Source organism: Rhipicephalus microplus, chromosome 1 (genome assembly GCF_043290135.1).
Source record: "Rhipicephalus microplus isolate Deutch F79 chromosome 1, USDA_Rmic, whole genome shotgun sequence".
Classification (NCBI taxonomy): domain Eukaryota; kingdom Metazoa; phylum Arthropoda; class Arachnida; order Ixodida; family Ixodidae; genus Rhipicephalus; species Rhipicephalus microplus.
In genome coordinates this window covers 69,619,633-69,763,811 of record NC_134700.1, presented here as the reverse complement: position 1 = coordinate 69,763,811, position 144,179 = coordinate 69,619,633, and the positions used below count along the sequence as shown (strand labels likewise).

Sequence of the window (144,179 nt, the reverse complement as noted above, 5' to 3'; positions counted from 1 at the left end):
CAAACAGCAGCGGCAACGCAATGTCACGGCATGTCGTAGCACGTGAAACCACAAGGGCTACTGTGTGAAGTAGGGCTTCAGCCGAAGGACATGCACGGTTTCGGGTCGAAGCTGTCGACGAGAAGACGCTGCGCCGTCCGGAAATACCTCGTAGGTAAGATCTGTGATTCGTCTAAGAACCTTGTACGGTCCAAAATAACGGCTTAGGAGTTTTTCGGATAAGCCTGGTCGCCGGACAGGGATCCACACCCACACTCGGTCCCACGGGTGGTAGGTGACATTTCGATGGCGGAGGTTGTAACGTCGCGCGTCTGCATCTTGTTGGTGCCTGGTGTTTATGCGAGCTAGCTGACGAGCTTCTTCGGCGTATTGAGTGTATTGCTCAGCATCTTGAGCAAGTTTATTGCTTTCGTCGCACGGAAGCATAGCATCGAGCATGGTTCGCACGTTGCGTCCGTAAACAAGTCGGAAAGGCGGAAATCGCGTTGTTTCTTGCGTTGCCGTATTATAAGCAAACGTGATGTATGGAAGAATCTCGTCCCAGGTTTTATGTTGTACGTCCACGTACATTGACAGCATGTCCGCTATGGTCTTGTTAAGCCTCTCTGTCAGTCCATTGGATTGCGGATGATAAGCCGTTGTTTTTCGATGACTTGTGCAGCTCAGTTTAAAAATGTCCTCCATCATTCGTGCTGTAAACGACGTCCCTCTGTCCGTTATCACGCATGACGGGGCACCATGCCGTAGGACGATTTGGTGCACGAAGAACTGCGCGACTTCAGAGGCCGTGCCACGGGGTAACGCTTTTGTTTCAGCATAACGTGTGAGATAATCTGTCGCAACTATAATCTACTTGTTCCCAGAGGACGACAAAGGGAAGGGCCCGAGAAGGTCCATTCCCACGAGGTCAAACGGTGTCCGTGGTGGTGCGATCGGCTGGAGCAGGCCCGCGGGTCTCACAGGCGGAGTCTTGCGGCGCTGGCACTCACGGCAGCCTTTCACATATCGATGTACACTAGTTGATAGTCGCGGCCAGTAATACTGTTGGCGTACTCGGGCGAGAGTTCGCGAATAGCCCAAATGTCCTGACGTGGGCTCGTCGTGGCACGCCAGAAGGATTTCATCACGCATCTCGGTAGGAACAACGAGTAGGAAAGCCTTGTCGCTACCACGGGCGTTTTTCTTGTAAAGAATGCCTCTTCTTAGACAAAAAGAGGACAGTTCGCGAGCAATGTGTTGAGGGACCTTAGAGTTGCGGCCTTCCAGGGAATCAATGACTGGGCGTAATTCATCGTCTGCCCGCTGCTTTGACATAAATTCGGAGTCACTAACTGCTCCGAGAAAGGCATCTTCATCTTCGGAGCCCCTGACAGCGTTCCCCACAGGTGCTCGAGAAAGCGCGTCGGCGTCTTCGTGTTTGCGCCCTGACCTGTACACAATCGTAATGTCAAACTGCTGCAAACGCAAACTCCACCGTGCGAGACGGCCGGATGGATCTCTGAGATTTGCCAGCCAGCAGAGCGAGTGGTGGTCAGTCACCACTTTGAAGGGACGACCGTAGAGGTAAGGCCGAAATTTGGTCGTCGCCCACACGACTGCGAGGCATTCTTTTTCTGACGTAGAATAGTTGGTCTCAGCTCGAGAAAGAGTACGACTGGCGTAAGCTATCACATGCTCAACGCCGCCGTGTCGTTGTACAAGGACAGCGCCAAGTCCGACGTTGCTGGCATCTGTATGAATTTCTGTAGCAGCGTCCTCATCAAAATGGGCAAGAACAAGGGCTGTTTGCATTCTCTGTCGTAACTCTGTGAACGCTGTATCTTGTTCTACGCCCCAAGTAAAGGGTACGTCATCTCGGGTGAGTCGCGTAAGAGGTTCAGCTATCTTAGAGAAGTTGGCGATAAATCGGCGATAATACGCGCACAAGCCGAGGAAACGGCGTACTGCTCTTTTATCTGATGGGACAGGGAAGGCGGCGACAGCAGCAGTTTTGTCTGGATCAGGTCGCACTCCATCTGCACTAATGACATGTCCCAGAAATTTCAGCTCTTCATAGCCGAAATGGCATTTTTGGGGTTTCAGCGTAAGTTCAGCTGTGCGAATGGCTTTCAGAACCTTTCTCAGACGCTTCAGATGTTCTACAAAGCTCTCGGAAAAGATGACCACATCATCGAGGTAGACAAGGCAGCTTTGCCACTTCAAGCCAGCGAGAACTGTGTCCATCATCCTCTGAAAAGTGGCTGGTGCAGAACAGAGGCCGAAGGGAAGAACTCGGAATTCGTAAAGTCCGTCTGGAGTCACAAACGCGGTTTTTTCTCGGTCTTGTTCATCCACTTCAATTTGCCAATAGCCACTCTTTAGATCGATGGACGAAAAATACTTCGCACGTCGTAACCTGTCGAGGGAGTCGTCTACTCGTGGAAGCGGGTAGACGTCCTTTTTTGTGACGCTATTAAGCTTCCTGTAGTCAATACAGAATCGAGGCGTTCCGTCTTTTTTCTTTACTAGAACGACTGGCGAGGACCAAGCGCTGCTGGATGGTTGAATAATCCCGTCATCGAGCATCTCTTTTACTTGTGTCTGAATAGCCTCGCGTTCTTTGGCAGAAACGCGATAAGGCTGCTGCCGGATGGGGCGGACGTCATCGTCGGTAATAATTCGATGCTTCGTGAGGTGAGTTTGACGGACTTTAGAAGAAGAGGCGAAGCAAGATCTAAACTCCCTTAAAAGGTCGTGAAGTGCAGCCTTTCTCTCGTCTGACAGCGTCGAATTGATGTCGATGTGGTCTAGAAATTCCTTATCCTCATGCGTTTCCTCGGACGCGAAGCACTCCGTGACGTCGGCAACAGGTTCTCCATAGGCTAGGGTGGTTCCACGGAAAAGATGCCGGTGCTCGTAATTGAAGTTCGTAGCTAGTATCGTTGACTGTCCGTCACGGACGCGCACTACACTTCGGGCGGTGCATACACCTTGGAGCAGCAGAAGTGATAAGTTGCTTTCAGCCACCACGTCGCCGTCTTGGAAGTCTTCACAAGTGACTTCGATGGGAACAGTTGCTCGAGGTGGCAGCGTCACACTGTCGTCAGCAACACGCAGCGCAAGTCTACGGCAGTTATCGGCGTCTCGATCTGTTGCGCCTTGAGTCGAGAAGGTCACGATGCGCTCACGGAGATTTATGATGGCACCGTATTCCCGAAGGAAGTCCATGCCGATAATCAGCTGACGCGAACAGTCGGGGAGAACGAGGCAGCTGAGCACAAACGTTGACGCACGAATTTTCACTCTTGCGGTACAGCGACCCAGCGGTGTTACAACGTGTCCTCCAGCTGTTCGAATTCGCGTTCCATTCCACGGCGTGATCACTTTTCTGAGATCTTTCGCTAGCCTCCCGCTGATGATCGAATAGTCTGCACCAGTGTCTACCAATGCACTGACCTGAAGACCGTCAACCAGCACAGGTATGTCGAGCGACACGCGGTCACTAAGTTCAGATGCGGATGTCGGCGTTTCTTCGGCACTGCGATTATTCTCTGACGAAATGCCTTCGGCGTTGCGTGCAAGCATCGATGGGAGGTCTTCCGCACTTTGAGTCCCAGCGACCTTGCCCCCGAAGGCCGCTGCCTTCAGTTTTCCCGACGAGGGCTCGGGGAGCGTTCCCGTGCCGTCACCCCGAAACGTGGCCCAGTGGCTGCGGGTCTCCTCGGAGATGGTGACCGCGATTGCCGTCGTGTAAAGGGTGCACGCTGTTGCGCGAGATATTCTTCGATATCCCTTGGCCTTTGACCAATTCGGGGACGAGGGGAATTGACGGAAAATCCGCGCAGTCCAAGTTGCCGGTATGGGCATTCGCGGTAAATGTGACCAGCCTCACCGCAATGATAGCAGAGGGGTCGTCTGTCTGGCGTACGCCAGAGATCAGACTTGCGCGTCGGTGTACGGCGACTATCGATGTCCAAATCAGCGTGTGCTGACTGAATCGCGACTGACGGCATCATTGTCTGAATCGGGACGTATGGCATTGTCTGGATCGGGACGTGCGGTACTGTCTGGATCGGGACGTGCGGCACTGGCTGGATCGGGACTCCTTGACCCGAAAGAGGAGTGGCAGATCGCAAGGCTTCCGCGTACGTACGACGGCGACTGTCAGTAGACACAGGAGCCGTTTCCAGATCAACCGACGTGGGCGGAAAACGATGGGCGTGCAGCACCTGCTGGACCTCGTCGCGGATGACACTGATGATAGACCCAACATCGATTTGCCTTGTCCCGTACATCTTTTCCATTTCTTCCCGGACGACAGATCGAATGATCTCGCGAATCCATTCGGGGCTCTTGCTTCCAGGGGTGGCGAAAATCTCGGGAGTTGAGGCAGCATTCACTTGACGGTCAAACTGGGCAGACCGTTGGTGCAGTACTCGCTCCATTGTTGCCGCTTCAGTAAGGAACTCAGCAACACTTTTGGGGGGACTACGCACCAAACCAGCAAAAAGTTGTTCCTTCACACTACGCATGAGGTGGCGCAACTTTTTTTCTTCTGCCATAGCAGGATCCGCTCGCTTGAAAAGCCGTGTCATGTCCTCGACGTACATCGAGACGGTCTCGTTGGGCATCTGGATGCGTGATTGAAGTGCACGCTCCGCCCGTTCGCGGCGGTCGGGACTCCTGTAGGTCTCCAGGAGGCGACGCTGGAACTCGCGCCAAGATGTCAGAACATCATCCCTGTTCAAAAACCACGTCTTGGCACCGTCTTTTAGGCACGTGTACACGTTCCGGAGCTTCGCGGCATCATCCCAGTAATTGATCGCTGCGACACGTTCGAACTCACTCAGCCAGTCGTCAACATCTTCATGCTGCGCTCCGTGAAAGGGGCTAGGCATGAGCGGGTTCTGGACGGTGCAGTAGATCGGCGTGGAAGGTGTCGGAGCTTGCATGGGATCTTGTGTCGAGGTCATAGTCGCTGCGTCAGTGGTTGGTGTCTCAGGCGGTAGGCCTCGTTGGCGGCGGCTTACTCTATGAACAGGAGTGTCCACGGGTGCAGGGCTTGTGTTCCGGCTGCTGGACGGGGTCTTGGGCATCGGGTGGATTGCGAGACGTTGTACCCAGCACCTCCACCAGTCTTGTCACGTTACTCTCGACAAACTTGATAAAAAAATGGGCTCGTTTAGTCGACTACTCAAGCAGCGGCTCAGAGAGATCGTCTTTTTCTTCTTTCACTCTTCGATCTCACCCAAGCAAACCATGTGGCAATATAGAGTACTCTTTAAGTTCTTGCGATTGGCTTAGAAGCCAACTTTACCATTCAGGGAAGATGACATACGTGTATGGCGAATGATGAGAGTACGCTTCGTATTGACATCAAATCCATTCATGCTAATAGCGACCATTCATCCTCACTTCAAAGCTTCTGTAGACAACGAGCAGCAGAGAGTGGATCATTTACTGGTCAATTAGTTCTATGTAGATTATTTGCTTTTTGGGGCAGATAACTTACAAGTAGCTTGAGAGCTATACACCACCGCAAAGAAAATAATGAATGACGTTAGAATGCCACTCAGACAATGGACAAGTTGTCGAGAGCTGCAGCACGTATTCGACTCAAACGAGCCAGCCATACCTAACAACATTGCACAAAGTCATCCAATACCAAAGTCCTCGCAATGACATGAAACATAGAGACCAACAGCCTTACTTACAGCTTCCAAATCATTTAAGCATTCGTGTAGAAGGCTCAAGATACAAAGCGCTTATGGGTGATACTAGCTCCGCGAACAGTGAACACAGGTATACACCAATGTGCGTTATCTTGTCGCTATAGAATAAAGGCAAGCTCGCCGCCCCAGGCTCCACTTCCAACCTGTAGGATGAAATAGAATATTCTAAGCCACTCGACACTACAAGAGTGGATTTCGCGGGACCATTCTTTGCTAAATCAGACGGGCAATGTAACCAAACAGCGTAAATGGTGATTTTTATTGTGCAACAACGTGGGTGATACACTTAGAGTTGGTGACCGACATGACGACGAAAAGGTTTCCTGCTGGCATTTCGAAGATATACTGCTAGGAGAAGATCACCCAGCGTCGTGTATTTAGGCAACGCTCGATCATTCAAGTGCCTATGGAGTTAAAAGAGATAGTCGACAGAACCGACGACATCGCATTCCTTTCATTTCTCACAACACAGCGAAATAAATGAAAATTGATCGTGGACATTGCTCCATTGTGATGCGGTTGGTGGGAAAGACTGATTAGATTGTTGAAGATGTCTCTGCGGAAGTTCCTCGAAAGAAATCGCCTTTCTGTTCAAGAACTCGATACATTACTTGCTGAGGTCAAGGCTGTGGTAAATTCCCAAGCACTTACTAACGCCTTCCTCTAAGCCATTGAACCATTGGCGATTGGGCACGTATATTTCTTTATATGCCAGCAATTACCACTTTGCCGGATACTGACTACAAATACAATTCAGGAAAACACAGCAGTTCTGAGGAACATTCACGCAGTTTACATCACCACCAAATTTTTTTGGATCCTTTTTGGAGACGTTAGAACCACGAGTTATGAACTTGAACTTTATTTCGCATCTATACATTGTACAGATAACAGGGACACAGACAAAAAGCCACATTACGGCTTGACGAGGTCTGTGCCCCCTTTTTTTTCGCAACAAACAGTTGGCGGGCAAGATCAAAAATGCAATGCAAGAACAGATTCATGTACACACACGCACAGTAAGAAATAGAGATAACTTAAAACACTTGCATCCGAAAACAATGAACAAATTTATATACAAAGTTTGAAACGCGTCGCTATACACCTTCAACACAAAAATACACAAAAATACATAGTAAACATACGAGCATAAGAAGTATTCACTAATGAATATACAAAAGTTCAAAAACGCTTCGCCTTGTACTTTTAACATAAAATGCATGTTCATTTAAAACACAATAGCGAATAAGATGTATGATCGGCACATCCAGATCCTTCGGGAGGGGAAATATGGCAGTTAATGAAGAGAGTTTAGCAAAGATGGTAAGGCATGACGTAGCATTTGTTTTCCATAATTTGTTCTACAATGTGGAACATGCCAGGTTTCTTTGTGACGTGTACTGAACATGCTTGAATTTAATGTGAGCCTTGACAATTGCTCTAGAAAACCCATGCTATCCTTTCTTTCTATTAAAAACCGTTTTTGCAAAATTGTATTGTACACTGCCTTTAATGGTATGATATTTAACTGGTCAAAAATAGGGTCCGTGTGTGCATCGAATGGAGCATTTAAAATCATTCGAACGGCTTTCTTTTGCAAAAGGAATAAAATGTTGATGTTTGAGCTGGTTGTGTTGCCCCATACGAGATGACAATAATTGATATGTGATAGAAAAAGAGAATTATAAAGTAAGAGCTTCACTTTCAATGGCAGCAAGAGGCGTAATCTTACTAGTATACCTGTGACTCGAGCAAGCTCATTGGCAATAGTGTTGACATGTTCATTCCATAACATGTTTTCCTGAAAAATGACGCCTAAACTTTTGACTGAAGGTACTACTTCTATCCCGGAAGTTCCTATCTGGAGACATCCATGGACTACTTGTTTTTATTCTTTGGTTGAAAAAGCACGCCTTTTGTTTTGGCAGCATTATTAGTTAGCGAGTTTGATAAACTCCATTTGTTTATTTGTTCTAGAGTATCATTGGCAGTGCTGATGAGTTCGGCAACGTTTCTAGAAGTGATAATTAAACTAGTGTCGTCCGCATAGATAACAAATCGCGCCGTAGTCTTAATATTCGTTAAATCATTTATATAAATGTTGAACAATAGTGGTCCAAGTATGCTCCCTTGCGAACCCCAGCACGTATCGGTAAATTTTTTTAATAGTGATTGCCTATAACAACAGTTTGATACCTATACTGCAGATAACTTCTAATTACTTTCAGAAATGTTCCTCTAAAGCCGTAAATATCAAGTTTTGTTAGTAAAGTGTTGTGATTGATGGTATCGAAGGCCTTTGAAAAATCAATGATTATGCCAAGGGTAACCAATTTTTCTTCAAAGCCTTGCAGAATTATTTCTTTTTGGGTCAATAATGCTAATTCAGTTGAGCGACCTTTTCTAAATCCAAATTGAAAATCTGTAAGAAGATTGTGCTTGTTAGAGAATGAGGTTATTCTTACATTTATCAGCTTTTCGAGACATTTAGAAAAAGTAGGCAGAATTGATATTGGTCTATAGTTCGAGAACTTGTTTTTGTCGCCAGATTTGAAAAGTGCTGTTACCTTCGCGATTTGCATGCGTCTTGGAAATGTGCCGTTCGCCAGCGAAAGATTGTACACATGCTCCAAGACAGGACCGATTAGATCTAGTACATGCTTTGCTGGGAGAATCTGCAGGTTATTGATATCGCAGCTTTTACTATTTCGAATACTGCGAAACATGCTTTGTATCTCTTGAGTGTCTGTCGGGTTTAGGAATGCACTGTGAACGATTTTGGGTTTTAAATATTTTATGCATTGGGGATCATAGGAGCTATTTACAAGTGGCACAAAATAGTTGTTAAAAGCGTCAGCTAAGGCCGTGCCTGAAATGAGCTCACTGTCTACTGTTAATTCCTCTAGATTATCTGCCTGTTGGTTTCCATGCAGTAAACTATTTAGCTTTCTCCATGTGACATCGATTCGCATTATCGTTTCGGCAGGGAACAATTTCTCGAAGTACTGTGTCTTTGCTGCCCTTAGGAACCCATTAACTTTATTCCGGAGTTTTTTAAACGCGGCTAAAACTACTGCGTCTCTTGTCCTTAAGAGCTATTTAAAAAGAGCATCTTTTTGCTTTATCAATTTCAACGCACTGTCAATAATCCATGGCTTTCTTGCTTTTCTGGCTTTTTTTGTTTTACGCTTGAATGATTTTGCGTAAGCGTTCTTAAATGCGGATAAAAACAACTCGTACGCATTGTCGCAGTCGCTTTCGTCGTGCACGTCTTGCCAGCTTATGCGCGAGATTTCGTCGCGGAATTTATCAAGAGTGAATGGGTTAATATCTTGAAATGTGTAGTGCTGATCTGCGGAAGGATGCAAGGGCAACATAGATGAATTCACAATGAGAAATATGGGCAAGTGGTCGCTGACCTGAGCCGTGATGACACCCGATTCAACGTTTTGTGCATCAATATTTGTGACGAAAATGTCGAGTAAACTTTCGCAGTTACCTTGGATACGAGTAGGTGTGGAAATTGTATGAGTGCATGCATTTGATTCAAGCACCCGTACTGTGCGTCTGCGAAGCGAGCTGTCATGAAACATGTTAATATTAATATCACCACCCAGAACTAGTCTGTAATCGTTACCATTAACCCAGGACAGTATATTGTCAATGTATTCGAGAAAGTTTACCACGTTTCCTACAGGTGGGCGATATACTACGGAAAAAATGCTACGACCATGCTGAACAGTCAAGATTTCAAAGTCAGTAGTAGTGCGAGTAAAATCTTTCAACACTTCACAATGCAGGGTACTCTTAGTTAGCAGTAGAACGCCGCCTCCTTTTTTATCGCGTCGATTCAGATAATGCGTAACAAAACCAGACACCTGCAGTACTTCGTCGTTGCGATACCATGTTTCACTCAACATTGCAATGTCAAATAGAAAACCAAAAGAGGACAGCAGCGCGCTCAGATGATCGTCCTTATTGCCCGCCGATTGCGTGTTCAAGTGCAAGAAGGACGTACATTTGTTTTTCTTTGAAGAAAGTATTCTGCTAACGTCGCTAGGTGTGTGTAGTGTATCGGCCATGATGAAGGGCCGTAGTGCGGAAAACGTCTAGTTCACGAGTGAGATCACTCCGTTTCTTCAAGGTCTTGAACGACAGATATGCGAAGTACAAGTGAGTTGTCACTTTTATGCGCGAAAACTTTGCCCTCCCGTGTCCACACGTACTTCCACTGCCTTTCTTTCTTTCGTGCTACAGCCTGTCCGAGAAGCTTCTTTAGCGTTGGGCACAAGTGTTCATTTATGAAAATGGAAGTGTCATCAGAGTGACCCAGATCAGTGGCAGATATGCGCTTTTTCCGTGCTTTTTCGATGAAACCATCTCGCTTCGTACGCGAACGAAACTGAACAACAACATTCGGACACCCACCATCCTGTCGTGATACACGGTGGCAAACATCAACATCGCCGTCACAGACGTATTCACCTACAAGGCTACCAAGCTTCCCTAAAACTGCAGAAAGGTTTTCATTTTTTACAAACGGTACACCTTTAATTTCAACGTTTTTGTTTCTTGAATACTGCTCTTGGGTAGTCACCCTCTCTTCCAAGCCAGCAACCTGGTGTCCAAGTTCCCGACATTTGGTTAATAAAGCAGTGTTTTCCTTTTTGAGAGAAGCGCTTTCTTTTTCAATTGCCGAACTGCGTGTCGCCATCGCATCAAATTGAGTGCTGAAAAAGTCGATGGACTGTTTCATATCTTTGAATTCTTTTCCGAGTTCTTTTTCGATAGCGCTTCGCATGTCACGCATTTCCTGTCGAATATCTTTAAAGAACTTCGTGAGTTCAGAGGGCATCTGAGTACCGGGCATCTACACTCCTAGTTTGGCAGCAGCAGCGGAAAAAAGTTCCAGATGGGGTATCAAAAGTCCTGCACAAACCTGCGTGTAGGATGGTCAGGGTAAGTGATGATGCCGGTGCCACCGCCGCCGCTGCCAAAAATGCCGGTCAAGCAGAAGATGTGGCTCCTTTAAAGCCAGAAGATGTGCGAATCCGAGGTCACGGGGACTGACGTCATTCAGAAAGCCAGGCCGAGGGTAAGCGCTGTTTGGACAGTATGATGTGGCAACGCAGGAAGCATCCCGCGCAGACGCAGCCGTGAAGTCCCCAGGCAGCAGTCAAGTCTCCGCACGTAGAAACAATGAAAAGCCTGCGTGTAGGATGGTCAGGGTAAGTGATGATGCCGGTGCCATCGCCGCCGCTGCCAAAAATGCCGGTCAAGCAGAAGATGTGGCTCCTTTAAAGCCAGAAGATGTGCGAATCCGAGGTCATGGGGACTGACGTCATTCAGAAAGCCAGGCCGAGGGTAAGCGCTGTTTGGACGGTATGATGTGGCAACGCAGGAAGCATCCCGCGCAGACGCAGCCGTGAAGTCCCCAGGCAGCAGTCAAGTCTCCGCACGTGGAAACAATGAAAAGCCTGCGTGTAGGATGGTCAGAGTAAGTGATGATGCCGGTGCCACCGCCGCCGCTATCCATGGTATATCATCGCTATACCATGGGCGCATCGTTCTTCTGGATTTTCTTCCTCAACCTGGCAGTTGGAGGCAACGTGGTTGTAGACACACCCAACAAACTTAAGTTTATGTGGCCTCTCAAGAATCTCAGAAGTGTACACTGGCAATGACGGTATCGTTCGCGCTTGCCTGTTACGTCTTTGTAACGCAAAAGTTTTGAAAAGACTTCCGCAGAAGATCAGCTTAGATATCGGTGCAACCATTAAAGAAGCCCCGGAAGATGTTGGGACCTTGGATAGAAGACAAAGGCGAAGCGAAAGAACTGACCCACTTTGCACGTGTTCTTCTTCTTCGGATCTCTGTCGCCATTAAAGCAACCGCATTTGTGCCCAATACGCTCTTAGACTTTATTGCCGAGTGCTATGGGATTGGCATTGTCGTGCCATATTAAGAATAATCAAATTTATGACTGAGATTATGCAGTCTATACTTCCGAACAGATCGAAAAAATTTAGTATTCTACCGACATACAATGCTGGAAAAATCTAAGGGATCGAATATTTTTCCATGGTTTCAGCTTTGCGCAATTAGTTCAAGTTGACCAAACAATTTTACATGCAATGGAGCTGCTGCTCAGCGTCCATGAAAAGCTTGACAGTCACAAAGGCAAAATAAAAGTAACAAGTTGAGCACAGACCTTCGCCAAACCAACATGCTTATGCCAGAGTTCTCACGTCAATCAGTTTGGCGGACACCCGCGGTGGAGATCCGGTTGGCCCACCACGTTTGCTCTTGCCGAGGAGCAGTAATTACGCTCGAACGCCAGTGGGCGGCATGACTCATCTGTCCACTTTATCGCCCATAGTATGCATACAAGCACGAATATGTAAATGTTATAACATCACATGGCTACTACTATGTCTCGCATTTCATTTCACCTTGTTCGCGACCTACCTCTCACAGCCACTTTGCCTGCAAGGTACGATAACCCCTGGTGACAACCGGTACTTATATTCCTCCACGACATCTAGTGTTGCGCGAGAGCGCTGCGTGTGCACGCTTGCCACTTTCGAGAGTAAAAATTTCTATGCTGCAGGTGGAAGGAAGTAACCGACGTGAAAGAAGACGAATGCCTATCAAGACGCATGTGGAAGGCGCGATGTTGAACTGGGAAAATTATAGCACGACAACCACGCCTACGTCACTGCATTGTTGAAATGTTGACAAAGTTGAGGCGCTGACGTGTTCTTACGCAGTGTTTTCTTGATAACTGTCGCAACTGCCTCAAATATGCTTTCGACGCCATGATCGCTTTTGTAACCGCTTTTATAGGCGCTGTTATCACGTGCTTTGCACTCTTCCGGCCATGATCGCAGCGGTGCGAGCCCGGCACTTGCTCATTTAGGGGCGAAGCTCCATAATTAAAGCGGCACCCGTTTGTCCCTCGTAGTAGTCCTAGTCGTAGTAGTGTGTAACTAGTCTTACGTTTTGACCTGCAAGGTGGTGCCGGTGGGAGAATTCTCCTGTGCGTAGTTGAACAATAAAAAATTTGCAGTGTGTGCATTAACTAAAAGCTGAATTCTCCTGTCTCTCATTCCGCATTAGCAGCCATTGGCATGTACATTGAGCACTATCTGACAAGCAAGGAATGCTACGTTACAGTCGCTGGGCGTAACCTCCTTGGTTTTAGAAAGGTTTAGCGAGCGTTGGGCCGTAGTGCCATGAATACAGTGAACTAGTGTAAACCATCAACTCGAGGTGGTTAAAGGTTCGAAGTAGACGCGAATCGCAAGCCGCAAGAAACTGGGCTTGTGCCACTTCTCGTTTAGTCCTTGGAATGTCCGCTGGATGGCGGTGCTTCTATATGGGGAATAGGGAGCCTACATGAACGGCCGTTTTTAGGGTGGAGACATCTTAATAAGTGCATTGAAGAAACTCAGCCAAAACAAGCAGGCAACGGGGCACGCTGTTGCCAGCTTCCACCAAATTCAGCATAGTTTTCTGTGCGCCACCAATTTGGAGCCAGCCGCCGCTCCCCGCCGCTCCCAACCACCGCTCTCGTGTAAACGACCCAGTTCTCAAAGTGAGCGCACGAAGAAATTCGCAGCCCACACACAAACACTTGCGACATAACACTGAGGTTACGCTGACACGAACGCAAGCGTGGCAACAGCTCAGACTAGCGAGCGCGTCTCCGTACGAACGCGCGGACGCGTCCCGTTTGTGGGCTTCCTACTCGCAATGCGTGGACGCAGCAACGACAACTTCGGTTATCTACTCATTCGCGAACACCGCGAAACACATATACGTGTGCCGCAGGAAAAAAAATTGTCCGCAGCTTCCCTCGGGGGAACACTGAGGAGGATGCGGAGCATATAATTGGTTAACGGGGTGTAAAAGTGCGACTTACTTGGGTCGATGGCTAAATTGGTTAACGTGGTTGTGAAATGGGGTGTTAAATTGCGACTTACTTGGGTCGATGGCTAAATTGGTTAACGTGGTTGTAGGAGGGGGTGTTAAATGAGTGAACACGTACACACGTATGCGAAAGGGCTGCGCTGGTCGAAGGGACGTCGATCATTGTGTTTGTGGATTCGTTGGAATTCATTTCACCGCGACCTTGGACGTCGACGCGCCGTACAAACCAACCGACGAGCGGCAACTGAGCGAGCGAGCGCCGACCTTGAGTATATATGCAGCGCGACGGCGCATGCACTGTCAGCTGTTGAATGTTCTCGAAGCGAGACGCCACATGCGCGTCCACTGGAGAATCAGGAGAATTGTAGATGTCGAACGCGGTGTGTAGAGGAGGAAGGGTGCACAGATGGTGGAGGAGTGAAGCGCGCGCGGTGTGTAGAGGAGGAAGGGATGCACAGATGGTGGAAGAGTGGGCGACGGCGTGACGGCGCATGCGCGCGCGTCAGCTGTCAAATGTTCGAGAAGCGGTGCGGACGGCGCTGACGGCGCGGCCGGCGCACTACAAGGCGCGAGTATAAGATGCTTCCGCATCTAAAACGGTGAACGAAATACGCAGTACTCACAGAGCAAATACGAGACGCACTGGTGGGCTCCCACCCGTCTCGCTTCACTTGAGCCGGCCATAGTTGTCGTCTGCCAGGGCTCGCTGGGAAGCAGAACATGCGCACAGCCTTTATCTTGTGGTTAGTGCAGAGCGGTACGCAGCATCCAGGCATTCTAAGGCTTCACCGGCAGCGTTTAACACGCTACCGCAACGTTCGACGCCGTATTATTAAGAACTAAACGCAACCGGGCGTAGACGCAGTGCGGGCACCAAGATGGGGCGACAGCGCGGCGTTGCTGTCTGACAACATTAGAAAGTTTTAGTACTGCGGGATGGTGCTACGTACGCATCACGCAGGCACCTTGCGTTACGTGGCATCGTTTGCCACTAATCGGCTTTTAGTACACCGTAGTACCCGCGTAAGTAACGAGCGTGAAGCGTGTTGCGTCATCTGGTAGATCAAAATAGAAGCACGTGTTGTTGACAGCCAATGTGAGCCAATCCAGGTGTTATAGCCAGATAATGGCCATATTTTAAGCCACAGAGCCGGTCGGTGCTTGCCTTCGACGCCGCCATTTTGCAAAACGAAGTCTCGCGCTGTCGTGAACTTGTTCGAGAGCGGCGCGATCAGCTCATACGTACGCACGCACGCGTCTCATGCGTGCGTACGTAGCGGCTGCGTACGTAATGCGATACGTGCGCGTTGCGGTCTGCGCATGCGCACTACGCAGAACGTGGCGTCCTTACGTACGCAACACCGCCACGTACGCAGCGTACGCAGTACTAAAACTCTCTATTGTGTTTTGGCGGGCGGTGGTACGTTGGCGGCATGTAGTGGGTCAAAAGCTGACATCACCCTAAAAACGGCCGTTCATGTAGGCTCCCTATTGGGGAAATTATGATGAAAAGATGCGAAACGGTGTTGCTTGAAGTGTTGAATAAGTGGACGAATGGACACACAGACAGATGCATAGACGGACGGACTGATGGCTGCTCGGACGAATGGACGCATGGAAGGACGCAGGAGAGGATGCATGGACGAACGAAAGAACGTACGCACAGATGGACGTGCAGACGCACGAACAGACGCACGCACGGACAGGCGGATGGACGCACGGACGTTCACACAGACGGACGCATGAATGAATGGAAGCAAGAATGAATGGATGAATGGTTGCATCACCCCACTCTGCATCATTCACTCCGTGGATGTAAGCTATTTTTAAAGAGAAGCGTTCATTTTTAAGTGCTAAGCATTTCTTAACTTCAGTGACTTGGAGCGTATCAATCTATCTATCAATCTATCTATCTATCTATCTATCTATCTATCTATCTATCTATCTATCTATCTATCTATCTATCTATCTATCTATCTATACGCGTGCGACTTGTAGCTTTCTTGGCCGTTCGGATAATGGCATCAATATCAAACTTGATATGGCGTAATACGACTGTATGAAGAACATATTTGACAAATCATGACATTGAAATCATCGTATCAATGTCATGAATGTCAGGATTTACATTTCATGGTGCTACAGCTCTTGCGGTGGCTTTGTTCACATGACATGTTGCAAAAGTGGTGTGTTATGACGTGATTGCATGGAGAACGCAAGCAACAGACCCTAACATGAAAATCGTGATATGCTTGTCATTTAATAACATGACTTTATTCCATGCACACGATGTGCTCGTGGCCGTTTTGCAAGCGTCACATATACCAAATTTGGCATTACGGTACCTGAATGGATGACGAAGGTATGCGACTAATCCAAACATAATAGTCATGAGATGCGTGTCATTAATAACATGATAACATGTCGCGCTCATCATGCGCTGGTGGCCGTTTGGATAGCTTCACTTATACCAAATTTGGTATTACGGGACGTGAATGGATGGCGAAGGTATGACACTGGTGCAAACATGGTAAACATGAGATGCGTGTCATATAACAACATGAGTACATTCTACACTCATTATGCGCTCCCAGCCGTTTCGCTAGCTTCACATGTACCAAACCCGGAAATACGCAACGCCAAATGGATGACGACGGTATGTGACTGGTTCCAACATGAAAATCATGAGATGCGTGTCATGTGAGAATATCACTACATGCCACAGTGGAGACGTCAATACATTTTGACGAGACGCCGTGCGCGTGCTCGCTGGCGTTCATTTCGTCGTGGCACGCCGGCGTTGCCACGCCAGGCGCTGGTCCTGCCATAGACTCGTAGGCGCGCGCCGCGCTGCGTTGCTTTGACACATGCGCCTTTCAGCGCGCCCGGCGTCCCTTCGTCACAAAAAGAGGGAGGTGCAGTGTTGTCTGGGTAACGTTCTGCGCCGGTTGTCGTTGGGCCCCGCCGAGAGGCTCTGGTCCGTCAGACTGTAGGTACTCGCGTTTTGCTAACGTAGCGCCGCTGTGCCCTGCGAGCGCGCACGTCAACGCTTCATTGCAGTATACCGGGCCCTTCTTGATGCGCTCGCGGTTGTTTTGCTAGCTCCACATATACCAATTTTGGTGTTACGTGACGTCAATGGACGACGAAATATATTACTGGTGCAAAGCTGATAATTATGACATGCGTGCCATGTTGAAACATGACAACATACAACGCTCATAGCGTGCTCGCGGCCGTTTTGCTAGCCACATATACTAAATTTCGTATCACGTGATGCGAATTGATTACCAACGTAATCGACAAATTCAAACATGATAATTATGACACGGAAGTCTTGTACGGCATCACGTACCTCCACCTCGTAACGCTGTGCTGATTTTGAAGTGACACATCAACATTTCTTATTCGTGCTTCGAAAATCTCGATTCCCACTGCACGTAATATCTGTCAATTTTTATGTGTGGCTTCACCATTCTTTGTACCATGGCTCAAAACTAGTTTCAGAACCTCCATTTACCGCAGTTTTAGTACGATGTGTTCTCTTTCTTGTTACTCTCAATGCACCGGACTCCTTTGAATTATCCTTTTTCAAAACGTTTGCTGTCATCTCAAAATTTACTATTCGCTGCTACATTTTCCTACCAAAAATACATTTAGAAATTTCTCTTTTAACGCGCGTTTCAGAAGCAGAAGTTGTTTCGAAAAAAAGAGTACTCACACAATATAAGGCATAACTTTGTGCAGAAAGTTTTCTACACAATGCTGGCATGAGTTTGTCTCACTACCTCCATTCAGAAAAGTCTAGGTGCTATAATTCACATTGATATCGCCCCGCATAAAAGGAAATAGGTCGTATGTTGATCGCAAAGTGAGCAACTTAGTTTTGTTAATGTTTCATATGGTTTTCTGCTTTTTTTCTCGTCGGGTTGGTGCAACAAGTCTATTCAGCTGTCAGCGGAAATTTCTCTGCTTTCTTCCTGACACCTGCACAGTTTAAAATATTTGACGATATTTTGCAAAACGACAAAAGTTATCATTTGAGGCGTTTCTCTCTACTCCGCCTTAAAAAAACTGTGAACATGCTCTCAATTCTTCGTTGTGGTATTTTTCAGTGAACTGTGGGAACTAAGTGGTGTACACTAGAAAATCTGCTGATAAACACGTCACATTACTTCAAACTAGAACAACGTAGACTTTCCTATTGATCCTGTATTATAATATTTTTGCAGCCAGCAGCTGACATCTGGTTATTTCTTTCCTACAGTTTTTCTGAATTATCGGAAAAAATATCTTTTCTTTGACAGGTTTCCCTCTGCAAATTACCACGAAGAGACGCCCAAGTAAGCATACAATAACGCTTTACTTAGAGGAGGTGCTCGCTTCATGCAGGTGCTAGGGGCTCTTACAGTTAAAAAAACATAACCAAGCATACAGTCAAATTTAGCAAACTGCAAATACATGTGTTGCATTAAGGGCATTTATCTCCAATGCAGGTCTTGGAATATTTCATAAGTCTGTTTTCTTAATTTATATGGTGCCACCAGCCAAGTAGCATATATATGTTTTCAACAGTGTTTATGTACCACAGATTTGAAAAGCTCTTAAAACTAAAAAAAACGCTTTAAAAATAAGCGGTGTTCTGAACACTTTCTATTTATTGAGTGATAAGTTACATTCCGAATAATTAACATCTTAGAACAAGGTTAGCGCTCAGTGTTCGAACCTCTGGGATATTGCAAGTACAAAAATTATTCATGGGTTTAACGAGTTCGTACAAAACTCATCCAGAACAGAGTGTTCGCAAGAGTAGCCAGCTCAGCCGGTATGTTGAACATTGAAGCAGCTCTCGCTCAAAACGGAAGGCCGAAATGATTAACAGAGTTAGTGTTAATTCGCTCCAGCGTAATGTTTAAAACTCTGGGTGGAGACAAGTAACATGACTGCATATTTAGCGAACTTCTGTTTTTCTGAAGGTCTATAAATAGCTCGCGCTATGCATGAGAATATGACACTACCGTTTCGAATTGGCAATAATGCTACCAGGCGCGGGTTTGTCCTAATGCACGAAATTTCATCAATTTGTCACCGCAGCCATGCGAAAGCATATAGGTATGATATCGCGCACCAATTCACTACAAAAGACGACGGCGAACATTGGCCAATGGGATATCATAGCTTGAAAATAGTGATCATTCTTTAGGCTTACTTATTATTTCATCTGCGAACAATAAAACTGACTAGTAAATGCAGAGAAATAGTATTCAGTGTAGCCAGCAAGTATTCACAGAGAGAGTTGAAATTTTCATGACCAGTTGGGGTATTAAAGTAGCAAACTTGGCAAAAAGTGGCCGTCACTAGATAGTGACCGTAATATTGCTGACATTATCAGCAGGCATGCAGCCATCGCTGGGCAGTCGCAGTACGTAGGTGAAGTGGGCAGTACAAGGTGTGCCAGCTATCACGCAGCATGATCGAAAAGAACAACAGTGTTACGTAAAGTAGACCCAGTGTATACTATTCGCAATATACTCTAGTAGCTTCAACTGATTTTTTTCGCTAAATATAAATATATAATTATTCTTAAATATATTCGTGTCTCCAAAAGTAGTCGTCTAAATATCAAAATGCCAGTGATACAAAATGAGTCATGTTGAATTTACATATTTTTATGCTGCTTTCAACGACATACTTATTGCATGCTCTTTTTCCTGATAATAAAAAAGCCCTCTAACTCTCAAAAGTGAAGCGTCACTATGCTACTGCGCGCCTCAGAGAGCAGCACCTTTAAACTAGCTCACTGAGAAGTAGTCAGTTCCCAGTAAAAAATGGAGGCAAAAAACATTGGGGGACTCTTAAATTTCAACTTTCAGATTTTAAGGCGATAGGGACATCATGTCCTTAGTGCGTACATTAAACTATATTTTTTTATTTCATTATATTACTCAACAAATAAGCCTTTCAGAAGGCTCTCGCCAGCATCACCCCACAGGATTCATTCCTTCCGTCACTGGTCGCGCTGCGCATTGATGGTCCCGATGGCACGATATGTTGAAGATCTGCCGGCTTCATTCGCGATCTTCCGAGTTCTCCACAAAGCTACGCAAGGCTCTCCCACTGCATTCCTTGGTACCTGAAGGTCAACGCGTCTTTATTACACTACTGTCTGTTTGGCAGGTGGCCAGAAAGACAGAAGAGGAAGAAAGGGCCACAGCTATGCCATACGTGTATTACTTCACGGTAAAGGCACTGGCCAAGCGCTTCGATACCACCTGCGACCTGGTCGTCAAGCGCCATCGCTTTCACCATTGCATTCAGTTTCCGGGCTAGTCTCTTCAAAAAACACGAGACCAATCTTACTGATCTCACCGGGAAGACTTCATTTTTGTTGCAAGAAGAGAAATTACGTGACCAGTTTGTTACCTGTGTATCTTCGCATCGTATTCCAGAACGCCTTTTCTTAGAAGAGTCTTCACCTTCGTTCATCGAGACAGTTGCTGCCGCGAGTCAAATAAAGCCTGCAGCAGCAGAGATGAAGTCATTTTTCATCTATTTTTCATAGTACCCATGCAGTCTTGCGAAAAAGGCAGTTCCTCCTTCCATGTCACTATATTCACGGCCGCATGCTCGCACTTCCAGTCCACACGATAAGGCAGCCACGTGTAGGAACCACCCCTTATCTTGACAGCAATGCCCATCAAAGTTGCAGCAACCCTCAAGTTTTTCGCACTACTTTAGATGTTGTTGTAAGAAGCCTCACGCTTCATGGAAACGCTTCACAGCCTATGCAAAAAAAGCTTTTTTTGTGGCCGTATAGCAGATTTTCAAAATGTTTGCTACCAGAAGTGGTCGTGAACAGCTATCCACGAGATTTCAGTACATAGCCTGCTACAGGGTAAAACTGTAGAACTTTTGTTTTTATTTCGTCTGTGCAACAATACAAGATTGACGTTGTGCTTGTGGCTTTAGCCACAAGCACAGCGACAATCTTGTATTGTAGTGCTTGTGGCTAAAGCCACGAGCCGCAAGTACAAGCAAAATAAAGCTTTAAATAAGAGAAGCTACATTGACTAGTTGGTGCTGCATTATTGAGTAAACGCACTTTCAGCGGTACAGAGACAGACTGGACAAAACACTGAGCGTTCTGCGCTTGTGGTGTGTCTAGTCTGTCTCTGCACGATTAAAAGCGCATTTAGCCAAAAAGCTTTAAAGTTGCACGTTGTGTAGGGGGTGGGCTGACCTGGAGTTTTCTCAAACCAGCAGGGCACTGAATGTCGTAGTAGCGACAAAATATCCGATAGAGTAATTGATTCAGCTGTCATCAGCCCTTCAAGAGAAGTTTTTTTTGCTCTTCGCTAATGAGCTGCGTCACGCGAATGTTTTTTTTTCACAGGTATAAGAGACATGCGCGTGTTCAGTCATAAGCATCAAAGCTTCACGGGTTTCCTCTCATGTTACGACCATGCGTGTATTCTGAGCTACGGCACTTGGAAAGATGTGACGTTATCGAACGTATTGATGAGTCAGCGTGTGTGTCCCCCATTTTAGTCAGAGTGTGTGTCCCCTAGTCATTCGGAAGCCAAATGAAAGTATTGAGCTTTGTGTATATATACACGAACCCAACAATGACATCAATCCGGACACGCTGCCTCACATGGATGAGTTACTTCATGCTTCAGTAGGTGCCACGAATTGTTCGAACTTGACTCGGAGTCCGCCTTTGACCAACTTCCCCAGAATCTTTAGAGAGGGGACTTGACAGCTTTTATGGTACATGAAGGGTTGGACTGGTTCCATTACCTTTTTTTTGGTTAACCTCAGCCCCTGCTGCTTTAAAAAAGATGGCTTAGCTAATTCTTCGCAATTGTGTGAGTGCCCTTTTTACATTGACGACGTCATTGTTTTACGCAAATCGGCCACGGAACACCAAAAGATTTTGGAGGCAGTGTTACAAATTATCTAATACGCAAGTTTGGACCTCAACAGTATAAGTGTCTCTTAAGTTCAAGAGATGGAGTCCCTGGGCCACAAGTTCACACTTCGCGGTATTTCTCCACTGCCAGGGAAAGTGGACGCAATGATTTAGACCCCAGTTCCAGGCAACCCAAAGTTTGCATAGTACTCTAATAACCCAAAAACAAACTGCATTTGTTTTTGGGTTACTCGAGTGCTATGCAGAGATTGTGCCCTCTTTAGTGGATATGGGAGAACGAATTCGGGCTCTCCAAGAGAAAAGTGAAAGCTTTACCTGGTCTGCTAAGGTAGGCAAGAGTTTCCACGCGGTAAAGGGGGTATTAGCTTCAGATCTTGTGTTCCACATGTTTGATCCTGTACTTCCAATCATCATTTCCACTGATGCACCTGAATGTGATCAAGGAGCAGACTTCCAGTAGTGCGCCTGAAACACGCTTCGCAATGTTCTTTTTACATGACGTACGCTGTCTCCGGCGGAAAAAGAACGCTGTTGGCGAGATGGAAGTGCTTACATGCATTTGTGGATACGAGCATTGTTATGAATACCTGTGGGAACGAAGCTCCACCTTGCGAAAAGAACATCAGGCACTCGTTACACTTCTGTCTTCGCAGGGTTCGGGCCGACGTCCACTCATGATCAAACATTAGTGCACAAGGCTACTCCTTTACAAATTCACTGTGAAGTACCGAAAAGGCTCGTCCTAAAGAATAGCCGAAGGTCTTTTGCGGTTGCCCGTTCATACCGCCAACACCTAGTTGACTCTTTTAGGAAGAAATTGTTTCCATTGTTTGAGGAACTTGCTTAATGGACGAAATTCTCGTTTACGCCACTCTACAAAATGTGAAGGCGTACATAAACAGACCTTGGCGCTCACAAAGCAACTTGCCTGAACGTCTGCAACCATATATCAGAGTTGGAGATGACTCGCCAGTAGTACGACAATGATTGCGTCTGGATCGGCTCCTCGTTGCTTCATCTCTCGTAGCTCAACTTGTAGCAGCGGCGCCTGACACTCGCCAGGTCATCGGACTCACAAAAACCCTACTCAGGTAATAGTTTTGGTAGCCCTGAATGAACATTTACGAGGAAAAATTAGTCCACAATAGTAGCATATTTCACGAAGCAGAAAAATTGGCAAGGACGATACCTGGCCTGCTGCAACATATCGAGCTACCTGGGAGACCGTAACAAAAACTTGCGATGAATACCAATGGTCCCCTAGATACGGCGCCTTTAGAATGCAGGCTTTTCTTTACACTCGTACAAGTTTCCTCAGTAGCACCAGAAGTACAGTTTTGGAGGCAATTTTTTACAAGAACAGTAACCAAGTTCCTGCTCGACGTATTTCAACTGAAAGGGTATCCTCACAAGATGGTGATCAATAATGGGCTACAGTTCACCTCAAAACAACTCGTTAATTTCCTGCATGAAACAGTGATTAATCTGTCTCATTCGCCTGGGTATTACCCGCAGGCAAACAGACTAAAGTGGCGGTTTGATCACACGTTAAAGAAGAACTCACCTCCAACTGGCCTGTCTGGAACAGCGTCCGCTGCGAACACCTGTGCGGGATGACGTCCCTGCAAACAGGTGTACTTCATACGCCACAACAGGAGTGACCCCTGCGGTACTGTTACATAGAAGGCTGCCATGAACAAATTTTGACATCTTCGATTTGATGTCAGAGTCGTTCGCCAAGACGCCCAACTAGAAACTGGCAGAGCTGCGGCAACGTGTCAAGCGCGGGCAAGAGTACAGCAAAGGCTACGCTGAAAAGAAACGGCGAAAAGAAGCGATCGGCACAACAGACACCAGTAGTGGTAGGACACAATATTCAGGTGAATAGACAATCGGTTTCCTTCAACTGTGACCTTTTCTTTCTCGAAAATGAGGAAAGCATCGAGAAATGTGGTCTCGTATGCTACGAAGGCAAAGCATGAAAAGCGGCCGTGCCATGCAAGGTGTCTGCTTAGTGCCCTGGTCACAGCGGCATTCAGCAACATTCTGCGGGTCATGAATCTTCTTTTCGTCCCGAGCTATGTGACGCGACACTCTTCACTGCAACATGACTGTCAGCATGTGCCGAGGCAAGTGTTCCCGCAACGCAACATGTGATTTGTTCAGATCGCGATTCCGCTTTCTCAGCGAGGTCACCTGCCGAACAGTTTTCTGCTACACGAATCGCACGGCGGCTCGTGAACATTACAGAAAAACATCTGCAAGGACTGAAAGAAGGCCCTAACAACCCAACACTACAAAAAATTTGGTAGGCAAAATGTTGCATCTTGAAAATAGTTTGTGCAGTTGAGGTTTCAGTTGGCAACTGTGTGTCCTTGTATATACTGGTGGACCATCGATAAAAGGAGGAAGTGTGCAATAGGTACCCGTCATCCTTTTACTACAGGCAGCATTCTTTGGTTCTTTTGACGTCACAAGTATAATGGCTAAGTTTTGCTTTAGGGCTGTGGGCCATATTTACAACCGGCGATCTGTAGGGCCTGTTTCGGACAGAAATATTTTTACAGCCCACTTTTCATACCTGTGTAGGCATGATAGACCCTCTACTTCCAGTTTTCGCAGAAAACTACAAATTCTTGGGTGACTGTCTTTAACACTCAAGCCATGCATAAGTACCTTGAGGTTCTCCGCCTCAAAATATCACATATGCAGGAATGAATGTTTGGAACAATGTCCTAGTGATAAACGGTGATTAACGCTTCGAATGAACGTCTTGAGCCAGGTCATCGAGTTCAGGGACTCTCGCGCACGCTTTTCGATGACAGACGTCAGGGACTATACAACTCACTCTGACCTACAAAAGTAATCTTCTCATTCTCATCAAGCCGGAAACACTTATTCCGCAAACGATTGTCTTGGCATTTTGCGAGGACGTGTTTTTTCAAGGTACAGCCTTACATTACAAATCAAAGTTGGTCATTTGCTGCGCGCATGGCAGGCGTCTACGCCAAATTTAGTTTAGTGTAGAGACTGCTCTTATATAAGAAACCGTGAATGCTGTTCGCACAAAATTATTCACGTGCTCGCGATACTCAGATTCGCACAACAGAGAAGCATGTCACGCAGAGCATCAAAAATACTGCTGCTATTACAACCTTCACGACGACGCGATATCTAAGGATTAGCTAAACATAAAGAAAGAAGCACGCGCAAGTTATGAAGCAGATGATGAGATTAGTTCTACCCACAGAGAGGCTGAGTCTCGCACTCTCATCGTGCAAGACACTCTCGAGGCCTGCCGCCAAAGCGAGACGAGACAATCCACTAACCACTCGAAATTTCAAGCAGTGTCACTGAAACTTGTCTCAAAAGTATATCGCAAAAATTGGTCCACCTGACCTGTGGCGAGCGTTGTTATGGATAAATCTGCCAGGTCATTAATGTGCTGCAGTATCTTTCGTTCAGTTACTTTGAAACGAGCTGTGGTGACAGTGAAGATGAGGAAGCCGTAAGCACACTTAAAACTTTCACGAGTACTTTTAACGGACATTCGCACTCTGCTGCCCTTACAACATTCTCTTGTGTCGTGTAGACTACCGGGCTCAGTCAAGATTAACCTCTGCCTTTCTTTCATCCTCATTTTCTTTCTCTTCTACTCATACTACACTTCAAATGCTGAATGATCAACGCCCTTGCTTTCAAAATATAAGTACCATGGCTTCTCTAGTGAAGTCATTTTATATAAAAAAACTGTGATTTATTAGTGGAAAGAACAAGACCTTAAACACCACCTTTAGTATTTTCGGACATTTGCTATAATTAAAGTATGCTGTTATCTTTTGCCACCACGCCTTCACAATGCGATATGGTTTTCGGAAATACAAATTTTCACAGCTGTAAGAACTGGAACAAGGTCATCGTTTATATCTGGTACGAGCTTGCCTTCGTTCAACCTGCCGTAACAGGTTGGGATTACGACCAGTGCGTGTATGTGAGAGAAAAACGCAATAAACTTCATTTCATGCCACCTTCAGGCTATACAATACACTATACAATACTACTATACAACTATACAATACACCTTCAGGCCACCATCACTGTGCCAGATTACGCGCTCATACATTAGTGACATCTGGGTCACAGGTTATTACAGGTGATAACAACGTGCTCTTCACATGCTATGGAGGTCATACAAGATTCGTAGAGCAAAACATGTCCTACACTTTTCGTCGGATAATGAACCACATCGTTTTAAAAAAAGGCAGTCTTACGTTTTTACCGGGACCGACAATTAACTGCGTCCACCTAATGTGTTTCTCACTTCATTTAAGTGATTTAGGCACAATGAAGCCCACTTGAAAGACCACGTTCCAACCTATACAAAATTCGATGGCTTAAACACGTCGCACAGCCCCGTTGTTTTGCGCATCAAAACGAGAAAAGACAGGTTACTTATGGCAAAATCTTGTGCGTTGAATCAACACGGTTCTCGGTCAAGGCTTAAGCAAAGCAGCTTCTGAAGACGCTGCGTAACTTTTCATTTCATCATGGTGTTGCGAACACAAAGTGGCGTTGAAGAGGCACTGGGCTTGTCGTTGTCATAGGTGTCACTCTTGAAAGACCGACTGCAATCACGTCGAACTTCCTTCAAGAGTGGGAACTAGAACTGCCCTTTGAGGTGTTTTCGCTGGTTTAGTTTGCGCGCCAGGTGACAGGACTATGCATCATCAGAATCAATGGACGCACTGTTAGCTACGAGAAGATTCAGCGCTTCTTCACAAGATCAAGAGCTTTTTTTAAACTATAATATCTCCTACCAATGTCTGAAGGCTTCCTGCAGGAACATCGTGGCATGCAGCTGTGTGAGAATTGCTTAGCATTTATGCTGTAGTTTTTCTTGGTAAGGGCGCAATTGCTTACTCGAGCTAGGCATGATCTGAAGAACAAGCACACGCGTCACCCAGTCGATTGAAGCGTGGGCGCTCGCAATAACTCTTCGCCGTGCCAGATTTGCACCTAAGCTGGGGCTGTTGCCATTGAGCACAGTCACCACGTGCCATGACAAACATTAGCCCATTTTTTGCGACAGCAATTATATGAACACTCTCGGCTGGTTTTTGCCGCCATCCTAGAAGCTCGCGCTCACACACCTATCGTGTGGTGGTGGAGAATCATGCGCTTTCGGTTTTCGCCAGAACAATTGCGTTGTAGTTCCCAAGTAAACAAAGGTGACTCGGTTTGCTGCACAGGCCTTGTTTGCAAAAAGAACACGCTTTTAAGACACAGCGTAGTAACAACTAGGACACCTGTTAGTTTGCACTCATCTCTACCTCTGATTACGTTTCGTGCGTCGTTTTTGCTGAAACAGTGTGTCAAGTGTCGAGCTGTGCCCGCTGTTAGTTTGCTCCCGTACTCTCGGTGTTTTTTACTATTGCTCGTCATATACACGTGATCAGCACGCTGCACGTTTTATTCTGTTTGCTGTTGTCAGCGTTACTTTTGAAGCTGTTGCTATTGCATTTATTGTTTCGCTCTAGTGGCGAAACTGTCGCTTTATAAAACTTTGCAGTTCTGTTCCCTTTAAAGGTGGACACGCCTTAGGGTGGCTACTGTGTTCGCAACCAGATCGGACAATAACGGGCAGTACAGTATCCGCAGAAGTGTGTATATGCGGTCAGTGGCGTCTATACAATTACACGCAGCTGCGTATCGCAACGTGTGGTTTGAGCTAATTGTCGGCAAATAAAATGCATTGCCTGCAGTTTACTGGTAATTTTTACGCTCCTCTGTGCCGAATCAACACACGAAGCCCATGCAACAATACCATTACTAGCGAGTCAAGTGCATTCTGGCTATAAGAGCTAGGCTCACCCTGCGTGACTCTTTGTGCACTTTTGCACTAAAGAACGCTTTTGTGGTGTCGTTTGTACGTATTTCGCTTGTGCTCCACCTACCGCACGCTCCTGTTAAACGACTAAGCTATCGAACTTCCTTCGTACCAGTATACAATAAAAAAAGAGATGGGAAGATCGTTGAGAGCCTTATAATGGTGCGAGGAGTTCGGTACCACTGTTCGCTCCCAATACACATGTGCATTTTTTTCTAATTCTGTTGACCTTGAAACGTGGAATAGTCGATAATATAGCCATGCAGGAAAGCTTCCTGGCAGACAGCGCTTTGCGCTGCATTGATATTTACCACGTCACGCATATTGCGCCAGTAAAACTATCAAAAGCCCGTAAGAGTTCCGCAGAAAGCTTCCTTCGAAGGAATACAAGCATGACAGTGATACAACAAAGGTTTCCTTATTTCATGGAAAGAACATCTTTTTTTCTTCGAATGAAAAATGACCTCTGCCTTCCATCACTTCAAAGAAACGCTTAAAACAAATTAAAAAAGATGATATATTTCGTGAACCTATACAGAAATAATATAAGGCACGTGATCTGAATTAGCTTTGCACGTCTGGGTTCTTCAAAGCATTTTTATGTCTTAGCACAGGGGTGTTTCTGCAAGAATTTTGCCCCAAGCTAAAATAACACACGGCACCTCCATTTTGAGAACAGTTTAAGTACCGACGTGTCGCGATTTACTTAATACAAATACTTCTCTATAGTAGTACCACGGCCAGATAAATATAACTAAAGCTCATCGCATTGTCGATAAACTGTATACAGCGCCATACTTTTACACCTAACCACAAGGTGCAAGTGCGTGGTTGAAAGCCTTGTTTCTGTTTAGAACAAAGTTGTTAAACCTTGCATTCACCAACTACTCTATAGTCTTCACGTTCAGGACGATTCCAGGTGCACTATACGATTTACTGGAAGCAGAAAGCGGCATTCACGCTGTAATGATTCTGCTGAATGGAGAGATTGACGACAATACACAACACCCTGAAAGGTGAGCTCGCTAATTTTATTACAGCTCATTAGCAGCAGACCAAGACTAATTGCTTTCATACATTGTTGAAGGCATACGTATAAACAATAAGGATCGCGCTAACATATCCGGACGAACCATCCTTTGAGAACGTGTGTGATGTACTACACCTCACATGCGAATAGGACGCGGCTAGCAGAAAACGCAGGGAGCATTCTACACATCGTCCTGTCGGCCTGTTGCCACCAGGCGGTGACTCTTCTCGAAGTCGCGGCCAATACTAGTGCGGCTGCGCTGCACAGAGGAAGATTGCGCCCGACACCATCACCCATCGAGTTTAGCGGCCCATGCGCTTATGGACGCACGAGTGAAAATTCGCGTCGTCTGCTTTGAAGCACGCCACGCCGTAGTTGCCGCCGTAGTGCTTATGATGCTATTTTTAGCTGCAGTAAAAAAAAAGCAACGCACTCGTGTGTGTGTGCGTCGCATAATTTTGGACGCAGTGAAGCTCTGCGGTTGCGGTAACGATGAGCCTTATTCACCCTAAGAGTGGAGGCTGCTTTACTTCAAATATTTCGCCCAGAATAAATGGCACCTTCCTACTCCTAGAACTTCCTACTTCTAGGCCAGACTGCGTACAGACATAATATCACTTCGCGCTGCACGTTGCTTCCCTAGAACGTGAAGCATGCATGCAGAGCACCGTTGGCGTTAGCATTCGAATCTTTTTAACTATGCGCGAAGTTCTGAGGAACACACAACTATGTTTCCCTTCTTCCATGAGAAACACAGCGGACACCTTCACATTTACACGAATGGCTTCACTTCTTCAGCGAACTCAGCAGGGTCGCTGGTTATAACCACAAAGTCTATCATATTAAATTCAAGACATTGCATTTTCATTGCAAGAGACTATTTTGTTGGTCGATATGATACGTTCGGTGAGTAAAAGTTCTTTGCACACAAGAAACACGCCCATAGGACAAAAGAATGCTATGCCCCATCGCGAGCGTGCGCGTGCGTTTGTTAGCGCTTTAATTCATTCTACATTGAGGATAACACTTCATTGAGTGCTTCAAAACTCGCCATCATCTAGGCTGGGGCAGAGTTCACAATTTAGTCACAGTTTATTTGACAATACTGATAACTTCTGGTGGAGTCGTTCCCGAGTGCATTACAGTCAATATTGACGCATATAACTAATCAGACAAGACAGTAGTCCAAAATGAAGACAATATAAAGCAAAAAACTATCACAACCCATAAAGCACAATGGTGCACAAAAAATATTTATAGACAGAATGAAGCAAAATAACAAAGACAACCCGCTGAAGCTTGAGGTGGCTTAGTGCTACGAGACACACTGTTTTCTGATTGTTAAAATAGAGTCTATCTAGTTAAAAACTACATTATTTACTAAGATGGGCGAGACTTGATGTAATAGCTTTGATTGCGACAGTTTATTGAACGCCTTGGATGTATCAAAGAAAACAGCATCCATTTCAGTATGATTGTTGATCGCCGAAGCAAAGTCATTAATTACAGCCACTAGTTGCGTGACGGTTCAAAACCCATGCTTAAAACCGTGCTGTACCGGTAGAAAAACTGAGTTGGCTTCCAAGAATTTCCGGACTTGCTTATAGATTGCGTGCTCCATTAGTTTGCAGCATGTGCAAGTGAAAGCTATAGGTTCGTAACTAGTTATCAGTCGTTCGTCGTCTTGCTTTGGGAGAGGCTTAACTACCGACGTCTTTCGGTCATCAGGTAAGGTAAGTGTAGACATACATGAGTTATCAATTATTGCAAGATAATTGGTGCCGCATAGTGCGTAGCATTTTAAAAACGCATTGGGTACTTCTTACGGACCAGGACGTTTTTCCACTCAGCTTTAACAATAAATGAAGAACCCAAGTTTCTGATTTTTCTCAATTTTCTTTAGGCGAATGGTCAATATTATTCATATAAGAAGGAGAACACCCATCATCTGTAACAAATACAGATTTTAAATAATTATTATTTCACTAAAAATAACACTAGCATCAGAAGTAGAAGCATTTTTTTACAATTAAAATATCACATTTAGGAATCACCAGCTTATGAATCATTTTACTAAGCCTAACATAATAAAAGTTGTGTATGAAACTAACTTTAGGTTTTTTAGTTACACTTAAGACTTAATTATGAATGTTTGTGTTGTGATAGCCCTTTTTCTCAGCTCTTCTAAAACGCCAAATCATCTTTTTTAGATCAATAATCTGCCGTGTAGTCCAAGAATAAGCCGCGTTTGGTTTTTAGTTCGAATTTGTACAAAACGTTGTATTCACGCATAGACTAGGTATTTTTTTATTTTACTCACAAAGCGTCATCACGTGTGGTAACACTGCGAAATCAATTGTCGTAAGATAATTCCCAAGTTTCCAGGTTAAGTACATCACCAGCTCTTCCAAGGTCAAAAAAACGCATAACCTTAACATATTTTGTCGTTTTTAAAGACGAAAACTGTACAAACACTACACAGTGGTCGGAAATGCCACCAACTACATCACACTCAATAGTTTCCACGATGTTACTCGTAACAAAAACAAGGTCCAGAAGGATATAGGATCTCCGTGAACACGTGTAGAATCCTTAGCTATTTGTCTTTTATCGAACCGGAATGCAATGTCCAATGCTTTTTCACCGCACACTATATCCTTACCGGTAGCTGAAAATATATTTCAATCAATTCCCGGCAGACTAAAATCACCGCAAAGAATAAAGTTTGAATGTAGCAATATATAGACAGCAAAAAAACCTGTAGCTTTTCAAGCTTATTCACTCTTCTCTGGCTGGTCTGTAATCTTCTCGAATGACCAGGTATGCGCTTTAAAAAAAAACAGCGTCTAAAGCATGGCTTCAGCTGCAGGTAGCTCGAGCAAGCGTGCCCCATATAAGCTTTTTACGAAGAGCAGTGCAACTAACCCGTCCCTACAATTTCTATCTCTTCTGTGCCCGGCTGCAGCACCTGCATTTCCGATGGAGGCGGAAATGTTGTAGGCCCGTGTGCTCAGGTATGGGTGCACGTTAAAGAACCCCAGGTGGTCGAAATTTCCGACGCCCTTCACTACGGGGTCTCTCATTAGGATATGGTGGTTTTGGGGCGTTAAACCGCACACAACAATCAACCTCCTATGTAAGCGCGAAACTGAGAGGGCGTGAGTTTGTTATTGTAGGCGCTGCAATGAAGCCATGTTTTGATCAAGGTGATTAAATTAGGATAGTGAATTCAAGTTAAGTGCTCTAAATCAAGGCCCTTGCGCACAACGCGCACAATCTAACAACCTTTTTGTGTGCACCAGCGCACATTTTATTAGTAATATTAGGTCACGTAAATACCAGAATTTATTATATGCCACAATTCTTTAGAATTGACTGTTTTTCTGCATAATCAAGTAATCAATTACAATTGGTCTTTTTCTGTTTGGGTGTTTTGATGCAGTCCAGTGATATCTTTACATTCTGTTCATATAACGCTGAAGTTTTTCAAAAGTTTTCGGAAACACACACCGAGATGTCAATGTTTCATAAGTGTGTTCATGAGAACCATGAATAACAACGGTATTTCACCTGTGGAAATTTTCGACATCGATAACTTTAAAAGCTGCAGAGGCATTGCTTTTATCTGTGTTGAGCATGTGGGATTTATAAGAAGCAAGTAGCTCCTGAGCGTTTGCCATCGTTGTGACTGATGCCTCTAAGAAAACTAGCCTTTCTTTCAGCTGAACTAAAGTGTACCGTAAAGACAATTGTGTCGCGCTACTGTCGTTTATATGGCCGTTTTTTTGGCCTTCGTAAACGTTTAGTAGTAATTTAGGGTCACTTTGAGAGTCTGCTTTTGCTTTGCGGAGTTGGCGTAACATCTTTTCATCATTAAGCCCAAGGTTTTGCTCAACTTGACCGCACAGTAATACCACATCAAAAAGAACGTAATGAACATAGTAGACTTCAACGAGCACAATTTCACTTTTGTGGGCAAAACATCAGGACAAGAAATGAACGATTGTTTCAAAAACAATTAGCACAACTTAGGTAACTAACCTTTACAAGAAAAAAGGCGTGCTTGTTCAGCTTAGTTGCAAGCACGCTGTTACCTCGCCCTCCGAAGATGCGCAGAGGTGGTGGTGGGTATATATGTTTTAGTCCGGATACGTTTCGTGAAGGTAAATAAAAGATCGCAAGTGCACATGAGGCGCTGTGCCTTCCGATTAAAGCGCAGTACTCTCTGAAAGATGGATTTCCGTGTTCTTCTCCAGGTAAGGAACGACAAACGTCGACTGAGCAGATATCCAGATCGTGTGCCGGCACAGGACTGGACGAAAAGACAGTGAGGTTTTGTACAAGAAAAAAGACGTGCTTGTTTCGCATAGTTGTGGGCACACTGCCCCCTCAACCACTTAGTGAGAGGCAAGATCCAATATTTCCGTAGTCACTGCCAGTGCATTATGCTGGCGTCTCATCATGGACAGAATCACCATTTAGTCAATGACACAAGACGGCTTTGTTACCTTGCAATACAGAGAAAGTGCGACATGCGGATGCTGTAGTACTATGGTGTCTAAAAAAATGGCCGTACTGGTGAGGCCACTCGACCTGCTCATTCACGGCCACTGGCTCTTCATGGTCTCCATTGTGTAGCTGTATCTGGTCGTGGCGTCGCCGACCACGGCGACGCCTTGAACGGGGAGTCATGTGTGCGATAAAAGACAACACTGTGACTGCGTGCGCGGACAAGCGTGTATCGTTTTCAGGATGAGCAGTGAGCACTCCGGTGGAATAACTTGTTCGAAGTTAACGTTGGCTCCCTGTTTGACAGCGCGTAGTAACGCTCGGCTTCGACATGGTGGCAGTGGTGACGCCAACTGCACAGTGAACAACAACGCACAAGTAACCAAGCGTTGGGCATCAAGGCATAAATCGGCTTTCCGCATGTTCGACGAGGGGGAAGGAGCCGCCGCACAAAGAGCAACCACGGCGCAGCAGGAAAATGGCGGGAACTTCTTCAAACCTTTCGCCGTCGAGCTGCCCGAGAAGCTCGATTACCGGGACCCGGCGGATTGGAAGCGCTGCATCGCTCTATAGAAACGTTCCTGGCTCATGTCGTCATCCACCTCCGGAACAAAAAATGTCAGCACGTTTTTTGATGCCATGGCGAAAGAGGCAGAAGTTATCTTAGCGTCTCTGAAGCTGGCTGGCGCAGGAGTCGTTAACTACGCTACTGTTAAATGCAAGCTTGATGAGCACTTCATACCATGTGACAGCGTAATCCATGAGAAGTCAAGGGTAAACTGCCGTGCACAACAACCCAATGTACTGGTGAAAGTGTTCTTTTGGACCTACAAAAACTTGCAAAGGCTCGCGAATTAGGTAAACCAAAGGACGAGCTGATCCGCCACCGTCTTTTGGTCAGACTGATGGGCGTTGGACTGAGCCAGATAATGCAGCTTGATTCCCAGCTGAAGCTTCAGTCAGCAAAAAAAATGGTGAAGAACTCTGAGGTTGGGAAACAACAGCAAACTCAAATGCGCCACAAGGAGAACCTCACTGTTGCGGTGTGAGATTAGAAAGTTAGGCCACTGAAAAGGAATCCCGAAAAAAATAAAAACACCGTCTCGTGCACCTCTTTGTCGTCTAAGAACCGCAATGAGCCACGATGCTGAGCGTGGTCGGTTGTGCAGAGGAGTATGACACCACATGAAGACGCAGGGTCCAGCAGCGGACAAGCCGTCCAACAACCGTGGGAAAAAAGGCCCCTATGCAACATTAGAGAGTTTTAGTACTGCGTACGCTGCGTACGTGTCGGCATTGCGTACGTAAGGACGCCACGTTCTGTGTAGTGCGCATGCGCAGACCGCAACGCGCACGTATCGCGTTACGTACGCAGCCGCTACGTACGCACGCATGAAATGCGTGCGTGCGTACGTATGAGGTGATCGCGCCGCTCTCGAACGAGTTCGTGACAGCGCGAGACTTCGTTTTGCAAAATGGCGGCATTGAAGGCAAGCACCGACCGGCTGTGTGGCTTAAAATATGGCCATAACTTGGCTATAACACTTGGATTGGCTCACATTGGCTGTCAACAACACGTACTTCTATTTTGATCTACCAGATGACGCAACATGCTTCACGCTCGTTACGTACGCGGGTACTACGGCGTACTAAAAGCCGATTAGTGGCAAACGACGCCACCTAACGCAAGGCGCTTGCGTGATGCGTACGTAGCACCATTCCGCAGTACTAAAACTCTGTATTGTTTCTCTCAAGTGTACGCAAGAATGATGTGCCCAACCATTTCTCTGAGTGACGACAGTGAATAGAGGAATCGCATATCGGTGAGGTGCAAAGCATGACGTCCAGTGAGCCTTTGAGAATGAGGGTGATGTTAAACGACGCACCTCTCATAGTCAAACGAGATACAGGTGCCAACACCACTGCAATGCCATTGAACAACTACCACAGGGACATCATGGGACTTTTGAAAACAGCAAACTAGGCACTCATTAGTCCAGGTCAAGTGCCAATCGACACAACAGGCTACTTTAGGGCCACAGTATAATGGCTAAACTCAAGAGTACAACAGAAAACCTTCGTCATCAAACGGCCGAGAGAAGCTCTTTTCAGTCGTTCAGCAGTCGAGTCACTGGGCATAGTGCAGCAACCGCTAAAGTTGGCAGAAATACAAGAGTGTGACGCCCCTGACATTCTGGCACAGTCTCCCAAGCTGGCATTGGGACTAGCCTTGGTGGAGACCACATACTGCAACAAAGTGACCCGCGACGCCACGCCCTGCGCAGTCAGCTACCCTAGGAGAGTACCTATTCTTCCAATATCTCTTGTTGATGCAAAACGCGAGTGAATGAAAGCCATAAGCGTCATACAGAAGACGGAACATGTGGCACAGATGTGTTGTCAATGTTGATAGTAAATAAAAGAAACAATGAACTGAGGATATGTGTTGACTATGGCCAGCTAAACCAGCAGATTATTCGCAAACGCATGCTGAAGCCTACATTTGATGAATAACTCACCTAGCTAGCCGGTTTAAACGTCTTCAGTCACTCCGACACAAGTGCACGCTACTGGCAAAACGCCCTCTCTAAAGAGTTGCCTCGGTTCACAACGTTCATTACTTCATTCGGGTGGTTCCAGCTTCTAAGACTACCTTCTAAGACTACCTTCTAAGACTTCAGCACACCTATGGCGACAGATTTGTACCGGCATGATAATCTCAGAGTCTTAGAGGTACTCGACGAACTTGCTTGCCTACATAATAACATCATCGTGTATGGAAGAACTGTTAAAAAACAGGTTGCAAATCTTTAAATAGTGCAGAATCAGCTGGCTAAAACAGGCATCACGCTCATTGACAGCAAATATGCATTTTGACAGAGCGAGGTGAACTTTCTGGGACACATCATTTCCGCAGAAATCACCAGAGCTGGCCCAAACAAAGCGGAGGCTATCACGAAGACTCAGTCGCCAAAGGATCCGTCCGAAGTCCGGTCATTCCATGAATCTGCAAACCATTTCGAAATGTTTCTTCCGGGCCTTGCTGACCTGACTAAGCACTGAATACCTCATGCGTGAAGATGTCGACTAGTACTGGGGTGCGCACTCCAGCAAAGCTTCCAATTTGTGAGGCAGGCGCTCATCGCAAAAGTCCTTGTGCACTACGACACAAGACGGCCACACAGACTGTCTGTGGAGTTATTGTCTTTGTTGTATGCCCATGTGCTCAGATTTGGGTGCACATTAAAGAACCCCAGGCGGCCGAAATTTTCGCAGCCCTCCGCTACGGCGCCACTCATAATCATATCGTGGTTTTAGGACGTTAAACCCCACATATCAATCGATGTATCGTCTTATGGCTAAGTTGCAGTTCTGCACCAGTGGCAATTTCGCAAGAGAGCTGAACCAGTAGCATATTCATCCCGTTCCGTTGTCGAGAAAAAGCGGAGATATGTGCAAATTGAAAAAGACGTCCTAGCCATCACTTGGGCGTGTGAACACAACCGCAAGTAGTGTCTCAACTCATCAATTCACATCGAAATAGTTCAGAGACCACTAGTTTTTCTGCTGACGACTGACCGCATGAATGAACTCAGCCAGACTGCTACGTTTTCGCACGTGCCTTCTGGAGTACAAATATACAACCTCTAACACACCAGATAACATATTATTCACAGCTGACCTGTTATCTTGGAAGCCTTAACAGAACCCTGCTGCTAAATGCGCCGACAGAAACATCAAACTTCCCGTGAAAAGTTCGAAGTCCCAACCCTGGTGCATCTACCTTCATCGCAGCACGTGATAAAAAAATGAGGCTAAGCATCAAAGGGACACCACATTGAGTACAATGGCGGCCCAATGCACTTCAGCATAACCATGTGTACATAGTGCAGCACCACAACTCAAACCCTATGAAAAGTGGCCAGTGATCTTTCGCTAGTCGAATGATTGCTCTATAAGGGTGCTATACTTGTCATTCCACCGATTCTCCGACTGGAAAAACTTGAAAGACTTCATAAAAGTAACATGAGCACAACTGGGTCTCCGGATAGAACAATAAAATCTGTGTGGGAGCCAGGTGTTGAAAAAGAGATTGAAGAATAGCGCAATGATGCCAGGCATGCCATGAACATCACTCCCTGTAAATCCGTGGGATACCATTGGCATTGAATATCTTCTTTGGAAAGAAAAGAGGACGTCGTGGTTGTCGACTACTTTTCTACATTCTTCGAGCTTGAGCAAATACGTGGCTCAGCCATGAAATACACTGTCAATATTTCCGAACTGATCATAGCACAATTTCGGGTACCAAGAACAATTTGCACGAACAACAGTCCACAGTTTGCCTCGTTCGGGCAGCCCATGAAACGATGGGGCGCAAGCCACATATCCTCAAGCCCATACTACGCCTAAACAAATGGTATGGCTGAGACTACAGTGTGAACAGCGAAGCAGCTCCAGAAGAAATCTCCGAACATAAATATTGTGATGACGTAGGATCGACGAGCGCACAAAGAACCACCAACAAACACGCTTTGTCAATAACAGAGTAAATGGAAGCGTCATATTCGTCTCTGCGCTCCGCCGAGAACACTCGCGCTGTATTTTTGCCGCAACCGCTGGTGCATACGCGTGGCAGAAAAAACACACCGCCCCCATGGTAAACGTTCGGACAGGTAAAACCAAAACAGCACAGTTATTCACAGAATGTATGTCTTCTTCTGTATGACTCCTGTAGCACGTAGACTAGTTCTGGTGTTGGTCTTCAGCACACGAAACACTGAAGGGCATCCAGAACAACCTTGTAGGTAACGTCACTGATGCGTCGCAGAACCGTCGAGGGACCGAAGTATCTTCGCTACAGCTTTTGGGAGAGCCCTGCCGACAAATAGGTGTCCAGACCTACACTTTGTCACTCAAGTTGTATATGACAGGCCTGTGCCAGAAGCTGTACTGTTTGGCATTGTGGTCTCGCTGTTCATTGATTTTCAACCTGACAAGTCGTCTGGCTTCTGCTTGCTGCATAACCTCTTCGGTGTCCGTCTCATGGCGACCGTTTTTGTAAAGAAGCATGACGTCTCACGGTATTGTAAGCTTACGTCTGTAAACGAGACTGAAAGGTCTCATCCTAGTGTTCTCCTGGCGAGCCGTGTTTTACGTGAATGTTACGTGGGGCAGAAAGTCTTCGCAGTTCTTGTGCTCCGCATCATGTCAGTCAGGAATCTTCTTGACACGGTCGGTGATTTTGTTGGTCCGGGGATGATACGCAATATTATCGTTGTCACAATATTAGCGTCGTCATGTGTTATTGTTGGCGTGTCTTCATCGATGTGGGTGATCATAGTAGGTGTTTCCATGCTTTGACGAAGCTCGTCAAATGCCTGCTGCTGCTTTGCACTCCATGTAAAGGGGATATCTTTTCTAGAGAGCTGTGTCAATGGTTATGCAATGTGTGAAAAGTTTGCAACAAGCAGACTATACCAGGCACAGAGTGCTAAAAATTCTCACACTGATTTTCTGTCTTATAGAGTCGGGAGCTTCGGCACAGCGCAAATTTATCTGGGTCAGGTTCGATCCCTTGGCTGCTTGCGATGTGGCCAAGTAAACAAAGTTCATGGAAGCTGAAATTACACTTTTCAGGTTTCCGTGCAATAGCAGGCAAGAGTGCCGCTTCAAAAACTGCTTCGAGTTACCGTAATTGTTTTTCGAAAGCTGCAGAATAGACACTCACGTCGTCGAGATACACCATCCATGTTTGGCACTCATGCCCTGACAGCACTGTGTCCATCAGACGCTAGAATGCTGCTGGCGCCGAACACAAAGCAAAAGGATTGATTGATATGTGGGGTTTACCGTCCCAAACCACCATATGTTTACGAGAGACGCCTTAGTGAAACTCCAGAAATTTAGTCCACCTGGGATTCTTTAACGTGCTTCAAAATCTGAGCACAGGGGCCTAAAATATTTTCACCTGCAACGGAAATGCAGCTGCCACAGGCGGGATTTGACCCCACGACCTGTGGGTCAGCGGCCGAGTACGTCAGCCACTAGACCGCCGCAGCGGGCCGCAAAGCAAAAGCAAGTACCTGAAATTCATAAATTCCAAGCGAAAAAGGCGGTCTTCTCAAGATCTCTCTTATCCACTTCAGTTTGCCAGTAGTCGCTTTTCAAGTCCAGTGAGGAAAAGTCAATGGCGGGCTAGACTACCTGCCCATGGCAACATCGGCATAACTGTGACGATAAGGTGAACTGCCCCGCTGAGGAGGTGGAGAACGTGATACGGGCATTGCTGGATTCAGCAGCGGGGTGTTTGCACGAGCGTCGTTGTATGTGTGTCAACCGTCATACGTATTGTAATCAGGATAGTGAGGAAATCCCGATTAGAGCAAAATTTGTAGACGTGCCCTGCTTTGTCACATTGAAAGCATACTGGTCAATGGTCAACGGTATGCCACAAATCAGTTTTCTGGCGCTGCTACGTCAGCGGGTAATCACTACTTAATCACGTTGTGGGATTTTATAGTGACCATACGGCATTCGTCTTGTCGGCGAGGTCAGGAAAGTCGCCAGTGCTAAGAGCGTCTGTGTTTGCAGGGTTGGTGGTGGTCTAGTCATTGCAGTCATAGTGGCGTAGGTGTGACGCGGTGTGGCGGACTACATCAGCGTAAGTAGGGTGTTAGGGCACACCACCGTAGCCTGATGAACGAAGAGCCTAACGCCTAATGGACATCGACCTGGACAACACCGGCGCCAAAAGGCAATGCCGGCGTCCGTCCGGTTGCTGGACTTAGGCCGAGCTGCCGAAGCTTTTCTCGCAGAACCTCCCTGATGACTTCCCGTAGAGGCCTGTCGTTGCCGCAGAGGTTCAACGCAGCTGTAACACACTACGAAGCTGACTGATCGTTGCTGTAGGGCACATTTGATCACAGTGGCTTATTTGGTTAACTCAGATACGGTGGTTGGAGGATGTCTCACCAGTTCTGCAAACAGTTGTTCTTTCACGTGTTGCATGAGGTACCGTAACTACCTTTCTTTCAGCATCTCGGGGTCTGCCCTAAGGAAAAGATAGGTCATGTCCTCGGGAAATATAGCAACGCTCTCATTTGATTTTTCAAGTCGAGACTTCAAGACACGCTGGGCAGCTGATTGCGGAAGTCGTCCTACGTCGCCTTAAGCTTGTTTGCCGGTTGATGTACCACGTCTGGGCGTTGTCTTTCAGGTGAAAGTACACATTCGCCAGCTTGTCCTCTGGGTGGCCCTTTGGTTGTATTTCGCATAGCGTTCAAACTGGTCCAGCCAGTCCTGGGCGTTTTCATGGCCCCCATCATGATGACACTTAGACTTATTGGGTTTTGAGGTGTCATGTGGAATGGAGCTGCAGTGGACATAATGGCTGAAGGAGGCAAGTGATTGCTGGTACTTTCTCGCAGAATATTAAGCTCAGGTGAAAGGCAGAGTAAACGGTGACTGAAGTGGTGCACCATTGTGTCGAAGCGCGGGAACGATTCTGGGCTTGATTGTCAGGACCACGAAAGGGTGCCAAGCAAGAAGACTACCCAGCAACTCCACCAGTTGGACCAATGAACACACAAAGAAACACCAAGAAATATGCTTTATTTATCGCAGACAAGATTGGAACGTCCTCTTTGTATCTGCGCTTGGTCGAGAACACTGGCGCTGCTTCTTTGTCGCCGCCGCTAACAAACGCGTGGCAATATTACAGTGCTGTCACACAGAGTCAACCCATCGATGTAAAGCTTCACGTCAGCAGAACTTCTGACACAGTGTCAACCCATCTATACTATCCCCCCCAAAATAGTCAAATCAACCTGAGATGACAGTCACTTTAGGTGAAAAATTTAGCACACAGAGGCCAGGTCCATCGCACCAACAGCAGACGACAGAGAGTGCGAAGCAGAGACAACATCCTACCGAAAACGGCTGGGGAAATTCTGAGCATAGCAGCGTCCATAGGACTGTGATGCCAAAAGCAGGTGAAGCAAGACCCTATCTGATAATAGCTTCAACAGGGCTCTCCAGGCATACAAGCAAGCACGTGAAACCAGTGACGGTAACAAGAACTAGACGCCTGTGTTGACCCCGAAGCCAACCGGACCTGTCGCCTGCCTTTCTGAAGAAAGAGGGGTGTAGGGGACCACCAACCACAGCGAAGCTGTGCGGCACGTGCACAGCGAGCCATGTGTATGGTGAAGTAAAAGGCAACGGTGTGATTGTGCGCGTGGACAAGCGTACGTCGTTTTCATAGCCAGCCCACTCCTGGAATAACGAAAAAAGGTTTTGAATAAGTTCACGCCTTTTGACAGCGTGTAGAAACTGTCGGCTATGACAGTATCATCTGGAACTGGTGCAGCTACAAGGCATCTGACAGTGGCACGTAGGCTGCCACTTGCACAGTGTAAATCAACTGAATTCACTAACGCTTGTCTCCACAGCAACAACCCCAGTCTATATCTCCACCCTGCATCAGAATATCTAGAGCAGAGGTGGTGTTTTTATGCATCTTTCGAATAGGCGTGGCCTCAAAGTGACCAGTAGACTGACATGTGACAACTATACTGTGGAAAAAAAACAATGGTTCTTTCCTCTGAGAATCCCTGTTTTAATGTGCACAAAACCAAACATTGAAGAGTGTTACATGCACTTCGCAATAACCCAATGCCAGAAAAAGGTGCCTAAAACACTGGAACATGCCAGGGTTGCCACTGCCTTTTGAGTGAAATTCGCCGAACGACGAGCGAAATGTCAATAAAGTCGCCATATTTTTTTGCAATTTCACGAAAGAAGTGACAACTGTACGTGTGTGCAGCGTGCCTAGTGATGAAAATTCTAAACTAAGTATAGCCATGTGAAGTATGGTACAATCTGTAAGCCCTAAATTTATAAACGTTTTTGAATGCCATTGACATCATTCACTCGACCATGCGAGCTATGTGAAAGGGCAAGCATGCACTGATGATTGATTGATATGTGGGACTAAAGCACGGCTGCGGCGGCTGCATTTTTGATGGAGGCGAAAAGGCTGTAGGCACGTGTGCTCAGATTTAATTGCACGTTAAAGCACCCTAGGTGGTCGAAATATCCGGACTCCTCCACTGCGGCGTATCTCATAAGGGTATAGTGGTCTTGGAGGTTGAACCTCACATCTCAATCAATCATTCATTCCGACGATGTTTAATGCCAGCCTTCCAGCATAAGAAGCCAAATTCGTAATTATTTTGTTAAAAAAATAGAAGGGTTCAAATAATATTGCCTATGCGAGCCATTTCTCGCACTGATGTTTTTTTCTTTTGCAGTTTCACTGAGTGATATACAGGCACGAATGGTCTTAGGAGACCCTGTATCAAGCACCATGTATCCGTTCATAGTGAGTAAAGCGTGGTTTTCTTTAACGATAGCCGCATCATGTTTTTCTCAATTAATAATAATAATCATATTAAAGTGTTAATATTATTATTATTATTATTATTATTATATTAATATCATTATTATTATTATTATTATTATTATTATTATTATTATTATTATTATTATTATTATTATTATTATTATTATTATTATTATTATTATTATTATTATTATTATTATTATTATTATTATTATTATTATTATTATTATTATTATTATTATTATTATTATCAAAAGAAGAGACGCCATATCAACGAGGCTGTGGATTAGATGTATTTGAAACCAGCCGTAATGGCGTGACCAGTTCACCATCGATCGAGCGGAGCCAACCCGCATCGCCCCCTAGAATCTCAGTATGCATGCATGTAACATAATACCCGCCGGCAGAAGCGCCGTCTCGGCGCATCTAAATCTCAATGTCACTAAGAGAGTGGTAGGGCTTCAAGCGCGCAACATGTACAATATCGGTAGCCTGTCGAGCACATGAAGGTGATGGGGCGACAGGGCCAATTTCATATGTCACAGAAGTGACCACACGAAGGACTCGGTATGGACCTGTGTAGCGAGTAAGCAGCTTTCCTGATAAGCCAATTTGACGGTCGGAGACCAGAGCAGGATCAAAGAGCCAAGCGGAAAGTGTACGTCGTGGTGTCGTTGCTCATACAAGCGCCGTTGCTGCTCTTGAGAGGTCAAAAGACGTGTACGGGTGATTTCGCGTGCGTGAGCGGCCCGAGTGATAGCGTTCATTTCATATTCACTGGTCGGTACCTCAAACGACGGTATGACGGTGCCTAAAGGCAATGTTGGGTCTCGGCCAAGAGCACAAAAAATGGAGAGTAACCAGCAGTGTCATGGCGCGAAGAATTATAGGCAAATGTGACGTACGGCAATGCATTGTCTCAGTCGATATGGTTGGTAGAAACATACTTAGCGAGCATGTCTGTAAGAGCTTGATTTAGACGCTCCATGAGTCCGTTCGTTTGCGGATGGTATGACGTAGTCAGCTTGTGTTTCATTTGACAGGACTGCAAGATGTCGGCTGTGACCTTCGACAAAAAGATGCAGCCACGGTCTGTACGCAGCTGCCGTGGGGCTCCTTGTTGCAAAATCACGTCCTTGAGGAGAAAGTCGGTGACGTCTGAGCGCAGCTTGTTGGAAGAGTTCGTGTGGTGGCATAAAGTGTGGCGTAGTAGGTGGCCACAGCTATCCACTTGTTACCCGAGGAAAGCAAGGGGAAAGAACATAGCCCAAGGCAACGCGAAAAAACTGTTCTGACGGAATGTCAAGTGGTTGAAGGCGTCCGGCGGGAAGTTTCGATGGCGTTTTGTGGAGCTGACATTTCTCACAAGCCGCAGCGTATCTTCTGACTGAGCGTGCAAGCCCTGGTTAGAAGAAGCGTCGGCGTATTCGGTAGTAAGCACGTGACACACAAAGGTGACCGGCAGTCGGTAGGTCATGAAGTTCATTTGAAACTTCCTAGCGAAGGTGCTTCGGAATGGCAAGCAGCAGGGCCACTTCATCCGGCTCAAAGCTTTTGCGGTATAATACACCATCGCAGAACACGAATGAGTGATGGGACTGATTAGAAGATGCTGATTCGAGGCACTCAATGATAGCACGCAAGGACGCATCATGGCACTGCTCCTCACAGGTGAACATCTTTTGCCAAAGGGAAAAGACGCAAGGCTCGGTGTCGGTATCAGGCATAGTGCTCGACTCAGCAACAGGGTAACGGAACAGGCAATCTGCGTCCTGATGTAGGCGTCCGGACTTGTACGTCACCGTGTAGGTACACTCTTGCAGTCGCAAAGGCCAGCGCCCGAGCCAGCCAGTGGGATCCTTGAGTGACGTAAGCCAACATAGCGCATGATAGTCAGTTATTACAGAGAACTCTGTGCCATATAAATATGGGCGGAACTTTGAGACTGCCCAAACAAGAGCAAGACACTCACGCTCTGTAATGGAATAGTTGCGCTCAGCAGCTGTGAGGAGGCGGCTAGCATAGGCGACAACTCGGTGGTTTCCCCGTTGGCGTTGGAATAGGACGGCTCCGATCCCGTGACTAGTAGCATCGGTTCGGACTTTTGTCGGAGCGGATGGGTCAGAGTGAGCCAATATAGGTGGAGTCGTCAGAAGCGTGATTAGATGAGAAAAAGCAGCAGCTAGGTCGGTACCCCATGTAAACGGGATGTCTTTTTTGAGAAGCTCAGTGAGGGGTCAAGCGATGGTTTCGAAACCTTTCACAGACCTTCTAAAGCAGGAACAAAGTTCTACAAAACTTCTGACGTCTTTGACTGACCGTGGTACAGGAAAACTGTTGACTGCACGAATTTTCTCCGGGTCTGGCTGCACACCAGATGCGAAGACAATGTGGCCCAACACCGTAATTTTCCGGCGTCCGAAACGGCACTTCTACGAGTTTAGTTGAAGGCCCGCAGTGCGGAATATGTCGAGAATAGCTGACAAACGCTGCAGGTGGGTCTCAAATGTTGAAGAATATACGACATCGTCAATATAATAAAGACATGTTGACCATTTGAACCGTTGTAGCAGAGAGTCCATCATGCGCTCAAACGTGACTGGGCGTTGCATAGCCCGAATGGCATAACCTTGAACGGATATAGGCCGTCTGGAACTACAAACGCAGGGGTCTCTTCGTCTTTTTCATTGACAGCAATCTGCCAGTAGCCGGAATGTAGGTCTATAAAAGAAAAATATCGGGTGCCGTGGATACAATAGAGAGCGCCATCAATTCGGGGTAAAGGGTAAATGTCCTTGTTCGTTATTCTATACAGATGGCGGTAATTCACGCAGAAGCGCCACGTACCATCTTTCTTTTTACCAAGCGCAATAGGAGACGCACAAGGGCTCGAAGAAGGTTCAATTATTCCTTCGGCTAGCATCTTGGTGATTTCATGTTGAATTACTTTACGGTCGGTGGCAGACACCCGGTATAGTCGCCAATGAATGAGATGAGAATCATCTGTGTTAATGCGGGGCTTGACGAGTGAAGTCTGTCCGAGTGGACGGCTGTCTATGTCGAATATGTCGCGGTATGAAGTCAGAAGGCGGCAGAGCAAGGCTGACTTTTCAGGTTTGAGGTCCGGGGCAATCATGGAGCGTAAGGTTGCGCCGAGGCACGTGACATCCTGTGAGTGACGTAGGTGATCGGGACATACGTCTGCCGCAAAACAGGTGACGTGATCGTCAATTAAGGGTGTTAGCGTGGCGACCGATATTCCTTGAGGTAGCACTTGTTTTATGAAACCAAAATTGATAAAAGGTGAATTTTTTCGGTTAGACGCCATGGTTACGACGGAGTGTGGGACAGCAATGTCGCGCGCCGGGAGAACATCAGGAATTGGTGTAACGATATTGCCACGTTCCATTTCACAAGTTTTTGTTATCGTTCCTTAACACCACACGATTCTCGGCGCAAACCGCGCCTGCAGGTTTCAAGAAGGTTCCGGACTGTAGTAGATCATTTCGATAAGATCACGCCCACTGTGCGAACGGTACAGATTGTTCTGGAACCTACGCCACCGCGAGCGATAACGCTAGAATATTCGACGGCAAGGGTATAAATGCCGACGCGCTTCGCCGCTTGTCAGTTGTTGATCGAAGGCCGACGCTGCGTTCGCCGCTATCAGTCCGAGACTGCTATCTGTGCAAGACTGCCGCTGTATTAGACTTTCCCTTTACCGGGCACAGGTTCGCCCAAATAAACAGTTAAATCCCAACACGAAGTTTCCTGTCTTGGGCCACGTCACGACCCCGTGACATCTGGTGGAGGTGCTGTTTCGTTCATGTACCGGACGCCCCCGTCAAGCCGTGAACCCAGCCCCCGTCGCGGAGAAGACACCGACGCCAACCAAGAGCAGCGAACGAGCCGCCGACAGCAAGGTCTCCCACCGGAGTAAAGCCTTCTACAAGACAAGGCGCGGAAGACCAAGACCATGACCTCGACTGCAGCGACAATGACAACCGGAGCGTCCCAGCCCGCGATCGTCATTCATCAACCCAGGGAACCACCAATGTTCCATGGCTCATCGTTTGAAGACCCGGAAACCTGGCTAGAAACATACGACCGTGTGGCCGCCCTCAACCACGGGGACAACGAAGAAAAGCTCCGTCGTGTGTACTTCTACCTAGAAGACACCGCAAGGACCTGGCTAGAGAATCGGGAGTCCACGCTCCGAACATGGGATGTCTTCTGCGGTGCATTTCTGCAAACGTTCGCAAGCGTCACTCGCAAAGAGAGGGCCGCTGCTCTACTCGAGACCCGGGTTCAGCTACCAAATGAAAAGGTTGGAATTTTCACAGAGGAGATGACCCGCCTATTCCGTCACGCTGACCCAGACATGCCTGAGGAAAAGAAAGTTCGTTTCCTCATGCGAGGGGTCAAACAGGAGCTCTTCGCGGGACTAATGAGGAATGCACCGAACACCGTCCAAGAATTTATATCCGAGGCAACCACCATCGAAAAAACGCTGGACATGCGCACCAGACAGTATAATCGTCGCCTGACTCCAGAATGCGCTGCTGCTCAAGCCAGTGACTCCGACGACCTGCGCGAAACGATCCGAGCGATCGTGCGGGAAGAGCTGCGCAAACTGTTGCCTTCGGCGCAGCCTCAAGTGGATTCGATCGCCGACATTGTGCGAGAAGAAGTCCGGCAATCGCTTCGAATTCCCGAAACACCGCCGCCCGAGCCAGAAACTATGAGCTACGCCGCTGCAGTGCGCCACAACGCTCCTCCCCGTCCACGCCAAAACGCCGCCCCGTCACACTTCCGTCGCCAGACGCCACCGCCGCCACCACCCCAACGGACGTCCTACCGTTCCCCAGCGGGACAGCGCAGTGCACCGAGAAAAACGGACGTTTGGCGTGCACCTGACAACCACCCGCTCTGCTACCGCTGCGGCGAGGCCGGGCACACATACCGCCTTTGCCAGTACCGACAGATGGGACTGCGTGGCTTCGCCGTCAATGCACCGCGTCCGCAGCCAGTAGATCGGCCACGTGACATCGCCGACTACCTGGCAGGAACTCAATGGACACCACGAAGTCCTTCCCGTTCGCCGTCGCCCAGCCGCCGCATGTCACCGCACCCCCGGCAGTACTCTGGCCCAACGCGGGGCCGGTCTCCTAGCCCGTATCCGGAAAACTAAGGGCAGCAACCGATGGAGGTGCGGTTGCTGTGCGACGAACTACCGAAGATCCTCCGACGACGACGCCGCCGCGACGGAGCTTTTTGAACACAACACCAACCAGGCAAAGCCCTGAAAGCAAAAGCTCACTTACCGAAGGTGGCCGGACGACGCAACATGGAAGCAGCGGAACAAGCCGACGCAGCCGTGACCCGACGCCACGCCCTAACTGTAATGCGAGACGGCGAACTAGCGACCTCGACGTTCTTATCGACGGCCACAGTGTGACTGCTCTCGTCGATACGGGAGCCGACTATTCTGTCATCAGTGGGTCGTTCGCCGCGAAGTTAAAGAAAGTTAGGACAGCTTGGAAAGGCCCTGAAATCCGCCCAGCCGGAGGTCATCTCGTAACGCCTGCAGGAATCTGCACAGCGAGAGTCACCATTAACGGCCTTATTTATCCTACAGACTTCGTAGTCCTACAGCGTTGCTCGAGAGATGTCATCCTTGGCATGAACTTCTTATGCCTCCATGGTGCTGTCATCAACCTAAAAACAAGGTCGATAACGTTATCCACAGAAGAAGCACTACCGCCGCGCACGCCGTCAGGACACCATGCCTTGAATGTGCTGGAAGAACAAGTCACCATTCCGCCTCGCTCAAGCGTCATTATTTCAGTCGGCGCTCCTAAATCACCTGACTTGGAAGGCGTCGTTGAAGGCAGTCAGCATCTGTTGGTCACCCGAAATATTTGCGAAAAAAAGTGAAAAGCTTCTGCGACGGCACTTCGGACCGTACAAGGTGGTTCGACGTCTCGGACCACTTGATTACGAGGTTGTCCCCGACGGCATTACGAACTCTCAACGATGCCGATCGCGACCTGAAGTCGTCCATGTCGCGCGCCTCAAGCCGTTTCATGCACGTTAACAAACTGAAACAGTGTTTTTTGTATTATTGTTGTATTGTAATTTATTCATTGTACTTTCTTGCATTATTATTGTACCTTCATCTTTAGTTAAAGCATCGGGACGATGCCTTTTTTCAGAGGGGGGCAATGCCACGTTCCATTTCACAAGTTTTTGTTATCGTTCCGAAACACCACACGATTCTCGGCGCAAACCGCGCCTGCAGGTTTCGATAAGGTTCCGGACTGTAGTAGATCATTTCGATAACATCACGCCCACTGTGCGAACGGTACAGATTTTTCTGGAACCTACGCCACCGCCAGCGATAACGCTAGAACATTCGATGGCAAGGGTATAAATGCCGACGCGCTTCGCCGCTTGTCAGTTGTTGATCGAAGGCCGACGCTGCGTTCGCCGCTATCAGTCCGAGACTGCTATCTGTGCAAGACTGCCGCTGTAATTAGACTTTCCCTTTACCGGGCACAGGTTCGCCCAAATAAACAGTTAAATCCCAACACGAAGTTTCCTGTCTTTGGCCACGTCACGACCCCGTGACAATATTATTGCCGTCGTGCATGGGAGAGGGTGTTGCCAATTCAACGAATGTGAGAGTTTTAGGTGGTATCTGGAAGACGACAGTAGTGCACAAGCCGTTCGGGAGTTCAGGGTAAGAATCCGGGAGAAGAGGAAGTTCTAAGCAGAGAGTACTGGAGGCACAAGCGATGAAGGCAGAATGCATCGATAGAAAGTTCATGCCAAAGATTAGGTCGTAAGGGCGATTTTCAAACTCTGTAAATAAAATGAGGGCATAACGGCCGGCAATACTAACGCGAGCGCTACACATTCCAGTAATGGCCACAGTTCCACAATCAGCGACACGGGCTCTAGTTGCTGCAGGCGTGAGGACTTTTTTGAGCAGGCAACACAGATGAGCACTCATTAGAGACACTAGAGCTCCGGTATCAACTAACGCCATGAAAGAAATACCGTCCACATACACCTAAATCAAGTTCTTATTATTGTGGAGCTCTACGGGGGATTCGGATCAGTCGGAATTGATGCAGCACTACCCCCCCGGAGCAGCGTGATGTAGTTTTCCGTCCGAGAGGATCCATGGTTGACTGGCGACAGATAGCGGCGTGGTTGGGGCGCTGGAGAACGGCGGCATTGAGGTGACGGCGACCAAGCGGTGGAGCGGCTTTTAGGGACGTCAAAATAAGGGTACACACGACTGGGCGAATACCGACGGCAGTCCTCGTATGGTCGAATAGAGGAAAATGGGCTCCAGTTTGAGGCCGTCCCAATGCTGTGGCAATAGCGGGATATATGGCCAACTCGGTGGCAGCGGAAGCATATTGGTCTGTCGGCTGCAGTTCTCCATTCCGTTGGATTGCGGGATCGCAGAATGAAATGTAAGTCGTGGCGCGGTGGATTTATTGTCATTGGTCTGGAGATGAGTCGGGAGGCAGAGAAGGCCACCGGAATACCGAGGTTTGCAATTTGCTTTGCATATTACGAAGCTTTGCCGAGCTTTGCAATTTGAATGCCGAGCTTTGATTACCGAGCTTTGCAATTTTCTTTGCAATTCGCTTTGCAATTTGCTTTGCAATTTGCTTAGCTTGAATAACGGAGACCACCGGAGGCGTTTGTGTGGCGCAATGGTCAAGCGGATGGGGAGGAAATGGTGCTGAGCTTTGCGCCTCAAGCTCCCGTCGAACTATACGTGTCACACTGTCCTGAATTGGTTGTGTGAACCGAAATCGGTGCAGCCTGATGTAACAGCCGTGTTTGGGAGCCGCGAAAACCTAGCCAGAACACGGCGCCTTTTGGCCATTGCGACGCGGCCGCATTCATTAGTAATCATGTATATGGTCGTGAAGTTGGTGTACACGAGCAAGTTGAAGGCGTCATCCGCGATGTCCTTGAGAATGTGGCCCACATTGTCACTCTCTGTCATTTGCTCGTCCACTTTCCGGCACAACGCGAGCACGTCCTGTATGTACGAGACCTACGACTCAGTTGAGGACTGCGCACGAGTGGCAAGTTCTTTTCGCGCTTCCATTTGGCGACTGGAGGGTCCCCAATGAGTTCGCGTAGTCGCTCCTTGAAGATATCCCAGCTGGTGAGCTCGGTGTCATGCGCATCGAACCAAACACGTGGGGTGCCGCCCAAGTAAAATATTACGTTGGCGAGCATCATTGTAGGGTCCCATTGATGTGTTTGGCTAACACGCTCGTACACACGAAGCCAGTAGTCAACGTCAACCCAAGCTTGTGCTGAGAATGCGACGGGATCACGGGGGTAGGCCATCGTCAGGTATTTGGTGGCTGAAGCTACAGATGGAGACGCTGATGGGTTGTTGTTTTGGTAGCCATGGCCGAAACTGAACGGTGCGGCCACTGCGAAGCTTCGAGGTGAGGATGGGGAACGTTCAACTTCCACCAAATATGATACGGAAAAGAACAGACGCCGTACCGACGAGGCTGTGGATAAGATGTATTTGAAACCAGCAGTAATGGCGTGACCAGTTCTCCAGTGATCGATCGGAGACTGCTCTTCGCCTTTTTCGTCAGGCACACACGTGCGTCACCCTCTAGAATCTCAGTATGCATGCAGGCAGCAATTTTATTAGGGTAAATATTTGGTTGTATCAAGCACTGATCCCCCGCTGAGCTGAAAATCTTGTCCAAGAGCTAGGTGGTACAGACAATGTCGAATGCTACTGTGGACTTGAAGATTGTGGGATCTCGTTGCGGTGAGAGAGTATTATGTTCTTGGAGTGAACGGATAAAGCAGACGCAGTCGGACTCAACCAACCAACACACATTTATATTCCTACTTTTACTATTGTGATATCGTCAGATGAATTAATGTAACATCTATAGTGATCAACACGCTATAACATTTTTACACAATATTCCACAACACTCAACAGCATAACAAACACAACAACGCACCCAACGTGGCGTCGCCAACGCTTGACGTTCTATGAGGGCAGAGGCTCCGGAAGTACATCTGGAGTGTGGCGGCGACGTTCGTGGGCCAGGATATATATGTATATAAATAAAGGCGTTAATACCTACCCGATTTTTCTGAGTCGAGAAAATAAGGAGGGTGTGTCATACCAGCTTCCAATGAGGGACATGCCCCCCCCCCCATGGTTGCTTCTCTGTAAGGGTGACAGCCCAACTGGCTGTCTCCTCCCCCTGCTTCGGAGCCCCTGCTCGAGGGCCCTTGGCGTGCAAGCCGTGGTGCAACGCAGCGGGGACCCACGCTAGAGGCAACCGTTCGCGTTCCCTGTCACCCGCCAAAGAAAACGGCTCATCTCACGTGTGCCACTACCCAAGCCCTCCGCCATGTGTCACCACTGGCGCTACGCTTAACCATGATGTTGATAGTCTTGACAAATGCTCGCGAGCACAACGCCACCTACAGCTCAGTAGCTGTGAACCCGAAATGTGGACTATACGCAATACACATGCGCTACGAGGCGCAAACATTTTTACAGGGGGTGAAATCTTCCCCAACCCCATCTTTCCCAACCTTAATTAAAACCATATCCCGAAGAATGTCCGCGCACCATGACACCACCGCTGGTCGACACTGCTGCACTGTCCGTGTCGACGACTTCGCCTCAGTACCCGTCCCGCAATGGCAACGTTTCCATCTGCGCGATGAACCGTCCCTCGCGCCGACACGACTTTTCGTTGTGACGAGCACTCTCGAGGGCGCCATACTGCAAGCAATTGCGCAGAGCCTGGGCATGTCCATCGCCCGACGTCCCAGCCGCATTCCTGGCAAGCGGCGCTTACAAAGTGCCGAAGACAGCCAGCCGTGGGTTTCTTCACTCCTGCCGGGTACACTCCAAAGCACTCGACAGAACAATGCGGTGGCGCAAAGGGAAGGAAGCTTGGGGCTATTCGCCCACGCGGTACGATGGTCAGTACTGCTAGCTAGTACATCGCGGGCGGCTTACACGCCCAGCTGAAAAATAAGATAAAGGCCACTTTTTCTAGCTCGTTCTACTTTTCCTAGCTCTTCCTAGCACAAAGAAAGGTGCGGGAAGCAGAGTGCAACACCTAAACGCCACTATCTACCTTGTTGTGCCACGTGCGACAGGCGGTTGCGCAGTTCTTTAGGCCATATAGTCGCTCGGCAACAACCGGCTTCAACCCAGCACCCAGCCTAGGCTCAGAAGAGGCAGCCGCAAGGAGACATCCACTTGATAGGGTGGCCCTACTCTCTCGCTGTACACAGCAGCTTACCGAGCAATCAGCGTAAACTGTCTGGGACGGTGTCACGACACCCCGGCATCAACCCGCAAGGCAAGATAGCAACGACGCCCAGCTCCCTAATCCCAAACAGATAGAAGAAACTATTTACAGAAAACGGGATCACACACGAGGCTTCCACATTTACTCGCTTTGGGCTTTGCCCACAATCCAAGTGCTCTAAGCTTTACCCACCCCAAGATGCAGGCCACGTGGCTCTCCTCCCAACGGAACAACTTTCTTGAAAACCAACCACAATAAGTAGCACTTGAGAGCACAAAAAAATACTGAATGTGCCGACAGGTTCAAACACAGTCCAATAACCAATTTACTCGCTCTCAACAAAGCACACCCCCAATGCTAGCAATGCAAGTCTCTCTAGGTCCCCAAGGCCTACTCTTCCGCGGCTCTAGCAAAAGCTTCTACCAAACCGCGAAATCTGTCATCTGCCACGTTGGGCGCCAGTGCGGGATCTTGTTCTAGAGAGAGCACCACGCTCTTGGCGTGAACAGACACAACAGATGCAGTCGGACCAAACCAAACAACACACATTAATTGAACTACTTTTAGAACGAAGATATCGTCAGCGGAATTAATAAATCACCAATTGTTATAAACACGCTATAACATCCCTTCAGAATATTCCACAACACTCAACAACATAACAAATACAAAAAAACGGTTCCCAATCTGCATGTTACACCACAAATGTCGTCAAAATATGATAGTCTTGCGTCTGGAGCAAGTTATTAAAACGTTTATTTTAATGTTCTGTGGAAGAAAATCTGTGAATGGTATTCTGGAGGCGCTGCAGTACAGTGACTCGAGCATGTAGCGGAGGCGAACGAGCGCATCGAGGCACGTTAAACACAAGCGCTATCTGGCAGTTATCTTCAAAAACAAAGGCATGCAGGCCGCGGAGATAAATGCGCGCCAGTCTCGGAGGTGATAAGGTGTAGAACGCAAAGCGACGGGCAGGTGCTACCACCGTGACGTCGTAGCAAAGCGTTGGAAACACCTTTCTGAGCAACGCGTTGCACTGTCAGCGCAGCGCGATAAACGCTGCATTTCTTAGAATTACTTGTGTTTGCCTCTTCTAGTATAAACGCAGACATTCAAAACATCGAAGCGTTGTTGTGGTGCCTCAGATATGCGCAATAATTGATTTTTAATTGACAATCGCGCAGCTATGAACGCAAAACCTTGAGCTATATTGGTGGGCGCTGCGGATGAAGTTGGCCGTTTAGTGCCGTTTGAAGTATCGTTAGGGTGAAGAAACAGAAAAATGTGCAGACAGACAGACAGACCAAAAGTTTTTCTGCGAAGGTCCCCAAGAAAGAATATCGTCTTTAATAACATACCCAATGTGGTGTGACTTACCACGAGGGCCCCCGGCGCACAAACAGCGGTGCCACGCACCGGTGACCCACGCTAAAGGCAACCGTTCACGCCTACCGCCACCCGCCAAATAAAACCACTCATCTCAGGGTGCCGCCACCCAGGCTAACCATGATGATGATAGTGGTGACAAATGCTCGCGACCAACCTACCGCTCGGTAGTTGTGAACCTAAAATGTGGCATATGCGCGATACACGTGCGCCACGAGGCGCAAGCAGCTTTGCAGCGCGCATTAGCACGCCCACAATATTGATTGAGATTAGCACGCCCACAATATGGAAAGCTCTCAGTGTCCCTAAATATGTCAGCCGTATGTCTAATAACATCAAAAATGGCCGATTTCTATATATGGAAACATAAAATGCAAGGAAAAATAAGTATATTGGCTAAAAGATGCTAGGAAATGCATGCCTATAATACGATGCATTTTCAGGAACACATAGAATGAAAATGCTTTGGAGCTCTGTGGACACAAGTTGTCATGCTATGTACGAGTATGTACTATCGAGTTAACAATAATATGCATTCGGCCTAGTAGTTCAAATATCATAGTTTCTGATTTCTCATTCTGATACATCCAGGTAATATGTAGTATATTTAGAATTGGTACCTTACCAACAGCCAGCAGAAGGTATTTTTCTGGCAGTTTAGGTAAACAAATCAAAAGACAGAGCATTTATTTATTGAAGTGTTCTATACCACGACTTGTACGCAGCCAGCCGTCTCCGTATATCCCCGAAACGCCCCTCCCACCCCCCGAACACTTCTCACCTACTTACACGAAGCCATTAACACCATCAAAACATAACTCCGCCACTGCGGCCTCAACTTCACCCCCGAGAAATCTGAGCATCTTGTACTCAAAGCAAGGACGAGAGGTAAGCCTACCATGTACGAAGATCGCGACCCTTGCTTTGCCCTTAACGGGACAATTATTCTAAAAGTCGATACGCTACGGGTGCTCGGACTTCACATCCGCAAGAATTGATCTGGAGAGGCCATCATACCGAGACTCCAAAGAACTCTATCGCAGCTCACGCACCTCGTCAAGAGAGAGATCCTCTGCAAGGAGACCACAGTGTGAGGACCTGTTACACACGGGCTTCTCTTTCTATCTTCTTTTTCGGATGCCACTCAAGTGTGGCATCCGATTGGTCGGCACTGTTAGACACGCCTAGTTACCGGAGCTCTCGAGTGCCTCTGCGGACAATGTGAGTCTCTCTCTACCTGACACACATGCCTTCAGAATCTGAAGGTGGTGATTGCGTGAAGCCTTACGAAGCCCTGCCGGTGTCGGTACAGCCCCCTGATCTAATGAACGTCAGTGGTACCGCCTATGTGCGGCGACGCTGTTGCATGCCGCTTGTGGTGGGCAGCGTTTCATCTCACGCTCTTGACGACAGCCACCACTACCTTCAACGCAGGCAACGGCTTGGACCATTATCACTATTGTGCACCATCTCTGTTAGCGAAAGCGAGCTAACGTCGCCTACAATACTCAACGACACTGAGGAGACGCTCACTGTACCTACAAGGCAAGTGCTATCTGGGCATGGCTTGACACCAACACTACAAGTCTTCCTATCGCAGCACACAAGATTAAGGAGCTTTAGAATGACGTTCACATGTACTGGGGGCTTTGAGTTCGTAGCAAGCGCATAATAAGCTTTAGAATAACGTTTGCCCCTTCTAGAGAAAAATCTAGAGACTTTAGCTGCCCGGCGAACTGAAATGCACGGAAACTACACAAAGCCTCGACACCAGCGTTTTGCAGGCCACACGCGCCGCATGACATTTCATATTTCCTGCGGCTGGACCACAAGCGTGAACGGCGGCTCGCATCACGACGCACGAGCAGTGGCAGTGACCACAACTTGAGGTTTTGCGGTAAGCTACTATAAACCTTCCTATTAACCAGCAACTTGGGGAAGGCATGGACGAATACTCCACCGCTTTCACTGACGTCCCGAACCCGGCGGAAGAAGACGCTTACTAAGGTGACTGCTGGGAGGTGGTCCGCAACAAGCGACGCGCCATCAACGCCGCCGCTTTCGAAGCAGCGTCGCCCTTCACAACTGTCTCGGAGAACCCTCAGGCCAAGCCGACGCCAAGTGCGGCAAAGTAGCTACTCGCTCTTTTATTCAGAGATAAAAATGTCCTGAGCCCGTTCGGGGGCCTCAGGTTGCATATATTGCCCAGACCAACCTTAGCCACCGTGTTTTGGGCCACCACCGGAGTGAGTCCGAATGACCGCATAAACCTCATCCTATGAACCCAAAAAGAGCGAAGCTTTGCCATCATAAGCAACTCCTCATCACACGTCCCCGACGCACTCCTGAAGCTTGAAGAGTTGTTACTCAGCCAGCGCACCTACTCTGAATCTGCATGTCTGGCAGCTCCCTACAATTCGTGCAAGTGTACTGTTCCGCGACTGGAACTAAGTACCACTTCACATAGGATGGTAGAGGAAATGCAGGCGGCTGTAATGCACAAACATGCAGCCTCGAATGATGGGTCACACGAATATTGCGCTGGTAATACTCGAAGGCTTTCGTGTGCGTCACTTCGTCCACTTCCTTCGAACAGAGCTACGCTGCTACCCCCCCCCCAACCCCAAAACCAGGTCTGCAAAATGTGCTTCAAAACAGGACACCGAGCTGACCATTATCCCACACCAGAAGTTAACGTTTGTGAGTAGTGCGTCATTGATAATCCAACGCCATCACACCCGTGTTCTCCACCGTGCAAATTCTGTGGATGGGATCATGCCACAACAGATCCAAACTGCCAGCGATGCCAGCGACACCCTTTCAACAAATCCTGGGTTTAAAATGCCATCGACGAGGAACAGTGGCAATTGATGAAGTCAACCGAATATCTCCTCTATTATCGTAAACAACTGATGCTTCTGCAACACCGCTGACGAATAGTGGGCAGTCACATTCAAAGGTGCGGTCCACAATCCACTCAAAAACATAAACAAAATTGAAGTCCCAATCCAAACCCCAGTCACTTCACCAAGTATCCATGCGAAGCGCCCTGCTATCCCGGCATTACAGACATCGCTGTCACCCTACAAGAAGGCTTTCTTAGGCAATCCGGTACCTGCAGTCGCTACCACGGACACCAGCAACCACAGGCTTCGGAGACCAGCAGTGTCAAAGTGGCACCTCGGGAGGTAAGTTGGGGGCAGAGTGTCGGACAGCTCAATACCCTTCAACTTTCTTTCCATAGCACGCCCGAACCCCTCTGACCCTGAACACCAATTCTAATTCATTCCCTGAAATCCTGTAATGTGCTATCGCGTTATGCACAGATGCATGTGTAGTGAATAAGAAAGGCGTTGATACCATGAGGTCAGCTATCATCAACACAAAAAAGGCACGAAATTAGCGATCAAGCACCGTCATCATGGTCCGCCTGCGTTCCTTTAGAGCTACCACCCGCTTGCTCAGTCCTCAGTCCACCCGCTTGCTCAGTCCTTCCTGGACGCTCTTGAACATTTGGTGGATGGTTCTGGGTAACTACATCACCTAAACCCTGGAACTCCGATCCCGCACCCTGCCGTCAACCATGCAAGTTGACGCTGCCCAAGAGACAGCACCTCTCGCGGCCGCTACTTGCCCCGGCCCGATTCATCAGAGAGACCCCCCGATCTTTTCGGGCGCCGAAGACCAGGACGTCGAGGACTGGCTGTCGTCCTACGAAGTCAGTGGACCAAACAGTTGGAATGACGCTGCTAAGTTGATCACCGTCAACTTTTACTTGGCTAATGTGGCGAAACTGTGGTACACAAACCACGAATCCGAGTTCGACAACTGGGCCACTTTCAAGCAGGCAATATGCTCGGTTTTCGGTCACCCTGCCGGGCGGAAGTTGCGCGCCGAACAACGCCAGGTTCTTGTGAACGTCAGCCTGCGCTAATGGGCACAAGAACCTGGCGAAACGTTTACCGCCTATATCGAAGACATACTCGATCTCTGCAGGCGCGTCGATGCCGCAATGAGCGAAAGTGCCAAGATCCCGCACGTCATGAATGGCTTTGATGAAGGCGTATTTCAAATGCTCCTTACGAAGTCTCCTGGCACGGTGCCTGAAGTGGTAACTCTGTGCCAGAACTACGACGAATTGCGACGGCAACGAGCTCTCACCCGTCGTCAATTTCAGCCTAACCGACCACTCGCTGCACTGTACGTCGTACCTGACCCCTCCTGCCTTTTAGCACAAATGAAAGACTTTGTGCGTGAGGAGGTCGAACGTCAGCTTTCCCTCCTGCCGTTTTGTCAGTCCTAAGAGCTCCAGCAGCAGCAGGAGCAACCACCGACACCGTTAGCTCCCATGCTGCAACATGCACTTCAGGACCAGATTGCTTAGGCTATGCCAGTGCCCTTTCAGCAGCAAGTTTTCACCGCGCCTCTTTTTTTATACTGACGCAGTAAAGAGGCAGCAGCCACACCAGCCCTCGCCGTTCAATGGACTGCCGCATGTCACCGCTCCTACTCAGTCTTCCGTCGCATGGGCTCCTCCCCCCGCTACCACAGCCTCGACTAAGCCGTATGCCGCGTGGGCGGCGCCCCTCACTGTAAATGCCTGGTGAACGCGCTATAACCGGTCGATCTGTTTTGCGTGTGGTGGCCCTGGCCATATCTCCCGATACTGCCATCATCACGTGCCCGCCTACACAGATGTCCGACGAAGCAACTACATGAACCGACCTCCTTTTGGTTATGAAAGTTCGGATCGTCAAACACGTCTTCCCGTGACCATCCGGCAACTTCGTCTCTTTGCTCACCTTCACCCAATCGACGCTCCATGTAACCCATGCGTCAATGACCAGACCCTCAAAATTAGGAAAACTAGCCGTCGCAGTTCAAGGGGCAAGAACTGCGCTATCGAAATGTTCAAGTCCTCTCACCTTGCCGTCAAATATCGACGAAATTTTTGTAGACGACGCCCATGCATACGCTCTGGTGGATACCGGTGCCGCTGTGTCTGTTATAGACGCCAAACTTTGCCGCTTGATATGATGTCCTTACGTGCAGAAAATTGAGAACCTGTCCGACCTATAGCCGCCTGCACTGCCCGACTCACAATTGCGGAGGACCACTACATTGTTGAGTTTATCGTCCTTTCCTCGTGCTCTCACGACATCATACTTGGCTGGGATTTCCTATTGCGTAATCGTGCCGTTATAGATTGTGGCCGTTCCGAACTTGAACTGCTTCCGTTGTTCGACCAGCCCTACGACCACACTAATCAAGCCGCGCACAATCTAATTGTCAAAGAGGACACTGACATTCCACCGACAACAGCTGTTTTGCTCCCTGTGGTCTGCGACAGCATGTGTAGTGAAGTAGCATTTCTTGAGCCATCAAGCCTATTTACAAGTCGGAAACCACTTCTGCTTCCTTATTCAGCCCTCTCAATTTCTTATGTAGCCAGTGCTATCCTTACCAATACCTTTCCGCATACCATTACTGTTTAAAAGCGAGTCTCTTGGATGCGTACAGCCCATTGATAACGGACAAATTTTTACCGTGCCGCAAGAATCATCCCAAAGTGACCTCGCTGCCGTCAGTGCTCTTAACCACTCTGGTCTACAGGCTTCGAAAGTGTTCGATTCAGCGATCGCAGATGAACTGTCACCATCTGAACGATCTGAACTCCTCCAACTGCTGTACCAGTACCGCGAATCTTTCGATGTTGTTCCACCTTCACTTGGCCGCACTTCTACCACTCTACAATACATCGATACCGGCTCCCATGCGCCACTACGACAGCGACCATATCGCGTTTCCGTGGCGGAACGCCAAGGTATTACCGAACAGGTGAACGATATGCTGCAACGCGGCGTCATTCAACCTCCACAAAGTCCTTGGGCCTCACCTGTATTGCTCGTTAAAAATAGTATGGTTCCGTTCGCATCTCCGTAGATTACCGGCGCCTAAATAAGATCACTCGAAAAGACGTGTATCCTTTACTCAGGATTGACGATGCCCTTGATACTTTACAAGGTGCCGAGTTTTTTTCATCATTAGATTTGCGCTCAGGGTACTGCCAGGTCCCCCTTGCAGATGCCGATCGACCAAAAACAGCCTCCGGGACACCGGACGGTCTATGTGAGTTTAATGTCATGCCCTTCGGCCTCTGCGATGCGCCCGCCACCTTCGAGCGCATGATGGACTCGGTTCTTCGGGGTTTAAAATGGCAAATCTGTCTCTGCTATCTCGACGATATTGTCGTCTTTGCGCCAGACTTTGGAACACAACTCGAGCGCCTCAAACACGTTCTCACGTGCCTGAAGAATGCTCAGTTCCAACTCAACCTCAAGAAGTGTCACTTCGCTGCTGCTCGGCAACTTACGATTCTCGGGCACGTCGTATCAAAGGACGGTATACTTCCAGACCCGGCTAAGTTACGTGCTGTCATCGACTTCCCCAAAGCAACGACTATGAAGCAGTTACGGAGCTTCGTGGGGTTATGCTCCTACTTTCGCCGGTTCGTGCGCAACTTCGCCTCTATCATTGCGCCTTTGACCGAACTTATAGGCAGCACCACTGATATTTCGTCATGGTCTTCTGAGTGTGACCAAGCCTTCTGTACCCTTCGTCGTCTCCTCACTTCGCCACCAATACTGCGTCACTACGATCCTACGGCAGCAACTGAGGTCCACACCGACGCCAGTGGTGTCAGCCTCGGTGCTGTTCTCGCGCAACGCAAGCCTGGATTCGCCGAGTATGTCGTCTCCTACGCCAGCAGGACTCTCACCGAGGCTGAATCAATCTACAGCGTCACTGAGAAGGAATTCTGGGCGATCGTTTGGGTGCTTGTCAAGTTCCGCCCATACCTTTATGGCCGTGCTTTTGATGTAGTAACGGACCACCACGCATTATGCTGGTTATCTTCGCTTAAGGACCCATCGGGTCGTCTTGCCCGTTGGGAGCTTCGGCTTCAAGAATATGACATTCGCGTTGTATATCGTTCCGGCCACAAGCATACCGATGCTGATGCATTTTCACGATCTCCCCTAACCCCGAACATTGCATCTGTTTCCTCGGACAACACATTGTCAGCTCTTGACGAGGACACCATCTCTTCTGCACAATGCAATGACCCATGGATCGCTTCGCTTCTTGACGCGTTATCCGAGGCACCGACACTTCCAACCACTCGAACCCTGCGCCGCCAGGCTCCACACTTCAGTATTCGGGATGGCCTTTTGTACCGGCGCAACTATTCAGCAGATGACAGGAAATGGCTACTAGTCATTCCCCGAAAACTGCGCTCTACCATCTGCGCGTCGTTTCATTCCGACCCGCAATGTGCTCACGCCGGTGTTTTCAAGACCTACGAGTGCCTACGAAAAAGGTATTACTGGCGCGGAACGTTTACCTTCATCAGCCAGTTCATTCGCGGGTGCCACGAATGTGAGTGGCGGAAAAGCCCGCCACATCCTGCAACAGGTTCATTGCAGCCACTTACATGCCCAGACTGCCCATTCGACCGTGTAGGAATTGACCTCTACGAACCACTACCATTAACAACGGCAGGCAGCCGATGAGCTATCGTGGCAGTGCATCATCTAACACGGTACGCTCAAACTGCTGCTCTCCCCACAGCTGCAGCACAAGACGTCGCAACTTTCATACTCAACCTCCTCGAAAACTCCTCAGCGACCGACGGCTTGTTTTCTTCTCCGATGTAATCCAAGCACATCATCAACAGTGCCATATTGTACTCCAGAAGAGTACAGCCTACCACCCACAGACAAACGGCTTGACTGGGCGGTTTATTCGTACTCTGGGGGACATGCTCGTTACGCTTGTCACTTCTGATCAAACAAACTGGGACCTCGTTCTCCCATTTGTGACATACGCGTATAACACCGCTACGCAAGCCACTACCGGGTTTTCCCCATTTTTTATCCTGTACGGTCTCCAACCATTGCAAACTATCGACACTTTACTGCCATACTCGCCAGATCCGTCCGAATGCAAGCCTGTCTCGGAAGCCGCTCGTTACGCAGAAGAGTGCCGCAAGCTAGCCAAGCGGCTTACTACATCCGACCAACAGCCCCACTAGGAGACCCGTGACGATGACCATCGTTCTGCACCAGCGTTCGTTCCTGGAGCACTTGTATGGCGTCATGTACCGCCCTGCGCCCCTGGTGTATCACCCAAGCTACTCTCTAATTATCGTGGTCCCTACCGCGTGGTCGAGCGTACTTCACCCGTGAACTACGCCATTGAACCCCTCACGCCACCGAGCGACCGTCGTCGGCGTGGACGTGATATCGTTCACGTAAACCGTATGAAGCCGTACTTTGACCCGCTTGTCCCCACTCCCCACGTGTTAGATTGCCAGGATGGCTTCAACTTTTTCGCCGGGGGTAAATGTAGTGAATATGAAAGACGTTGATACCATCGGGTCAGCTATCATCAACACAAGAAAAAGGCACGAGATCGGCGATCAAGCACCGTCATCTGGGTCCGCCTGCGTTCCTTTAGAGCTACCACCCTCTTGCTCAGTCCTTCAATAAACCCCCTTTACGCATGCGAATCTGGATACAGGAATAGAGCGTACAAACTAGAATTCATGCAGGTATAGAGATTGTGAGGACGGAGTCTAGTACTTCGGCAGGAGATAATTCCAATCATCCAGGCATCATAAAAGCGCACGCACTTCCTCTTTGCTGAGTAAGTCTCGCTGTTTGAGTCATCACTTCCCTACCGAATTCTCTAGCCATTAGGCCCCAGCCACCACTCACAGGTGCAAGGCGGATGCACCGCTACTCCCGCTTGATAAATTGGTCTCACAATGATAATGGCATCACTTAACCCGCAGCAAATCGTCGTAAGGCGATGATACTGCCCAAAATACGTACAAAAAAGGAGGTCCCTGCAACAGTGCATTGCTATTGCCACCAACCCTTTAGCTGTAATTCTCCTACAAGAGCCAAGCTGCTCCCCTAATCTATCTAGTTTCAGCTCTTTTCCAGGTAACTCTCCACTCGTTGGAGCCTTAGTTACCAAAAATATCACATGCAATGCGTAGACTACGAACATTGGTATTTGGCATCAAAACCTTCAACTAATCACACAGGGTAAAAAAAGTTGTGGTTTTTACATACTCAACGTTTATAGCTCTGCCTGCTCTCGCACACATTCGTTTCATCAAATCCTTATAGAATTTGGCTGAGTTGGGCTTACCCTTTTTGTGTGCGAATATTTCAACGCTGCGCACACAGCTTGGGGGTTACGGCAAACGTGAAGCCAAAGGAACTAGGCTCTGGGGTGGTACTTGGAACTTGCGATACACATTGAATCGATATACCGGATACACTACTCTCATTGGAAACAGTGTTTCACGAGACACTTGTTCCAACCTCACCTTTTCAAAAACACAGGATCAGTAATAGCACGTGGTCTTCTCGACGAAAATCTTGGCAGTGACCCCTATATTGTGTGCATTGTACTAACACTACACATTGCGGGCTGTCCTGAACGTAAGGTGCGTATCACGGAATGGGTGGGGTGCAGAGAGAGAGAGAGATAAAGATAAAGATAAAGAAAAGCCAGGGAGGTTAACCAGACGCACATCCGGTTTGCTACCCTGCACTGGGGAAGGGATGAAGGGAAGAAAAAAGGTTGCAGAGAGATGAGAAGGTACACACAATCACGAGCACACTCGGGGGAGCACACACAGTCTACAGGCGGTCGTTCAGGTTTGCGGTCTTCAAGTAAAGTAGGAGTGATTTACTCGCTTTCTGCGCAATCGAGGAAGATGCCCAAGGTCACAAAATCTTCTGCACACAGAATGGTCTACAGTCAAGTTGATTGAAAACCATCCGAAGCTGGAATCCTTGCGTGTTGTAGCAAGCGCAGCTGCACAAGAAGTGTTCATTGATCTCTTCAGCTCCGCAGGAGCTGCATGTAGAGGTGTCTGTTATACCCAGGCTAAAGAAGTACACCTTTGTGAATGCAACACCCAACCAAAGGCGGCATAACTGTGTCACACTGGAGCGGGAAAGTTGTGATTGTAGCTGTTTCTTGAGCGAAGGATCCAGTTCAAATAAATGACACCTTTGGAAGCTGGTAGAATACCAGAACGTACGTGTAAGATCTCGAGCCAGCAAGTAAAGTTGTCTTGCTGCATCAGTTTTTGATAGAGGAATCGGGACCACACGGGTTCCTTCATGGGCTGAGTGGGCTGCATCATCGGCTAATTGATTTACAGCAATACCAATATGTCCACGCTGACGTTGGTATATATCATCATGCTCTCGTGCTAGATCTTCTTGATGGCAGTCTCTTATTTTATGTACCAACTGTTCATGATTCCTCTTACGCTTGTCAAAACGAAAACTTTGAAATTCTGCCTTCGAATCACAGATTATGACCCATTTTCCTGGACGCTCTTGAACGCAATATTGCAAAGCGGCTCTTACAACAGCAAGTTATGATGCCGTAGACGTAGCCATATGCGACAGCAAAACTTTGATTGTGATTGCTGCAGCCTGAATTACAGCGGCACCTGATGAGCTGCTAGACGAGACGGACCCACCAGTGTATATCTGCGTTCGGTCCAAGTACAACTCATAGAATAATAGGAGTGTTGCTTGCTTCAATGCTACTCTGAAAATATTGATTTTCTTTTTGATACCGGGAATTTCTAGACGTACTTGCGGCTCGTCGAGTCACCACAAAGGACATGCAATTCTCGTAGCTGGCGTATATTGTAATGCAATGCTGTTTAGGTGCTTGGCTATGACGTCTGAAAGCGTAGCAAGTGGTCTTTCGGAGGGCAGAAGGGCCAAGTGGTGGTCGGGGACACGGCTAGCATGTCGAATGTGTGCTCTGAGGCAATCCACAATTCTATACGTCCAGACCGGATGGTCTTTGGCAAGCACTATTGTGGCATAGATTGAAGCGCATCGGGGCAGTCCTAGGCAAATACGCAGCGCCTGACCCTGCAAACTCTCCAATGAATTAGTATTGGGTTTGCAAGTGTTAGTCAGTACCGGCAAGCTGCAGCGCGATAGACCCAGAAATAGGGCTCTGTACAACTGTAGCTTGGAGGCGACAGACGTTCCCCATGCTTTCCCGCACATTAATTTCATTATATGCACAATATATAGCAGCCTCTTCATCATGTAGGCACAAAGCGGGCTCCACGAAAGACTTCGGTCGGTTATTATGCCCAGGAAACCATGCCTTCGTGCATATTTGACATTCGGCCCATTGATGTAAACAGGGTATTGCGTCATTGGTTTGCGTGGAAACGCAATCAACGCACACTTCACAGTTGATATAGTCAGGCCGTGTTTCTGAAGGTAGACTGTTGTGAGGGATGCTGCCCGCTGTATTCGTGCACGCACCTGAGGGAGAGTAACTGCAGCACTCCAGAGGCAAATACCATCGGCGTATATGAATAGGCACACCAACTTTAGCAGAACTTTCGCCAGACCATAGAGGCAACTTTCAACAAGGTAGAGCTTAAAATACTTCCCTGAGGTACTCCGCAGTAGGTGTAATGCTAGTAGTTTTATCCTCATCTGTCTGCACAAGAAAACCCTGCCAGATATATAATCTTTTAATCTTCAAAATATTCGTCCACCAATTCTTATTGCATCGAGAGAATTGAGCTACATTATTATATGCAGCCTTCACGTCAAAAAGGGCCACTCATATACGCTTGCGACTCTTTTCTTGCTGAAAAAATGTCGATAAGTCAAGGACACAGTCGATGGAGGAGCGGCCCCGACAGAAGCCTGTCATGCAGGAAGGGTAGTTAGTGTATCGTTCGAAGTTCCACTCGAGACGAAATAGAACCATTCTTTCCATCACTTTTCCGAGGCAGCTTGCGAGGGCAATAGGGCGGTACGCGGTCAAGTCTTAATAGTAACTTTCCCGATTTCAGAAGTGGTATTAATTGACCTATTTCCCACTCACGGGGAATACTGCCGCTGAGCCAGGAGTTGTTGAGGTGTGTTATAAGTTCTCTTCTGGCTTTTGGTCCAAGATGACCCAACGCACTATAAGTAATACCATTGGGACCTGGAGATGACGTGCGCTTAGAAGCGACTAACGCACCTTCCAGTTCTTTCATGCTGAATGTAATGTCCATTTCTGGTAATCGAGTTTCAGGAAGGATCACGGCGTCGATGCTCTCACTTATAATACTCCCGGCAACTCTCGTGCAAAATTCTTCAGCCACCTCGAGTTCTGTTTTCCATGATGAAGTGCCAAAGATTTAAAAGGGTGCCGTTGTTGCGGAGAGGAGAGAAGATTACGAACTGTTCTCCAGATATATGACAGTAGTTTACGAGGGTCTAGAGATTTACGAATTCTTTCCAGCGTTCGCTCTCCAGCTTGTCAGTGCGTCATTGAATCTCTTCCTGGATTCGTCTTGCTTACCTCAGGTCGTAAATTGATTTTTTGCGTCTGTATCTTCATTCAGCACGCCTTCGTATAGCTCGTAATCTTTCCAGTTTGATGTCCAACTGTGTTATTTTAGACGAGACTGTTAATTTATATTTGGACGCTGGCATAGCTTCCGCCATGGTATTTTCCAGGCTGCAGGCAAGGCCTTCTTGGCAAGCTTCTTCAACACGCGATGTAAACATCGTCCAGTCAGTGCCAATTAAAACGCCTTAAAAGAAATTTTTTCTGATTCCATCGATCTTGACGTAGGTGGGTTTTTCATCACTCCCATGAGTCTAAATGTTCCAAAGTCATTTAACTTTGTGAGAGAAGCACCGTGACACCGATGTCAGATCAAGGCAACTGCCATACGTGAGTCCGCAAATATGTTGGGGTACCATCGTTCATGATGGAAAGGTCGTAGTCAGAAGCGAATGTAACAATATTCTTGCCTTTGGCGTTCTTTCTAATGCTCCTCCAGAGCTTGTGATCGGCGTTGAAGTCACCGGTCATGATCCTAGGCCCATCGGTCCACATTAGGATGTCTTTTATACTGTCGCCGTTAAATAGCGCGGACGGAGATATATGTCCACCAATAAGTGTGGACGAAACAGCATTCTTCTTTACACGAAGACCCACGTACTGATTGTCGTCATTTGACCTTATTGAAACAGAATAGAAAGTTGGTCGAGTTGGTGTATATTCATATTAAAAGAAAAGCGGCGCACAAAAAGACGGAGACAAAGAAGAGAACCACACACAGCGCTGTGTGTGGTTCTCTTCTTTGTCTCCGTCGCTGTGTGTGGTTCTCTTCTTTGTCTCCGTCTTTTTGTGCGCCGCTTTTCTTTTAATATGAACTTATTGAGTGTGAAACATAAGTCAAGTCCGTGTGGGTGTAAGCAATTACTTTGCTTCGTTCTTCGCGAGCGGTTGAAGAAAAAGCTTCATAACTGGACAATCTTTAAGGGGTTGATACGTATGGTTCACATATGTCAAGTATAGGGAATTCATTGGCCCGAACAATTTGGCGAACGTCCGAGATACGGGTCTTCATGCCTCTAGCATTCCGTTGAAAAATTGACGTAGTCTGAACTTCAGTGCGGAAGAAGAAATTTTGTTGAGCCATTGTGCTTATGCGATGTTAGCAAGCATTGGATTCAGTGCATCCACTGTTTGCAGAGCACTCTGAGCAGACAAGATTGTATGCTGCCCAGTAGCGTGCGAATCATGGCAAATAATTATTTCACGGTTGCAGTCACTTGCCAGTCTTGCTTAGAAAGATCTCAAACCGGGATCGCAGGCTGGCCGTCATAAAACTCCTTCGATTCACTTGATGCTGCTTTTCTTTGAATTACACGTCACTCTGTCGCAGTTAGGGTATGCTCACTTGCCTCGTCCTTTACAGTCTTTCCCACAGCATGTGGTCTGGGAGGTAAAAGAGTTGGTAATGATGAGAAAGCTGGCAAGCGCATTTAGGATGTAGCGAGCATTCTTGAAGACCGACCTCTACGTGAACGACGCCTTCTCATTTTATCTGCGGCTTCTCGGTGAGATGAGTGATCACGCACCATCTCCTTCAAAATGGCAATTTCTCTGATTACGCGCGCAGTCCTTCGATTTGGCTCACGGGATTCATTGAAATTCGAGCAGTTTTTGGCAGTAGCGATGCATTTATTCGCTGTATGGGGCTCAGCGCAGCGTTGGCATACTACCTAATTCTCGCAGACGCTGCTCGCATGTCCAAGTTTTATGCATTTACGGCACTGGAGAGGCTTTGGTATGAAAGGCCGCACAGCATGTCTGAAGTACCCCACCTTAACATGAGAGGGGAGGGATGTGCTCTTAAACGCAATCTTCATACAGCGAGACTTGCCCAGCCGGATGACATCAGCAATTGGAGTATCAGTTGTTGACTTGACAAGATATTGCAAGTCATCATTTGAAATCGCCACATCTATGTCGTAGATCACGCCGGTTACTATATAACATCCCAAGTGAACAAACATGAGAGCGCACCTGATTGCCATCCAAGTCAGTTACACTGCCCAGAACGCCCAAAGCACTTGCGTGCAGGACGTCAACAGCCAGTATAGTTTTTCTGGCGTTCACTCTTAAGTCCATGATTTCATTTGGCACGAGTGCTTTCAGATACCTCGACACAGACTGTCTGTTAAGGCATTTCATGCTGACGGTAGAAAGTGCAGGCCGGAATAGGATTGTATAAGTGTTCGACTTTGGCGTTTCACTTACAGCTTTAACACTTGAGGATGAGGATGACCTAATGTTCCTTCTCTCCGCTTTGCGGCTCTGTATAGGTTGGAAAACGTCGTCTGAGAAGCCCTCACTGCTGAGAGAGTAGGCATGAGTATCTTCGCTGTAGTTCTCGCTCGCTTGTCCAATCCGCTTCCTGGAAGCGGCCGCTGCTGACGCCGCTGGTGCCGGCAGGCACCCGGGGTGGTCTACATTCATCCCCTCCAAGAGAGCAGCGGAAACCGACCAACAGGCCTAAATTGCCACACATTTACGCCGGGATTAGCAGAAGTAGCACTTATTTAAAACACTATTCTTCGTCTTCAGTCCTCTTTAGTGAGTCAGAGAAAATATACAGAACGTTCCCGAAGAATAGGAGTATGAGCAATGGCTAGAGTTTTTTTTTATGACCTAGAAGCGTACACGCGCACAGTCATTACCACAACCGCAAATCCGGACGCAGGCTCTCACGTTTTACATCTGTTGGAGGCACGTAGACGGCTGCCGCTGCGTTGGAAGCGCAAATGCCTCAGTCGCAAGCTTCGCTCGCATATCGACCAACTCTCGCACGCGGCACAAGAATACATGCCATACCCCGTCCGGAACAACTGGCGGCGTTTCTGCGCACGTCTTTAAGGCACCCCGGGCGCTGCGAAAACATGGTCGACACTTGGCGCCCTTATAAATATACCCACTACCAAAACGCAACCGTTCCACCTTCTATATCACTCAAAAAAATTGTACAGAAACATAAACACTCCAACCGGCCACCTCAAAGAACTTGAACGATGTTTCATCGCTACCGGCCCTATGCCAAGTTATCCTGACTACCCACAGAAGGTGGAATAAAAAAAGAACTTGACTGCGGAGAATCCGGCCAATGATGTTCCTGCAGTTTTTCAAGATCTTCGTCGAAATACGGCACCAGGTGCTGATCACATTTTACATTCTGCCCTTCGTAACTTCAATGACTCATATATGAGTCATCTAACGAATATTTTCAAAGACTCTACGCCTAAAGGTACACTGCCACAGGCAAGGCGTCATGCTGACATATCCTTAATACGTATTCCAGGCAAACAGAGTCTTAGAAGATCTGGGCTGAATTTCCTTACCTCACACGTTGGGAATGTAACACGACACGTTCTTTAATGCACCTGCAGCCTTTCATCAAGTGACAGTCATTTTATTTGCACTTGGAGTTTGGATTTTGGTGCATCTCTCCACGCAGCACGTGCTTCTACAGCTCAAGGATGAGGTTCAGTGCTCCTGTCGCGTGCCCTAACGAGGGCCATCCTCACCTTGGACTTGAAAGGAGCCATTGATAACGTGGCACACGACTTGGTCATATATAATCTAGCAGAATCCTACTGTGGCAGCCACATGTATAATTACATTCGTTCCTTTCTGCGTGACCAGACAGCTAGCATCAGGATAGGGCCACAGCAATCGGACACAATTCACCTTACAGGTCACGGCACCCCTCAGGGATCAGTACTCTCTCCAACCTGTATAATATTGCCCTGGCAAGAATACCATAGCAGCTTAATAGATCCCTGATGTCGCACATGCATTATACGCAGACGACTTAACGCTGTAGACGACGCGAGGCTGATACGGGGCTACTCAGGATCGCCTACAGCAGGCAGCCGACATAGTTACTGCCTACGCACGACAGTGCGGATTGACCTGTTCCCATAAAAAATGCGAGCTTGTTATTATCCGGCCGCGTAGCATCACACTGCCATCCAAAATCGTTGTGCACGAGATGGCGTTGGCGCGCCTCAGGCGGACCATGCTCGCATACCTGGCTTGCACGTTCAAGCGAACGCAGGAGTGAACTACACTGTTTCTTTTTTGTCCCAACAAACCGAACATATTCTCGCCATAATACGACGGGCATCAAAGAGGCTCTAGGAACAGCGAGAACGTGATATGCTGCAGCTGCTGCAGGCCTGCGTAATCAGTCGTATCACATACTGTCTCCTTTTCCGCACACTTACCGAGTAGGAGAAGGCGCGGGTCCACGTAACGCTGCAAAAGGCAACCAAGTTCAAACAGGCCTCCCACACTACACTGGCACGACATGTCCACTAGCCTGAGGAACCCAAAACACACTATGTGAGCTATCGGGAACTCAGTGGATGAACCAAAGGCAACGGCTTTTTTCTTAGATCCACTGGCCGACACGTACTCTTGCGTCTGGAATCTATTTATTTATTTATTCATAATGTTCTACATGCCACCAAGAGCATTGAGTACGGCGTTGTACAAAAGAATTTACCATAAATAAAGCATAAGAAAACTGCTTCAAGGGGAAAAACAAATAATAAGCAAAGGAACAGAAACGAAAAGCGCTCCATTCCCTATTGCGGAAACAGCCTGATGCCAGTACGTTTTTTGGCACTGTTACACGCTGGAGGCACTGGTACACGCTGGAGACACTGGTACACTGGGCGCACTGGGTAAAAGTTGTGTCGCACTGGTAGGGGCGCTGGCTCAACTGCTGTGATGCTGGTGTGCACTGCGAAGTGCTGGAAGCACTGGAATTTTCAGTTGCAAGCGCTGGTGAATACTGGAGCACGCACTATTTTTACCAGCGCAGCTGCAGCGTGCATGTTATTGTAGCATGGGCCGTGGTTTGTTTCAGTGTCATTAAATGTAAAACGCTTGATTCGACGGCAGGGAGAGATGCTACCCTAACAGATACCGAGCATACGTATTTTTTGCGGCGCACGTACGTATCGCAACAACTATAATGCACTTATTTCGCATATGCCCCGCGTAAACCGGTCATATTCGCATCATCCGTGTATTGCTGTAGCGATTCCAAATTGCAGTGTTTGGAAGCCTGGAGCTGCACGCCACTCTTAACAGAAACAGGAAATTAATTTTGCCGCAAAAAAAGACGAGACGCCCCGCCGCGGTGGTCAAGTGGCTAAGGTACTCGGCTGCTGACCCGCAGGGCGCGGGTTCGAATCCCGGCTGCGGCGGCTGCATTTCCGATGGAGGCGGAAATGTTGTAGGCCCGTGTGCTCAGATTTGGGTGGACGTTAAAGAACCCCAGGTGGTCTAAATTTCCGGAGCCCTCCACTACGGCGTCTCTCATAATCATATAGTGATTTTGGGACGTTAAACCCCACATATCGATCAAAATGACGAGACGTAAATGAGCTCCCTTGATCGCTTCGTAAGGTTTTCCATCGGAGGCAAGAACAAAAAAAACTGTCGCTCGGTTCCACCACACCGCTTAATTGTATGTCTGGCCATGCTTATCGTTCTACTTACTTCAGGTAAAAGTTATAAATGTTCCGAAGTTCAAATGCAGAATCTTCTACCATACCAACTCAACGCGTCGAGAGTGGTCTTACCCATTGCCCGGACCAGCAGGCATTAAACCTTTCGTGCCATCCGCGTTGGTATATATGCTACCAGCGCTTCTTGCTTCGTGTACACACAACTTTAAAGTGTGAGAATAACTGTAAAGCATAGTTTAGACATTCATAAACCTACAGCAACTCTTTACTGTTGTGTCGATGTTCGCACAAAGAGCGCTGCCTATCGTACGTCGCGCTTTCAGCTACGCAGGCTGTCACCGAAAGCTGCCGGCCGCACTTAGCCGGTACTTCTCCGACTGATATGTTAAAACACGCAATTTTCAGTTGGTGATTTAGTACGCCTTCGTGAACTGACTTTCTCGCATACGTTTTCAGCGGATTGCATTGGTAATTCTATGGGTGTTTTTTACTCGGTATTGATATAACTGCATATATCGGTACACTGGCATGCCCGCTGTATACTGCCAGCGGAGACTAGAAAAAGAGCTGGCGCTCGCCATCGCCACTCACTAAATGCATTTCTGGCATTGATTGACCTTCCATTTTCTTCAGGGACAGTTTAGGTAACAGTTAGAAATATGGAGAAGCTCAAATGCAGAAACTTCAAGCATCGCAACTCAGCTGCTTCGAAAGCAGCCTTACCCAGCGCCCCGTTCCAGCGAGGCCTATCGTGCTGCCCACGTCGGTGTACCTGCTGCCGGCGCTTTTTACTTTAAGTAGGCACAATTCTAAAGTGTAAAATTGACTGTAAAGTACATTTTAGACATCGCTGAGCCTAAATCGACCATTTATGCGCGTGTGCGGTGCCCGCACAAGGAGCGGCGACGATCGTTGTGTCGTGCTTTCAGCAACGTAGGCTGTCACCAAAAGCTTTCTTCTGAGCGCAGGAGCCCGTATTTCTCTGACTCGTATGTAAGAACACGCAATTTTGAGTAGATAATTTGGTACGCGTTAGTGAACTAACATACTGGCATACTTTTTCAGTGTATTGCGTTAGTCATTTCTTCGGCGGTTTCTTAGTTGCAGGTATCGATATAACTGCAAATATGTAATCTGGAACGCCGCATGTGTACTGCTACATCGTCGCTTGTGCGAAAAAAATACTCAATATTCGCTCGTGTGCGTGGATATATACCAAAGAAGGCATTTAAATCATATGTACTTGTTGACCAGTAGCAAGTGCTAGAAACGACTATCAAAGGAAAATAAAAAAAACTATCGGCAAAACAATCTGTATCTGCTCCTCCAGTCAACATGAGATTTTTCGGAGTTAAGATGTAGATGCTTCCAAAAACTTTGCGCTCTTGCTAATATCTCCACGTCATTCGGTGCACGGAAGCCGTTCGTCACTGACGAATATAGACGCAATTGTTATTTGGAAAGGAATATCGTGTCAGTCTTGAGTTTGTGACATCTAAACATGAAGTTGAACGGCGCGTTCTACGCCTATATAGTCGTTTTACAATTCCACATGCACGTTCTGGCGTGGTGTAGTGGGTAGCGTACTCGGTTAAAGATCAGGAAGTAACGAGTTCAAATGTCCCCAAGCAGTAGTCCAGTTTTTTTCAATCCTAATTTTTTTATTTTTATTGTGAATGGGCGCTATTTTATTTATATAATTATTTATTTATGGCGAATTAGCATCCCCGTTTTAACCCTGTGAAGTCATTTTGCGCAAAGTACTGGGACGCTGCCACTCCAGCGTCCCAGTACCTGCGCTGGGAGGCGCCGGTACCAGCGCCATACTGGGCCCATAATCAGGCATGGCACTGGATGCCGCTACCCAGTGGTGCTGGTTTTTGCATTAAAGATACAATGAGGTAAAACATCTTTATACAAATTCAAGAAACACACAAACTTGCAAATGCTCCGGATGTTTCACTGGGTATCTGAAACAATCTCATCAGGAAGACTTCTAAAGTGCGGTGGCATGCGGCAAAGCAGAATTATTGAATGACAAAGAACGCCGAAGATGCGTCTGAAACTGAGATGATAATGAAGACGACGTAATGCACGAGAAGGAATTTTAGTCGAGAGATGATTGGTCGAATAGTGGCCTGTGGTATTTTTGGAAGATGCACAGGAGGGTGACAGAGCGGTGGAAATTCAAGTTAGGGAAGACATTATCGCGTTTGATTGCGACGGTGCTGGAATAACAATTGTTTCTCGAAGTTATGAATTAGACTGCACGATTTCGGCTGGATTCAACTTTATCTGTTAGGTATTGTTGATGAGGGCACCAGATCAATGGAACGTACTCCAATTGAGGGCATACAAATGTTAGGTAGGCCTCTTGTCATATGAAAGGTGGGGAATGATGCAGACTCCAGGGTAAAATCCCAAAGTTCTATTAGCTTTCGCGCATACCTTTTTAATGAGACTACACCAGAAATTATAGGAACGAAGATGAACGCTGAGATATTTGCAAGTAGATTAGCGGGAAATTACAGCGTAACAGACAGAGTAAGGAAGGGGAAAATATATTTTTATGGGTGAAAGAATGTAAGCAGTACTTAGATGTGTTGAGCGACATTTACTATCGTTCAAACCACTGAATAATTAGGTTGAGGTCCTGTTACAATCTCACATGGTTTTCCTCAGAGTTAATGGTTTTCTACACTACGCAGTGATCCATGAAAAAAAAATTGAAGATGAAATGTTACAAGGCAAATCATTATTATGAATGATAAAAAGAAGAGGGCCTAACACACTACCCTGAGGAGCACCTCATGAGATAAATGAACTATATCAGCTGAAGTTATAGACAAATGTGATTGACAAATATGTGCTTTCGGTTAGATAGCAAATACCCAGTCTTGCACAATCACGTCGAAGACACCCACATCCGTGTCCCACCTTCAGTACTTCGAAACCTAAATGTGCATCTACTTCGCTGGAACATGGGTCTTGAGCATGACGCAGGACGCCAGCGCATCCGTGTTGAGTACCTGATGCGCAAGCTCGGTGAGATCGCGGAAGCCAACACATTATATGCCGATTCTCCAAAATACCGCAACGCGTATACCGTGGTAGTTTTGTGTTGGATGGCAACGCAACATTACTTACGACTGCCTTTTTGCAGAGTTCTAGTGCTGCAGAAAACGAAGTCCTTGGTTTTGCGCTTCTTATCTGACACGTTCTTCACATCCCTGGGGACGTTTACAAGATAACTGATTGACAACATACAAGCAGAGCCTTTTTAATGAGATGTGGTTTTTTTAATGTGGCCTTTCCCATCCTACTCAAGGCAACAAATATCGACAAATCCAGCCCACAACGTATCCACTTACTTTGGACTCGTGGTCATGTCTCTCTGCCGGGTAAGGATCGCGCTCACGTTCTCGCTCGAGAACTTACCCATCGAGCCGCCCCGCATGGCGAGGCAGAAAGTCCAGGTCAAGTGGGCCCTCCACTCACATACCGAGACATCTTGGCATATTACAACAGAGCTAGATGCACCATGCATACGCCTTCACAGTCGTTATCGCGAGAGGAAGAGGTGGAACTCCGCCAAACCCATACGCATACGTTCCCCAGTCTCCTGTCCATGCAAAAATTGTACCCTGACCACTACGCAGACTCTTTACCGGGCTGTCGCGGCTCCCCAACAGTATTTTATGTCACGGTGTAGTGCGCCACAAAATTCCTTACTCCCCTTTCCGCTATCTTGCGCCCCTTCCACACCAATGAGCTGTGGGAAGATGCCCTCTGCGACGGGCCTCCCGAGGTCTGCCAGGCCCTGGTTCTACGGGCCTGGTTGGTCACCGAAACCAACATAGGGAAAGTTGACTAGGGTTTCCTCCCATATGATTTGCCTATTTACACCTAATAAGATATTTTCTCTCTCTCATTAAGAAGAACGCTAACCAACGCAATGAGCTTAAGTATTATGCTACCTTACCAATAACGCAAGCTGCTCTCTAGACGCATCACAGTTTTAAACCTCGGAAATAGAAAAAAAATCGCAGCATATGCACGGAGCGAATGATGATGACTGGGGCGAAGCGTCCATCAGTCCATCCAAGCGTCCGACCTTGCGTTTCTTCTTGCTTCCGTCCTTTTGTACATCGGTCTGTGCGTCCTTCTGGGCGTCCGTCTATTCATGCATCCGTCCGTGTGTACCTTAGTCTGTCCTTCTGTACGTCCACCCATCCACGCGTCTGCCCATCCATGCATCCGCCCGTCCATGCGTGCGTCCTTCTATTTGTCTATGCTTTAATCCATCCATCTGTCCACGTTATCGTCTGTGCGTACGTTCGTACGTCCGCGCCTCCGTCTGTCACTCTTCCCGTCCTTGCATTGTCTGTCTGCCTGTCTGTACGTGCGTCTGTCCGTCAGTCCTGCTGCCTTTCTATCGGTTCGTCCGCCCGTTCATCTGTCTGTGGGTCTGTTCGTCCAGCCGCTCGTCCGTTTATTGAATACTCCAAGTACTGTCATATCGGACCTTGTCATCATATACTAGAGCCACCATCGAGTGGATATTCCAAAGACAAAGCGAGAGGTATCTACCTACAACTACTACGAATACTATTACTACTATACTACTACTCCTACTAGTAGTGCTACTACTACAACATACATCGGGGACGCACGACCCACGGCTTCAGCAGCTTCGCCACTAAAACCCAATATTAGGATAAGTAAGGCAACCAAAGCCACCTTTGTGACTACCAGCCATGGCTTCTACTTCACGACTTCTTAAGACGGGCGTCCAGAACACGTGGCAAGAGTTCACCGGGGCTCACAAGAAGAGTCATTTGGAATGACTCAAGTTTACACCCACTGGCAGGTCAACTACAACAAATAATCATTGTGGATGCAAACCGGAATAAGGGCATGCAAATGGGCGCTCGAGAGTGCCTGTCCATCGACCCTATTCTATGCAACATGCACGCGACATTCCACAAAGGTAGATAAAAAGCTAGAATTGGGGCTTTTCAATGAAGGTTCAAGCAAGTTCTGGACGCCCGCTATACCGACGCGGCAAAGTATTCATGTAGAAACGCTTCCAATAGTAGCGTCGTAGAGTTCAAGGCCTAGAGTTGACGTCAGCCGCGCACATGGTGCAAAGTACAGTTTTTCTTATTTTACACCATGGCCACGGCCAGGGCACGCCACTTAGACGCCGCAGAAGAAGTGACAATTGCTCTCGCCACCACCACATCTAGAGACGCCGAGCTGACCTCCACTGACACACAAACCACTTGCCAAATTTATGCGAAGTGCCACGTACCAGCCGACGCAATTACTATCCTGCACCGGCGAAGCTCTCAACTTTCATATACCTGAGAAATCTGGATTCTTGGGCACAAGGGTCTATAGGAAGATGAAGTGGCTCATGCTGCTGCCCGCGAGCACGTCAGCAGGACAGCCCTGGTACCAAAAGATACCTGATCTGGGTCTACATAGATGGAGGTTGTGTCAAACACCTATTCGTTGCCACTTCAACACTACAAACTGGAGCGGCGGTGTACGGTCCTCCCAATCGGAAGCTGACCGAAGATGAAAGCGTGATCTTCAAACACCTGCAAAGCAACACGTACATAGATAGAAAAATGATGCACCACCTTTAGCCAACGACACATGGCTACATATGCCCACCTTGCACCGTACCGTACACCCTGACGCCTTGCTTCTGGAATGCCTGTGCCATGGACACCATGACATCTAACCGGAGCAGGACGAAGCACCAATACTGAACGACGACCATCTAATCGAAACGTGGAAGGCAAAGCTCGGCTTTGAGGACCAACAAGACCAGCGACAACTCGTGGCCAGGGCGAAGAGGGCAGTTAAAGCCAAAGGGTTACCGGTATAAGGTAACACTCTTACTTCAGGGTGATATCAAGCATCACACGGAACACTGTTATGAAAAAGAAGTTGATTTCTATCTCTCATATTGCCTGTCTGTAAATAGGCACACTTAGGAGACGTTATGATGGTAGCTGGGTTACCTTCTCAGCGAAGAATGCTTCAGTGCTACCTAGTCTTACAATGTCACAGTCGCTGTCGGTGCTGTCACAATCACTGATGTGGTCATCATGGTATGCGTCTACCTGGTCATGTCGGCAAAAGCTCGCGTTGTAGGGACAGTCTTTTCTGTAATCTATAATTGCTTTGACGTCATCTGCATGGCGGGACTAGGATGGCGACTTTTTAGGGTGTGTGTAAGATGAATGAACCAGTTTCTGCACCAGATATCACGTGGTTTAGACGGTGAAAAAACCAATCGAAGGAAGTAAAAGCCCATTTATTTGATGAATGTATGCCTAGCAAAAAGAACAACAAATGCTGCTGTCATCTTCCCAGAGCGAAACCCTAGTAAATGCATCGCTGAGTCTGGGGGGGGGGGGGGATCGCGTGATTGTTGCGTAATTGAGTATGGTTGGGGAACGCTTGATTACTATTTGGTTTTTATTATTTTTATCTATTGAATGAGGAAGATGTGTTGCCTTCAACGTCAAGAGATAGCCAAGACGTCATTGGTGGTTGCGCCACACGAACAGCTGTTCTTTTTTTTTTACTAGCAGACGTTGCCTGCTCCGGCCTTACGAGGCGAGAGAGGAAGAGGAAAGTGACAATTTTGCGGGTGTATTGCTGGGCCGGCACAAGCAACACCCTCTAGGAAAACTAGAGGGGGTCGGCACGAGACGCGATCATGCCCAGTAAGGGTTTAGACGGCTCCACCACCGACGCCGAAGCGCCACTACGAGGAACTAGAAAATGTCCCGCATATGAGAAAAAAGGGCGACGATGTTAGCGCTGACAGAATTGTGTCATCAAATAAGCTGATGTTTGGTAAGGCACACCTTCATTTACACGTTTGGCATCGAAATATTCTGGCTTACCGTTGGTGGCCGCGTTACTTCCACAATGAACTAATTTGTGTTGCGTGCTGAAGCTTTTCGGAAACATCTAAAAAAATCCGCGATGTCCGGCATTCCGTCGCGGTGCGCGAAAGACAGAAAGCCGCACGTGTAACAAGTCCGTTTCATCGGAATAAAAAAAGAAGCGCGTTTGGTGTTTTGCAACCTACAAAATTGTCGAGTTTACTCCTAATCATCGATATTTCTTGCTTTTAAGAAAAAGTTAAAAGAATGTTCGGCCAAGCCGTAGTGAACAATTGCACAAATATATTTGAAGATAGAGAGGTGCAAAGACAGGGAGGGAGGTTAACTAGACGCACACCCGGTTCGTTACAGAGCACTGGGAAAGAGATAAAGGAGGGTAGAGAGATACACAAAATCCCGACCACACTTGGAGAAGCACATCCAGTGTATGGGCGGTCACTCAAATTCGTTGAGTTCAGGCAGTTCAGTAACGCTTTAGTTGCTTTCTGGGTTATGCGAACAAATGTCCAAGGACATATAAAGCGTTTCGAACAGAAAACAAATGCTGTTACTGTGGACTCGTGTCTCTAAAAACCGTATACTTCCACCGCAATCACAACTGCAATGAGTGAGGGCGAAACAAATTGGTGTCTTATACAAAGAATGGCTATTTTCCGACAACTTTTCTTGGCACTGAAGGGAAAGCTACGGAGCCAAATCTCGTGCATCCTACCACATGTGAAGGTGGTTCCAAGCAGTGCCCGCATTTTCAGCGTGAAATAAGGATATTCCTCTTTTATTCTTGACGTAGAGCTATTTGACACGGGAAGCAGCTCACATCTGTAAGATATTCATTTTTTTTAAATTCATCTGCTATGACTTCCCAATCTTGAACGCGTGAAAATGTCCCGCCTTTTCATCTGCACCTCAAACGCTAAGTGGCGTCTGCGTCTATAGGAAACGTTGAAGATGCGCCCCCGTCGATTTCCACAGCGCTAGCAGACGCGCGCCGAAACGAACTATTTCGCACAGTGCTACATGTGCAGAAGCTCCGTCTCCGTAGTTTTCCTTCGAGTGCCACTAAAAGTTGTCACCGAGTATAGCAGTACACTCCTCTAGCAAATGCGGTGGCTGCAGCAATCGAAATCAACTTCGTGTCTTGTTACGCAGGCTCTACGCATCTTCTTTACGCAAGCTTTACGGTGATAGCAGAGTACTTCCAAAATTCATCATCAGCCTGACTACGTCCCCTGGAGGACAAAGGCCTCTCCCACGTGTCGCCATTCAACTCGGTCGTGTGCTTCCTGCTGCCAATTTATACCCGCAAACTTCTTAATCTCAACTGCCCACCTAACCTTCTGTCTCCTCCTAACCCACTTGCCTTCTCTGGCAATACAGTTCGTTACTTTTATGACCAGCGGTTGTCCTGTCTTTGCACTACATGCCCGGCCCATGTCCAGTTCATCTTTTTGATTTCAACTATGATATCCTTAACCCCCGTTTTCTCCCTAATTCACTCCGCTCTCTTCTTGTCTCTTAAGGTTACACCTACAATTTTTTTCCGTTGTTTGCCGCGTCGTCCTCAATTTAAGCTGAACTCTCTTTGTAAGTCTCCAGGTTTCTGCTCTATAGCTAAGTACAGGCAAGATGCAGCTGTTATATATCTTCCCCTTGAGGGATAGTGGCAATTTACCTGTCATGATTTCAGAGTGCTTGCCAAATGTGCTCCACCCCATTTTTATTCTTCTAGTTACTTCAGTCTCGTGGTTCGGCTCAACGGTTATTACCTGCCCTAAGTAGACATAGTCTTGTCCAATTTGCAGTACACCATTACCTATCTCAACAGGCTGCTCTCTTTGGAGGTTGTTGTACATTGCTTTCGTTTTCTGCAGTTAATTTTAAGAACCACCCTTCTGCTCTCTATGTCTAACTCAGTAATCATGAGTTTCAATTCATCCTCTGAGTTACTCAGCAATGCAATGTCATTGGCGAAGTGCAGGTTACTATGGTGCTCTCCATTAACTCTTATCCGTAACTGTTCCCATTCTAGGCCCCTAAAATCTTTTGTAGGCTCGGGGTGAATAGCATTGGAGAGATTGTATCCCCCTGTCTTACACCCTTCTTGATTGATATTCTGTTGCTTTCTTTATGAAGCAATATGGTAGCAGTTGATCCCCTGTAGATTTCTTCCAGGATGTTTAAATATGCTTCATCGACGCGCTGGTTCCGCAGTGTCGGCATGACTGCTGATATTTTTACTGAATCAAACGCCTTATCGTAATCTATGAAGGCTATGTATAGTGATTGACTATACTCTGAGCATTTCTCTATTACCTGATTGAAAGCATGAATTTGGTCGATTGTTGAGTTGCCTGTTCGAAACCCTGGTTGTTCCTTTTGTTGATTGAATTCTAGTGTTTTCCTAACTCTATTAGCATTTACCTTTTAAAATAGCTTGTATACTATGGAGAGCAAGCTCATCGGCCGGTAATTCTTCAAGTCCTTGTCATCTCCTTTCTAAAGCATTAAGATGATGTTAGCACTCTTCCAAGACTCTGGTACTCTTACTGTAAGAGGCCCCTCGTAAACAGGGTGGCTACTTTTTCTAACACAATCTGTCCTTCATCTTTGAGCAGATCTGATGTTACCTGGTCCTCACCAGCAGCTTTACCTTTTTGCATGCTTTCCAAGGCTTTTCTGAGTTCGTCTATCATTACTTGTGTGGTGTCATCTGGGTTACTGCTAGTTCTTATAGTACTAAGGTCGCGGTTGTCCTGGCCACTGTACAGGTCTCTGTACAACTCCTCCGCTATTTTGACTATCCTATTTATATTGGTAGTTATTTTGCCTTCTTTGTCCCTTAGTGCATACATCCGACTTCTGCCTAGTCCAAGTTTCCCTTTCACACTTTGACGCTTCCTCCGTTTTAAGAGCGTGTTCCATTCTCTCCATGTTATACCTTCTTACATCGGGCACCTTACGCTTATGAATCAACTTAGAAAGCAGTGCCTGTTCTGTTTTGTCTGTTGTACTAGAGACTTTTATGCTTTGACGGTTTTTAATGAGGTTCTTCATTCTCTGGGACAGATATACAGTGTCCTAAGTACCGTATCTTCAACTTCCACTGCACACTCTATATTAATACTCGTCATATTATCATTCATTGCGTCAACGCTAAGGCAGGTTTTCTCAATAAGAGCCGAGTACTTGTTCTGAAGACCGACTCTGAATCACTCGGATGTCAATGCAATAGCAACAAAATTCACAGGCCACGACATGCATAAAAAGAAATTACACTCTTATATTCGAAGCAAAGCTTTTAGTAAATATTTTGGTCTTTAAAAACTTCAAATAAATGATTAGGCAGTTGTTATGGTTACAGATTCGCTTTCCTTAGGTAGATTCATAACCTCAGCTTCTTTTTCGAGACATTTTCTAGGAATGCTCTCGCTTCTTTAATTCATGAACACTTGAGTACAAAGCAGTTGGTGTGTGTGCCAGGTCACCGAGTCATATATACAAATGAAATGAGTGCCGCTCTCGCGCGGTGGTCCCTACATGGTCGTGTAATGTCGGTCGTACCTGATGCCCGTTTTGTAACTGAATCCTTATTTTCAAAACGTTTAATTCAGGATTCCATGAAAGTTACATTACCAGTTCAAGAATACGGTCATCTTTTTCTCGCTTGAATATATAAATGGTGCCCCTCTCGCAAATTGAATATCTGCATCACAAACTTTCGATGTCGGATTCCGCCTCCTCATTTTTATTTAGGTAGATCTGTCAGGTACCACATCCCCTTTGCTTTTACTGTAAAAACAAGACCCAGTAAGCATAGATCATTTTCTACTTATTGTAGCGTTAGCTACACTGGCCTCACTGAGCCAACGGCACCGGTCTGCGCATACGCAATGGTACTCCGCCGCCGCCGCACGTGGCTGGCGGCCGGTGCGCGCGCAATTCGATGCGCTGCGCAGACGATCAGTGGTGTCACGCACCAGAGCCGGCACCTCCCTCGCACTCGGCCGCGGCCGCTCGCGACTCGCCGCCGCCGGTGTGCGCGGTCCAGAGGAGTGCCGTCATAGCCTTGGTAGACATATGGACGCCGACGCACGCGCCCTCCCTGTGCAGTCATCTGACACTGCGCTGGAGCTGCTTGATAGCGCCCCTGACTGCCGTTTGCCACTGTGGTATAGCCATGGAGAAGGAGAGTGCAAATGCTGCTCTACGGTGCAATAGAGCAACCGAGCTTAACTCATCAGATCCCGAAGTAGTTGCCCGGCAAAAAACAATATACATGTGCCATATAATACGTATACCATGCGTGTGTCATTGAAGCAGCTGTAAACATGATAATAAAGCTAATGCTAGACAATCAGGAAAGCTTTCCAGAGGAGTGTCGTCATGACCTTGATAGACATATTGGCGCCAGCGCGGGAGCTGTAATGCCATCACGGAAAGACAGACAATTTCAAATACCATGCTGGGGACATAGAGACGGCAGAGTGTTACTTCACTGACCACCAAGCCGTCTTTGTGGCAATAGAAAAGCTACCTGGACGTTGAGCGAAAAATGTACATGTGCCACATAATACGTATGCCGTGTGTGTGTCATTGCAGCAGCAGTAAGCATGATAATCGAAGCTAATAGCATGATAATCAAAGCATGATATTTAAATCAAATCAAAACTAGACATTCTGGAAAGCTAAGAATAATCAGCTGAACCTTTGCTAACGCTACGTATATCCTGGCATAGCTGAGCTAAGCCACTGCCATTTTTTTAGCCGATGTTTCACAAGACATAGGAAATCACCCTCGGGAACTACACATTGTCGCGGTACAACGTGAACAAAGCACAGGTACGCCTTGAGACAGCGAAAACAGCATGTTCTCAACAGCTGAGCCGAAAGATTGTCTTCTTCGTTCTCTAGTAAAGCCAGAGGCCCACTATCTGGTGTCTATTGAATCCTCCCATCATTCTTTTCGTCCACAAGTAGACACGAGTCATTTGCCTCCTTCTCAAAGAGCATCGACTGACGCGAAGTCAATAATGCAGTTTTTTCAAGAGAAAAGTCTTACGCAATCACTCGTTGACATAAGGCTTCATGCGCATTTCGTGAACGAGTTCAGGATGGTGCTGGCGACGCTTCGTACTACAAGAACTGCCGGGAACGACTTCTTAAGTGACATCGCTCAGTAGTCGCAGCACTCCGTGTGGCCCAAGGTATCTCTTTAAAAGTTTTCGGAGAGTCCTCCTTTCCGTACGGATGTCCAAACCCATACTTTGTCGCCAGTTTGATAGACAACTGTTCTGCGGTGAGCATTGTAGCGGCCTGCATCGTACTCTTGCTGCTGGCGGATCCGTAAACGTGCAAGTTGCCTAGCTTTTTCCACGCATTCCGTAAATATTTTGGCGTCTGGGTCGATGTCGTCACCTTCGTGCGGTAGCATCGCATCTAACATATTTCGTACTTCTCGTCCATGAAAGAAGCTGAATGTGGCCATGCGGGTGGTTTCTTGGTTGGTCGTGTTGTACGCAAATGTTCTGTGGCAAGATTTCATTCCAATTTTTGTGTTCAACCTCTACGTACATCGAAAGCATGTCTTCAATGATTTTGTTTAGACGCTATTTCAGCCCATTCGTTTTTAAGTGGTAGGCGGTGGTCTTACGATGCGTTGTTCCACTCAGCATTAGGACGTGATCTAAAAGAGCTGCCGTAAATGCGGTTCCTCTGTCCGGGATCACGACGGTTGGTGCACCATGCCTCAGTAGAATATTCTCGATGAAAATTCTTGACACATCCGCTGCTGTACCTCTCTGATAGCCTTTATCTCGGCATAACGAATCAGATAATCCGTCGTGACGATAACCCAGCTGTTCCCTGCAGCAGAAGTAGGTAGTGGGCCTTAAATGTCCATGCCGATCTGATCGAATGGAGCTGTTGGGACCTGCACGGGTTGCAGGAGGCCAGCTAGTTTAGTCGGTGGTCACTTGTGTCGCTGGCAGTCGACAGAGATACGAACGTCGTGCTTCACGGCTGTGGTTAGACTTGGCCAGTAATACCTTTGCTGTACTCTGGCCTACGTTCTCGTGTAACCCAAATGGCCAAAGTTCACCTCGTTCTGGCATGCTTTGAGAACTTCGGTGCGAAGGGCAGCTGGAATGACGAGCAGATGGCGGACCCTATCGACGAAAAGTTTCATTTAGAGAGAACTCCACCTCGAAAAGAAAACTAAGACATCACTCTTGGGAAAATTTTTGGCGCCTTCTTAGATCTGCCATCCAAGTGGTTATTTAAGCCAAGCAACTCAGCGTCATCACGTTGTTGCTGCGCAATGGCGGTCGTGTCGAGGACACCGAGAAATCCTGTTTCCTTCTCCTGGGGTAGGGTTGCCGACTCAATTGATGCACAGGACAGACAGTCAGCGTCTATACCATGGCGAGACATTCTTTCTCAGTCGTGGAATGAGCCTCAGCTCTTGTTAGCGTTCTCCTGGCATAGGCGACTACCCATTCTGTGTCATCTTGCTGCTGCACAAGCGCAGCTCCCAGATCTACATTGCTAGCATCGGCATAAAGCATCGTAGGAGCTTCCTTGTTGAGGTGGGCAAGGACTGGTGGTGTTTGTAGTCACTTGCGAAGATCGTCAAAAGCAGCTTCTTTTTCGTTCTTCCACTCAAAGGTGACGTCTTCTCTAGTGAGGTGAGTTAAGGGTGATGCAATGCGTGCGAAGTCCGCAATAAATCATCGATAATCTGCACAGAGCCGGAAAAAGCATCTGACAGCCTTTTTATCGGTTGGCACAGGGAACTGTGCAACGGCTGCGTTTTTTTTTCAGGATGGAGAAAAACACCTGCATCACTGACGACGTGACCGAAAAATCGCAGCTCCTCGTAGCAATAATGGCACTTCTCAAGCTTCAACGTCAAGCCCGCAGACCGTATAGTTCGTAAGATCACTTCAAGCTGTCAATGAGATCGTCCAAATTTGCGTAAAGCACTATGACATTGTCTAGATATACTAAGCCGGTTTTCTACTTCAACCCGACAATCACGGTATTCAGGAGTCTTTGAAAAGTAGCAGGCGCTGAATACAAGCCGAACTGCAAGACCTTAACTTCACATAACCCATCTAGTGTCACAAAACCGGTCTTCTCGTGGTCTCTCGGGTCCACTTCGATTTGCCGATATCTTCTGCGCTAGTCCATTGAAAACAAGTATCGAGCATGTCGAAGTCAGTCGAGAGAGTCGTCTATACGAGGTAGTGGATACACGTCTTTCTTGATTGCTTGATTTAGCTTCTGACAATCCACACAACAGCGCAGGCTTCCGCCCTTTTTTTTAACAAGGACCACAGGTGACCATCAAGGGCTCAATGAAGGCTGAATGACGTCATCTTCAAGCATTCTGCCTATCTGCTGTTGTATTGCTTCGCGTTCTTGTGGAGCCACGCGATGAGGGTTTTGGTGAATATGTCTCGCGGTTTCCTTGGTAATTATCTGATGTTAGAGGCGTGCGGCCAACTCTTGATGTTGTCGAAAAGCAGTCTTGGTATTTGGCCAATAGCTCAAGGAGTCACTCATCTCTCGGCAAAGTATTGCTAAGGTCCAGGACAGGCACTGAATTGACTTTTAGCGCCTCGTCAACTACCGCCAAGCAGTCTTCGTCATCTATGACATCGTCGAAGTAAGTGACAACCGTGCCTTTTGGAAGGTGCCGGCGCTCAGCGCTAAAATTGGCCAGCAGTAGGTCCGTGCGTCCAGCAGCAACTCTGACGATACCTCGTGCGACAGAAATTCCGTGGGTGAAGAGAAGCCAGCTTATTTGTTCTGCAACTCCTTCGGCGTCAAACTGACAGTGGCGGCTACAGAAACAAGCGTGCATGATCTAGGAGGGAGGACCACGTCGTCATGTGTACGACGCAGTTGGTTAACTCGTGCCTCTGGAAAATCGGGTAAGCCTGTACTGTTGCAGAAAGTGATCAAACTCTTTCGGTCTTTGGGATGTTGATGACGGCGCCACATTCTCGTAAAAATCAATGACAAGTATTACATTTCTGCAGCATTCGGCAATAATGACGAACGACGCAGTGAAAGGAAAACCTCTGATGTCAACTCTTGCTGTATATCTTCCAGAGAGCATCAATATCTGGCCTGCTGCCATTCTTATATAAAAACCTGTCCACGGCGTCTTCGCTTTTCTGAGGCTGTAGGCGAGGTTCTGAGTGATAATAGAGAAGTCGGCACCAGTGTCGACAAAATCTGTCATTTTTTGGCCGTCAAGAATACTTAGGTCGGCAGTTACAATTTAATCGCTTTCATGGCTTATCAGGTGCACGACGTCATGTAGTGGGAGCTTTTTTTGTCATCTTCATGGCCTGAAACCTTGCCCCCGGAGGTCGCTGGCCTCAGTTTTCGCGGCGCGGCCTGGGTGACGTTCTTGTATTAAGGTCCGCATAGGTGCGGCGGTGCGACAAAGACGAACGCGCGGGAGACGGAGAGCGGGACTGACGTCCCAGACAAGGCGGGTTAGTAGGCATTGCCTCCTCTGCAGTGGTACGGCCGCCCCCAATGTAATAACGGGCTCCGTAGAAAGAGGTGTCGTCATGGCGTGGAGTGCATTCGTTGTTGGCACGTTGACCGTTAAACGAAGGTCGAATAGGACGGAATGAATTGCCTTGATGCCAGCTTTGACGGGCAATATAGCCTGCACCTCCGCCATAAAAGCAAAGTGGACTCCTGTCGACTCTGTGCCATGCTTGTGTTCTTCGGGTTGGCGGACGTCTGAGCATCTCCACTGGCATCGACACCCAAGGCGTGTCTGTTGACGGCTGGTTATATGGCTGTGACATGGGTGGTTGCTGTAGTGTCTGCTCTTGCGGTGGCTACCAAACGGACATTTGTGCCTGGCAGTACGGCGTCGGCGTAGCGGGTGGTGGGCGTCGGAGAGCGGCAACGTAGCTCGTGGAACGCTACTCAGAACCAGGACCAGCCGTAGAAAACGCTTGGCGGATTTCGTCGCGCACGACTTCAACGACCGACGCAATGGGCGTTTCAGCAACCGGAGTCCAGAACTTCTGCAGCTGTTCACGAACTACCTCCCTGAACTGTCTCCCTGAAGGAGCTCTGACTCTCAGACGTAATGGCGATAGCATTAATTCGGGACATTGCTGGACATGTGGTCATATTGCCAGCAGCGTTGGTGAAGGGCCCGCTTGATAGCCATAGCCTCCTCAATAAAGTCAACCGCGGTACTTGGAGGGTTGCATAGTAGCCCGACGAAAAGCTGTTCCTTGACACCGGGCATGAGGTAACTCAACTTTTTATCTTCCATCATGTGCGGGTGAGCTCGACGAAAAAGACGAGTCATATCTTCGGTAAGCATTGCAACTGTTTTGTTTGCTTTTTGAACCCGTAGCTTCAATAACTGTTGTGCACGGTCCCGTCGATCAACATTTGCGAAGGTATCGACGAACTGCTGTCGAAAGTCGGGCCAAGTTGACAGATTGCCTTCTCTAGTCTCATACCGAGTACAAGCACCATCGTCAAGGTAGAATTAGGCACGAGAAAGCTTTTCCTGTTCCGGCCACTGATTCATCTTGGCAACACGCTCGTAGTGGTCAAGCCAGTCGTCAACGTCTTCATGGATGCCACCACTAAAGTGATCATGTACAAGTGGTTGTAAGATGGTCACCTGAGATGGATGCGTCGGAAAGATGCCTTGGGGCACCTGTTGGGGGCTTGCGTTGGCCTTTCGTTGAGGAGAGCGGTGCCTGGCAGGTTCCGGCGAAAGATTGAGCTCTGAAGTGAGGCCTCGCAACCGTAGACTGAAACGATGCACAGGAGTTTCAATATGTGAATATGCGTTTCGACTAGATAAACGGCTCCCAGTGGGATTGTGCAGCGTCAGACAGGGTTGCGATCCAGCACCTCCACCAGGGTCGCGATACAACGCGAACAAAGCCTAGGTACGCCTTGAGATGGCAAAAACAGCATGTTCTCAACAGCTGAGCCGATGATAATGATAATTATGAGGATGATGATGATGATGATGATAATTCCACAGCCATGGCTTGTACCCACTCAGGGGGATTGGCCAAGAATCGATGACTTAATTGAGTAAGATTTTTTTCCTACATTTAATATTGAAACCACTCACCTGAGAAAATGAAAAAGAGAAGACACCACAGGCAGACTGAAAGGAGTACAATATTTTTGTCACTCGTTTAGATCAGACAATCATTCGTAACCCTAAATAGAAATCAGCGTGGTTAAGCAAAGCTTCTCTTTATGTTGAGATATTTTAAAGGAATAATAATCACGACATTAAAAGCTCATTTTTTTTACTTTCATTAAGGTACTTGCAAACCGCATGGAAAACGTTCTCGTAGCTGAAGCCCAGATCGGAAGCACCAAACTAAAGTATATTTTCTATTGTGAAGTTAAGTACCAGGCTAGCGAATGGTAGGACTAAAATTCTTTTTCTGAGCAATTTGTATCGTCGACATGATAAAAATTAGTGCTGCAAGATTGTTTTCTTCGTTTTCAAGTAAAGCCAGAGGCCCACTACCTGGTGTCCGCTAAATCCCCCCTTCATAGTTTTAGTCCACATGTAGACACGTGCCAATAATGAGAAAATTAAGCGGAATCCTAATTCCTAAATATCCTTTGTCTTCATGCTTCCTCTCTCCACCACAGGAACAGGAGTGTCTACCCAGGAGTTTGCGAATTCCTTAGACACAAAAAGGTTTACTTGTTAAATTTCCTATGAGTAAAACTTCAGTTCTTTAAAAAGAATCCTTTATTTATTGATATAAAATATTTGTTTTTTTACCTACCCAATTCGTAATTAACATCATGGCTGTCGAATTTCATGCTCTCTAGATATCTGAATATTAATAATTTTGTTTAGTGAAACTTGAAATTCTTTTTTCCCCAATACAATTCCCGCTGGTTTGTTTGCCGATTCCCCGTGGTAGTCACGAGGCACAGCATATAGGTACAAGAAAGCAAGCAGGTGCGCTTGATTAGGCAGGCTATGGGGCCAATATTTATTTATTTATTTCTGTTCTTCCTTCAATCTCTTTCATGTACCGACTCGGGGTTTTGGCGAAGAATGCGAAATGAGAAATTTTAAATATTATTTGAAGAATGTTAGGTGACCTTAAAATGAAGCAGCGAAATGGACATCATACGTTTGTTCCTTATTCACCATGCTTCTGTCGTGTGTGCTCTTTCAACCATGATTAACGCATTCCAAATCGTAAAAGCTCCCATTCATAGACAAACAATGCTCCTCAAGCATTGGGATAACCTTTATAGAGCAATCTTAGAAATTTTCGATAATTAAATTAATCAAACTAAACATCGCACCGAAAACGAAAAATAATTTGATAGCTAACTTCATTAACGTTCACTTAGTAATCAACTACGAATTTATTTGACCATCTTTATCACAATCTCACTAAAGTATAGCATTTGTGGGTGGCGTTTATTTTAACAATTATTCAACCAGTGGCTTATTTTTTGTAGGGCTTTATGTCCCTAAGCCACTAGGGCTGTGAGAAATGCCGTATGAGAGGGCTCCGGAAAAATCCGGAGTATCTAGAGCTTCTTAACTTGCACTGGCATCGCACAGTGCGATGGCTGGAAGCACTACGCCTCTATTTAAATTCGAGCATTGTGGCCGTGATCGAAACCGCTTATTTTGTATCAGCAACGGAGCACTATAACCAAGGCCAACTACGCCACTATGGTGGGTTTTTTTAAAAAGATGATGTACCACAGTGTCCTTTTCACTTGAACTAATAACTTTCTTCGGCTAATTCAGTGAGCATGTGATTTGTTCCTTCGTAGTATACACCCTGTAGTTTTCTTACATTTGAGATCTGACTTCCGATAGCGTGTCAATAACCGGTAGACATGGGCCCTTGGGCTTAGGGAAAGAGCAAAGGCTAATGCAAACTGCACTAGTCGAGAAAAGGTGCTGTTCTTTGCTTGCTGGTTTCTGTTTTACCATATTTGCTATTTCTTCTGCAGGTACGCATATCTGTCACCTTTTCGAACGAGTCGTCTTATAATAAAAACTACGACGATGTCTGTCCCGACACGCAGGTTAGTATTTGTTGTCTCTGAAACATCCTTTTCAGGAACGTATTTTGCGTCACTGGAAGCTGCATTTTTGCACCTATTGACTTTAGCCCAGCGCCGCGTATGAAATCAGTGATTTTGCACGACAAAATTATTTCAGACTTAGAGAAGACCCAACCTTAGGAGAGGCTGTCTAATAAATACCCTGACTTCGCACATCATACATACAGTTTTTGTAACCCACTGCATTTCCTCCAAAAAAGCTCATGCTCACAACCCTGCGCCAATGAGCGTTTAGTCCAGAAGGACGTTATGAGGTGGGCTCTCGGTATCCCTGCCTTTGAAGGGTAATGCCGAGTGCCGAGGAGTTCATCAGCCCCTGCGCTCCGATCGTCTGGATGTAGCTTCTCCAGACTACTCAAGCTGCATCTGATTGTTGTGATGTTGCCGATACGTGCTTTTAGTGCACGTACGGGGGACGTCAAAAGTACATAATTTTTCACTTTATGAAAATTAGAGAAGATAATATCTTCAGCAGAAAGAGTGCTGCAGGGAAGATGAGTGAGCCTGAAAGCAAGCGCACCGAAATGGTAGCATGCATAACGGCGTTCACATCCTCATCACATTCCTCAGTGTGTTTGCATCCCATGTTTTTATCGTCCCGTGCGAGATTATTGCATCCTGCATTTTGCATTGCCTCAGCAGCTGCCCCAATATTCGCTAAAACTGAAAGTCCACGCGACAAGTTCATTGTAACCTTATCGGGAACAGCCAAGTGCGGTGGCTCTGCAACATCAAAAATGCCAATGAAGGCTTAGAGTGTGGATGACTTGCGCCCCCTTACTCATTGAATTTTCCTCGTCGCTCATTGAAAGAATCGTCATGATCAGTCCTCTGAGTCTTTTATGAGCTTTCAACAGACTTATTCCTAATAATAACCCACCCAGTGTGGTTCATAACATAAGCTCGCCTTCGTTGATTTCTTTTTGTCATCATCCACCATTTAGCTTACCCTAAGCTGCACCTGCTAGAAATTCTTTATTTAATGACATTTACCTATGTTTATCCTAGGGTATACATTAATTTATCCTAGCTCAATACGTGACCGCAAAATAGTTACTGCAGAACGTACACAGAATGCACTGCTTGTCAGCCGTTGATTTTTTATCTTATTGTATTCCTGTGTCGATAAGCTTTCTCTGCCCCACCGTGGAGGTCTAGTGGCTAAAGTACTCGGGTGCTGACCCGCTGGTCGTGGGATCGAATCCCAGCTGCGGCGGCTGCATTTATGATAGAGGCAGAAATGTTGTAGGCCCGTGTGTCCAGATTTGGGTGCACGTTAAAGATTCCCCGGTGGTCGAAATTTCCGGAACCCTCCACTACGGCGTCTCTCATAATCATACGGTGGTTTTGTGATGATAAACCCAACATATTTTTTGAATAAACAAATTTTATTTCTGAAGAGGTACAGAAAAAAGAAGCGAAGCTAAAGGCCATTTGGCCTGGCGCGGCTTCGCTACGCGAAAAAAGTTCAGCACACAGTGCTACATTGAGTAATAATTTTCACAATACAAGGAGCAGCATAATAAAAGAACACAGAAATAGCATAAAAGCTAAAGTAGCTGACATATAAGTACAAAAAATAGGCTGCATAGACACAAAAAATCAGACATCGAGGCTTTTTTATTACATATCCAAACAAACATGCTTACATACTATTTCATATAATACACTCATATTCATACATACATCTGCCCATATGTACGTACATACTACTCTCTAACACGCGTTTTGTACCTAAAGGTGAGAGTATATGTGGAACCCACCAGAAGTTTATTGGAAACGTGATGTTTACTATACTCAATAATTGAGGAGATTTTTATGTGATATTTGAATTGCGTTAATGAGAGGCTAAAATTTATTTGACAGCCTAAACGATTTATGAGCTGTGGGGCGCGGTATGTAATTAGGGCTGTACCAGATCCAATCCTAGTAGCAGAAACGAGAATTTGTTGCCTACGGAGCGAGTATTTGAGTGCGCCTTCCTGTGCCATAATAGTGTGGAGTTACTATACATATAAATGTATAGTAATAGCATATATTATTACACCTGTCTTGCTTTGAGTATACCATGTTTTATGAATAATGGACCGCTAAGCATCTCCCTTGGGGTGCCATAATAATCACCGAATAGGCGGAGAACTTTTTTCTGTAAGATTTCTAGTTTATTTAAATTCTTCTCACTTGTAGTGCCCCATACTCCCATACTATAATTTAAACGCGAATAAAAAGAGCTTAGTATATCTCTTTTTTTGGCCAAATCGGTATAAGTGGATTTATTTTAAATATACACCCAACAGTCTTACTTAGTTCGAATGCAAGACTATCAACAAGGGTATTCCAAGACAAATTTTCTTGCAACCACAATCCAAGAAATTTTTGCAATGTAAACTGCTCCAGCCTTTGCTATTTGAAAAAGATGTTAACGTCATCCTCGTAGGGCTTGTTCATACGCTGGAATAATATTTGCTTACTTTTATATATATTAATCATGAGCTTATTTTGATGAAGCCATTTCCTAATTTCAGTAAGTAATCATTGACTTCAGTTTCAAGGTGCATGAGTATTCTATATTTAAAAAATATGTTGGTGTCGTCAGCGTAAATAATTAATTTTGGGGATCGTGGAATGTCACAAAGATCATTATTATACGTTATAAATAGTAACGGTTCAAGGATTGAAACCTGTGGTACACCATTTTTTACAGTTTACATTGGGGAAAGAAGGTTGTCCACCTTAACATACTGTTTTCTTTTGGTAAGATAAATTTTTATTAGATTAGCTGCCACGCCCCTTACACCATAATCATGCAACTTAGATATCAGAATATCATGTTTTACTGTGTCAAAGGCCTTATTCAAGTCACTACAAACACCTATGGTGTAGGTTCTCTTTTTCATGTTTTTTTAATATTTCCTCTTTCATATCTAATAGCGCCGACTCCGTAGACTCCCCCTTTTGAAACCCATACTGTGTTTTATTGATTGTCAGGTGCTTACTGAAAAAGCATTCAAGTCTGGAGTGTATTATTTCTTCAAAAACTTTGGAAAGGTATTCCAAAAGGACTTGTTTTTGGTCTAGTTGGTGCATACCTGGTGCAGCAGACTGAGGTGCAAAAAACATAACGTGAAACAGGAAGAGCAGGAGAGAAGGCAGAACAGCGCCAACTACCAACTGTTTAATGACCGTCCAGGAAACGCACAGAAAAGAAGACAAAACCGCGCATGCATGCACAGCCAACAAACATCGCACAGTGTCATGAGAAAGGCACTAAAATATCTAAAAAATGCATTTCTGTTGTGCACAACACAATAGATGTACCACTGATACAATCGTGCCCTTTCTTTTTGATAAAACAGGCTTCAAAGAGCTCTCTAGCTGTTTGTTTTTTGCTCCTGCCAAGAATCACCGCTTTTTCAAACAATGCCACACATCCACAGGCTCTTACATTGCGCTGGAAGATGCGCATGCTCACTTTTGCCTAAACTATTGGCATGCTCCCTCAGTCTTTCATTAATGCAACGCCACGTTTGACCAATATAGAACTTGCCACAGCCTGGGGGAGTCCCATATACCACGCCTTGTGCGCAGCGCCTGAAAAGTCTTGTATGCTGCTTCTGGCAGCCCCTTTGCTCATAGCATGTGATACGTGGGCACAATTGAGCAAGTTTGTTGGAAGCTGAAAAAATAACCGGAACGCCATAACGGGAAGCCACCTTCTTGAGGTTATGGCCTACATGGTGTATATACAGGACCACTTCAAGCTTAACCCGCTCTCTCTCCTTCGGGCGCGCATTTGCATTAGACACTCTGCCTTTCACCCTCTGCAGCAAGAATTCCACCACAGAAATAACTACGGACTGAGGGTAGCCGGCCTTGGAAAGTCTTGGAAGTTGACGCATAAAGCTAGCTTCCATGAAATGCTCACACGATCTGCACAGTGCCTACTCTAAGCAAAGTAGAGCGATTCAGCGTTTCAGTCTTCAATTACACTAAATCGTAAAGTAACAACTCCTTCTTACTCCGAGGGAGGTATGCATAGCATACGTGACCAGCCTCAATCATCAGGTTAAGGACCAAAAACTGCAATAAGCTATCTTCTGGAAGTTCATTAGTGAACGTGAGCCCCTTAGCATTTGCCCTAAAACATCTAAAACCTACTCAATCATCACAGGAAAAGGAAAAGGGCATCGATTTGTCAACAACAACTAAAAGTAATCTGTATATCTGAACACATTAGGAACATATGGATGAGATGGAGTAAAAACACTTTGCAGTGCGTTGTCAAAGGATGATAAAAAGTCACATAAAATCGGTGCTACCCGTGACCAAATGCAAATGCCCTTCCTCTGTAAAAATATGCCATGTTCAAAAGAAACGAAAGTGTGGTTGAGATAAGCTTCCAAGAGGGTAACAAAATTAGCGGACCACATCGCTGTTTTAGACCCAAAGGTGGCTTCGCCACAAACTTCTATACACTGCTTAACTGCCCGAAGTAGCTCCAGATGCAGAACCGAGTAAAAAGGTCACCTAAATCTACGAAAAAAAGATTGCCTATTTCTTGGTTTCCTCGGAAAAAGCCAAATAGTTCTTCAGAAATTTTTGTCAAGAAAGGGTCATGAACTTTAAGAAGTTTTAGGGCTTTGAGCAAAAACTGCTAACCTGATATTGCCAAATTCCACGCTCAATTATGATGGTGCAGAAAGGTACGTCGGCTTTATGCGTCTTAGCACTGAATAAAGCAGTAAGGAAATCCTCTTCGCTTCTGCTTATCTGTTTAGCCAAAGATTCGCACCCAATTTCTTCACACAAAGAGACAACATTTCTATGACTTTAGATAGCCTCACGTTTACAGGCTTGAAGTTATTTTTGATGGCTTCTCTTGCTTTTTCAGTATAGGCGTTTCGTTTTCGTTTTTTGAAAATGGCATGTTTTTAAAGAGTAAGAGAATTTGCATTGATTCACGGGTAGCACCGATTTGATGTGACGTCTTTTTATCACCCTTTGACCGCGCACTACAAAGTGTTTTTACTTCATCTCTTCCGTATGTTCTTAAAGTATTTAGATAAGTAGATGATTTTTTAGTTGTTATTGACAATGGATACCCTTCTCCTTTTCCTGTGATGGTTGAGCAGGTTTTAGATGTTTTTTGAGCAAATGCTAAGGGCTCCCGTTCACTAATGAACTTCCGGAAGATAGCTCCTTGCAGTTTTTGGACCTTAACCTGACAATTTTGGCTGGTCACGTATGCTGTACTTACCTACCTTGGAGCAACGAGGAGTTGTTACTTTACAAATCAGCGCATTCGAAGAATATGAAACGCGGAATCAGTCTACTTTGCTTAGAGTTGGCACTTCGCAGATCGTGTTAGCATGTTATGCAAGATAGCTTTATGCGTCAACTTCTAAGACTTTCCATGGCCGGCTACCCTCAGTCCATAGTTACTTCCGTGGTGGCGTCCCTGCTGCAGAGGGTCAAAGGCAGAGTGTCTAATGCAAATGCGCGCCCGAAGGAGAGAGAGCGGGTTAAGCCTGAAGTGGTCCTGTATATACACCGTGTAGGCCATAACCTCAAGAAGGTGGCTTCCCGTTATGGTGTTCTGGTTGTTTTTTCAGCTCCCAACAAACTTACTCAATTGTGCCCACGTATCACAAGCGATACGCAAAGGGGCTGCTAGAAGCAGCACACAAGACTTTTTAGGCGCTGCGCACAAGGCGTGGTATATGGGACTCCACTAGGCTTTGGCAAGTTCTATATCGGTCAAACGCGGTGTTGCATTAATGACAGACTGAGGGAGCATGCCAATAGTTTAGGCAAAAGTGAGCATGCGCATCTTCCAGCCCAATGTAAAGCCTGCGTATGTGTGCCATTCTTTGAAAAAACGATGATTCTTGGTAAGAGCAACAAATAAACAGCTAGATAGCTTTTGGAAGCCTTTTTTATCAAAAAGAAAGGCCACGATTGTATCAGTGATACATCTATTGTGTTGTGCACAACAGAAATGCATTTTTTGGATAACGTCGTGCCTTGCTCATGACGCTGTGCGATGTTTGTTGGCTGTGCGCGCATGTGCGGTTTTGTCTTCTTTCTAGTGCGTTTCCTAGACAGTCATCAAACAGTTGGTAGTTGGCGCTGTTCTGTATTCTCTCCTGCTCTTCCTGCTTTACGTTATGTTTTTTGTGCCTCAGTCTTTTGCACCAACTTTCGAAAGTACCGGTAGAACCGATATCTGGCGGTAGTTCGATGATACACTTTTGGCACCCCCTTTATGAGTAGGACAAACGCGAACTATATTTAGTTCTGAAGAAAAAATGCCGGTTTCTAACATAGTGTTCATGATGTATGAAAGAGGATGTGAAATTAGTGACGCGACATATTTTATCGGGCTGGCTGCTATTTCGTCCACACCTGCAGCAACATTGTCACGTATTTTACAGATTAATTTTTAAACTTCACAAAGTGTAACCGGAGTAAGGAAGAGTGAGTGTGATAGACGCTTTCTATCTGCTACAGGCGGATCTGTTACCCCACAAGAGTAGTCTGTGGTCACCATCGTTAACAAATACTCATTCATGGCTGATGTTGCTTCGACATCTGCCTTATTGTCTGCAAAATCAGTGACAATAACATCACCTTTTTTGCTACGTTCAGTTAAGTTATTTACCTCATTTCGCCATTTCCTGTGATTATCGTAGATGTTTTCAAATGTGTGTTGATATTATGAAATCTCAGCTCGTTTGATGTCAGCATTTAGCTTATTGCAGAACTTTTTGTAGCATTCAGGAATTGATAAATTGGGATATTTTACAAACGCGTGATACTTTTAGTTTTTTTCTTGTATTTAGGTATACAGTGTGTTGTTAATCCACGGCTTGCGTATCTTCTTCCTCGAAGGCTTTTTCGTTAAAGGAAAGGCGTGGTAATATACGCTCTTAAGTTGCTCAAGAAAAAGATCAAAATCCCGGTTCGTATCTTTTTCTGCGCACACTATATTCCAATTCGTCGAAGAAACTTCAGCTCGGAATCGGTTTAGCGCCCTATTATTTATTTTGCGATACTGTTCTACAATCTGCTTTTTATTTTGTGTTGAAGGTAATGATAAAAGAGAAAATATGGGTAGGTGGCCACTTACATCGTATGACAATAACCCTCAACTACATTTTCTGCTTGGAAGATTTGTGACACTTATATTAAGCAGCGTCGAAGACTTTTCCGATATGCGACTAGGCCTTGTTATCGTGTTTGCGCATGCGTATGATTGAAAAACCGACTGAAGTTGTTTAGAGCTAGGAGAATCGCCTAGCATGCTAACGTTGACGTCACCGATAAATAAAAAAGGCATGCGCATTGTATGTAGCTTTTGTAAGAGAGTATCTATGTAGTCAAGGAATTCTTCCTTTTTACCAGCTGGTGGCCGATACACCACGACAGCAATTACGTTAATAACTTTGACTACAAGACATTCAATGCACGGCGAAATGTACGAGAGATCATCGAATAATTCACGATATAGTTGTTCTTCGACGTATACAGCGATGCCTCCGCCTCGACCGGAATGACGTACCAAGTCATTGTAAGTATAACCAGCAAATCTTGGCGGGACACAATTTGGTGTTAACCAAGATTCGAAAAATGTTAGAGCGTCAAACTTTATTGCCAAAAAGTCGAGAAACACATCAAGATTTTCTTTTTTGTTCTTCATACTTCGAGCGTTTAGATGCAGGACACTGAAAGTGTGCGAGCTTCCATTAACCAGCTCGTTTAAACCGCTTATGTCATAGTACTGGCTGTTCACAAGATCCATTTTGAAGTCTCGTTAGTATCAGGCTTGATTGGATAATTTACATTGAAATTTAACAATCTTAAGAATCTCAGACGACTTTGTGTTGCGGGCAAACACCTTGCCACCGTTTGTCCACACGAACTTCGATTTCGTTTCTCGCCTCTTAGCAACTGCTAAGCCGAGCAGCTGCCTCATGTGTTTGGTTAGGTTCTCATTCACGTATATGGGTTCATTTGATTTGAAACATATAACTTTGGCAGACGGCCTTTTTTTTCGTGCTTTAGTTAAGACAATGTTCCTTTTGTCACGTCAGACTAAACAAATGATTACACTCTTTTCTCCAGATCTGCCAACAGGTATTCTATGACACGTCTCTATGTCTGATGGCAAAATTTCTTCCCCAATGGCATCACCAAGCTTCTTTGCAATTTCCAATGGGTCTTAGACACTAGGGGCAGCTTTAATTTCCAAGTTATTCACATGAGTGAATTGCTCGAGCTCATCAACCTTACGTTGCAATTTCTTCTTTTCTGGATCGAGTTGGTCATTTTTTGTCTAGAATGTTGAAGCTCTTCACGGGGCAGCTTCATTTCATCTGACAGTTGCTTAAGAATGTCATAGACTTCGCTACAAAATTTGACACTTTCGCGCATATCTCTTAGTTCGGCGCGCATTTAACGGCGCAAATCATTGAAAGCTTTCGTCATCTCCTTTGTCATGATGAAAAACAGTCAACATCAAATATACAAACAAGACTTACAACCCGGCAGCAGCGCAAAGGTCTACCGAGAAAACCCTATAGGAGAGGTTTCGCTCACCTGCGTAAATGAACAAATATAAGTTCTGCGAAGACCAAGAGCGCTGCTGCCAATCTGAGGGGGCCGGCAGAGGAAAGCTCGCTTTTGTAGATTTCTCGGATGTGGTCCCTGACGAGTCCACGCGCAGGCGCAGAAACTCAACAGCGGATCTTCATCCAAGCCCAACCGAGATATTGCAGATTCCCATGTATACTACGTGGACAGCTGAGGGTAGGCTTATCTTTTCGGTCAGGTTGATGTAGGAAGCCGGCCTCAGTGGACAGCGTTGCCCAGTTGCTCTGCTTAAATGAACAAATTTAAGCGCTGCGAAGACGAAGAGCGCTGCTGCCGACCTGAGGGGGCCGACACAGGAAAGCCCGCTTTTGTAGTTTTCTCGGATGACGCCGCTGACGAGGCCTCGTGCAAGCGCAGAGCCTCAACAGCAGATCTTGATCCAAGCCCGACCGAGATATTGCAGATTCCAGTATATACCACGTGGACAGCTGAGGGTAGGCTTATCTTTTCGGTCAGGTTGATGTCGGAAGGCGGCTTCACTAGACAGCGTTGCCCAGTTGCTCTACGTAAATGAACAAATATAAGTGCTGCAAAGACCAAGAGCGCTGCTGCCGACCTGAGGGAGCCGACACAGGAAAGCCCGCTTTTGTAGTTTTCTCGGAGGACGTCGCTGACGAGTCCTCGCGCAAGCGCAGAGCCTCAACAGCAGATCTTGATCCAAGCCCGACCGAGATATTGCAGATTCCAGTGTATACCACGTGGACAGCTGAGGGTAGGCTTATCTTTTCGGTCAGGTCGATGTCGGAAGCCGGCTTCACTGGACAGCGTTGCCCAGTTGCTCTGCGTAAATGAACAAATTTAAGCGCTGCGAAGACGAAGAGCGCTGCTGCCGACCTGAGGGCGTCGACACAGGAAAACCCGCGTTTGTAGTTTTCTCGGAGGACGTCGCTGACGAGTCCTCGCGCAAGCGCAGAGCCTCAACAGCAGATCTTGATCCAAGCCCGACCGAGATATTGCAGATTCCAGTGTATACCACGTGGACAGCTGAGGGTAGGCTTATCTTTTCGGTCAGGTTGATGTCGGAAGGCGGCTTCACTAGACAGCGTTGCCCAGTTGCTCTACGTAAATGAACAAATATAAGTGCTGCAAAGACCAAGAGCGCTGCTGCCGACCTGAGGGAGCCGACACAGGAAAGCCCGCTTTTGTAGTTTTCTCGGAGGACGTCGCTGACGAGTCCACGCGCAGGCGCAGAGCCTCAACAGCAGATCTTGATCCAAGCCCGACCGAGATATTGCAGATTCCAGTGTATGCCACGTGGACAGCTGAGGGTAGGCTTATCTTTTCGGTCAGGTCGATGTCGGAAGCCGGCTTCACTGGACAGCGTTGCCCAGTTGCTCTGCGTAAATGAACAAATTTAAGCGCTGCGAAGACGAAGAGCGCTGCTGCCGACCTGAGGGCGCCGACACAGGAAAGCCCGCGTTTGTAGTTTTCTCGGAGGACGTCGCTGACGAGTCCACGCGCAGGCGCAGAGCCTCAACAGCAGATCTTGATCCAAGCCCGACCGAGATATTGCAGATTCCAGTGTATACCACGTGGACAGCTGAGGGTAGGCTTATCTTTTCGGTCAGGTCGATGTCGGAAGCCGGCTTCACTGGACAGCGTTGCCCAGTTGCTCTGCGTAAATGAACAAACTTAAGCGCTGCGAAGACGAAGAGCGCTGCTGCCGACCTGAGGGCGCCGACACAGGAAAGCCCGCGTTTGTAGTTTTCTCGAGGACGTCGCTGACGAGTCCACGCGCAGGCGCAGAGCCTCAACAGTAGATCTTGATCTTAGCCCGGTCGAGATATTGCAGATATTAGTGTAGACCGCGTGGACAGCTGAGGGTAGGCTTATCTTTTCGGTCAGGTCGATGTCGGAAGCCGGCTTCACTGGACAGCGTTGCCCAGTTGCTCTGCGTAAATGAACAAATTTAAGCACTGCGAAGACGAAGAGCGCTGCTGCCGACCTGAGGGCGCCGACACAGGAAAGCCCGCGTTTGTAGTTTTCTCGAGGACGTCGCTGACGAGTCCACGCGCAGGCGCAGAGCCTCAACAGCAGATCTTGATCCAAGCCCGACCGAGATATTGCAGATTCCAGTGTATACCACGTGGACAGCTGAGGGTAGGCTTATCTTTTCAGTCAGGTCGATGTCGGAAGCCGGCTTCACTGGACAGCGTTGCCCAGTTGCTCTGCGTAAATGAACAAATTTAAGCGCTGCGAAGACGAAGAGCGCTGCTGCCGACCTGAGGGCGCCGACACAGGAAAGCCCGCGTTTGTAGTTTTCTCGAGGACGTCGCTGACGAGTCCACGCGCAGGCTCAGAGCCTCAACAGTAGATCTTGATCTTAGCCCGGTCGAGATATTGCAAATTCCCGTGTATACCACGTAAACAGCTTAGTGTAGGCTTATCTTTTCGGTCAGGTCGATGTCGTAAGCCGGCTTCAGTGGACAGCGTTGCCCAGTTGCTCTAAGTAAATGAACAAATGTAAGTGCTGCGAAGACCAAGAGCGCTGCTGCCGACCTGAGGGGGCCGACACAGGAAAGCCCGCTTTTGCAGTTTTCTCGGATGACGTCGCTGACGAGTCCACGCGCAGGCGCAGAGCCTCACAGTGGATCTTGATCTTAGCCCGGTCGAGATATTGCACATTCCCGTGTATACCACGTAAACAGCTTAGTGTAGGCTTATCTTTTCGGTCAGGTCGATGTTGGATGCCGGCTTCAGTGGACAGCGTTGCCCAGTTGCTCTAAGTAAATGAACAAATATAGGTGCTGCGAAGACCAAGAGCGCTGCTGCCAAAACTCAATCAATCAAGCAATCGATAACCTTTTTCTTTAGCATTCGGTTTCATCGCAACGGTTAGCGAGGAAAGGCTGCTCGCCAACAGCAAAGTTGCACCATAGCCCATAAAGTTGGTTTCGTTCTTAAGGATGAATTCGAATTTGTTTCTTGATGGGTATGTGTTAGCCCGCAATGCAGACCATTTTATATGGAGATATGAAGGTCCAAGCTGATTTTATTTTGTTAGTCATTTTCTGAAGCCCAATTATGGCATGTGCATGTCCTACCCGAGAACCAGGTGTTGTTTCTATCTCTTTGTTCTCCAGCGTCGATTATCTTACATACCTTTCCGTGCATCACTTTACCGTGCACCAAGGGGGCTAAAAAAACAAACCTCTATGTATACTACAAACTCGGGGCTTCTAAAAAAACAATGCACTGGTTGACAGTCTGATAGTCCTGAACACGAATGACGCCAAGAAATTCTTGATCTTAGCCATAAGCAGCTTGGACAAAACACACTTCTTGTATCTTGCTAGATGTGGAAAATCCAGAGGTGTCAGTTTTTAGGATACCTTTTGGTTATTTGTTTGTTGTTGTTTTTTTTATTCCATAGTTGAAAAGAAATCGAAAGAAGCCGATGCATCCCAAAGAACCCGGCCGCACCTGCGTTGGTTCTGTGCTATCTAGGAGGCACGTGCTGACGGCTGGACGGTGCATATGGCCACGGTAAGTTTCAGTGCGACAAGCTTCATCAAAGCTTTCTCTCTCCTAGAACAGAAGTAATCTGTGGTGCTTTGATGAATTTACCCAGCGTATTTGCAGTCAGTAACGTCTAGAGTACCTAATCAATATTTCTTGTGGCTGATTTAACACGTGTTTATACCTATTTTACAAATCGCCAATTAGTTTTTTTCAAAGTTGCCTAAGTGACCCGTATGCCTAAGTTTCCCAGCAGGAAGCTGCATGTGAGTATGATCTGTGGAAGTTTTTTTTCCTTTAAATATATGTCAGTGATTAAGATTTAAATCGTCCTTCGCAAGACCTGCCACCCAAACAACGAAACACGTGCTTGGTGTGCATTTTACGCGAAGTTCGAACTTAACGTGGAAGTGCTATACTCGGGTTTCAAGTTGGATGTTGTCCTACGAGAGCTCGTTTTATACCATCACAAAATGTTTCGACAAACACTTCATTCATATTCGCGACTACAACTGAGCACTTGCCACTTCTTAGCGACGGCACCTGGAAACGAAGCTAACAAAGTCAACCTTGAAAGGGCATATGTTATCACGTTGCACACGTTGAGAAGCAACCGCAAAGTTCCTTTCTTTTCGCCGTGCCGCACGAAGGTGAACGCGGCACGAGCCTGAAAAGAAGAAAACGATGTCAGGAAGCAGTGTGTCGCAATGTGTGGCATCGTGGTGGAAATATGGCAACGTATCTTTCTATGACTTCCCGATATATATAGACGATGCGCGATGGAGAACGGCACAGATCATGAAGGTGACAGACACTAGAGTAGTGTGTTCTAATCTATTCACTTGCAACGACATACCTCTCCTTTGTGAGTAAACGATTATTCTGCTCATGTGCATTCTTCTCGATATTTGGGCTTCATTAAACGCGGAAGATGCTTTAATTTAAGCAGCCCCGCGGCGGTGGTCTAGTGGCTAAGCTACTGGGCTGCTTATCCGCAGGTCGCAGGATCAAATCCCGGCTGCAGTGGCTTCGTTCACTACGCGGGCGGGAATGTTGCGGGCATGTGTGCTCAGATTTCGGTGCCGGTAAAGAACCCCAGGTGGTCGAAATTTCTGGAGCCCTCTACTACAGCGTCTCGCATATTCATGTGGTGGTTTTGGACGTTAAACCCTACATATCATCACAGTTTATTTTATGTAAGGAAGTGGTTTAAAATATTCTTTGCGTTAAGCGTGTGACTATTTTTCGAATATGCTTGTTTTCTGTGCAACTTGTAGTGCTACTTATGCTCAAAAAAAGCTGCTGTAACCCTTGCCACCGAACATTTGTTATTTCGCATATGTGTATATTCACGCACACCAACGGCCACCTGAAGGTCACGCATAGATAGCGTGCGTAGTAGGCGTATATATATCTCCTTTGAATATCAACTACTGTCAACACAGACAAGCGATTGTTCAGAAGCACATGATCTTGTTTATTAAAAACTTAATCGCATGTGTCGGAGAACAGAAAGAAAGGAGTACTATTTGCTTTATCTCAAGATGCCTGATCCAAGCAAAGCTCTGTTCTGTTATTAGGTGAATGGCAGGCGATTAAGCTTTTGATAGGACAACGGAACTGAATAGGATGCATGCTATCGGCAGCACGAGTCACATCGTATTTACCTCGAAAACAGATAAGGCCTTGCCTGTAGCAGTGTAGCAACGCAGCACTAAAGTGCTAACACCTTTGGGAGAGGCCCGATACACACGAGCCTTCTTCAACCTCGGGCTTGCTAGAGAGTTCTTCAAATTAACGTAAATCTGATGCAGTTCACCGAAGCGGCTTGATGTTTCACTAGTGATGTACTTTATGGCGATTAGAATGACGCGGTCAGCAGCCAGCACCATTTCGTCTTCGACGAAGCAACGTGATCTGACGCCACAATCAAGAAAATTCAGCCCAGTGCCAAGCTAAAGTGGCGTGTCGGCCCTATTGAGCACAGATATCGTATTTTTTATCTACCAGTGTTGCCAGCACATTGAGCATTTTATGACGCTGGGGATAGCAAGTGTTCTCTTTTTTCATCTGCTTTGAAAACAGAGAGAACGTCCCAGGGAGGCATTGGTCTCGTGCTTGTACACGGACCAAACCAAATTTTTCTTCAACTAGAAATTCTCTTTCGAAAAAATACTGCACGTATTTTCATTTAGCTTCTTGATAAAGACGGATAGCTGTAAATCTTCAATTTCTTAACCCTTCCGCAACCTAGCGGTGTTTTGTAAAACGCGTTTGCATCTTTTAGTTTCGTATCAACGGTACAACGCGTTCTGGAGGATCAGTGGTGCAATGCGGTACAACGCGTTCTATAAGCGGTACAACGCGTTCTTGAGGGTCAGAGATGATCACATTCTGTAGGGTCAGAGATGATCGCAATTTCCGGAACCCTCTCCTATGCGGCGGCTGCATTTCCGATGGAGGCGGAAATGTTGTAGGCCCGTGTACTCAGATTTGGGTGCACGTTAAAGAACCCCAGGTGGTCAAAATTTCCGGAGCCCTCCACTACGGCGTCTCTCATAATCAAATGGTGGTTTTGGGACGTTAAACCCCACAAATCAATCATCATCAATCAATCAAATTGGAACCCTCCCCTACAACGTTCCTCATAGTCATATGGTGCTTTTGAGATGGTAAACCCCACATATCAATCAAATCACAAACGCCGACTTCGAAACGAAGTCAGCCAGAAGGGAGAGACTTCTTCAAAATGCCGATTACATACGATAATTTATAGATTTTTTCCCTTTTCTCTTTTTTTTTTCTTTTTTCTTATCTTTCTTTCCTTCCAATTCTAGGTGGGCACGTTCGGCCCTTGCAGCAGACACTCTCTCCCCTTCACTATCAATTCGGGAGCGCCTTTGTACTGTGGTTTCTTTTTCTCTCACTTTTTTTTCTTTCTCCTTTTTTTTTCTTTCTTCCCCTTGACGGGCATATCTCCTCACCCTAGGCTTCTCGGCAGGTCTTTCTGTATATCGCGCCTGCCGCGTTTGTTTCTTGTGCGCGTGCGCGCTACGAGTGATCGAATGCTTTTCACCATCCTACTCTTACCTCTTCTCTTCTGTCTCTTTGATTCCCATTCCCCCCTTCCCTGCGCATAACTGTGGAGGTGCCCTCGATTGAAAGAGGCAGTAACGGGACTGTGCTTTTTTTCTTTCTTTTTTTCTCTTTTCAAAGCCAACTCAGAGATGGCAAACACATAGAAAGTCATTAAACCCTTCACCTATGTCTCTGAAACAAAAACGTGATAAAACTGCTTCATACAATTTTCACAATACCTTATCCGAAGAAATTAAAATATTCCGTAGCTCAGCATGACAGGCAAAGCAATAGTTGCGAGAGCAGACCATTGTACGCCATGGAAACAGCAAGCTTACCGGCATTACAAATAGCAGCAAACATGACTTCGCTCAGCAGGAGTGCTTATGCGTGGCTAGTAGCGGTACTTTGGTTGTGTAGTGGAGCTTCTTTGTCTACCTTACTGCCTTCGCCAGCCTCTTTTCTTGCATTACCACATGTAAATCTAAAAAAACGGTGCGAAGGAGAAGATGCAAGCTTTCGATGAAAAATCCGTAGCTGGGCTTGTGTTGAGCAGACGTTTCGACAAGTGAAGTTGTCTTCCTCAGGATAGAACATTGCTCTTATGTTCAATTTTTAGTAATATGCTCACAGCACGCACGGCAGAGGAAAAGTTTTAAAGGTGCCGATGACTCAAAATAAGGGCTAGTTTATTCGAGGGAAAACGGAAGAATCAGATGGCAGGACTCATGGGCAATAATGCAGGTTGGTGTTAATCACCAGATGGTCTTTTACGGCACTTTAACCTCATGTAACTTTTGCTTATGCAGCTTAGAATAGTAAAATTTGTCGTGAAGCCTCACAACAAATCGTGGAAGGGGCACACTATCAAACAGCACTAGCTTACACCCACCCAAAATTAAAAAAGGCAATCATGCACTTCACTGGTCACCTTTACAAATGTTTTGCCATGTCTTTCAACGAGTGTTCAAGGTACGTTTTCACAAGTTTTTTTTTACACATGCGTTGTGAGTAAAACTTTTAAGTACTATGTAATAAATCAAAGATGAATTGATGAAGTCGGCCACCTACTAGCATCAGCATATTGTTCTAAAAGAAGTCGGAAACACATGGTACAAGAAACCTTCAACACAAATTCTAGTTTAACAACTTCTTTTTTTTGAAAGCCATCGTTTAACGGAATGAACTTCTAGGAGATATACAAGTGACTCTCATTTATTCAAACTCAAAGGAAGTTCAGAATTTTGTTTGAATTATCAAGAAGTTAGAATGATCCGTTGTTCTCATATATTTTTATGGCTCTTGGTCAGTGTTGGACGGAACGGCATTTCAAGATACGACGTTCCAGGGACTAGTTCCTTTTAAGAGAAACAAATGAACGCTACTGTTATATTTTCTATCAGGGGAACTGTATCAGGGGAAGTTTACATGGAACGGCCGAGGGAACGGCGTTCCTTCTGTAAACGTTCCACGACATTGAGTTCACCTTCGCACGCTGCACCAATGTTTTAAGAACGAATCAGTTTCTTAACCGGGCTCTGTCAGGCGTCTGTCGGGATCCGTCCACGAACGGACGGATCCCTCTCCTATAGTAGAGCGGCTCTGCCATAGTAGTGAGCCCTTTTCTATAGTACGGTGGCTAGAATGGGTAGGTGTGCGGAGCGCCTAGGGTTTCTTTGCCACAGAGGGTTCCTCTGCGCTGTAGTACGGGGTGGGCAAAATACCAAGGGGTAGACACGGCACGCAGTGTCGGTAGAGAGGAGGAGGTAACTGCCGAACACTTGATAATGTTCTGTGAAGGATTTCACCCTTTAGTTCAATATGATGGGAGAGTTTTTCAAAGCACTGAGGTTTAGGGACAGAGAGGGCAAAGTAGACTTTAAGTGGGTAGAAATTATTAGGAGGTTTTTTGATTGGTAAATAAAAGCAATAAACAAATGAAAATAAATACTTCACTGCAAAGTACCAGTCCTCAACTTCACTATTTAAAGGAAAAAAAGATAAATGTTATCAATCCACTAAGCCTTACGGCTGGGTGGCATTAGCTGCCGCCCGAACTAATGATTTGCATGTCATTTTTAATTTCCGGCTTTTCCTTGTGTTTTCCATAATTATGACTTCGTGTAAACAAATATTCGCTTTCGTATGCCCTCTTTGCTATAATCTCTGATGAGATTGGCAGTATTGTTAAATAAATAGGTAGAAAATATAGGGTACAGCCTTGTCAGTGCATTCATCCATTTGTCTGCATTGAACAATGTGGATTATGCATTTTTAGCAGTGAGGAAGAAATGCCCTGTAAAAAGACGAAGATGGTTTATTGTTCTTGCTGCCTTCCTGGATTAAACTTTGAGTGATGATTGGATACTGTAATTGTTCCAAAAGTTCAAATCACAAATCGAAAGGTGTTCTGTTATATTCACTTCTCATGAATTGAACATATTCGAAATGCCAAGTATATTTTTCAACTATTTAGCAGTGACGAAAAAACCCCTGAGGAGGAACGCATACTATAACGAGACAGCACTGACTTGTTCTAAATTGTGGATTATCAAAATTCTTGTACGCTAAACAATCTTTTAAGAAACTATCGATTCCGTGCTGATCACAAATTAAGCTGCTTATATTGAAAACCTAATGGTCGCAAGCGATAAAGCCATTTTCACTCTCCTATGCATGATGCTCGTTTTGTTCATTCGGCAAATATATTGTTGATATGCCTCACTTCCATTTATATGAGGGTTTTCTGACGTTGAATCTCTCATATCAATCAATCATCACTTCTATTTAAAAAGCGACGAGAAATCCCCCATGAATTGAAAATTAACCGCTGTATTTGGGCGAACACTTAAAATTTGTATGTGCTGTTCCTGCCTGTTTGAGTTTACCCATTTAAGGTAATAATAGCTTTTTTATTGGTTAAAATAATTCGTGACAAATTATTTGTTAATGTTTCGAACAGTTAATTCTACAACAAATATTCTTGACGCAATTTTGACAAGTTGGTACATAGTAAACTACAAAAGCCACGAAACGTCGAAATAGGGAAAAGCATGTCTCTGCCTTCGTTTCTACTGCTCTGCTTTTAAATGCCAAGCATTTCTCAGTGAACATCGGCGACTTTAAGCGTATCTATCTATCTATTTATCTATCTATCTATCTATCTATCTATCTGTCTGTCTGTCTGTCTGTCAATCTGTGTGTCTGTCTGTCAATCTATCTATCTATCTATCTATGTATCTATCTATCTATCCGCCTACTACTTTTAGCTCTCCTGGCCGTTTCGATAGTGGTATTGATACCAAACTTAGTATGGCACAACATGACTGTATGAAGAACAAATTTGATTAGTCGTGGCATGCAAATCATGACGTGTATGTCATGAATGTCATGATCTACATTCTATGATCCTGCAGCTGTTGTGGTGGTTTCGTTCAAATGGCATGTTGAAAATGTTGTTGAAAAAAAAAACTGGTATCGTATAGCATGATTTCATGGCGAACACAAGCGACAGAACCTAACGTGAAATTCATGACATGCGTGCCATGTAATTCGGATGGACGGAAAAACTTTTTTTAAAAACCTTGCAGGGTTACCGGCCCGGGCTCAGGCCACCCCGACGTATTGTGCGGTGAGGCGCAGCCTTTCCACCGCTGTCCGGGCCCGCTGGATTGCCCACAGTTGGTCGTGCAGATCTAAGCTAGTCAGTGCACTTAGCCAACGCTCCTCGAAAAGGTCCTGTTTTATATTGTCCTCTCGGTATATTACTGTGACCTGTGTGCATTGCCATAGAATATGTGCCATATCTGCGTGTTCATGCTTACAAAGGGTACAGTTTGTTTGTGGGTATTGTCTGGAATTTACTATGTTCAGGTGTACTGGATCTGAAAAGGTTTCTGGTTTGCAATCTACGCCAATCTGTTTCTTGAGATCTGTCTAGCTGTTTGCGCGGTGGCAGATATTCTTCTCGTTGTCGCTTATAATGCGTCAATATGCCATATGTACCCAGTCTGTCTCTGTTGTCTTGTATCGCATATTCATTATTGTAATTACCTCCATCGTCCCCATCACCTCCACCGGAGTCGGGCCCCCTTCTGTTGTCGGTTCGGGGGGCCGGGCCGTCGCTGTCCGAGCCATGGTGGGTTAGTTCTCGCACGGTTCAGTGGGCCTTCTCGTTGATGTTTTGAGGGATGATCGTGTCGTCGATGTTTAATTCCCCCAAGTGCATCTGGATCCACTTGAGGTATTTGGGTACAATTTTGCCGTTGCGGAAGTTTTCTGCTCTGCGGTTCAGGATTTTGGCTGCTTCGGTGGAGACCCATCCCTTTGTGAAATTCCTAATGGCCATCTTGGAGTCACTGTACATTAATCTGTCATGTTTTCGACCATTTACTACGGCCAGTGCAATGGCCATTTCTTCCGCTGCCTCCGACAATCTGGTCCTTACGGAGCCCGCGGTCAAATTTTTCCCTTTTGTGTCTATTCCCGCCATTGCGAAGAAGGAGCCATGCACAACCCTAGTACTGTTATTATTATTTCGGGAATAGCAGGCGGCGTCTACAAAAAGCACACCCTCCCGCACGCTGTGGTTTTTAAGCATCATTTTTGTGCGGCATTTTCGTCTCAACGTTGTGTGCAGGGTGCATATTTTTGGGATGTTTTCCGTAATTATCGCGCACAGAACTTCCGGGTGAATTAGCGTCTTGGGACCTCTAAATTTGTGGTAATAATGAAATTGTTTTCATACTTTCTCTACTCGCCATGGTTTCAGACAATCGTTCGAGTTGCGCTATCCTTTGTGTTTCAGCGATCTCGTCTAGCGTGTTATGTACTCGGAGTTTTAGCGGCCTTTCGTTTTTTGCGTATTGCGGTAGACCCAGCGCAGCTATGTACCCTTTTCTAATCAGCGTGTCGACTTTGTCTTTCTCCGTTTTGTTGCAGTGGACGAACACCACTGCGTACGCGACATGGCTGATCGTGAAGGCCTGGACGAGTCGTACAAAGTTTCTTTCTTTAATGGCCCTTTGTTTCTTGGATACTCTTTGTATTAGCCCAACGGCTGCCATGCTTTTCTTTTCCAGGCGCAATATAGTTTCCCCATTGGTTCCCCTAGCTTCGATCCAGGGACCCTGAACTCTGATCTTCTGAACCAAGGATATCGCCGTGCCATTTCTAGTGGTTATCCTGATTCTTTTGTGAAATTCACTTACGTTTCTGCAATGAATGCCTAGTCTTTTGGGGATGTATAGTAGCAGTTCTGAGTTGCCCGGTGAGCATTTCAATCCGGTGCCATCCAGATGACTCTCGACTGCATCCACCGCATCTTGACATCAATTCTCCATCTCGGCTTCACTGGTGTCGTGCGTGGTCCAAATCGTAATACAGTCTGCATAAATTGTGTGATTGATGCCTTCATTTCGCTCTAATTTTTAGGATTATCCAATCATAACGAGGTTAAACACCACCGGTGATACGAAGGACACTCTCGGTGTGCCTGCGCTCCCCATGTCCACTTGGATGCTCTCCTTTTCGCCCAGTCTAACCGTGGCAGTTTTTCCCGAAAGAAAATTTCTGATGTACTTGTACGTGCACTCGCCTAGACCGAGTTGCGCAATTTGTTTTAGAATGGCTGCGTGCTCGACCATGTCGAAGGCTTTCCTTAGATCTAGCCCAATTATTGCACTCATGCCACGTCCAAGGGAGCGTATGACTTGACTTGCTCCTTTAGTTGTATCATGGCATCATGTGTGGAGAGCCCTGTTCTGAAGCCGATCATGTTGATGTGGTATACATTGTTAGACTCAAGGTAGCAGTTAACCCTGTTCAAGCAATCATGCTCCTTTACTTTACCGACGCAAGAAGTGAGGGAGATGGGCCGCATGTCATTGATTTCTAGGGGTGAACCCGGCTTAGGAATGAGGATCACGTTAGTTTTTTTTTTCATTCGTCGGGTATCTCCCCGTTTCTCCAGCGCTCGTTGATGAAGTCTGTCAAACGGCTCGTTCCCTGGTCGTCAAGGTTGCGGAGCATCTTGTTGGAGACTTTGTCGGGACCTGGAGCTGACTTGATCTTGATAGTCAGCAGGACTGCCCTGATTTCTTGCTGTGAAAATTCTGTGTCAGGATCTTCGTTGGGAGAGCCCGGGTATTACTGGTGTTCGACTGCCGGGGGTCTGCCACGGTAGAGCTTGACGATTTCATCACCAATCTGATGGATGTTCTATTTATACGTGTGTCTTATTTTAATCATTTCCGCTTTCACCGCCGTTTTTGGTGGCAGACGGGTCCAGCAGGTGCTTGAGGATTTTCCATGCCTTGCCTGTGTTTATGTTGCCGTCCATGGCGTCGCACACTTCGTCCCATTCCTGATGGCATAGCTGGGTACAGTGTGTTTCGATGTGGTTGTTTAGCTCGGCGAGTTTTCTCCTTAGATTTCGATTGTGTTTTCGCCCATGCAGCCGTTTCTGAATGCATTTTTTGGCTTCTACAAGGTGTGCGAAACTTCTGTCCATACGCATTGAGAAGGTTCCGTCACACTCATCTTCCTCTTCTCTTCGAGCCAACCAGTCATCCCACTCCATTTCGGTTGTGGCTTTTTCTACGTCTCGTAGAAGTTTTCTGCTCCATTATTCTATGTTTTCCATGGGTCCCTGTGCTTTCTAGTTTCTACGTTTGTGGAATTTGTCACAATCTATGCGCCTGATTGTCCGTTTGAAATTCCTGGTAGTAGGATTGCCTAGGACAATGCTGAGGATCCTATGATCGCTTCCCAGTTCTTCAAAGGTGTTTTCCCACGTAATTCGTCCGGCATTCTTGCAGAGGGTCAAGTCCGGCGTGGTGTCCCTGTGAAGACCTACGCCGATTCTGGTGTGCGAGGCTGGCTCATTCAGAATGGCTAGTCCGGCCTTTTCGATGAGGTGGGCAATGTTTTTTCCTTTCTTCGACGAGCGCTCATATCCCCACTGCGTGTGTGGAGCGTTACAATCTTCTCAGATAACAAGTCGAATGTCGCCTTCGATGTTCATCGTTTCGTTAATTAGTTCTTCGAAATTATGTTTTAGGCCCTTTTTAGACGGGCTGCTGTATACGAGCCCACATAAGACACCTCTGCCGAGTTCCTGGTCACCATGTTGCAGTGTTGCCACTTCAAAGACCACACGCGATCTTTTCAAAGATTATTTCGGCCCATAGAGAAAGCCTCCCATTTGGCTTCACTCCCGCAACAAGACCAGCGTCACCCCCGTGGTGCCTACCACAGCCACAGGTGTGCCTCACTATTCCGGGAATAACGAACAAGAGCCATCATTCAACAGTGGTCCTACGACAGGTGACATTGTCGCTACTCAGCGAAAAATACGGCCAGAGGACCCACATTTACACCGATAGATCGGTCTCGGCTGACAGCTCCACAGGTGCTGTTGTCATCCCGGCGTACCAGGTCACTATAAAGCTCAAACTGTCGCATAGGACAACATCCACAGCAGCGGAGCTTGCCGCCTTACGTGGTGCTATACATTATATCGCGGAAGCCCGACCTCAAAAATGAGCTGTGTTCTGTGACTCCAAGGCATCCCTTCAGAGCTTAAAATCAGCTTTACGACAGAGGGAGCATCAACAACTAGTGAATGAAATAAGAGAAGTGATTCACGAAGTTTTATCGAAAGGACATGACTTGGTGTTTCAGTGGTTACCGGGACATTTTGGTATTGTCGGTAATGACCTTGCTGATAATGCTGCCCGATCCGCCCACGCGGACGCCCAGACAACCCCAATTCCATTGTCGAGAACCGACGCTGCAAGGGGCCTTCACTCGTTCGCTAACACTATGTCAGAAACTTGGCTGAGTGACCCCAGTGTCAGGAACCGCCGCCTACACAAATTGGACCCATCGAGAAAGCTTAAAGTTCCATCGGACCTCTCCCGCCAGGGTGCAACTTTACTGTGCCGCCTGTGGTTAGGAGTAGCTTTTACAAAGGCGTACTCCTTTCGCATAGGAATGGCGGATAGCTCCCGATGTGAATTGTGCGACACTGACGAGACAATAGAACATCTACTGTGTTCATGTGAAAGTTTTGCGAGCGAACGCAATTTGCTACGCGAAACGTTGGAGACACTAGACAGTAGACCTTTTTCCGAAGAGAAGATACTTGGCTCATGGATCTACGCGTCGCTGGCCAGCAAAGCGACGCGGGCACTGCTAAGTTTTCTAAAGACGACCGGATTACGCGACCGCTTATAAGCGTGCAATGGACAAGGTCACACCTACATACACGTTGCCCTTCACTTCTCTCTCTCTTCTCCTTTAATCCCCTCACCCCTTCCCCCAGTGCAGGATAGCACACCGGACATGCGTCTGGTTGACCTCCCTGCCTTTCATTTCTTCCCTTCCTCCTCCTCCTCCTCCTCCTCCCTGCTGTATACGTTTATGACAAAAGTGCTGCTCTCCTTTTCGCTGCGTGGCACGACTTCTGTAAGAATGTGGTTGATATCCATGACTTGTTTCGTAATGTGTGGGTTAGCAACTAGCCCCTTTTTCACTAATGTGGTCACGACTATGTCTCTCCCTTTTCCTTGTGTGCGTTGTTTGTGGGTGGCATACCCGGCAATTTTGGCGTGGTCGAATGTCTTCTGCAAAATGACCACGTGAGTTTTTTTTTCTTTTTGTGGTGATTTTAATTAGTTGCGCCATCGGTGCTTTTTATTAGAGAAGCCACGGCAGTTCTACTGACAGATGACGTGTTTTTTTTTATTTTGGTGCCCGCCATGTCTAAGAAATTTTCTTCTCTAGCTCTTCGAGCCGCTTGTCATGTTTTAGTGCCAGCGCCTTGATCTCCGCCTCACTGTCACTAAGTCGCACGACCAGCATTTCGAACATTTTCTCCATCTAGTCCGACAGTTTGTTTATCATGTCCTCGAGGACGTCTGTTTTTTGTGCTAGTAAGGGGCCTCTTGACCTCTTTTTCTGAGTCGTTTTTCTCTTTGGTCTTCTTTAGCGGGATTTTTTTGCTTGGCGCTTGACTTCTGTGTTTCCCCTGCTACCATTTCTATCTCCTCAGTCTGTCTCTCCCCTGTGGTTTTGGTCGCTGGCGTGGAGACGGCCGCGATGGCGGTCGACGGAGGCGACGTCTGTATTTGCATTTTCATGAGTATTTGATCAAGTGTTTGCTGTAGCTCATTAATTCTTTAGCTGATTCACTGTTTTGCTTTTTTGCTTTTTCTAGCTCCTGTCTGAGTAGCTTGTTTTCCGTTCCGTACTCCTCCACGCCTTTCTCTATGTTTCTGTCATTATTCCTAGCTTTACTATTATTGCCGGACCTTGCCGAATCACGACTGGTCACTACGTCTCACCAGCCCACCTTGTCTGCGTCTTTTGTTCTCCTTGCTGCTTCGTTGTCGCTTCGGGCGTCCTTCCCTTGAGGTGGATCTAGGCCCGCTCCTGGTCCTGGGTCTGCTTCTGGATCTTGACCCCAAGCGATGCAGTGCCCAGGCTCCCAGCCTGGACTTCGATCACATCTGGACCTTGATGTGGGTTCACGGGCTGGTGGTGTGTTGCTGCTTCCCCAGGTGTCCTGGTCTGGTGAGTCGGCTTCCCGCTGGAGTTTGCCTCGTTTCTCTTCGCAGCCCACCTTCGTTGCTTTACAAAGTATGGCGTCTTAATTTTAGCTCTGCAAGTTCGGTGTGCCACGGGGTGTGCGTCTCCGCAGAGCTTGCACTTTGGTGTGCATTCGTGGTCTCTGATAAAATTTTTCGGCACCACACGCCGGGCACAACTTGTCTGTCGGTATTGGGCACACATCAGGCCTGTGCCCGAGCCTCGCGCACTCTTTACAAAAGTCTATTTGCTTCGAGTAGAGGGACACTTTCATCATGATGCTGTTGAAGTAAGCCCACATGGGGACCCTGTTGCCTTCTTACAGTAGTACCACGGTGGTCGTGCTTCCTATTCTCTTGGCGAACACCAATGAAGGGTTCCTCGAGTTCACCAGTGCATGCATGAGCTTATCATGTGTGTACATCAAGGGAATGTTGCGGATTATCCCTTTGGCCATGTGTTCCGGTGCCGAGGCGTACGCGTTGGTCTCGTACTTCTTCCCGTTGATTTTTAAGTCTTCGATTTTGACGAATTTCTTTGCCGTCTTCTTATCTGGTGTGCTGATCACCAGGATAGTTTGTGTAGGGTTGGGGCAGGTCGTGAGGATTTCGTCGTTGCTTACCTCTGCTTCTTGGCGTATAGCTTCGTCGAGGCTGGCTCTGCACGTGTGTCTAATGATCAGCCTATCTTAATGTCATCTGCAGGTAGCCTTGGCATCTTGCTTGCTTGTAAATTCGTGTTCACGATGCTCTTCCCACCTCTGCGCGTCGGGCTTCTTGAGCGGTTGCTTTTCTGTGCTTTCTCTTCACCAGGGCTCACACGGCCATTTCTTTTATGCATGACTTCGATCCAGCCATCCGCGTCGCCGTCAGCGTGTTGTCTCATCGGATCGCTATCGTCCTCTTCAGAATCATTACTTGAAGTGTCCCCCACTTCTCCGTCATCTACGTCCATTTCGGAGGTGCGCCCGATCCCTTGGCTTACAGCTCGGCACCGTTGATCGCCCTTTCCGAGGCCGGCGTCGGCCTGGTCGGTGTAGGCTTAGCTGGGCACACTTGAACCTTGGGTGCTTTTTTACATCAAAAAAACTTCAGAAAAGGTATCGCACCAAGGTTTTTGGTGTCGAAGCGTTTGGATGGACTCGCTCTGTCTGGTGGTGGTCGATTTCCAGATATTTGACTTGATAAATCTGCAGAAAACTTTCATAAAAGACTGAGCCGATGTGAAGCGTGTCCACAGCGTTGCGTTGCCCGGCAGCGTCCCCTCATGTAACAACAAGACTACAAGCCACGCTCATGATGCACTCGCGGCTGTTTCCCTAGCGTCATATGAACCAAATTTGGTAATACGGGACGTGAATGGATTACGAAGGTATGATGCTGGTGCCAACATGATAAACATGAGACGCCGTTCATGTAACAACATGCCTACATGCTACGCTTATGAAGCGCTCGCGCCCGTTTCGCTAGCTTCACATGTACTAAACTCGGTATTACGCGACGCGAATGCACGACATACGTAAATGACACGTCTAAACATGATAATCACGACATGCGTGTCATGTAACAACATGACTAAATGCCACACTGAGAATGCGCTTACGGCCGTTTCCGTGCTCCACAAATTCTAAATTTGGTATTATGTAACGCAAATGGATGACGAAGATATGTGACAGCTGAACATGATAATCCTGAGATGCGTCTAATGTGAGAACATGAGTACATGCAGCAGTCAAGGCACCAATACACTTTGACGTGACGCGGTGCGCGTGCTCGCCGGCATTCATTTCGTCCCGTCACGCCGGCGTTGCCACGTCAGGCGCCGGTCCTTTCATATACTCGCCGGCGCGCCGGGGCACGTTTCTTTGACGCATGCGCGTTTCAGCGCATCCGGCGTCTTTCCGTCGCGAAAATAGAGAGACGCAGTGTTGTCTGGGTAGTGCATCGGCGCGAAATGCAGCATGTTGCATTTCGCGCCGGATACCATCACGACGCGCTGCCGGACGCTGCTCGCTTCTGGCGTCAGACTATAGAATGCTCGTGTTTTGCAAACTTAGCGTCGCTGTACCTAGTGTGTACGCGCGTCAACGCTACAATGTAGTATATTGGGCCCTTTATGATGTGCTCGCGGCCGTTTTCCTAACTCCGCATATACCAAATTTGGTGTTACGTTACGTCAATAGATGACAAAATATATGACTGGTGCAAACATGATAATCGTGACACGCGTGTCATGTAGACATATGACAACATACCACGCTCATAGTATGCTCGCGGCTGTTCCGCTAGGTCCACACATAATAAATTTGGTATCACGGGACGGGAATAGATGACGCAGGTAAACGAAACATCAAAACATGATATTCATGACATAAAAGTCCTATACGGCATCATCTACCTCCACGTAGTAACGTTGTGCTGATTTTAAAGGAAAATGTCAACATCTCTCATTTGTCCTTCACATGTCGCCTATTCCCACTGTACGTGAGATCTGCCTTTTTTTCGATTTTGACATTTTGTGGCTTTTGTTATTCACTAAATTGTTGAAGCAACTGTTCAGAAAAATTGTTCTCTTACAATTTGAATAACATGCGATTCTTATTTGATTCGTTGTCATTCTTCTTTTTCATACGTATTCAATTTGGTTCTAAAATTTTTTATTTGAAAAGGCCTACAGGTACATATCGTCGACAGAAAAAGCATCTGTTCTGAGCACTGGCGTTAAAACAGCTGTTTAAGACGTGAGCTCATGTGATACCAGGAGTGTGCGCTGAATAAGTGGTGGCCACTTCGTTACGTTGCACGCTATATGTGACAGCGCAGCTTTTTCTTTGCATCAATAGGAAACTATGCAAAGAAGCTTGCCTGAGCATCAAAAAAAATGACACTCCAATACTGTCGGCGGGGGCACAGGGGACCAGGGTTGTCTCCTTTACCTGTAAAGCGGGGCTACTTGCCCTGCCTGACAAGTGCCTGAATACGTGCCACTTAATTCAGTCGCTTTAGAACAAGCTGGCCATTTTTAAATGTGGAGTATTTCTTACTCACGATGTCGCAGATCCGGTGACGGTGGCGTCGTCCACAACCACTGTCCATGATTGCGCATCTATCTTGCGTATCTATCTGAAGGCGTGCAGCCTCTATAGATGCTCTTAGAGGCCGCACTCCTTTAAGAGCGTCTGAAAATCTTAGCTCAAGACGGCGCTGTCAAACGCCAACGCTGAGCGAAGAACGCTGTTCGTTTTGTTCACTTCATATCATTTTTCCTACGTCCACGATAGTAATTGGAGATGGAAACGCATACCGCTTTTTTTCGCGACACATAAACCCCACGTGTGATGAACGGCGCTATCTATCGGTTACATGGCGTAAGAAAAAATTGCCGGAACCCAAGTACAGTGAAAATCGATTATATGCGAAGCACGAATGAGAAAAGTTGATATGTCACTTAAAAATCAGCACAACATTACGAGGTGGAGGTAAAAATGCCGTACATGTCTTCCGTCTCACGATTGTCATGTATTGAAATGTTTACCTTCACCATCTATTCACGTAACGTGATACCAAATTTAGTATATTTTGAGCTAGCGAAACGGCCGCGAACACGCTATGAGCGTGGTATATTGTCATGCTCTTATACGACACGCGTGTCAGTATTATTAGGTTTGCACCAGTCATGTACTTTTGCAATTCATTGACGTCACGTAACACCAAATTTTGTGTCCGTAGAGTTAGCAAAATGGCCGCGAGCGTGCCATGAAGCGTTCCATATACTCCAATGTAGCGTTGACGTGCGCGCACGCTGGGCACAGCAACGGTACTTTAGCGAAACGCGAGCACTCTGTAGTCTGACGCCAGTCGCGACGGGCGCGGCGGGCACGACCAGCATCCGTCGGCTTGGCCCGACGGCAACAGGCGTGAAATGCGACATGCTGCATTTCGCGCTGATGTGTTACCCAGACACCACTGCGTCTCCCTCTTTTCACGACGGAGGGACGCCGGACGCACTAAAACGCGCATGCGTCAAAGCAATGCCGCGCGGCACGCCCCTGCAGAACCGCCGCCTAGCGTGTCAACGCCGCCATGACGTGACGGAATGAACGACGGTGAGCACGCGCACCGCGTCATGTCGAAATATATGCGCGCCTTTACTGTGGCATGTAGTCATGTTCTCACACGACACGCACTTCATGATTATCATGTTTGCACCAGTCATATACCTTCGTCATTTATTGACGTCACGTAATACCAAATTTGGCATATGTGAAGCTAGCGAAACTGCTTCGAGCGCATCACGAGCATAACATGTAGTCATGTTCTCACATGACACGCCTCTCATGATCATCATGTTTCCACCAGCCACATACATTCGTCATCCATTCAAGTACCAAGATACCAAACTTTTTTATGTGACGCTTGCGAAATGGCCCCGAGAGCATCATGAGCGTTGCATGCAGTTATGTTGTTACATGACACGCATGTCATGACTTTCATGTTAGGGTCTGTCGCTTGTGTTCGCCATGAAGTCATGTCATACCATACCAGTTTTTGCAACGTGCCATGTGAACGAAACCACCGAAAGAGCTGCAACCATGAAAAGTAAATCATGAGGTTCATGACATACATGTCATGATTTTCATGTTATGACTAGTCAAATATGTTCTTCATAGAGTCATGTTATGTCATACCACGTTTGGTAGCGATAGCGTTGTCGAAACGGCCTGAAGAGGTAAAAGTTGTAGGCGGATAGATAAATAGATAGATAGATAGATAGATAGATAGATAGATAGATAGATAGATAGATAGATAGATATATAGATAGATAGATAGATAGATAGATAGATAGATAGATAGATAGATAGATAGATAGATAGATAGATAGATAGATAGATAGATAGATAGATAGATAGATAGATAGATAGATAGATAGATAGATAGATAGATAGATAGATAGATAGATAGATAGATAGATAGATAGATAGATAGATAGATAGACGCTCAAAGTCGCCGAAGTTCGCCAAGAAATGCTTCGAATTAAAAATAGAAAACATTATTCTCCTAACGATGGGTTCTCACTTGCGAAACGCTGTTATGGACGCTGCACAACGCATTTGTATTTCCCCACGATTCCCTTCGGTGAGGTGGAGGCATTCTTTTACAATCAATAACTGGTTTTAGATTTGTTATACCGCAGAGTATGCACAATAGGACATATGATCAAACACGTAAGGCAAAATTATTTACTAGTCGGCTGTCACATGACTATAGTGTGTCTTGGTTTTCACAAGTAGTAGAAGTAAGCAATTACTTAAAAAAACCAGAGGTCGCCGGGGAGATCAACCTCTAGTGGATCAGCCTCCCGGCAGTACTAGGTGGATTGATCCCATTGGTCGTGGCAGCTGTCCTGGCATGCTGGACCATGGCTCTTTGTGCCGCAAGCTGCTGGGCACAGAGCAGGGCCTCACATGGGGTGCACGCAAGCCAAAAACGCGTAGTCTGATCATGTCCGGGAAGAACACCTGATTATTAAAGGCGAAGCATTTCTTAGTGAACTTCGGCAACTTTGAGCGTTTCTATCTATCTATCTATATATCTATCTGTCTGTCTGTCTGTCTGTCTGTCTGTCTATCTATCTTTCTATCTATCTGTCTGTCTATCTATCTATCTATCTATCTATCTATCTATATATCTGTCTATCTATCTATCTATCTGTCTGCCTGTCTATCTATCTATATCTATCTATCTATCTATCTATCCATCTATCTGGCCGCTGTTATTCCTGCGAGTCCACACCGAACGTCCATGCCTCTGAAAAAGGCAATCTGTGTCAAGGCCAGCACACGAGCCCGTCTGACACGAACAACTCAACGGCGTCATCACGCGGCGGCGCCGAGTTATTGCGCACGCGCAGCGAGCCACTTCAGCCTACGAGCCCGTTGCAGCAATGGGCGCCTTCCAGTCTGGCGAGTCTTACGCAATGCGTGGCGGTGTTACTCGTCCTTAGGTGCAGCGGCTCCGGATTCGATGAGAATGACGCGGCCCTGCGGCAACCCCATAGGAGGATTCTGACCTCACGACCAGCGGCGCTTCTGGTTGGACATTTGGTTACTCAAAGAATCCCCCTGGTGCATATAAAAAAAGCCCTGCGGCGCGTCGTGAGCAGTAGACATGTGTGTAAGAGAAGAAAGCTCGGCTCTTTGAGTCTCTAAACTGTCAGTCCCAGTGCCAAATTTGCTACGCCTCTGTATCTATGCTGTACATAAACCTTGTTTAACTCCCCATCGTCTCGTCCACTCGTCTATCAGCTCTGCGCAGAAGCAGTCGCGAGCTGAGGAACTTACGCTACGAAACGGCTGGTGACCTTCCCGGCGGAGTTCGAAGCGGTGGCGCCTTCAGGACCGTGTTGGCGTAGCCGTCTTTCGTAACAGTGGTGGCAGCGGAGAGATTCGTGGCGCCCTTCGTAATGGCGTCGGAGGCGCGCTTCGTAACACCACCTGCGATTTTTAGCTCTCATGGCCGTTTCGATAATGTTATCAATACGAAACTCGGTATGGCACAACATGACTTTTTAGGAACATATTTGACTATTCATAACCGCAAAATCATGACATGTATGTCATGAATACAATGATTTACATTTCATGGTCCTGCCACTCTTGCGGTGGTTTCGTTCACATGGCATGTTGCAAAGCTGGTATGGAATGGCAATATTGCACGGCGACCACAAGCGACAGTCCTTAACATGAAAATCATGACATGTGTGTCATGTAACAACAGGCCACGCTCATGATGCGCTGGCGGCCATTTCGCTAGCGTCACATGCCCAATTCTGTATTACAGTACGTGAACGGATGACGAAGGTATGTGACTGGTGGAAACATGGTAATCATGAGATACGTGTCATGTAACAACATGACTACATGCCAAGCTCTTGATGTGCTGGCGGCCGTTTCGCTAGCTTGACTTCTACGAAATTTGGCCCCGCCGCGGTGGTCTAGTGGCTAAGGTACTCGGCTGCTGACCCATCGGTCGCGGGTTCAGATCCCGGCTGCGGCGGCTGCATTTCCCATGGAGGCGAAAATGTTGTAGGCCCGTGTGCTCAGATTTGGGTGCACGTTAAAGAACCCCAGGTGGTCGAAATTTCCGGAGCCCTCCACTACGGCGTCTCTCTTAATCATATGGTGGTTTTGGGACGTTAAACCCCACAAATCAATTCTACGAATTTGGTATTACGGCACGTGACTTGATGACGAAGATAAGATTTTGGTACATACATGATAAACATCAGGTGCGCGTCATGTAACAACATGGCTACATACCACACTGATGATGCACTCGTGGCCGTTTCGCTAGCTTCACATATGCCGTATTTGGTGTTACGTGACGCCAATGAATGACGAAGGTATGTGACTGGTGCATACATGATTATCATGAGATGCATGTCATGTGAGAACAAGAGTACATGCCAAAGTCATGGCGGCAATACTTTTTGACATGCCGCGGTGCGCATGCGCGCCGGCGTTCATTTTGTCTGATCACGCCACTGTTGCCAGGCCAGGGGCTGGTCCTGCCATATATACTCGCAGACGCACGCCGCGCTGCGTTGCTTTAATGCATGCGCGTTTCAGCCTGTCCGGCATGCCTCCGTCACAAAAAGAGGGACACGCAGTGCTGTCTGAGTAACGCATCTTCGCGAAATGCAGCATGTCGCATTTTGCGCCGGTTGCTCTCGGGCCACGCTAACGAACGCTGGTCGCGCCTGGCATCAGACTACACAGTGCTCGCGTTTTGCTAACGTATCGTCGCTGTGCCTAGTGTGCGTGCCCGTCAACGCTACATTGGAATGTATTGGGTTCTTCATGATGCGCTCACGGCCGTCATGCTAGCTCCACATATAACATATTCGATGTTACACGACGTAAATGAATGACAAAATATACTACTTGGGCAAACATCATAATCCTGACGCACGTGTCATGTAAAAACATGACAACATACCATGCTCATAACGTGCTCGCAGCCGTTTCGCAAGCTTCACGGATACTGCTTTTGGTATCACGTGACGTGAATAGATGACGAAGGTAAACGAGACACCCAAACATGATAATAATGAGACGGAAGTCATGTACGGCATCATTTACCTCCACCTCGTAACGTTGTATTGATTATAAAGTAACACATCAATAGTTATCAATCGTGCTTTGCATATCATCGATTCCAACTGTACTTGGGATCTGCCTTTTTTTTTGACGCAAAGCTGTTATGTTCGTGGTTTGCCATGAGTGTTATAAAAGGAATTATCATCATGAAGAACAAACGCGCCCTTTTGGTCCTTCTCTACAAACCCTGCTTCGCTCTCCGAACACGTGCCCTGATTTCTCCATCATGGAATGCAATGACTCATTTGGGTGTGAGAACGAGTAGAGAGAAAGTGAAAAAGGCATAAAGAAATAGGTGGAGATAAAATCTTGACGAAAACAAACGTCTTGGTAAGGTGAGATTTGAAGGTTCACACGATAGGAAGGGCGTGTCCTAACCACTTGGCTGTCTAGTATTAGAGATGCGAAGCGTCTCATCATTGAGCTCAACACGGTGTGCAGCGTGACCACCCTTACTGAGCATGCGCGTCCCCTGTCCCCCTCCTACGCTTCCTCCTCTCTCGCCTCATAGTGCCGACGCAGACAGCGTCTGCTAGTCAGCACTCACTACCCCTCTGTCCTATGGGCATTCCTCTCTGCGGCATCAGCACCCCCATAGCGCATGCGTGTCCTCTTTTCTCCTACGCTCCTCCTCTCTTGCTTCACAACGCGGACAGCATCTGCTACTCTACGCTCGCTTCCGCCTCTTCCCTGGCCATCCCTCCAAGCGGCGTTCACATACCCATTGCGCATGCGCGTCAACTCTCTCTTTCTTTCCGCTCTTACCATCCCCCTTCTTGCCTCGCGATGCCGATATGTGCAGCGTCTGTTTACGAGTTTCTTGTGTGTTTAGAAAAATGGATGACAATTTGTTATATAGCAGAGTATGCTACGCACTCGACTCAGGCGTGTTGTCAGATAAAGTCTTTAACAATTCAGAGTACTACATGAGAGCAGACAGCAGCAAAAAGGTGCTTGATTTAAAAAAAATCACAGCATATTCACATAATGAAAGATGATGAGTCGGGCGGGCGTAGCGTTCATCAGTCCGTCCGCGCTTCCGTCCGTCAGTCCATTCTCGCAACCATCTATAGGCCCATCCATCCATCCATCTGTTCACCTGTTTGTCTGTATATTCCTTCGTCCGCGCGTTTCCCCTTCTATCCGTCTGTTCTGTATATGTGCGTCCGTCCATCTAGTGAACACTCTAGTACCACCATTTCACTTATTTTTATCATATATTCATCATATAGAAGTACCGCCATCTTGCAGACATTCCAAGGACTATAGGAGAGGTGCCTACCTACATCGCAGATGCGCTACCCATGGCTTAAGGAGTTCACCGTTAAGAAACTCCCAAGCATTTCCCCGATGGTGAACATGTTTAGGTGCGAATGCACGGGGTGATGCTATGAGGAGGAGTAAGGTAAAATCTGTTGGCATTCGCCAGTGAGTTAACGTAAACTCCCCCATGTGATCACATTGCGATTCTCAGGAACCATTAGACCCTCTCGGGAAATCTTGGTGAGTTTACGTGTATATGTGAGAGTAATTCGCACCATAAAGATGTTTATGTCCGGGGCCCACTTCGCCCGCTTGCGCTCGGCATCACGGGACCTTCTCCACGCTGCCTTGTCTTCAACCGGCGCGACATCTTCAACGAAGCGTGCAATGCTCACATTCTAATGCGTTGTACTCGTTGTTGGAGGTATCGCAGTCGAGGTTGATTCCTGCGTTGGATCCATACCTACGACGACTTGCCGGTCTCGAGCAAGTCGTGGCGTAGCCACGGAGCAGAGGACGGAGCACGTGCAATGACGTGGTGTGTGACGTCGCTGCGCCATTGCTACAGACGCTCCTCTCCGCTGCTCGCGGCGTTGCTACGGGAGAGGAGGAGGCGCACGGGGGACGGCGGATTCGGGGTCGCTTATAAACTGCATTCGCACTTAAAACCAGCTGCTCGCACTACACTGTTCCCTTGCTACACCGTACATATGGACACTGGATCTTGGCCATAAAGGTGTTGCCGGTGGATGATTTCTCCTGGGCGTTGTTGAACAATAGTAATTCGCAGCATGCGCATCAACCATAAGCGCACTTCAGGTCTCTGTGTACAATCGGAGTTTTAGGGGCGAAGCTCGTTAAGGCGTGGGTCTGTCCATCCTCGGCGTATATATGTAGCCACCTCTAGTTTCTTGCATTGTTTACTAGATAGCGTGCCTACCTCTAGTTTAGTTCTTCGATTGCTTCCTAGATGGCGGGAGCGTTGTAATAAAATCCGTTCACTGTTAGCGCGCGCTCGGAGTTGCCCGATAGATAAGGCCGCAGAGCAGTGAGCGCGCAAGGCGGCGACAGCTTAGTTCTTCAATTGTTTACTAGATGGCAGGGAGCGTTGCAATAAAATTCATTCGCTGTTGGCGCGCGCTCGGAGTTTCCCGATGTATAAGGCTGCAGAGTGGCGAGCGCGCAAAGCGGCGGCAGGGCGTGCTCGCAGACAGAATCCCGTTGTGCGAGACCGTGAGGCAGAAGCACTCCGTGAAGCTGCGTGACGCCGCCGCCAAAATCCCAGCGTTCAAGAACGAGAGGCCCAAGCGTCACGGCAACGGCGCGAGGACCCTGTCGTACATATACACACAGTGTTTCTCACGTCTTTCCTGATGATGTAGTGGGCGAACTTTCCCTGAACTGTCACGGTTTTACTATGATTTCCTCTCAGGAGCTTCCACCGCTCATCATCATTCACCCCGTGAATATGCTGTGAATTTTTTTATCTGTCATTTACCCTTAGCAGCGATCGGCCTGTTCCAGTTGGAAACACCGGTCTATCACTGCGTGCTAGGAGCCTCCGTAGGTTGCTCTTCTGCGCAACGCTGCGATAAGTGCCAGCATCAACGCCATCACCAGAGTTAGGGTTAGTGCCAAGGAGGTTCGAAAAATTGCTAGACTGAAAATTATCGCCTATGACTGAAGCCGTTGCCACCTTAAGATAGCAGCTGCGCCAGCCATCTTACTAGGGGCATGATAAGCTGTTGGCCTACGCCGAATGAGAAAGGAGCGCTTTTTTCACATGCCAAGAGAGTTTAAAGGCCGTTTCATATGACACAAAAAGTAACGATATTCAGTGCGCGAGTTCGCTCGCAGCAGAAAAAAAGTCCAGTTCGCTCTCGGCGCAGCGGTCCGCAACGAGCTTCCAACATGTTGGAAATTTTCGCTCTGGTCGCAACGGCGGGAGCGATTTTTGGTCTGGACCCATAAAGATAGAGCCGGGCCGGCTATGCCGTCGAAATAGCGTCGACGTGTTTAGATTATTATTGGCCGATGCTGTGCATTTTAAAATTAATTCACATTAAAAATGTTCTTAAACGTCGAAACGCGCGGGCCCTTCATTACCGTTTACAGAAACCTAATGATATAACAATGCACAAATCATTACATTACGTTAAAAAAATTCTGCCGTGTCTGAAAGAAAAAAAGGTGGAAATAACTCGCCGCTCCAGTCGCAGAGCGAAAATCACAGACCGTTCGCGGTCCATGTGAAACGAAACCGCCATTGCGCAGCGGTTGCGAACAGAGTGAATGGAGCGAACATAACGATTTTTGTCGCTACAATCGCAGCATGTGAAACAGCCTTAACGTGGCAACCTTTTGTGGTGAGGTAGTGCTTAGAGTGCGCTCTTCTGTTACTAGTTTACTTTATTAAGCTTCAAACTAAAGTAAATTTAATAGAGAATAAGTAACTCATATATGTCTCTGGGTGTTATTTCATCAGAAACAACTATCTTTTAATTTATGATTACGTAGCCTTTAGAATAACAGGTCAAGTGCACTTAATGTCTAAATGGAAACCCCCAGAAAACAGCATGTTTCTGGGCTCTTTGAAGGGCGAAAGTTGGCTTCACTCTTACTGAGAAAGCATTGCGGGAGCTTCCACTCCAGTGATTGTAGGGGCGAAGCTCCCTATTGTGGTACCCATTCGTCCCTCGTAGCTGTTGTAGTGTGTAACAAGTACAACATTTTGACCTCCAAGGTGGTGCCGGTGAGAGATTTCTTCTGTGCGTTGTTGAACAATAAAAAGTAGTGCTCAATGTACATGCCAATGACTGCTAATGGAGAATGGGAGACAGGAGCAATTGGCTTTTAGTTAACGCGCATGCTGCGATCCCCATTAGCAGCCATTGGCATGTACATTGAGCACTACCTGACAAGAAAGGGTTGCCACGTTATACTCGATGAATGTAATTTCCTTAGTTTAATACCGCTGTCACACGGGCACCCGTGAAGACCGTTTAACTCCCTCGTCCTTACGACAACGAAGATGCGGTCGGTGTCACACGGCCACCGTTACGCAAACGAAGGTGAATGGAGCATTTCGTAAAGGACGTTTAACGATCTCCCTTCGCAGCGAAACGAGGTACTCTCGTCCCCAGCAGTCTAGAGGTCAAAGAAAAATTTCGAGCACTAAGTGGCCGCAGTGAAAGAATAATACATTTTAGCAATATTAAACGTTCTTTCGTTGTAGTACTCATTCACAACGCGTGTTTGTTTACATATATTTACGCCCGCCAGAGTTCACTGACTCTCAACACCGATGCCCTACACACACCGTGCCTTGCGAGTCAGGCCAGCCGGCGCCAGCCGATCAACGTCATTACTAGCTCAATATCATACCACTTTTTCACGTCGTCCGCTGTGTCACTAATGGCTGAAGAACACAAAATGTGCGCTCACGAGGCAAAGAAGCATAAGAACTTTCGTACCGGGCATGTACACAGGCCACAAAACACGGAGGTTCCTCCGTGCAACAAAACAACTAAAAGCACAATGTGGCCAGCGTCACTAGCAGCATTGCTACATTTAGCAAATGCGTTTTTATTTGAAATATTTTAATGGTTTGTTATCGCATACCTACTTAATAGCGCTTTTTTGTAAAATCCGCATAACGAGCATTCACAAAAAATCAATATGGATGAAATAAGAATACTTTCCCGAAAATCAAACAGCGCCAGCTGAGCCCCCACGCGGCAACTGTTACAACCTTGTCAGTGCCGTCACCGTGTGACACTACCGCAACTCCTTCTCCGTCGAACCCCCTAGGCCAGATTTTCGTTGACGGTGTTCAACGGAGTTTGGTGGTGGCCGTGTGACAGGGGTTTTAGAAAGGTTTAGCGAGCATTGAGCCTCAGTGCCATGACTACAACGAACTAGTATATACCATGAACTCGAGGTGGTTAAAGGTGGGAAGTAGACCCGAAGCGCGAGCCGTAAGAAAGTGTGCGTGTGCCCCCTCTCGTTTAGTGCTTGGATTGTCCGCTGGATTGCGGTGCTTCTATATGGGGAATATATGATGAAAAGATGCGAGATGGTCGTACTTGGAGAGTTGAATAGATGGACGAACGGACGCACAGACAAATACATGGATAAACGCGTGAACGGACGCAGGGGTAGATGCACGGACGAACGCAGGGACGGACGCACGAGTAGACGAACGCATGGACGGGCGGATGGACGCATGGACGGTCACACAGACGGACGCATGGACAGATGGATGCAAGAACGAATGGACGGACGAATGCTTGGCTTCACTCTCCATCATTCACTCCGTGGATATGCTGCCCTTTTTTTAAACCTCCTTGGTTAGCGCCCGCTGCTTCGCATCTACACGTGGTTTCCTTTACGGGAGATGGCGCATTTTTTTTTCTTTCGTGGTATTTTTGCAACATATGTATGCTATTTGAAGCAAATGTATATACATACTAACATGATCCTCACGCTCGTATCGCGAGCTAACCGTTAACACAAAGCACTGATAAATTCACACTTATATTAGAGCGAATTGGCCAAGTAACAGCATTTTACAATTTTGCACTAAAACGGTGGTAAGGGCAAGAACGTCACCAATGCAAATGCTATTCTGGCTGACTTTCTATTTGATCACATACTTGTCTTAGCTGAGTGATCATCCTAGTGAAGTGCGATGTTGAGGGAAATATTCGCAATGCGTTTTCTGTGACAAGCACTCCTTGCAGCGCCTAGCATATATAGCCTTGTATTGTACAGTCTAGTGATGTGGTGGTAAAGGGGAGTGAGGACGAAGAGTATAGAAGGTAGGAAGAGATAACGATTATGAAGATAGATATAAAGAGTGAAATGTAAAACTTTGCTAAAAGAGAGAACGATATAGAAGGCTAGAGAACAACTACCGAGGGGAAGGTAAAGACAAGGGGAAAATGTACAACGATCAAGAGAAAGATAAATATAGTCAGAAGAAAATGGAAAAAAGATTGAAAAGAATAAAGGTTTGCAAACTATATAAAACATGTTGGCTGACATTGAATAGGGTACTTCACTAAGGTGCTAATTCGTTTTCCTGATAATATTTTCTACTTGGACTAATCTATCGAATCAGTCACTACACATTCATCTTTAAGTGTTGTCCAATTCAATGCTGCTTTCTGTGCTAGAAATTTTATTATATTAGTGCTCTGGCGGAGATATTTGTTTGAATATCTCAAGAGCAGTTGTGTAAATGCGCCTTCGAAAACCGGCATGGAAAGAGCCACATGTGTGAAACTTTTAAACTGCCGAGAACGAAAGTAGCAGTTTGACATGCTTGTGTGGCGGCGGCTGCACTTTCGATAGAGATGAAAATGCTGTAGGCCCGTGTGCTCAATTTGGGTGCACGTTCACAAACCTCAGGTGGTCGGACTTTCCGGAGCCCTCCATTACGGCATCTTCAATAATCATATGGTGGTTTTGACATGTTAAACCCCCCATACCAATCAATTATAAGGCATGTCATATCAAGGCTGGTGTTATCTAGCAAATTCATCTAGCAGCGTCTATTTCGGATCCTGCTACCAACGCACAATCTACTGGTGCTGATGTTAAATGCGTTATGTATATAGCTTGATATGACCTTTAATTTTTTCACCTTACTTCACCTTATAAATATCCGACACTACATTTTCACTCAAATTTAAATGTAACATAATTGTAACGACATGTACCTATTTTTGAAATATAACTATCACGACTTCTTTTGCAATTATGGAGCTTTAACCAGGAACTTGTTCCAATAATGGGAAAAAACAAGGTACGAGCTTTCGTTACTGTATTGCAGCAACGTGTAAAACACTGCTTCGGGCAAGGTGACACTTTCAAATTGTTATTTTAATTTTTTCCTAGTGTTTCTAAGCCTTAACTGCACCAAATGAATAGAGGGTAGAGGAGTAAAGTCTACGAGCTCATTGGTGATTCATTACTTATCAGAACTTTTAAAAGAATCATGAATAACCTACTGCTTCTTCGCTATATGTTCGTCACCACAAAGCTCTCAATGCCAGTTCAGAAGCATCACGGTTTACCATGCGTGTGCTTCCTTTATAAAATTTATTTACAAGCAAAGCCTTTTGCCTTGAAGCCCTGAGGCACTTATTTTTCTTTTTCTAGACTATTAGGATTATATAGTCATGCAAATGTTTAAACTGTAGTAGGAAAGCAGCCAGTATTTTCTTGTATGAAATCGCAAAAAAATGAATTAATCAATAGACAGAGTTTATTAAGAGGTTTGTAAATACAATGAATGATTAGAGGGCCAACAAAGAAATTCTATTTTTTTGAACTAACCAAATTATGAACCATCAGTGTTTGAACTATCGAGAGCCTACTGTGGTAAACTTAGGTGACAACAGTCACTTTTCTTCATCGTTGTGAGTTCTGACGCGTGTATTACGCCTACCATAGCTTTTTTTATTGCCATATTGAACTCGAACTTCGGCTGTTTACTGCTCTATTTATGCATTTTTGTAATGCATTTTTACTTTGTTCTTGTGTTCTACGACGCATTTGTCAAAAAATATATCGACATAGTATGTGCAGCGTGCCGCCTGTAGTAGTGTCACGGCGTCTTTGCATGTTGTAAATCACATGCTCTCTATCCGTATATGCGTAATTCGTTGCTTTTCGGAAAATGGCCTCTGAGGTTATTTATTAGCATAATGCTGTCTCGGTATTCTGACAACACCATCGTTTTCAATGGCGAATACAAACTTACCATAACTCACAGCGTTTCTCTCTTTAACCATGCAGAAATATGCAGCCAGTGTACACCGTATACTACGGATCTGCCGTGTGGAATGAGCAGAAGTCAACGGGTGTGGTGCGTGCCGTGCGTCACCCGAAATGCCGGTCATTTGGGCGAGGTAGGAGGCTGGTGAATGACGTGGCCGTGATGGAGATCGAGGAAGACTTTCCAGCCAGGCTGGACGCTGTTTCCTTGCCGAAAGATCTGGGAAACATTACAGGACACGTAGTTGAGACGGCCGGCTGGGGTAACACGGACGAGGAACGTGAGTGACGCCTGATCAAGCACGCTGCAATAAATACTCTGAAAAGTTGGTGGCCGTTTTCAGGAGCATCGACGTCAGTACGCTACGCCTCGACAGCCACGGATTCGCAAAATATAGGCTTATATATCCCTAAATGAATATTTTTGTTTTTAATTATTTTAAACAAACTCGCACTATTCGTGAACTGTGTTTTATCCGTAAAACAATATCTATCATTGAAAAACGTGCGTACGCAACTTTTCAATGCCTTTTTAAATTCGAGTAACGATGTGTTACCTAATTAAATTGCGAGCAGCTCGAGCAACTTTGCCGAAATATCTTGTGTGTAAAACCAGGTGCTATGAAGAAGAGGGAATACAATAACGACAAATAAAAGGGGCTGTCTTCACCGTCATACTTTTTTGTCTGCACTGTAAGCCTATGACCATTAGCAGCACAAAAACTGACCACCCTGTTAAACTTCAAAAGTATACAGGCTTAGGGCATAAGTGATTTACTGTAACGTGCATCACAAGAGCCAAATAAATCGCACATATTCAACAAGTCTGCAAAAGTCAATGCCATTCACATCAGGCGGCTGCCTTTCATTGCGAAAAAAAATCATTACAAGGCATACACAATGTTGTAAAAACAATATATAATAAAGTTTCTTTTGTACGAGCTTGGTAATTTATAGAGCGGCTCAACAGTATGGCTAATTTTTTTCTGAATAATAACTATAGGCATTAGGAAAAAGCGGCGCAAGCACAGCCTGGAAGTTTCCATCAGGCCTCTCTGTCTAGTCCGAATAGTGCCAGCTGTATTAACTGATCTACACCTTTTTTCATGGCATTCATGATAACTCCGTTACTTTTGAGCAATGTGTTATATTATTTTTATTACCTTTTTATTTATTATTGTTCTGAGAAGCGTAGCCTATGCGCTGGCGTTATTCATTTTACAGTTCACACTTTATTGTAGAGCACACAGACTTGATGGTAGTAACATTAGTAACCTGCACTTCACCGATGATGTTACATCGATAGTAAATTCCGGGGATGGATTGCAATTCATTATTACTGAGTTAGACATGGAGAGCAAAGCAAAGTATTAAAAGATTTCTGCAGCAAACGAAAGTAATGTATACAATATTCTCGCAAGAAAACAGCCTTTCTAGATAGGTAGCAGTGCACTTGAAGGTGTACACAATACGTCTACTTGGGACCGGTATTAACCGCGGAGCCGAACCACTACATTGAAGTAACTACAAAAGTAAGGATGGGGTGTTGCACACACAGAAAGCATTCTTAAGTCGCGATTAGTAATCTACCACTAGCCTTCAATAGAAGGTATATGACAGCTGCATCTTGCCGGTGTTTACCTACAGAGCAGAAACCTGGAGCATTACAAAAGGGGTTCAATTTAATACCTGTCTCAAATGTACACTTTTGAAAGTCATCGAGTCGACGGCCGTTACGTTGTTGCAGCTCCATCGACTTGATAGAGTTGTCGCGATGCTAAACGGCCATTTTCAACGGCCATTGAGATGTTAGGGTATTCGTCACTTAGATTTGATGGCGCTGCAAACAGGATATTTTGTTTCGATGTTATCGTAAGTGAACTAATATCAATGCGCCTAAAAGAGCACACGCGTCCGATACTTAGTATGAACTATTCACAAAGTTTTTATAAGTACTTATTGATGCATAGTTGGTTTTAAGGTTGTTAAGCAGTGAGACTGTGGCGGTGTTATCACCACGTGAACAGATGTGGCTGCTGTTTTGGCGTTACTTTTGTGAACTGTTGTTTGTGTTTTCCCGTTTCGGAGACCACTGGGACCAGCTTTGAGAATCCGTCATGAGCAACCACGGAACAGAAGTTAGAGATGAGAATACTGCAATTATTTTAGGGGCGAAGCTCCTTATGGCGTGGCTTGTGCATCCCTCGTAGTACGTAACCACCAGTGGCATATACCCGAAATAGGTATAACATTTGACCTCCAAGGAGGTGCCGGTAAGAGATTTCTTCTGTGCGTTGTTTAACAATAAAAAATAGTGCTCAATGTACATGCCAATGGCTGCTAATGGGGAATCAGAGACAGGAGCATTAGGCTTTTAGTCAACGCGCACGCTGCGATCTCCAGTAGCAGCCATTGGCGTGTACATTGAGCACTATCGGACAAGAATTGGTTGCCACATTATACTCGCTGGGTGTAACCTTCTTAGTTTTAGAAAGGTTTAGCGAGCTTTGAGCCGCAGGGCCATGAATACAATGAACTAGTATATACCATGAATGAATTCGAGGTGGTTAAAGGGGGGAAGCAGATACGAAGCGCAAGCCGTAAGAAATTAAAAGCTGAATCCTCCTGTCTCTCATTTCACATTAGCAGCCACTGGCATGTACATTGAGCACTATCTGACAGGAAAAGGTTGCTACATTATACTGGCTGGGCGTAACCTCCTTGGTTTTAGAAAGGTTTAGCGAGCGTTGGGCCGCAGTTCCATAATACAGTGAACTAGTATATACCATGAACTCAAGGTGGTTGAAGCTGGGAAGTAGACCCGAAGCGCAAGCTGTAAGAAAGTGTGCGTGTGCCACCTCTCGTTTACTCCTTGGAATGTCAACTGAATGGCGGTGCTTCTATATGGGGAATATATGATAAAAATATGCGAAATGGTGGGACTTGGAGTGTTGAATAGATGGACGAACGGACACACAGACAGATGCATGGATGGACGCATGAACGGACGCCGGGGCGGATGCATGAACGAACGCAGGGACGGGCGCACGAACAGACGCATGGACGGTCACACAGACGAACGCATGGACAGACGAATGCTTCGCCCTACTTTCCCTCATTCACTCCGTGGATATGCTGCCATTTTTTATTTTACTTGAGTGTGATCATGCAGCTTGATGCAGGCATTACAATGGAGAAGGAGGAAGCCAACGCTATTAAAGAAGAGCTGCTGCTCGTACACAATTTCATGGCGACCATGGACACGGTGACCAAACGCAGCGTAGACTGTGATCTTTCTCTCGCAAGACGCGTTGGTTCAAGGAGACCGTACCACTGCATGGCGAGAAGTTTTTCAAACGATCGTTCCGCGTTACCAGGGGGTCTTCCCATATGTCAATGAGGGACGCTGTTTCTTGCTGATGTGGTGCTGTCGCAGCGTTTTAGGGGCGCAGCTTCTTATAGCGGCACCCGTTCATCCCTAGTAGTCGTAGTGTGTAACCAGTCTTACATTTTGACCTCCATAGTGGTGCCGGTGAGAGATTTCTTCTGTGTGTTGTGCAACAATAAAAAATTCGCAGCGTGGCGTTAACTGAAAACCGAATTCTCCTGTCTCTTATTCCCCTTAGCAGCCATTGGCATGTACATTGAGCACTATCTGACAAGAAAGGGTTGCTACGTTATACTCGCTGGGCGTAACTTTCTTGGTTTTAGAAAGGTTTAGCGAGCGTTGGGCCGCACTGCCATGAATACAGTGAACTAGTTTATACCATGAACTCGAGGTGGTTAAAGATGGGAAGTGGACAGGAAGCACAAGCAGTAAGAAAGTGCACGTGTTCCACCTCTCGTTTAGTCCTTAGAATATCCGCTGGATGACGGTGCATATGCGGACTATATGATGAAAAAATGCGAGATGGTGGTACCTGGAGTGTTGAATAGATGGACGAATGGACACACAGACAGATGCATGGACGGACTCACGGATGACTGCACCAACGGATGGACGGATGCTGGGCGGATGCATGGACGAACGCAGGGATGAACACACAGATGGACGTGCGGATGCACGACCAGACGCACGCATGGACGGGCGCATGGACACACAGACGCACGCATGGACGGACGGAAGCAAGAACGAATGGACGGACGGATGCTTCACCCCACTCTCCATCATTCACTTCGTGGATATGCTGCCATTTTTTTTCTTCATTAACAGTGGCGCGTCAACAATTTCACACAAAACGTGCTACCAGAGCAATTACACTGATAAAAGGAACCTGTTCTATTTCTCAGTGTTCCACACAGACACACCTAAAAAGCCGGGCACAATTAACAACTCGGCGCGCAGTATGGCGGCGGGAACAGACTGGTTGTGATGGGCACGAGGAACCAGCATGTCGCTGTTGTGGAAAATAGGAGTTGTTCCTACACTCCCAATGGCACAACTACTTCGTTTCATAATTTATAACGCCCACGCATGCTACTTGTGAAGCATAATAGTGCAACTTTTCTATTTATTATGGGAGATTCGATCATACTTGGAAGGATAGTGCGCGTTTGCGCGGTTTCCACTTTTGTCGCTCAATAACTATCGAAGTTTTAACGGAGGTGTAGGGAACTCCATATACTCGTAGGCCAATGACTCGATGGCCTTCGAAATCGCTTATGTGGCACCGGTATAAGTTGGGTACAAAGCAGCGAGAAATGGAAAGGCCAATGATTGGCGTAACTTTAGGCACAAGAAGGTAGCAGAGTGGGTCGGAAAAGAAACGGGTGTTAAGGCAATCATAGTCGAAATCAAGAAAAACAAGTAAGACATGGGCCGGGCACGTAGCGCGTAGGCTGGGTATTAAAGGTAACTGACTGGATTTCTGTAGAAGGTAAGCGAATGAGGGGGAAATTGAAGGTGAGGTGGGCAAGTGAAACCAGGAAGTTTGCGGTTTCGAAGTGGTAGGAGCAAGCACAGGACCGAGATCACTGACGAAACGTCTGAGAGGCCTTTCTCCTGCAGTGAACGTAGTCAGGCTGATGATGATTATAACGATGACTACCATTCAGCTTCCAGCTCTTAATAAAATCACGTGAGACGTGACACCAGTTGGCAAAAAAAGACTGTTCGGCACACACCACCATGGCTGTGAGTGGTGCTGACATTCCCAGGATTACATGAACACAAATGCCTATTACAGTGGAGGAGAAAGAGACAACTACTGTAGCTCGATTTTTAGAGCGTTGGACATGATATTTTAATCCAATACGTTCGGTACCTATCTGCGGTCGGTTTATTTTAGTTCAATTTATTTTCTTTGTACTTACATAATTGATATGCTACAGAAAAAGCTACAAGCAATATCGTCTATACATTCCTTAGGTATTTTGCTTGTAGTTGCAATTAGGCTGTCATATGGTGGTTCAAGTGCTTTTGCAATTGTAAAGTTGTGTCGCTTCCCGAATAGTCCTTGTTATTCAGTTTACGTACCTACTGGTATTTTTCATATTATTTTGCCCATTTGCACAATAGCTCTTAAAATGGCACGCAAATAGTTATGGACTATTGAACAAGAACATCACTGGCTGATGTCACCACACGCACGCGTAGTCACTAGGCTGAATACTGGTGGCCATGGGCTGGTATTGCACGCAGATCAGAAGCAGGAGTATATTATATATTTAACTCACACACCAATAATGTCTTGCTATGTAAATTTGGTCTGGAAAAGCACTTTGCCACAAGTACGCAGTGTGCCATACATTAGGTAATTTTTAGGTAACTAAGTCGGCACAGAGTACAGCACTTTAAAAATGTCCACTGTGATTATATGAGCAGAATTGAGCTGTGAGAGTTAAATAGCCTTCTATTGTCGGACATCAAGAGGCAATGGCAAAATCCTCTTATAACGCTTCTCAAAGAGAGGAGGTGGCAAATGTTGCCTACTCAACAACGCCGGTAATTTTGACGCAGAGGAGGCACGGCTGAACCACAGTGATCACCTTCAACGCGTTACTCTAAGGTTACGTAGTGCCGAGCGCTGCAAGGAAGCTTACCCGACTGCTGACCTGCGGGACCAGGTGTGTGCGACCGCCAAAGACGGCCAGCCGCACTTGGTGAGACGCCTCGCTTCTACTTTGTTCTGTGCTTCTTTGGAAATTGTTTTGGCGCTTTCCTTCTAGACAATTTGCGCTATCTTTATTTATTTTTATTGTGCACTGTCGTTCTTCATGACATCCCTATTTTTTTACTTTACCTTTCTTGAAATCGGTACCAAGCTATAGCGTCCGAAACTGTGCACATGTTTTCTTTCCGCGATATTTGTCATCCTCGGACACTAAAGCTGAATGAATACAGGGAACTCAGCGAGATGATATGGACCTATTTTTTATCTAGAATAGAGCAAGATAGCAAAGAAATAGCATGCACTTTTGAGAATTGTGCTTATCTGAGCCCCTTTGTTGCACATAGTGAGGAAGGTTCCACGCAACACCTAGGGCAAAGACAAGAAGATATAACCCTAGTTCCTTGCCAACCGTATGACATATGCCTTTGTGTCCTTGTCAGAATAGTAGGCAGGATTCCTACTCCCTTCTATATGCACTTTGTATATTACCTAGATAGCTGACAACATTCGGATTCTTCTGGCTGTTTAGCAGCCTTCATGCCATAAGAGATTTTACGTCGTTTCTTGTCCTCTCTGAAATCAATCCTCAGTTGTCATTTGACATTGGTGTTATTCTCCCTATCTTTGTTTTTGTTCATCAGTTCTAGAGCTAAAGTTTATATTTACAATAAAATTCCTGTACATATCTTCAGAATAACACTGCTAAACAAAATTTTCATTGCTGTGCATTGCATACATAATGGAATATTTTGTAGGCTTTGCACAATAAATATCACACTATTGCACAATTTTTATACGCTAATTTGTTTTGTCCACTAGCTGAGATGTTGGTGGGCACATCTGTAACTGCAAAGTTTCTTCTAACATTTCATGTTCGGTGGATTATTCAGCACAAAAGATTATTGCTGCGAAGCCTTTTACACGCCTTTATTAGGCCTGGAAGACGTGACCAAGAACAGTCACCTCCGAGGTACAGAACCGACTCAAGAGCCTTATCCACTAACGATGAAGATGAAGAACACTAGGTGATAATGGTTTTGTACAAGCGGTGAAGAAGCGTGCTTTAAATGTCCACGCTTATTCCCCGCGCATGAGAGTGGCCACCCTGGTCGCAACTTATAGGTGCGTAGAACGCCTGGCGAAAGGCTTCACGCGCGAAACATGCACTATCTCGGTAGCGCGACAGCACCCGTCACTTGAAGCGATCTCAGGTTCAACACGATAATTAACGAGCAAGGTCTGCTCTAAGACTGTGTATGGGCCGAGGAACCGAAACTGAAATTTGATTCACAAGCCAGTAGTGCGAACTGGTGTCCGGAGTAGCACCTCGTCACTGGAGTGGAAGGTCACAGTAGTGTGGGATGGATCATGCACAATTTTACGGACTTGTTGTCTCTCCTCAGCGTTGAGCTGGCGACAGTGATGGAGGCGGGAGACATAGTGTTCAAAGGAAGCTGCAGATGGTGTAACTGGGGCTGTCAAGAACGAAATGTCCAGAAAAGAAGATGGCGATCGGCCGTACACAAGGTTGAATGGCGCGTAGCCAGTGGTGTGTTGTACGGCGGTATTGTAAGCGAACGTTACCAATGGTGAAATTACATCCCAGTTTGTGTAGAATGGCTCAATCTACATGGCTATCATGTCGGACTTAGTGCGATGAAAGCGCTCAGTGATCCCGTTTGTTTGGAGGTGATAGCTGAAGGTTGTCTTGTTTCTTGTGCCGAAGGCTTTCAGCAATTCTTCCCCAATTTGCGAAAGGATAGCTTTTCCACGGTCACTAAGGATGACACGAAGAGCACCGTGACGCAAGATCAAGGCTTCAAGCATAAATGTAGCCACGTCAGAAGCGGAGGTCGATTTCATGCACGACGTTTCAGCGTAACGTGTCAAGTGGTCGACAGCTGTCACTATCCATCGATGGCCACTTGGAGTCGCGGTAAGGGGACCTAATAAATCGATGCCAACGACTTCAGGTGGTGCCGATGGACATAGAAGTAGTCGAAGCTTTCTGCATTAAGGTGACATTAGAAGCTTTTGGCGCTGAAAAATGTTGCAGGAGGCAACGTACTTTGCTACGTTGGCGGACATCTCTGGCCAGTAATATTTCCTTCAATGCGATTGTACGTTTTTTTTGAAAACCAAAGCGGCCAGCAGTCAGGTCGTCGTGATAGGCCTGAAGAATATCGGCTTGAAGAGAGCGAGGCAGAACGGGCACCTAGCGTTGACCATCCGGCTGATAGATGTGATGGTAAAGAACACGTTTATCGAGCTTGAAATGCCTGAGCTGTCGCCGAAGGTGGGCAATAGGTGGTCACGATTTCCCCTGAAGGCGATCTCTGGTGCGTCTACAGTAAGAGTCAGCGAGTTCATGCGTTATGATGGAGCCGCGATCGTCAGGAGGGACCTTGTCATTGGTGACTAAGAATGACACAGATACGGAAGGACTATCAAAGCGTTTCATTGCTAAAGTTAGCAGCGAAAGCAGTGGACGGTGCTATAGAAAGTGGGCAGCAAGAAAGCGCATCTGCGTCCTGGTGATTTTTATTGCACTTGTAGGTGGTAGTAAGGTTGTATTCTTGCAGACGTATAATCCATCGACCAACGCGTCCTGACAAAATCTTGAGTGTGGAAAGCCAACATTGGCACGATGGTCTGTACCTATGGTAAAATGACGGCCATGCAGATAAGGCCGAAATTTCTGCACCGATTACATGACAGCTAAACCCTCCTGTTCCGTAATGGTGTGATTCTCGGCGGTCATCAGGACGCAACTTGCATACCCAATGACCCTTTAACGTAATGATTAATCGCGCTGCAGTAGAATACCTCCGAATTCGTGACCGCTAGCGCGAGTATTCAGAAGTGTGGGTGCTGTTTCATCGAAATGGCGAAGTACTGGTTCAAATGTGAGGGTGTTTTTTAGATGGCTCAACGATGATTCGCAGGCAGGAGACCACTCAAAGCGAACACCGGAACCGAGTAATTTGAGGAAAGGTGCCGCTATCGAGGCAAAGCCTCTTATGAATTGGCGAAAGTATGAAACCAGGCCAAAAAGCTGCGTAAGCCATTGGTTCTTTTGGGACGAGGAAAATGAAGAACGGCCAATATTTTATTAGGTTCAGGATGAATGCCATCCTTACTCACGATGTGGCCTAAAATCCTAATTGTCTTGCTGGCAAAATGGCACTTTTTTGGGTTCAGCTGAAGGCTCGCCATACATGAGGACTTCGTCGAAACGTTGTAAGTGTTGAGAGGCGGTTGACAAGAAAACAATGATGTCATCCAAATAGCATAGACAAGTTTTCCACTTCCGGCTAAGCAAAATGGGGTCAGTCATGCGTTCTAATGTTGCGGGTTTGTTGCGGAGGCCGAAGGGCATTACATTGAACTCGTAAAGTCTGTCTGGTGTCAAAATTGCCGTCTTTTCTTTATCGTCCTCATGCGTCGGTATCTGCCAGTATCCCGAACGTAGATCGAGACTCAAGAAACATTAGGTTCCCTGTAGTGAATCCAAGGCGTCATATATACGTGGCATAGGGTATACATCCTTGCGCGTGATCTTGTTTAGCGCCCAGTAATCTACGCAGAAGCGCACAGAACCGTCTTTTTTAGAACTAAGACGACAGGTAATGACCAAGGGCTAGCAGAGGAGTATATTATGTTCCGTCTTAACACGTCGTCAACGTTTTCTTCACTAACCTTCCGCTCAGCTACTGGTACGCGATATGGCCGACGACGAACGATTGATGTACCCTCAGTCTCGATGCAATTCGTGGTGACGCACGTCTGTCCCAATATGAGTGAATGGACGTCAAACAAAGCTTTATGCGTAGTCATCAATGCAAACAGTTGTTCGGTCTGCGAAAGGGCCAGGTCAGATCTGATGGTACTTTTAAGGTGGATGAGGAACGTGCAACAGAGGATCTTGAGGAGAAGTGTCTTGAAACGTTACTACAGAGAAAGGCTCCGCTGTAGCGACACAAGGCAACGTTAAGCCCTTCGGAACCGGAATTTTTTGGACGTCGGGTTTTTTGCGCAATTGAATACTGCAAAGCCATCGTCGAAATGTATTAAACCTGATGCGAAGGCTACTCCTCTGGTGACACAGCGTACCGAGGGTTGAACGAGTACTAAGACGATCGAGACCAGGGGCTGCTTGTTGCTGTTTTCCTGTGCAAATGGTTCGTACCAAAAGGAGGGGATGGAGCGATTATAAAGTGAATTTGCCCTATACTTTCAGCATTGTGTCATTCCTACAAAACTTTTGTAATTTAATTTTGATTTGAAATGCCGATAGCAAGTTTGCAGAAGAAAATAAACAAAAATTGTGAGACCGTAATGTAGCGAGAAAATTGTTTAGTCGCAGTGACGTATTCCTGAACGGCGAATAAAACATCCCTGTGGCTGAAATCCAGTGTAGAGGCTCCAAATAAAAGAAGGTCAGAATGTGATAATTGCAAGCCCAGTCTTTGAAGAAGTGGTGCTAGTACGCTTTGCCTGAATAAATCGAAACGGCGACAATGTAATAAAAAGTGACTGATCGTTTCCTCTTGCGATTACACTAAATGCACACAGGGGAATTCAATATACTTGATCTGTGCTAGTAAAAATTGAGGGAAGTAACGAAGCAAGGAAATTTCATGATGACAACTTCCATCATTCTTGAATTAGACAATTCACTGCGCCAGGGGAATAAGAAATGTTTGTGCTCTGGAGAAGCCGTCAGTGCAGGGTCTGATAAATTTTGCCTGATTTTAAGTGTGCGAAATGACGCCACCATAATTTGTACTGTATGAGGGAAATAGGAATGATGGGTGTCGAAAGCGATGCCTTTGCAAGAGAATCAGCTATTTCGTTTACCAAAAAATCTTTGTGCCCTGGTGCCCAGAATAAATGAATACTTCGGAAATGACAGGGAACCAATGATTTAAAACGTTTCAGTATGGGTGAGCGACCGGATGTGGACAGAGAAGAGGACGCTGATAATGAATCAGTTATCCCTGCTACGACTGGAATGGAAACATTTACCTTTCGCCAAGCTAACATTATTGCCATAAATTCAGCCAGAAAGACAGGAAGAAAATCTGGTAAGCGAAGTGAAACTGACCAATCAAGTACGGGGCAATATATTCCAATTCCTGATTTTTCATCTGATTGAGATGTGTATGTTGCTATAATGACATTTGTTGGCAAAGTACTTAAATGGGCCTGCAATAAACCATTTAAAATGCCTGTAGGTAATAGTTCAGCGTGAGCTGGGAAGATATCATGGTAAACAATTTCTGGAGAAGTTTGTTGCTCATAAAGAAATGGTATCACGAACATGTAAATTTAGAGACTCGAGTAACGATTGAACAAATACTATTTGTTATTTGTGAAATCTGAGTCAACGCACGGAGAAGAATAGGTCAGGATTGGAAATGAAAATAATGTGTTCAGGGTTAAACGGTGCCTCATATTGTCGTAAAAAGGTCTGCACAGTAAGACTATTAAAGCGAAATAATAGGGTTGGCATTCGTGCTTCAAGGTACAACAGTGCATTCGCAGTACACTTCGGAAGCCCTAAGCAGAACCGTAAAGCCTCTTTTCTCAATAGAACGAGCTGCCGAAGTTTGTTGGCTGGCGCGCCAGACAAAAGAACGCAGCCAAACTCTAACACAGGAAGGACAAACATTTTATAAATAATCAAAAGTGCCTTCCGTCTCATACGTGATCTACAATTGCTCAACCTCTGCAATACGCCCATCGCGCGTACTGCTTTTGTCGCGATGTATTCAATGTGAGGGCGCCAATTTAGATTTTAATTATACATACCTCGAAGATATTTTAATGATTTTACATGTGGGATATATTGAAGCTTGTAAATAATACATATGTGCGCGGGATGTTTGATAGAAAAACGAGAATAGCGCAATTACTGGTATTCAGGTTCAACA

The 144,179-nt window shown here is 46.6% G+C and overlaps 1 protein-coding gene across 1 annotated transcript; it reads left to right on the top strand.

The window, feature by feature from the left end:
* Nucleotides 1-75,063: 75,063 nt before the first annotated feature.
* On the top strand, nucleotides 75,064-138,890 carry LOC142765388 (venom serine protease 34-like). The gene is made up of 7 exons (XM_075866284.1): nucleotides 75,064-75,127; nucleotides 85,498-85,598; nucleotides 91,033-91,107; nucleotides 103,172-103,284; nucleotides 132,152-132,411; nucleotides 138,090-138,232; nucleotides 138,885-138,890. The coding sequence occupies exons 1-7, from the start codon at nucleotides 75,064-75,066 to the stop codon at nucleotides 138,888-138,890; spliced, it is 762 nt and encodes a 253-aa protein (XP_075722399.1).
* Nucleotides 138,891-144,179: the final 5,289 nt, after the last annotated feature.

What these genes read in the sequence shown, in the direction of transcription:
- LOC142765388 (XM_075866284.1), top strand. Translation starts at nt 75,064, where the DNA reads ATGGGTCTTGAGCATGACGCAGGACGCCAGCGCATCCGTGTTGAGTAC. An exon ending in GTAGGAGCTTCCTTGTTGAG is followed by an intron (nt 85,599 to 91,032) that starts GTGGGCAAGGAC and finishes TTTCTTCTGCAG; the next exon opens with GTACGCATATCTGTCACCTT. An exon ending in GGGTAACACGGACGAGGAAC is followed by an intron (nt 132,412 to 138,089) that starts GTGAGTGACGCC and finishes ATTTTGACGCAG; the next exon opens with AGGAGGCACGGCTGAACCAC.